The 121,896-nt window shown below is 42.8% G+C and overlaps 1 protein-coding gene and 6 long non-coding RNA genes across 15 annotated transcripts; 3 read left to right on the forward strand and 4 right to left on the reverse strand.

The window, feature by feature from the left end:
- Positions 1–37,361: 37,361 nt before the first annotated feature.
- LOC140253804 (uncharacterized) lies at positions 37,362–121,366 on the reverse strand. Of its 9 annotated transcripts, none has more exons than XR_011903986.1 (8): positions 121,232–121,366; positions 121,122–121,162; positions 120,631–120,712; positions 120,073–120,371; positions 119,925–119,978; positions 119,812–119,829; positions 119,456–119,733; positions 117,038–117,328 (listed from the first exon to the last, which is right to left on the reverse strand). XR_011903986.1 is itself a non-coding variant. In XM_072339752.1 (8 exons), the coding sequence occupies exons 4-7, from the start codon at positions 120,290–120,292 to the stop codon at positions 119,473–119,475; spliced, it is 561 nt and encodes a 186-aa protein (XP_072195853.1). In that variant the 5' UTR covers positions 120,293–120,371; positions 120,631–120,712; positions 121,122–121,162; positions 121,232–121,364; the 3' UTR covers positions 117,038–117,328; positions 119,456–119,472. The 9 variants fall into 9 exon arrangements, 6 of the variants coding, with proteins under 6 accessions (XP_072195851.1, XP_072195853.1, XP_072195855.1 ...); XR_011903988.1 differs by having other exon boundaries at positions 120,069–120,371; positions 121,232–121,363; XM_072339752.1 differs by having other exon boundaries at positions 120,065–120,371; positions 121,232–121,364.
- On the reverse strand, positions 40,358–42,230 carry LOC140254310 (uncharacterized). The gene is made up of 4 exons (XR_011904139.1): positions 41,454–42,230; positions 41,344–41,384; positions 40,878–40,959; positions 40,358–40,622 (listed from the first exon to the last, which is right to left on the reverse strand). It is a non-coding gene; the product is annotated as an uncharacterized lncRNA (long non-coding RNA).
- LOC140254386 (uncharacterized) lies at positions 44,944–47,723 on the reverse strand. Its single transcript, XR_011904184.1, has 3 exons — positions 47,628–47,723; positions 46,927–47,117; positions 44,944–45,444 (listed from the first exon to the last, which is right to left on the reverse strand). It is a non-coding gene; the product is annotated as an uncharacterized lncRNA (long non-coding RNA).
- Positions 49,744–53,354, reverse strand: LOC140254388 (uncharacterized). The gene is made up of 3 exons (XR_011904185.1): positions 53,056–53,354; positions 52,739–52,862; positions 49,744–49,898 (listed from the first exon to the last, which is right to left on the reverse strand). It is a non-coding gene; the product is annotated as an uncharacterized lncRNA (long non-coding RNA).
- Positions 80,289–101,049, forward strand: LOC140253810 (uncharacterized). The gene is made up of 8 exons (XR_011904011.1): positions 80,289–80,368; positions 80,695–80,754; positions 81,200–81,248; positions 81,863–81,986; positions 83,064–83,187; positions 85,284–85,406; positions 86,083–86,177; positions 100,620–101,049. It is a non-coding gene; the product is annotated as an uncharacterized lncRNA (long non-coding RNA).
- Positions 105,159–107,879, forward strand: LOC140253712 (uncharacterized). The gene is made up of 3 exons (XR_011903962.1): positions 105,159–105,342; positions 106,619–106,756; positions 107,753–107,879. It is a non-coding gene; the product is annotated as an uncharacterized lncRNA (long non-coding RNA).
- LOC140253811 (uncharacterized) lies at positions 112,553–119,446 on the forward strand. Its single transcript, XR_011904012.1, has 3 exons — positions 112,553–112,649; positions 116,579–116,708; positions 117,522–119,446. It is a non-coding gene; the product is annotated as an uncharacterized lncRNA (long non-coding RNA).
- Positions 121,367–121,896: the final 530 nt, after the last annotated feature.

The raw sequence follows: 121,896 nt of genomic DNA on the forward strand, positions 1-121,896 counted from the left end.
CATTTACATAGGGTGGAAAAAATAACATCCCAGGAGCTAGAGTGCATTCATTATACTCTCTATTCAGTACTGTGCGAGTAGGCTGTAAAGCTGGGCATATCACAGAGAGGGTTTTGTTAGGAGTCTTCACTGAATGTTTCCTTCCTGAAGTTAATTGTGCTGCATGGTGTCCCTTAGCTGCCTCCATTCATATTGATGGAAAACACTCAATGTGGACAGAGACTGACTTGACTTCTTTGGATCAGTTGGAGCAGGGCTGTTTTAATTGGCAAATGTAGGGACAGTTTGTACCTTGGGTCTCCAGCTGTTTGAGCACAAGTTTTTTTTTTTTACATTCTTTGAAGGACTGAGTTTATTAGTGGCATTACTGGAGTTTATTTTTACTTCTGTAGTTACTAACTTGCTATTGTTTGGGATTTTTTTTTTTACTTTTTTAAAGACTGGCTGGCAGCTCACATACTGTTGAGATTTGAAGCTTCTGATATCAGGTGTCTGAGGGAAAGGAGAGGTATTAAGAAGTTCCAGTTGGTGGATTCTTAACGTTGTGTCATAGTTAATGAAGTAGTTAGCTTTGAGGGTTCTTTTCCTGCAGAGATAGTGATCTGTGAAGATTATTTTCTGGACTTTTGTTGATCCAGATGGTTATTCCAGAGTAATGTTATCTCAGTAGCTTCCAGCAGTTTGTCTTCAAGTGAGAGTTCACTTACTCTCATTTTAGCTGACATTACTGGCTTTGAAGCTATATCTAGGAAGTGGTCTGCTTAAAACACAGAATGTATTCTCACTTCAGTAAGAGCAACCCATTTTGCAGTGCTGTCTGCAGTGCAGTCCTGCAAGTTATTGAATTATGCAGGCTGTTAATTTCTGCTGTAGGGCAGCCTCTGTGAAGAGCAGAACTAGGAACCTACGATACAGCGTCACCTTTTGGAGGTGAAAAGGAATGGCAGTCTGAAAATACAGGATCTCTTCAGAGGTAAAACAAGGGTAGGGATGTTTATGCGGGCTCCTCCGTGATCGTGTTCTGCTGTTACTGTGAGGGAGCTCATTTCTGTCTTAGGTACTTTAAAATGTCAGTGTTTGCTGGAACTGCTTTATGTACGTATGCTTTCATATACTATGTGTTGTGAATGATCTGATTGAGTTACATTTTATCTTGTTCTGTTGTCACAGTGAAAGAAAGGATACAGTATCGGATGGATCTTAGTCTTTTGGCGGCTCATCCAGAGACCTTTAGAACGAAGTTACAGGAAGTCCCAGCTGATGTGGGTGGATGTAGAACCGAGCTGTACACCAGGTACATTTTTATTTTTGCTGGCACACTCTAATTGAGCGGGTATGAAGCTTCGGAGGAGAGTTTTAGCCGTTATGTGGCTCACTTGTTCCTTATTCTAGGTAGGTCTCTCGGCATGGTGAGCCCTTTCATCTGCCTGGCTTTGCAATAGCCTGAAGCAATGTGTAATCCCTCTCTCCTTTGCTTTTTGAGGTGTATGCTTGTAGCAGGCCTACTTCAACCAGCTCTGATGTCTGAGTAGGGATGTTTTGTGGTTCTTGTTTCGCTAATAGTCTTGTTTTGTGTGGGAGGGTTTATTTGGCTGATTCAAGGTGTTTCTGCAGTTTTAGGTTCCTTTCACTGGTGCATATGTTGTTGAAAATGAGCTGGTTTCTGTCATCTTTAAACTTCCTAATTGGCATTTATTCCACAAACCCTTCGTTTTTTTCCAGAATATACTGTGAGACTTTTTTTCTTTTAGGTCCCTTTAAGTTGTTTACTTGGGTCATCATGCTGTTTTCCGGGTATTTTTGGTGTATAATAAAGGATTGAAAATGTGCATTAAGCAGGTGGCTTTAATGCTTTTCAAATGGAATGCATGTTTTTGAGGAAACAAAAGCTAAGAGATTAAGGAGTATCAAGAGAGATGTGTTGGGTATTTAGGTTGGATTATGGATCATTATTTTCAGAGATATCTAAGGATTTACTTTTTTTTTTTAATTGAGTGCATGGAGATAATTAGTGAAAATGAAAAATCATTGAGTGTGATATTTGCCTTGGTTTCATCATAAATTGGTGAAGCGTTACAAAACACCGTGTGCCAAAATGCATGCCCTGAATGCCAGTGCTTTCTTTGCAGGGTGCTGACTCTTCAAACAAGGACAGTTAATTGTGCATGACACCTTCTCCCTAGAAAATAAGTTTCTGTAATGCATGGTTATCTATTTAAAGTAGTACTGTTCATCACTACTAAATTGGCCTAGATAAAAACTACACATTGTGAATCAGAGTCTAAAATCAATACCAGCTCTGATGGGTACTGACTTATTTGGGTACTGAATGCTGCTATGGTACCACAGACAGGAAGTGCTAGAGGAAATGTGGAGCTGATTCCAAGGGTTTTGGTGTGAGATGTGAACTAGGTGTAGTTGCATCATAACTGATCAGTTTAAGACTGGTGTTTTTCCCTTTGAGTGCAATGCAGTTGTCCATAATTACTAACCTTCTTCTGGGTACCTCCACAAGAAGTTGCTTTCCGTGAAGGACTCGGCTCATTGACTGTACTGGACATCTCTATATGGGAGCGACTGTTTCATTGACTAAAGGAGTACAGGTGAGTGGAGATGAATCTGACTTCATGCTGAGCTGACCAAATGTTTATTAACTTGTTCTAAATGTCATGTTCTAAAAGTCATGTAAGCATGTCATGTAAGCATGTCTTCTAATGCTGTGCTTAAGCTGATGATTCATGCTGTGACAACTGATACGGCATGAGAGCCTGTTATGTTTTTTTTTTATGTTTTTATTAAATTTTAGCTTCATTTCTTTATCATCTTCTGTTGTGGTATTGATGTCTCAAGTTATCCATCGTGCTGTCTCTGTATTATATGCTATTTGAAGTTCAAGGTTTTATGTAGGAAAATGCCTCTACTGCATGAATGTAGGCGTCAGCTTAACTCTTTAGAACCTGATCACAGTTTCTTTCTATTTAGTTGTTTTTCTTCTGAGTGTGCTGTCTTACCTATGACACTACACAGGTGCTTCAGTAAGACAGTGTATAATTATTTTGCTGTTTGGATATGGGATTTATTCAGAAGAGGATGAAAAATTCTCATTTAGTTCTTATTTTAAAAAGAAAGAGGTAGTTTGTAATGTGCTGTGGTTGTTGCCTTTGTAATCTTGGTTCTCTGGATAGCACGTGAGAGCTCCCAGGTAGATAAATCTTTTGCAGGGGCCTGGGCTTAGAGTATGTTCCTGCCACTTGAGACAGCTGCTGCTTTTTCTGTGACCCCCTGGACTTGTTTTTCCATTAGCTGCTTGGGGAAGTGATATGCCAATCAACTTCTGCCTTCAGGTAGCGTGATTTGTTCTTGTCCACGAGACAGGATTGTGAAGGCTGTGTGGTTTAGAGAAATGCTTCCTGCCTCTGTGGCCCATCAATGGTGAATGCCTCTTTGTGCAGTGCATGAGGATCTTAGGTAAGCTGTTGGGAAATAGTCTGTAGACAGGCTGCTTTGTCTTGTTTGTATTTTGAGTATGTCAAGAGAGAAATCTGTGCCCTTGTTTTAATGCATGTTATGTTAATAGAAGTTGTGATCGACAGGTCTGAAGAGAGCTATCTTCTGAGTCACAGCTATCACCTCCAAGGTAGAGCTGTCTCCAGTTTACTGTCTTTGTTTCAACTGGGCTGTAATTGCTTTATTCAGAGTGCGTGGCATATTGGTTTAATTTTTTCTCTAGTTGATAACTCTATCATTTTATTAATTAATAATAATATTTTTTATTATTATTGAAGGTGTTGTAAAGCATTGTTGTACAGAGTTGAGGCTGTTCTCAACAAAGTGTGCAAGGAGCCGGGAGGTAGCAGAGTTAGGAGAGTGGCCTGAATCTGACCTACGGGGGGTGGGTGTTCATCTGTCTTCTGCTCCGGGTTTAGCTGGAGCATTGGTCAGGAGGTGGTGAGCAATTACTTGTGCATCACCAGTTGTTTATATCCATTTATGTATATAAGCTTATAATTCATATCCTTTTCTCTATTTTAGGAAATAGGCTTATATCAACCTATGTGGTGTTATATAATTTCCCCCCCATTCTCTCCCCATGCCACTGTAGTTAGTGACTGTGTGGTGCATTCCCACCTGTGAGGTTAAACCTCAGCACTTGCCCGGCAATTTTCTTCCATCTGAAATTGCTCATTTTTGTGTAAATGGCTCGTTCTGATGTTTAACTACTTGTGATTTCTCTTGCCTGTTAAGAGCCTACTCACAGGTGTGGCTGGCAGGGAGGCACAGTGCCAACCTGTTTCACAGGGCTCACTAACCATCTATAACTGTGACCACTGCTTTGTGTCTTTCCCAGCCATGTACTTCACAGAATCACAGAATTGTAGGGGTTGGAAGGAACCAGGTTGCACAGGTAGGAGTCCAAGCGGGACTTGAATATCTCCAGAGAAGGAGACTCCACAACCCCCTTGGGCAGACTGTTCCAGTGCACCGTCACACTCACTATAAAGTTCTTGCGCACGTTTGTGTGGATCTTCCTATGTTCCATAGTATGTCCTCTTCCTCTTGTCATGTCTCCACACACCACTGAAGAGAGACTGGCCTTGCTGCTATGGCCCCCACACCTCAGATATTTATAAACCTGAATTAGATCCCCTCTCAGTTGTCTTTTCTCAAGGCTAAGCAGACAGTTTTCTTAGCCTTTCTTCATAGGGGAGATGCTCCAGTCCCTTCACTATCTTTGTGGCCCTCTGCTGGATTTTTTCCAAGAGGTCCCTGTCTTTTTTGGTACTAGGGAGCCCAGAACTGGACACAGTACTGCAGATGAGTCCTTACTGGGGCTGAGTAAAGGATCACCTTGTTCAGCTTGTTCAATTGCTGATTAAAAAGGGGAGACCATGCCAGCCCACACAGCCACAGTATTGGGGCCCTCATCTTCCTGTCTCCTAGATAGCCTCCGATATGTTCGCTTGCCCTGCCATGGTTGCGGATAGGTTTGTTTCCTTTGAGCTGAGGTTGAAGCTGTGTAGACAGCATTTTGCCTTTTCTGGTTTTGCTCTGTTGCACACCTTGCCTCACTGACTCCCATAGCTTCTTTCCGACACTTGAGGTTTTATGTGGCACTGTTATCTAATGTGGAGTGAGCGGCACCGAGGCTGTTATCTCTGTTTTGAGCAGAGGAGATGTACTGAAATTCCTGTTGCTGGAAAAATAAATTGATTCAAATCCTCTGAGCTTTAGTATGTAGTTTTGATCGCTGCACTGTTCAATAACATCACCTGAATACCCTCCTTCCTCCTCTCTTCCCTCTTAGTAACACTTTCTCTGAGGGAAGACCAACTGTCTGTGGTTTCCACAGTAACTGCTCCCAGGTGATATGGGTACCTCCAGGGGAAGTGAAGGGATTAGTAGTAAGAGGCATACACAGCTGTCGCAGAAACTCTGCAGCAACAGCTGTGCCTGGGAGGGTTTAAGTGCTAAGTGAGAATTTCCTTCTTTTATTAACTAGTCTTTGATTTCTTTCAGAAAAGTAAGGTAAGGACATAATTCCTTCTGGGGAGGGGTGTTCTTTACTAATTTGTCAGTTAATATTATGTTCTTTTGGGGTACAGGCACGTGTTGCTTGGCCAAAAGTGTAATTGTTGATCAGGATGTTTTGACAAGGAATCAACTCGAGTCCTCAGGTTTGTAGCTGATGGAAGAGGAAGCCAGTTCTGCAGTGTCACTGAAGGCAGGTACGGGTTCTCATTTCTGAAATCCTTTTGAGTGTTCTTTAACTAATGGCGTTAATTTTATTTTCAAGAGTAACACGACATTTCAATGAATGTGGCCGTAGCTTCACTTTGACATGCTGGCTACTTCATGTTTGTCCTGTCATCTCTGCTGCTCTATGGGCAGAGCAGTCTGACAAGTCTATTAAATCTGGCAGCTGTGTTGTGTGCACGTGGGAAGCAAGTAGATCACAGCATATAGGGAATGAGTAGCTTTTGCTGCTAGGAAGCTTAACAGACAAACTAAAAGCTTTCTCCATATTGTATTAACCAGTTGCTGGAACAGTGCAGTTGACCTGCAGAACAACACTCTGACTAACAAGAGTCACAATGTAAGGTAGTTCATTTAAGGTATATACACCTGAAGGATGTGGAGTTTCCACTACCCGATCTGTGCAACTACTGTGTCCCTCAAGCAGTCATATTTATACCATGCAAATTGTACATTCATGATTACCCAAAGCAGGTATTGCTAAACCATTCTACACAGTGGGTTGACCTATGCTAACTAATACCTTGAATGTTTTCTTGCTTTTCACTCCTTCTTGGACATGCACAATGTATAGTCAAGTCAGTTTGAATGAGCTTTCTTTTACGGTGATTGGTCCAGTTTCTTATCTGAAGGTTTCAGATCTGCAGTTCCAGGAGCTTATTCCTTTGAAATGTGCTATGGATAAGCCAAAGTCTTGCCCCCATTCTATCAAACTCCTCCCAAGTCCTGCCTATTCCTACTAAGTTTCTCCCCAAACTCGGTTAACTGGTGACTGCCATTAAGTGACTAGAGAGATTTGCTTGCTGAAAGGAATGGATGAGACATGTTTGTAGTACTACTACTTATATTGAACGCTATTTTTACACAGGTTGGGTTGTTTGGTCTGAAGGTATTTCTTAGTACTTCAGCTTCATTTTGCATATGTATACCTAGAAATGCTTGTCTTCGTTGCAAAGCAAAAGCTATTTCTGTACTTCTTTCTGTTCTGGCCCTTTTTCCTCATGCACAGTCAGAATTCCTCAGTTTCCTCCACATTTATCTGTAAAAGTGTTCCTTTCTGATGTGAGCTGTAGAGCTAATCTTCCAGCCAGCTGCTGAGGTGAGTGGTGAGCTTTTGGGATGGGGTGCCACAGAAATGTTCGAAGGCAAAACAGCACATGACAAATGCACAGTGCATAGGTAGAGGGCTGTTTGCTGGCAGGCTTCATCTGAAGGCAGTTAATCAACTTTTTGCCTTGATTAAACTTTGGAAGCTGCTGCCTGTATATATAAAATAAAAACAAAGAATGCATATATGTCCTCAATTAATTCCAGAGGTGCTGAGGTATGGATGAACACTGTCAGAGCTGTTTTGTTGAAGGTTTGCTCTGGAACATCCAGGCAAGCATCATTAGGACTTATACTTTTCCACTTTGCATCACATACTGCTTTTCTTCCCTCATCTCACCTGCAGTGTTAACTGTTTTTGATTAGGACTTACCTGTGCTTGCTGATGTGCTGAAGGCTATGGGGGAGGGACTTCTTTAAGGGTGTGCAGTAGCAGGATGGAAGAAAATAGCTTTAAACTGGAAAAGGGTAGATTTGTACTAGAAATCATAAAGAAATGTTTTACTGTGAGGGTGGTGAGATGCTGGAACGTGTTGCCCATTGAGGTTATGAATCCCTCCGCCCCTTCCCAAGCTTTCAAAGCCAGGCTGGATGAGGCATGAAGCAACTTTGTCTAGAGGGACGGGTCCCTGCTGACAGCAGGGCAATTGCAACTAGGTGATCTTCTAAATGTTCCTTTCAACCCAAATGATTTAGTGATTCCACGAGTATTCTTAATGTTCATCCACACCTGTGGGAACTTTTAAGACCTTTAATTGCCCTTTTTTCAAGTCTATTTTGTTAGTTATTAAATCCATCTCTAGGTTAGTCATGTTGTTGTTATCCACTTGGTTAAATAAAATGAAAACCATGATATGCAATGCAGCCTCTTTAAATACAGGAAGCAGAACAGTTACTGTAGTCAAATCTCCCTTGAACACCAGAAGCAGAAAGTCTCCTGTTGTAAATGTGCTGCTGTTAGCCTTGCTCACCATATTGCATTTGGGAAAGCAACTGTGGGGCACGCTGTAGGTTCAAAATTCACCCCTAAGGAAGAGTGGATGTTTTTCACCCAGGAGGTTAAGAGGTCAATTGTGTAGGGTGGGCAGCCTACAGTGTAGTGGCAGCACAGGTGAAGGCAGAAAGCCAAGGGACTGCTGCCTTCCTTCCTTACCTGTGGCAGAGGGAATTACGGTGGCTGAGCAGTCTTTGGGCCTGTGTTGCTTTAAATGTGTTTAATAGGATCCACTGTGGCTTTATATTTCTCTCTCCTGTTTTAGATACCTTGCCTTTCAGCTTGCAGGAAATTTTGAATGGAACGGGCATCAGCAATATACACAGATGTATTGGCTCTGTTTTCCCTTGCTGGCAAGATGATCTGACCTCCTCAGGTAAGACCTATGCTTTCTTCTAATTGCAATCGCTTGTTTATGGGATTTAGCTGTCAATGTTGCTGTGCTGTTTTGATAGTGTAGAAAGAGTATTGTGGTGGCTGTCAGTTATTTCCACTTACCTCTGATGGCTCCCAGCGCATGTAACTGAGTAGCACGGAACCTGTTAAGCTTCAAGGCTGGCACTGCAATTTCCCTCATAGGCTGCTCTTGTGCCTAGTTTTCTTCCTGGCCTCCTCTTCTTTGCCCAGTGTCTTCAGTAGATGCTTTACCTACTGCTCCTTAAGGTCTAGTATAATGTCCCTGTTACAGATTCCCATGACAAAGTCAGACAAAGTCTAGTGTGATAAATAAAGGGATAGCTTTATTCAATTAAGCAAGGTGGTGCAGTGAGCAAAACAGTGCTGGGTGCTGAGGGCAGTCTACACTCCACCAAGGTGCCAAGGTCGCAACTTGAACAAAGGATCAGTTCTGCAGTTACACAGTTCTTATCTCTTGCATATGTTCCAGTCATTCTTGTGGCTACACAGGTTATTGCTGGGGTCCTATGTTGTTGTGTGTGGGGGTGCACTTTCTTGCCTCCTGATGATCGTGGGGGTGGAAGTCAGCAATCTTTTCTGTTACTCTCTGGTTATTTTCTAGCAGCTTATGTGCCCTGGCAATGTGTATTTTGCAGTGCATGCAGCTTCTTAGTTTTCCTTGTATATAACACAATTTATATTTTACAATGCTGTTTACATTCCAGGACAGCTGAGAAAGCACCATTGAGTTTCGATCTGACTAACAAACTGAACCCTTACCTATCATAGTCCCAGTCTACTCGAATTCAGGTGCTGTTTGTTATAGCCTTACTGTGGCATGTGAGCCTGCATGCGAAACTCCTACTTAATTCTGTATTTCCCTAATGAAAGAAGCAGAGCTGGTTACTTAAGGGCTGAAAATGGACTGTGAGATTTGTTATGATTATTGTGTGTGTCACTAGATTTCTGCTTAGTTGGTATGCTCCATAGCCAAGCAGGGCCTTTGGCCTCCTTTACAATTAGGTTGTGAACATGTAAAAGCAAGTAGACAGCAAACTGTTGTGATTAGTGTTAACTCGAACAGTGCAGCATCTGACTTCTCAGCTCACAATGGTTTTGAGACAGTGTTTTTGAGTTTCACTGTCTTAAGGAATTTTATTCATTTTCTCTGTTTTCCTGGTACCCTCTTAGTTTTTCTGTGATTGAGGCTCAACTCTCACATGGATTTTTGGGATCCAGGAATACACCAGGGTATTTCCTTGGTTCCCAATAGCTATAGAGAATGTAATGTCTTTTATGCTCCAATTGATGGACTGGATTATGTGAGCCATAATTAGTGCATCTCTGGCGATAGGAGTAGGAAGACTTGATGTGTGGGTAGGGTGATCAGGGGAAAATTCTCGAATATGTGCTTAAGTACCTAAATCCTTAATTAGGGTATCCTTGGCTAGAATTGTTTTGAATTTAAACCTCCTTCAAAGTCCTGCACACCCTGCAGGGTTTTCACTCTACTTTTCATTGTCTCTTAGCTGAATGCCCCTCAGTGTATGTCCCAATTTGCAGCTCATTCCAGTACAGAGCATCTAGCTCCTCACTTTCTACTGTCCATCCCCCTTCTGCCTCAGCAACATAGTTGACAACCTATCCAACTTTGTGCTACAGCTCCTCCTTTCCCGGTGAGTAACTCCCAGAACCTCTCCTCCTGCACCTCTTCACCCCATGACAGACAAAATGCTTCTTGTGCTTGCCTCCTAGCCCTTTAAAAACTTCCCCAAAGCCTTCTGCTCTCTAATGTACTCCACTCCTGCATTCAATCTTTTCTACTACATTCTAGTATATGCAGCTGGACAAACAGGAGGCCTTTTCCCCCAGAGAATTTCAAGTTCCTCAGTGCAGGAATCTCAACGTATGTCCCTTTTCTCCTTCTCCTTGTGCTTCAAGGCAGGAAAGCAGGTTAAGTCAGGCTAGGCGTATACTAGCCCTTTGTGCGCTGTGAGAACAGATTGCTCCAGGCAAGGTCTGGAAGAACACTAAGGCTAGCAATACTTGAGTGTGGTACTTTTTAATTACATTGTTGCTACTCTTATTTCTCTTGCCAAGTAAGCTGTACAGGATTCAACTCAGCTTAAGAAGCAAATTCAGCCCTTATAGGGGCTTTTGAGCTGTTTGGCGTGTTTAGATATGTGATTATTTGTGTGTTATTTGTGGTCACATGTTAACACCTCAGTTTGTGAGATGAAAAGTGTTTTCAAACCAAAGGGATTTGGATGCATTATTTCTGGTTTGGCACTTTTGATGAATGCAGTCTTATAGAGTAATTGTTATTACCCCAGTGTTTCCTACATGTGTGTTTGAAAAGTTTGCTTACATAGATGTAAGTCTGTGGAAAACAGTAATGTTGACACATAGTGGCTTAGCAGGAGCTCGGACCACCACTGTAGAGTTGTGCAGCTTCTCTCTTTTCCCTGGGGACAGTCAGGAGCTACTGCAACCTGCAGTGAAAACTTCTCCGGCCTTGGGCTTTCTCTAAGTCATGGAGGTTGTAATGAAATAATTTTGGCTGAACTGTTTATTTGCTCTGTGTGGAAGAGGAGTGACAGCGCATTACCAAGCAGAATACTGACAGCACTGAAACTGTTTTCCCCACTGAGGAATAGGAGCAGGCGGTGAAGGACTACTGTAGTGCATTCTCTTCACAGATTACCAACAGGCCACTAGATGCCTTTCTAGAAGGGATCAGTCTTGCCAGGGTCAGGTCTATGGGTCACAAGTGAGTATGTTGATATTAAAGACATGTAAAGTGAGGTCAGCATAAATGAATACCAACTTGGCACCTGAACCCAGATCCGAGCTATTTCACTTCCTGTTTTTAAAATGCTGCTGGTAGTATAATTTTACAGTTTTACCCGAGGTTTGCATTTGTTAATTTCATTCTGGAACTTGTTAATTCACATGCTATCTTGTACCAGACAGTCGCCACCCTACTGCTTCTGTTTCCAAGATGTCTCGGTACTCTTATGATATTGATATGTTGATTCCCTTCAAAGCTTCTTCCATTCTGTCTCGGAGACCTTTGCTGAACAAAGAGCCTGGGGGGTGATTCCAGTCCTTATCGATATCTCTTCAGGCACATCCTTAGCTATGTCACTACTTGTATATTTGTACAGTGTGTACTAGAAAACATTAAAACACATGTTGTTGCTAGTTTATATCTATATACTGTTAATTATTTTAACTTCTCCTCTTTAGATCCTTTATTACTCAGGTCTTATTTGTCCAGCACCAAAAATTGGTAGTTTGATTTCAGACAGCTGGACAGACAGGAGCTGCAGCCTTTGTACCTATGACTTCTACCTAGGAACTACAAATTTCTTTACTTATATATTCTTACTTTGTTCTAAATGCAGAAACAACATTTGATTCCCATGCTATGGCAGCTCCTGTTACGTCTATACTGAGTGTTTGCAAGCTGTGACTGGGTCAAATCAGAAGTCTTGCTTAACCTCTTGATCTTTGACTTGTACTGTGCCAGGATGATACAGCTTTTTAGGTACTGCATTCTCTGCTGGAAAGAGTGACAAATTTCTGAAAGATAAACCTATAAAAAAGACTTAACTATAGAGAAACCGCCTCTTCCAGAACCAGAACTGGAATCACAAATAGCTGAAGATGTAGGAGCCCTCTGGGGAGTGCCATTATTTGTCTGATAAAAGGGTATGCTCTTCTGCAGGCATCTACCATCAGCCGCCTTTCAAGTTGCAAGGCTTTCATTTGCCTTTAAAGGAAAGCACATAACAGGGAAGAGGGTGAGCAGCCGAGTCGTCGTCCCCTCGTTCAGTGGGTCTTGAGGGCAGAAAAGGCTAATTAGGAGTATTCCCCTGTTGAATGCTTGTTCCATTAATTCTTGAGCACTATGCGGTTGGTGCGTGATTTTCGTATTAACTTTAACTAACGGAGGGCAACCAGGTTTTGTGTAATGCCAAATTGTAATAAAATAGTTTATATGTAAAATATATATATAATAAAAAAATAAAAACTCAACTACTGATTGGACTGTAGGTCTCTGTACATGCCCATCATGGAATTAATGGTGCGTTTTCTGGTTCTTCATTGATATTTCCTTGTAGATATGATGCAGGTTTGGTGGCAATTTCTTAATGTGTTGCCATATTGTTGTAAAGAATTGTAGATCACAGCTCCTTTGAATTACAAATAACCTCTTCTCAAAGAAGTGTTCATTGTTTTCTTTGTACTTTGTAATGTGAACCCAGAGTCCAGTAATTTTCACCATTTATTAAAGAAAAAATACACCAGAATGGCCTTTATTCTTCCTGCAGTCTCACACTTCCAGCTGTCCCCAGCTGTAAACTGGAGCCTGATGAACTCTTAGTTGCCTGGTGTGCAATGTGAGAGAAATCAGAAACTTTCCCTGCTAACTTTCCTCTGCTTATGTTACATTGTTGCAGCTCCATCTTCCCACACCTTTAATTTTCTGTCTGCTGCTTTAATTTTAGTTTGTTATTAGTAGTGTTGAACTGCTGTCTAGCTGCATCAATATAGAGTTTTCCTTAATGAGCATGAATTGTTTTGTTTGCCTGATGCTTATGCTGCAATGAGAATGCCCCGATGCTTACGTGTTATCTTAGAAAACAGTTAGGAGTGGATGAAAAAGGTTTGTCCAAATTCTATTAGAAGGTGATGGGGCTTTCTTATTTTTCATGTCAGGGACTGAAGACAATGCATTTTTACCTCCATTGTGTTTCTTTTTTTAGCCATGGTTAAAATTACTTTTAGTGTTATTGCCTCAACTTATCACACACTGCAATATTGACTCGAGATGGATTTGAGTGCTGATGTACAGTAAGCCTGTAATTTGAATTGAGCATTACAGTGATGTTTGCCATGTATTTGGCCTAAGTTTTAACTTGTCATTTCTTGTAGGTGTGGATGTCTTTTAGCCTCTCTGGAATACTCAAAATACTGAAATCAAGGACTACAAGTATGTAAGGTTAATACGTAAGAGTACAAGAATGTCTGTCTATATGAAGTCCCAAAGTTTAGCCAACCCAGTATCCAGTGTGTAACAGCAGCCTGCAGAAAATGCTTAGGAAGCATCAAACAAGATGCACTTACGGTGTACATTTCACTGGGTATCCTTCTGTCCTTCAGAAAGATGCAGCTGAGTGCCTGCCTCAACCACAGGTAGCTCTGTGTTTAGCAGCCTTTGTGTATAGCTGATAGGTTTGTTTCAACATCTGTAAGATGAACTGGACACAAAATCCTGTGGCAAAGCAATCGCAAACTGTTTGAAGATATGAAGATATGTTTCTTAAGTTCACTTTGTGTTTTCTATCTAATGTCTTTGTGGATAACATCGCTTAGTTCTTAAATAGGAAAAAAGCTATGAATTATTCCCTTGTCTGTATAGCAACCAGAATTACTCATTGTCATGGTAGAAGAGCCAAGAGAAAATAAAGCTTGCTCACTGAGTGTTGCTTGTGTATTGGATAAGAGTGTGATTACACATATCTGGGACTTAGTCCTGCCTGTGGGAGGCATTTCTGTTTCTAGGTAACATTTACAAATGGAACAGATATTTTTACTGTGGTGGTCTATTTCAGGGGGAAAAATTCAATGAAAATAAATACTTCAAAAAATTAAAACTGAGCTTTATCTTGGAGACCTAAGTTAGTATTCTAATCACCTTCCTCTTCCAGAGCAAAATAATGATTCAGATTAAGCAGTTGTATATGACTTTTCATATATTGAAGCTAGAAACAGCATGTAAAACTTAGCTTAGATCTGAATCTAATAGATTTTTACTGTGTGGTTTATAATTGTTTTGCTTTACACTCCAGTCCTTGGAATCTCCTGTGTTAGATTTATGTAGTTGTCAGAGGGATTTTTTTTCTATTTAGTATTGTTCTGATAATTCCTGCATAGCTCACTGGTGGAGGTTAAAACTTTATTAAGAACAATGTCCAAGCTTCATTTGACATTAAGAAGTATTGAGAGCTCTGTGTTGTTAACACTTGTCTGCTCTGGAACCAATGGCAAAACGTCTACCAAGAGGCATTCAGTTTAATAGCAGCGCAGTGCTAAGTAGGTCCTGCATCAAGCTACTAATGTACAGTCAGTGTTATGAGGATGTTAGCATGGGCCTGTGTATGGAATATTAATTCCCCAGTCATTCATTTGTTGTATGCATGCGAAGACACCGTATAGAAAGTGAATGGCTGTCTTGTGTGCTCAGAATTTTTTTTTTAAAACTTTTTCTGCTTGCAAATAGCTGTAAAATTTAAGCTTTCTTGAAGGTAGATTACAGTGATGAAATAACTGTAAAAGAAGAGGACAGGACTTGAAATTCCAGATACCTTCTATGACATTATTGGAAGTACGTTAAGTGAATTGATGGCTTGTTCTTAAAAAATAAAATTGTTCTTGTTCATAGCTACTTAAATCTGCAAATTGAAGGTATCTTTTTCAATTATTTTCTGTTGCAAAATCTACATTCACGCTACTCTACATGTGAACCATGAAAAAAGGACTGCCCTGAAAGTAATGGCTTCCTCCCAGGTTGCATTTACTGTTTCTGAGGTCAAACAGATCCTTTTTGATTTTGCAGTAGCAGCTATGTATCCAGTATTTTGCACTGTATTTCTGTATGTCTCTTGTAATAAAGCCTTCATGAGTTGGAATACTCTACTATGTTCATATTCAGTCAATTTCAGCTTGAAGAAAATTTGTCTATGCAAACTCCAATACGGGACTGATTCACAATAATCTGCTTTTAACAACCTGAATAATGCTGTGATTCTTACTGTTCAGGTATTACTGCTAAAGCTTAGAAGGTTTCTCTGTGTTGTCGTCCTTATCAACCAATTTGTGTCATTACATATTAGTAAACTGGTTGAGAACTGTTATGTTGTGGGGACCCATCAGCAGCACGCACCACCACTTGCCCAGGTAGAGCAGACATCCCCGCTAGTCAAATGTGTAAGACTGAGACATGCTGGGCCCTGTAGCACTTGCCTTTACCAAAGTAATTTTGGATGCAGCAGTGATAGTTATGGGCCTACTGGATTATGATATGAGCGGAGTTTTAGTTTGAAAACTTGGTGGAGTTTATTTTCATTATAGATAATTTGCTCATTCAATGTATTGTGCTGCTCATTGTTTTTGAAATTCATCTTGGATTACAAGTACTCTATCTCTGTATGCTCTCAGGTCAATGCGCATGTGATGTTCAATGCATGCCTTCTGTATTTTGAGTATATTCAGTATGCTGAATATATCCTCACAGCAACTTTTATCCTAAGAATCATTTCTATCTTCCTAGAGAGGAATGTCCTCAAAGCAGTAATGTTAAGAGACTATTTGTTTTGTACAGCTGGTTTACAATTGGGTAGTCTGCCAAAGAATTCTCAGTAAGTTTGTGTTGTTATTTTGTGATGTAGGGATTTATAGCTCTGCCCTGCTTTGCTCTTGAAATGCAACTGATGATTTATGGCTGTGGTGATGCATGGAGGTGCAATAATATTTCATTCAATTGCAAAGATTAAATGCCAAAGATAGATCACTTTATTGTTTCTTTACACTTATTTAATTAATAATAAAAAATCAATGTGACCTTTTTTTATGTTGTGTTTGCAGATGCTGGTAACTGTATTACAAGTTACGCGATTGCTGATGGTTACAGGTGGCACAATGAACATCCTTAGGAGCTGCTTGAAGTTCCCTTGCATAGTGAAATCCTGAAGTAGTTCTCTTGCTGGAGAGGAAAGAGCAGGTAGAATACAAGAAGGTTGAAGTGAAATTTATAGTACTTATTAGGTGTAATAAGCTGTCATTTAATTCCACAATTCTGCATTTACACAACAACATCACCCGAGAAAATAGATACAGAGTAAGTGTTCTATGTGCAAAGTGGTTATATTATTTTATACCGTGATGAGTTTACCATAGATTTGAAGCAACAGAAGTTGCTTGAACCATGCTTGAAAGTTTTTCCCATTTGAGGTAGCGGATTTAGCTGTGGAGAATTAGTTTTCATTCATCAGCTTCCAGTCAAACATCTACACAATAAAAGCTGCAGAAAGTTGCAAATGACATAGTTTAGTGCAACAGAGCTACTTCCATAAGCCAGTAGGACTGGCTGAATTAGAGCCTACCGCGATTGCAGCTCCTGCAAGAAGTGGCATCTCAGATGTTGCTGGAGCGAGAGGTAAGATCTGTTCAGTTACTTTTTAAGAGAAAGGTGCTTGTAGAACTGTTTATTATCAAAGTGAGAATTGGCTTGATGGTGTGATTGCACCCGTGTTAGTATTTCATGGCAGAATCGGTGCAGTGTAATGCAATACCAAAAGGCTTTTCAAAAGTCAAGGACATGTATAGCAGTATTTAAAAGGTTGTGACCTGTGGTACTGGGCAGGTATACTGACACTGATAAGATGGATCTACAGCTGTTTCACGGGAATGTGAACTGGAATCTGCTATCTACAGTATACTTGATGACAGTGATGTGCAACATCTGGATGCCCAAAGAAGATCATGGCATGCCCTTCGCAGAGAGCATCTCTGTAGTAAGTATGCAATGAATCCTGCTAGAATATGTCCAAACAGATCTTTGAGAGAGGATACAGCTTAAGAAAGCAACGTATTTTAGAAGTTTCATGGGCAGTACTTTAGGCTAATCAATGTGACAGCCTGATCAGTCTTGAATACTGTATATTCATAAAGACAGGTAATAGATGTTGTTGGATGATCTGCTGCTGCCAACAAGATACATTTTCAGAACAGAATAATCTGAATGCCTTTTAACTAAATTAAGAGTACTTATATAATAAAATAAACTTTTAATTCATGCTGTTTATGAACACATTTCTCTGTATATGAATTCACCAGTCCCTGTAAGTATGCCTGGAATTATTCTGTCTGCAGATCTAGGTAATGCCTAAACTTACTGTGCACTGCTGTTGATTAAATAGATGTGTTTTTCTTCTCCGTTGCAGACTTTCTGGACCATGCTTTGAACAAGAATAGTGCCCCTGCATGTATTTAATCAACAGCATGTGTTCAGCAACAAGTTCTATGGACAATCATAGTGTCAGTTTGCACAGTCCAGTTTGCACAGTCCAGTTTGCACAGTCCAGTTTGCACAGTCCAGTTTGCACAGTCCAGTTTGCACAGTCCAGTTTGCACAGTCCAGTTTGCACAGTCCAGTTTGCACAGTCCAGTTTGCACAGTCCAGTTTGCACAGTCCAGTTTGCACAGTCCAGTTTGCACAGTCCAGTTTGCACAGTCCAGTTTGCACAGTCCAGTTTGCACAGTCCAGTTTGCACAGTCCAGTTTGCACAGTCCAGTTTGCACAGTCCAGTTTGCACAGTCCAGTTTGCACAGTCCAGTTTGCACAGTCCAGTTTGCACAGTCCAGTTTGCACAGTCCAGTTTGCACAGTCCAGTTTGCACAGTCCAGTTTGCACAGTCCAGTTTGCACAGTCCAGTTTGCACAGTCCAGTTTGCACAGTCCAGTTTGCACAGTCCAGTTTGCACAGTCCAGTTTGCACAGTCCAGTTGGCACAGTCCAGTTGGCACAGTCCAGTTGGCACAGTCCAGTTGGCACAGTCCAGTTGGCACAGTCCAGTTGGCACAGTCCAGTTGGCACAGTCCAGTTGGCACAGTCCAGTTGGCACAGTCCAGTTGGCACAGTCCAGTTGGCACAGTCCAGTTGGCACAGTCCAGTTGGCACAGTCCAGTTGGCACAGTCCAGTTGGCACAGTCCAGTTGGCACAGTCCAGTTGGCACAGTCCAGTTGGCACAGTCCAGTTGGCACAGTCCAGTTTGCACAGTCCAGTTTGCACAGTCCAGTTGGCACAGTCCAGTTGGCACAGTCCAGTTGGCACAGTCCAGTTGGCACAGTCCAGTTGGCACAGTCCAGTTGGCACAGTCCCCTGAATTTTGCGATGTGTTTTAATAAAAAGCATCTCTTTATATGTTCATTTTCTGTGGGTTTCACTTATTGCTAGTTGGTTTTTATATCTTCTTGGCTGAAATTACGTAGGTTGATTGAAAAACTCACATTTTGCAGTTTGCAGACAAAAAGTCAGGATGGTGACGGTAACTGGGCACAAAGGATACTGATGTATCAACACAAGATTGTTTCCAAAGCTTTTTACTGTAACAATCAATAGAGTTTATCTCGTTGCTACAATGAAAGCGAATGTAGCCAAAAGCAGAATGGAAGGCGTTCGGCTTTCCGTTACCTGGCTGCTGAGAGTCGTTCTTGCCACTGGGGGGCGGGGGTGAAGCCGAGCTCTGTGGCTCCAGGTGTGTCGTCCACCCGCCTGTAATCAGGTGCTTGATGTGTGAGCGTTTGTGCTCTGCTGGCAGCCTGCGTGGGGTGACCGCCCCGTTAGCGGGCTGCGTTTCTGGGTGCCCCGAACTGGTGGGAGAAGGAGCCTCCCTTGGCCGTAGGGACGGGGGCTGTCCTGTAAGCCAGGGAGAAGCTGCCTCGGGGTCCCAGGCCCTTTGCAACTGAGGCGGTGGCTGGGGGTCCCCTTTAAGCAGGGAAGCTGTCATTTGGCCGCTGCTTTTCGTGTGCCCGGCACCATTTGCCCGGTCTGCCCGCCTCTGCGATCCCCCGCAGCACCGGCTGGAAGTCCGCAGTGAGTCAGTGAGGTGAGAAAAGCTGCTCAAAGCGGGTTTTGCAGGGGTGAATTGGGTTGGGGGGCAATGCGGGGAGGAATGCAAGGCCTTCCTTGGCTGGGTGGTTGCGTGACCCGTTCGTTTTTTGACGTCGGGTTTCCCTTTTTTTACCGGTGTTGGGACTTGCCGCTCAGCGGGTCTGACGGTGTCGCCGCTGATGGTTCGGGAGCTGCTGCGGAAGAAAGAAGAAGCGGCGCGGAGGACCTGGCCGGCAGGAGCGAGCACGGAGTGGTTGCTGTCGATTATCGATCTCCTTGACTTAACTTTTGTCCTTGGAAGCCTCGGTTCAAGTAAGTGTTCTGCTCTTTTTAGCTCCTTATTGCCACCATATAACTTTGAGAATAGAATTTATTTTCATGTTTTCTTCCAGCGACATTTGTTTTTAATCTCTGGCGTGCACTGAGTTTTAGTTTTAAATGATGTTTCTGGTTCTTTGAAACATCTTTCCTACTGTTTGAATTGTCAGCTACCCATTAGTTTCTTTTCCGCACCCGTAAGGAAAATCCTTTTATTGGAGCTGTGGGTTATACTGGTCTGTTTTTCAGTTCGTATTCATGACTGATATGGCACAGCTCTTCCCTTAATCTCGCCCACGTCCTCTGTCAGGCGGGGTCTGCTTTAGATTTTCAGTGAAGTAAGTTGCCTCACTTCCAGCTACCCTTTTGCTGATCTTTTCTTCCGTTGCAGTTTGTGAGCACTGTCTGGCAAAGCTAGATATTTATTTGGATTTATGGGATGAATTGGGTACTCGGGGGTAATTATATTTGCCTGGTTCCCCATCTACTGTTTGTGTCATTTTCTCTTCTGATGCTTTATTCTTCCTTTCTTTGAATGTGATTTTATTGGACTTTATGCATTAATGTGTCCCTGATCAGTGGGCCTGTGTGGTTGCGTGACTGTTTCAGAAATGAGTCCCGTTATCTGATTCAGTTCGTCCTGGGTGTCGAGTCACCGGAAGGCTTGCTTTGTAGTATTTGATAGTATTTTGGGCAGTAGCCACGTGCACAGTGTCTGTTTCCAGCGATCCAGTGGTTGTAAGTGTGTGATGTTTGGGTGGCCAATGGCTATAATCTTTTCACACATCTCATAGCTCATTTAATGCTAGGAGTTGGACTATTTTTTTCTCCTCCCATTTTTGTTGTGACCTTGCTCCTCCTTTGTCTTATCTTACAAGCTCTCCTATTTAAATGTTCTGGCTTTTTAAGGCATTTTTTTGTTTTGCTTATAGGTGACAACAGTTACAGGCACTGGTTGTTTGGTTGAATTGTGAGACTTACAGTGACTGGAGTGACTGCAAGGCTAGTTGTGAGCTTCGTGACAACATCTGCGCCCTTTAGGAGGGTTGCAGTAACCACAGGTCCATCACATGGCTTGAAGCAACCGCGAGGCCTGTCATAGGGAGCGGAGCAGCTGCAGGACTTGTCGCAAGGCTTGGAGCAGCAACAGGGCCCGTCACAGGAGCCGGAGCAACCCCAGGGCTGTAAAGGCCGCAACCTGGCTGTTCTTCAACATTGGGTAATCCTGCTCTGTTTTCAGTTTTTGGAACTGCGATTAAATTCACTTGTATTTATTATTAGATAATATAAGTGAGTTAGAAGCTGTGGAATTCTAGATATCACTACTCACTGCTTGCATCTGTTGTCTAATGTACTCAACATTTTTAGAAAGAAGAAAAAAAAAATGTTAACTTGACAAATATATAAAAAAAGAAATCAGGTTCCAAACTAGGGATGTCAGAAAAGCCCTAGTTTCCATTTATCTCATGTATTTATGGATCAGATAAATTTTCTAAATGAAGCTTATTAAGCAGTCTTTCAATGTTGTTGTACTTGACATGTATCCTCTCAAACGGTTTATAGACAGTGCTTGTCAAAAGTCAGAAAGAACTTTCTCTTACATCCTCCTGTCCCTCTGATAAAAGATGAGGGAAGGGGGGAAAAAAAAATGTGCAATTCCTTGTGTGTCTGTGCACTTTGCACCGGGAGTTGGGAAGGCAAAGTCCTTGCTGATGTCCTCCTGTATATGTTTACAAAGCTATAATGGATCATTAAATTAGAGCTAGTGATAGGTTTTTAATTCCAGATGGGAATGGTTTTGTTCATTTAATTGGATGTTATGCATATCAGAGATCAGGGATCTCTGGTATTTTTTGGGGAATATTAATAATTCCCTCAGTACTGAGGCTTCTCTTCAGCACGTAGCAGTATGGTTTTGTTTGTTTGTTTGTTTGTTTGTTTTTAATTTTAAAGCTTTGGGTTTTTTATTTGTTCAGCATATACATAAGATTACTGTTGTCATTTTTCCGTTCATGTGGAAATTATGACCTGGAAGTGACTAAAACCTCACGCTGATGACAAATTCCCTGCAGTTACAAAGTAACCACACGAATTGATTTGGTGTTGTGATTGGATTCAGTCATCATCTATCTCCATCTGCTTTATTATTTTTAATCCTTTTAAGCTCCTGGCCTAGGTTATTCCATGCAAAAAAATATATATGTATATTCCAAAAACCTGACAGGTTTATGCTGATAACAGCTTTGTTTTACTATTGTTCTCAGTTAGTTCCATCAGATGTACTCTTCTGCACTTCTGAACTTTTGAACTGAAATGCTAAAACTAAGCAAGAAGTGTAGATCAGTTTGAAAAGCTGTGAACTTCTCTAAGACCTCTTACATACCACCTGTTAAAGGGCAGTTTTTCTGCCTGGTTATTCTTACTGTATCTTATCATTTAGGAATCTATTTCTACTTTTGCTATGACCAAATCCAGTTATCTTATCCATCCTATGTGTTTTCACGCAGGAAAGTCCACGGTAGTTCTTGAAACAGCACCTTTTGAAAGGTTTTGCCTGCTCCACCCAGTGTTCCGAAACACAGTTTTCTGAGTAGTAAAAGTCACCATTCATTCCTCCGTAGTGATGAATCCATCTCAGTCCTGAGGTATGTCTATTTCAGCACGTAAGTTAATTTTTATTAACACGGGATCTAAAATGGAATATTAGTCTGGTAAGGAACTGCCATTATATTCTATGTATGCATGCATAGTCTGTAAAGCATTATATTCTAGTATGTGAAGTCCACCGTTTTTCTTTCCTTAGCAATTTTCTTTCCTCTTGTGCTTTTTCTGCTTTTATAAGCAGGGTACTATTTTTCTGGAGACATCGACAGCGGGCGTTATTCAGCTCTCATGGAGAGCCTTCAGTTAACAGGCTTTAGCAGGGGGGTTGGAGCTTGACGGTCCTCAAGGTCCCATCCAACCCAAACTATCCTACGATTCAGTGTTATTATCTTATTATCAGATCATACTTTTCCTTACTGGCTTTTGGAGTTATTTATTTACATGTCAAATGATGTCTCCAATACAGACAGTAACAGTGAAATGACTCAGTGATGACTGTGTGGTACAGCCATATTTTAAGGAAATAGATTTGTTTACCTTATGAAGTAATAAAGTCTTGAATTTAGTAGTCAAATAATTATATTTAAACGTAATACAGCAGACGATTTTGCAGCCTGTTTTGTCATCTCTTCCAAGGAAAAAACACATACTGGGAAGCGAGGGTTGTGAATTCAGCTTGTTTCAGAATAATCTGTTTTTTCAGCATTGCTAACTAGCGTTTTATAATGTTTACCAATCATCAGAAATCCACTTAATACAAGATTATTTCTGGCTCCTTAATGTCCTTCTGTTTTTTTTTTTTTTGTTTGTTTGTTTTTTTGTTGGTTTTTTTGTTTGTTTGTTTGTTTTTGTTTTTTTGTGGGTTTTTTTGTTTGTTTGTTTGTTTTGTTTTGTTTTTGTTTTGTTTTGTTTTTTCATCTCTCTTATCATGATGCAGTGGAAGTGTCTGCTAAATCAGCTGTCTCGAGCATGTTTACCCTCCATGTCAAACTCACGATGTCACTCAGATGTCCAAATAATCCACTCTAGACCATGATTTTCAAGGAGGAAGACACTTGCCAAAGATTGCAGTAGTACTCACCCCTATGCTTTAGTGTTTTAATAGTGCATTCCTATTTAATCTTAATGCATTCAGTCAGTAACTCTTCTTTTCTCATCATTTCAGTAGTTTTTTTCTTCTCCTTTTTCCTATAGGATATATTTTTTCCCACTTGGTGAGTTGATGCCAGTGGAAACATTGTTGGAGTTCAAATGGAAGAGATTGTTTGGCTAAAATCTATCAGTACATTGTAAGTAATCCTGCATCACAAATACATTTGATTATGGTTAGGAGAAATAGCAGCAAAGTAGTTGAGTTTTATTAGTGTTGAAAAATGTGTACACTTGTCTATTCTCGGTACTATTTCAGAGAGAATTCTTTCTTTAATGTCAGTTTATTTTTATGTGCTTTCACCCATAAGCCAGCTTCTCTGATATTTGAGATGGGACCGAGCAAGATTGTGACAGATGTAAAAACATGGTATGGTCGATGTCAGAAGATATTTCCAGAGGAGACCTGCTCGAGCACGGCCCCCTATCTCAAGCCCCCAGGGTCACGTCCAGGCTGCTTTTGAAGATATCTTTGGTAGGGTATTGCACAGCCTGTGACAGTGTTCTGACACCGACACATTAAAGAAGGGTATCCTGATGTTTGGAGGAAACTGCCTGCATTGCAGCTCGTGCCCTTTGCCTCTTGTCCTGTCGTCAGACACCACTGGAAAGAGTCTAACTCTGTCTTCTTTATTTCCACTGTTCGGTTATTTGATCCCAGTAAAAAGTTGTGTGTTTGGTATGTGCTATTAGTGTTACTTACCTGAGTGATTAGTTAGAGGGACATTCTTATGAGAATGCTTAATTTTACTCTCCATTCCTTTTTTCTTTTTATCTTTGACTGAATTGTAATATAGAGGTAATCGCTTGGAAGCAGAGCCGCAGTGAAATCACATGGATAAATTTGACTGATTCTGCTTTCTGAAGTTGCTTTCACATACTGAAACTTATGAGCTCTGAAGAGGTAACTGTGCTTAATCTTAGGGGCTGCTTTATGCTCGCTAGGGTTTACGTGACTGATACGCAGCGCTGGCTGACGAGCAGGGTGGTACAAGGAATCCGAAAAGGAGAAGCCGATGGTTTGCACCCTTCTCAGGACAGGATGAGGTGGTGCGTTCGCGAATTCAGGCTGCTAGTTAAACCCCAGGAAAAACCAAGCTACAGATGAGGAACAACATGAAGGTGACGACAGGCTTGCTGGGTTAGGTTTGTCTCAGGGCTGTGCACCTACCCGGGCTCCTTCACTCCTTATTTTTATGGACAGAATTGGAAGTCTGCACACGGATGAATTCTTTTCTTTGGAAATGATCTGCTTTCCCTCCGCTTTTAATCTGTTTGAGCAAGTTTCTTCTTTTAAGAGGTAGAGAAGGCATTCCGTGAGTCTGCATCAAAAAGGCAAAGTTAAAAGGCAGACTCCTCCTGAGGAGAAGCCTGACAGCGCTTCACTCACATAGTCAGGAATCCTATTATTGAAGACCGAAAAATGCAAATGGGCCTTGGAGAACTGAACTGAGCAAACACAGCGTTTCATAAAGAGAGAGAAGAGATATGCTGAGAAGCCATAAGCCCATATTAAACTTGCCAAACAAACTGCATGACAGACTGCAATGCAGTATAAATACCAAGTATAGTTTTCCTAGTGTCACGCATTCTGGTTGGTTTTTGAATATTTCTGATGTTACAGTTTATGGATAAATAAAATAATTTGTACAGCAATAAAATGAAAGAGTATTTGTGACTAAAACTGGATTATAACTCTGTCAGATTTTCCCCGCTTAGCACATCTCTGCCAGACACAGTGCTCTATGCGTATCACCATTTGCTTTTGAGTGCTAATGTACATATGTGACTTTAAATCTCATTTTTACTTGTGTTCACTTGAGGGATTTGAACGAAGGACCCAAATTAAAAACAGATCTGTAACATAAGAGATTATTTGCAGAATCATGCAGAATTCTGAACGGCTCTCTGTGTAACACAAGACATCCCTTACTGTTTTTTTATTCATCTTTCAAACCCTCAGTTTCATGTGGTTTCATTGCATTATTTGTCTCCTTTCTCAGCATCAAGTAATAAACACTAAGCTGTTTAAAGCTGCTATTACTGAAAGTTTTGCTTTCTCAAGTAAAGAAGATTTTGTCAGGCAGCTTTTATTCACAAATAAATGTTTTTGGTTTTTTTTGTTTTGTTTTTTTTTTTTAAATCTTTAAACTTTTTGTTTTGGTTATGTGATATCCCTTTCTGCTATTTGTGGTGACTCAGCACATGTCGTTTGTGCAGCTGGCAAAAACGGTGGCCTAAAATGGCCTCACAACCCTTTGAGAATGTTACGATAGGTGTTCCACAAAGAGATTTGCTTTTTGTTCTGTGCTCCAGTGTGTCCAATTATTATAATGGAAAGAGACTTCCCTAAGCATGCTGAGAAAAGCATACTCATCTCTAGTAACAGCTTCACAAGGCACAGCTTGAAATGTTTGTTTGTTTGTTTCCATTTGAGACTGTATAATAGTATGTATAACTGCATAATATAATACACCTTTTCTTTTTTTTTTTTTTTTTTTTTTTTTTTTTCCTTTTTTTCCCAGTGTGTTACAAGGTTCATTTTCTCTATCAGATGGTCACAAATGACAACTGACATCCTTTGGTATTTATGGAAAAAGAAGGCATATAAATGAAAGAAGGGCTGTACAGTCCCATTGTTCCTATGTGTGCTATGGGTAAATGAGCTGAGTATCCAAACAACCCGACAGAAGGGCTTTGGTAACTGGAAGTCAAACATTTCATTCTCAATGCTTGAACTGATTTTACATCTGCAACGTTAACCAAAAATCAGAGCTCACCGGTGGTTCTCGAGAGTCTTTTTTATGTGGTTTTGTGTGAAACTCTTAAGGAAGTTCCTGGCCTTCGCTTGAGGACCAGATAATTAATATATTGAAGGCTTGTTTCCTGATTTCTTCCTGTACATCTGCTACAAAATGACTATACATAGAGATGTAAGGACATATTAAAATTGGAACTCTGATTCCACAATGATTTTTCACTTAGAATATTTTGAAATAAAGGTATCTTAGTCCTCATTTCCCTGGTAATGAAAGTGTAATGTGTTGCCAGTCTTCTCAGAGGTACTTCCAGCAGAAAACGGTGTCTGGCAATTAGAAAAGCATATCAGATAACAGCGGTTGCTGTAAATACCTAGAACCTAAGCAAGTTTTTCATCTTGCAGGTTTCCATGCAGGTCAGCCGTCACCCTTTCATTCATCTTAATATTAGGGCTTCTGCCTGTTAATCGTCCACTTAGGTACCGATAGCTGCAAAAGGCTGGACGCTTCCTGTCAGAGAGCTGCTGGGGGACTGTCAAAGGTTAGCCTAAAATCTACCTGCACCCAAGACAGGGGGGGCAGTCGGCCCGCAGGCCACTGGCCCAGAAGGAAAAGAAAACAGGGAAAAGGAAATAAATACAGCGGCAGCGATCTAAGGAGGCACACTATTTTACTAAATACTATATCGGAATACAGAATAACACAATATAATACAATATAATTGGAATTAAAGCTAACGAATCGAGTAAAATAAGAGAGAGTGAGTCCCGAAACCGAGAGGCCTACTGTAACTCTAGGCGAAACGGCTGGAACGCTCCCACACGGCTCTCCCCCTGGCTGGCAGGATCCAAGAGAGCGAGTCCAGCACTGAAGTGAGATTATATAGTCCTGGTCATTTGACTGACCGTGGTGCTCCCTGGGACATGTAGTCTTCTTTCTGTGAGCAGCAGATTCATCAAAATTATCTATGCTTAACATGATGTTATGATGTGGAATACTGATAGCAAAATTACAACATTGCAAAACCATGACATTCCACCCCTTATTCTACATCATTACATTATGCTTATTACACACACACACACACATATATAGTTGTGAGCAATCAGCAACCTTATGTTCTCAACAATTTATATCTATTTTCATGCAAATCCTTAGGCTAAAAATAAAACTTTATAACTTAACACCCTATTATTTACTAAGTTGAGGAAATGGCAAAAACTGCCGGAAAGAGAAACATGATAACGGTGGAGGGAAAAAAGGGAGAAAGGCAGCACTAGCAGGGCGTCCCCCACGTCAAGGTGCACTCATCCTTTCCCTAAGCTACAGGGCCACTGCACAGAGGACTTCTTGGGACTGTCCTCCTCTGTCTCCATCACTGGATGTCAGGGCAGGAGCCCAGAGCATAAGCAGAGGGGAGAAGCAGACCAGCATCACTGCTGGTGGTATGGCCATCCTCCAAGTCATCCATTCCCTTCAGTGGAACAGAAGCATCAAGGAGAGGCTCAGCAAGAAACTCCCCAGCAGGTGATCACAGTATCACAGTATTGTGCGAGTTGGAAGGGACCTTAGAGGTCATCGAGTCCAACTCCCGGGATTCGAGCCCTCTGTGTAGCAGAGCGGCACTTCTACCACTTGTGCCACAGCGGGGATTCGAACCCAGGCCTCCGGTGTTGCAAGCGGCACTTCTATCACCGCGCCACCGGGGCACACGATTGTGCCAGCAGCTTCACATCCTGGCCTGGAGAGTTCAGCTCCAAACCCTCATAGGGGAACAGTGAACCCAGGCCTCGTGGCTGCGGGATGACCCCCCTCACTGCGGGGTGGCTCACTTGGCACATCCACACCATCCTCACCATGAGCTCCTGCTTCTTGCCCAGGTGACAGGGATAGGAGTGGAACTGCTGGGGCAGTGTACCATGCCTCCATAGAACTTGCTTCTCCAGCCCTAATATGGTATTTCAGGCGATAGCATGGGGTACTGGTACTGCGTATGTTTCGAGCTACCCAGTGGTTGCCTCCACCATGGTGAGCACATAACGCTTACCATTGCGAGATCATGGCAAGGTGATATAATCAATCTACCATGCCTCCCCATATTTATATTTTTGCCATCGCCCTTCCCCCTAAAAATTTTTCATCCTCTTGGCTTGTTTAATTATGGTGCATATTTCACAGTCATGAATGACCTGAGCAATAGCATGCATAGTTAAGTCCACCCCTCGGTCTCTGGACCACTTATATGTTGCATCTCTTGCTTGATGGCCCGAGGTCTCATGGGCCCATCGAGCTAGGAATAATTCAGTCTTGTTCTGCCAGTCCAAGTCTATTTGAGCCACCTCAATTTTGGCAGCTCGATCAACCTGATGGTTGTTTTGATGTTCTTCAGTAGCCTTACTCTTAGGCACGTGAGCATCTACATGGCGCACCTTTACAACAATGTTTCTTATTTGGGCAGCAATGTCTTTCCACAGTTCAGCAGCCCAAATAGGTTTACCTCTTCGTCGTTGCCAGTTGTCTTGTTCCCACTGCTGCAACCACCCCCATAAGGCATTTTCCACCATCCATGAGTCAGTATAAAGATGAAGCATTGGCCACCTCTCCCGTTCAGCCACATCTAAGGCCACCCCTCATGCCGGACAGCCGGGCCTCCAGTGGGCTGGATGGGGGCAGTGCAGTTCTCCTGCCCCATGGCCATAGCGGTGGGCGCCTGCTCAGCCTGGAAGCGCACCAACCCCTTCCAGATATGGAACAGACCCACCGGGAGAGCTGAGACCGGTGACGTCCGCTTGGGGTTGCGCTGCTCCGCTACAGGCTGCCTCGCCTGGGCTCGGGAAGGAGCCTTGCTCTGACCGGAGGTTGTTACACTCAGACTGGAGGGCGTCGTGCTCAGACTGGAGGGCGTTGCGCTTGGACTGGAGAGTGTCACGCTCGGACTGGAGAGTGTCACGCTCGGACTGGAGAGTGTCACGCTCGGACCGAAGGGCATCTCGCTCAGACCGAAGGGCGTCTCGCTCAGACTGGGGTGTGTCTTGCCTGGACCAGAGGGCATCAAGTTCGGACCGGAGGGTGTCACGCTGATATAGGAGGTCATTTCTCTCAGCTCTGAGACTCTCCATCTCAGTTCTGAGACTCTCTATCTCAGCTTCAGAAACTTTTTCCCTCTCTGCCTTTTCAGCTCTGAGACTCTCTCTCTCAGCTTCAAAATTGAATAAGGCCCAATAGGCATTAGCCAGGCCCCAAATCATTTGTGCCTCCTGAGATCTGCCTGTGCCGCAACATTCCTGCCTCAAATATGCGATCAAGCTCTCAGGATTCTTCAAGTGTTCAGGAGTAAAGCTCCATGACGCTGAAGATGTCTGCCTTTTTAAAGTCTCCTCAAAGCCTCTCCACACTCCCTGCCACTCAGTATTCTCTGGTTCTGGGGAAGACTTCCTCAGAATGTTATAAATCCAGATACTGAGTGAGATTAATAAAATAACCAACAGTATGTTCAGGGAAATTAACAGTGTGGTCAAATGGGCATTCAAAAACTGCATTAAGGATTCAGGGAAGGGACGAGGAGCATACAGCACCCTGAAAAGCAGTTTTACAAGCAGTTTTAACAGAGCACACATTTTTTTTCCTCTCTACAATAACGAGATAGCAGAGCTAAAAGTTTACAAAATATTCCGGGGTATTGGCAGTCCGCCTGGACTTTCAAGGTCAAGCTCCCAGGTGCAGAAACGTAAACTTTAGATAGCTCCTCAACGAAAAAAAAAACTCGTAGCTCTGTAAAAAACTAAAAGGACAGCAGGAAAAACAGCAGCTTTTGCAGTTTTTGCCCACTTTTGCCCCTTTTTGCCCAAATTTCTTGGCAATCTGCCCGCATTCTCCACCAATTATGTCAAAGGTTAGCCTAAAATCTACCTGCACCCAAGACAGGGGGGGCAGTCGGCCCGCAGGCCGCTGGCCCAGAAGGAAAAGAAAACAGGGAAAAGGAAATAAATACAGCGGCAGCGATCTAAGGAGGCACACTATTTTACTAAATACTATATCGGAATACAGAATAACACAATATAATACAATATAATTGGAATTAAAGCTAACGAATCGAGTAAAATAAGAGAGAGTGAGTCCCGAAACCGAGAGGCCTACTGTAACTCTAGGCGAAACGGCTGGAACGCTCCCACACGGCTCTCCCCCTGGCTGGCAGGATCCAAGAGAGCGAGTCCAGCACTGAAGTGAGATTATATAGTCCTGGTCATTTGACTGACCGTGGTGCTCCCTGGGACATGTAGTCTTCTTTCTGTGAGCAGCAGATTCATCAAAATTATCTATGCTTAACATGATGTTATGATGTGGAATACTGATAGCAAAATTACAACATTGCAAAACCATGACAGGGACACACACTTATCTTACAGCATTGGAGCCTTTGGATAGTTTCTACATTTCCTGGGCACTATCTTTGATAGGTATTTGAGGGCAATAGGAATTCCCAGCTCTGCCTATTAAGAGTCACAGTGAAATTGAAAATTAGAAAGATGAAAGATGACTTTATGTTCTGTGCCAGGGAATTACAATGGACCCGGAGCTTCATTTAGAGTCTGGTTTCGAGCAGAAACCCTTGAGGGTACTATTATTAAATGCAAACATGTTTCACATGGGCTCAAATGCACCCTGCTACGGGCGAGCATCCAGATTTTGCAGTTGAACGTGGCAGGGTCTGAAACAGCGACCTTCATTTGAGATCTCTATCATCCTCAAGGAAAAAAGAAAAACAAGAAAACAAAACAGAACAAATTAAAAAAAAAAGAAAACACAATAAATGTTAATTAAATAAAGAGTTAAATTAAAAAAAAATATAGAGTTAATAAATAAATAGTTAATTAAATAAATAGTTAAATAAATGTTTACTGAATTAATATCTATCCTATAAGTCTGCACTATTTTTTTCCAACTTCTTTTAGCACATGTTCAGTGAAAGCAACATGTTTCACACGAGACGGTTCAAATGGAAAATAAATTTATTCTATTGGCACGTGAGAGTCATTATGGAAACTATTTACAGTAGACTGAAAGTGATAATGCTGCTGTTAGTGTTGTCTTTAGAAGTTTATTGTTCAAGACATTGAAGATAATTTTACACAGGTTCCATTTTAAGAATAGCTTTTTAATACTAAAAATACTGAGTCATTATGTATGATCATCCTGCGAGAGTAAACCAAAACCAAAATCTAGTATGAGTTTCAGACATATGTTAAGGAGCTCTTCAAAGAAGGGGGAACTCTGGAATCAGTCTTGGATCTTCTGTACTGCTGAACAGCCCCAATTGTCATTAAATTCTTCTTTGAGGCCTTTCGAGTTAATATTAATGGCCTGCTTTACACAGTATATTGCTAAAAAAAAAACAAAAAAAAACAAAAAACAAACAAAAAACCCAAACAAACAAAAAAACCCATGTAATTTTAAATGGAAGAGACAGGAATCACACCAATATTTCACAAAGAACATTCTCAAGATTAATTGTCAGGAAAAGAAAGAACCAGAGTTGAAGCACATACAAAACAAAACAAAACAAAACAAAAAACAACAAACACACAATAAATGTTAATTACATAAAGAGTTAAATTAAAAAAATAAAGAGTTAATAAATAAATAGTTAATTAAATAAATAGTTAAATAAATGTTAACTGAATTAATAACTTTTCTATACCAGGTGAAGTCTGTAATATTTTTTTTCCAACTTCTTTTAGCACATGTTCAGTGAAAGCAACATGTTTCACACAAGACAGTTCAACTGGAAAGCGAATATATTATACTGGCACATGAGAGTCATTATGGAAACTATTTACAGTAGACTGAAAGTGATAATGTTGCTGTTAGTGTTGTCTTTAGAAGTTTACAGTTCAAGACATTGAAGATAATTTCACACAAATTCCATTTTAAGAATAGTTTTTAATGCTAAAAATACTGAGTCATTATGTATGATCATCCTGCGAGAGTAAACCAAAACCCAAATCTAGTATGAGTTTCAGACATATGTTAAGGAGCTCTTCAAAGAAGGGGTAACTCTGGAATCAGTCTTGGATCTTCTGTACTGCTGAACAGCTCCAATTGTCATTAAATTCTTCTTTGAGGCCTTTCGAGTTAATATTAATGGCCTGCTTTACACAGTATATTGCTAAAAAAAAAAAACAAAAACAAAAAACAAAAAACAAAAAACTCATCTCATTTTAAATGGAAGAGACAGGAATCACACCAATATTTCACAAAGAACTTTCTCAACACTAATTGTCAGGAAATGAAAGAACCAGAGTTGAAGCACGTGCAAACGGAGTCTCAGTTCCCCAAGAGCGCTTCGTTTCTCTGCAATAAATCTCTTCTGGCTCTGCTTTGTGCAGTAAAATCCTCTGTGGAAATTCTGATGTCGGTTGTGGGTTTTCTTACGAATGTTAAGAAACATTTTGAAATATTGGCTCAGCGTCCATTTCTTGGACAGAGCGGCTCGGGTGGCAACAGAGCTTAAGAATCACGTCGTCGGAACACCTCCGCTACAGGCAGGGCCGCCACCCGCTCGGCGGAGCCGCCCGGAGCCCCGTCCGACCGGGTGCGGAACGCCTCCGGACGCGGGGCCGTCACGGCTCCTCCGCGCGTCCCGCGCCAGCGCCTCGCCGCCCCGAGTAAGACATTCCTGCCTCCTCAGATGTCACCTAAATGTCCCCTGTGTTAATTACAGCCGTTCTGCCTTATCCCGTCTCTTTCAGGCTGTAACAGAGATGACAAGTCACAGCTGGAAGCGATGACGGAGCACGTGGCGAGAAGGGGCCGGGCCGACCCGGGAGAGCTCAGGTGCGGGCCCCGCAGCGTAAGGGGAGGAGCCGGGATCCACCCCTTCGCAGCCCTCATTTAAGACTCGGCGGCGGAGGTGAGAGCATCTTGCCCGAGTTCTGTGAGTAGTAGAGAGATCTTTAGAAGGTGAGGCGTTTTTCTTTTCTTTGGTGCTGCTTCTGCGGCAGTTGCTGCGTTCGGGCTGGTCTTAGGTTGCCGCAGCCTAGCGCTTTGCCACCCTCCTGTTATTGCTGTATTTCACGTCAGTACAACAGTATCACACAGACCGCATAACAGGTCAGCGTCTGTCCTGTTTATGAGCTCGCTTCGTGTGCTAGTAGGCTGTAATGAGGCCTTTGTCCCTTGTGATAAACAGACCCAAATCCCTCAATGTTTCTCGTTGGAAGAAGTATTGTAGCCCTTTGCTCCCTTTTGCGGCCTTCCCCCGGAGCCACTCCGGCAGTATTTCTCCCCCCGAGGCCCAGGCGCGGGACTCCAGCCGGGGCCCTTCGGGGCAGAGCGGAGGGGGACCGTCACCTCCCTCTTCCCGACGCCCTTTCTCTTCTGACGCGGCCCAAAATGCCGCCGGCATTCCTGGCCGCAAGGGGGTGCTGTTGCGCTCACGTTCAGATTTTAGTCCGCTAGAACCCTGACCCAAGCGGGACACCGGGCTTCTTTGAACCTCGTAGTGTTCACGTGGGCTTGCTTCTCATATTTGTCTAGATCCCTCTGGATGATATCCCTCCCTTCTATTGTATCAGCAGCACCACCGAGCTCGGTGCCATCAGTGATCATGTCTAGGGTGCGCGCGATTTCTATATTTGCGTCATCGGGTACGAGGTTGAAGAGCACTGCTCCATAGAGCGAGTCTTAGGGGATGCTATTCGTCCCCGTGGGGTAAAGAAAACTGAGAGTTGTGTGAGCAGAGTACGTACTGCAGGGTTAATGATTTGAGATGCCAAGAAAGGATGATTTCATCTTTTGTTGTTGTTGTTGCTGTTGTTGTTGTTGTTGTTGTTGTTGATAGTGGTGTTGTGTGTTTGGTTTTTATCCCCTGGTAAAATAATTGGAATACTTGGAGTATTGGCATTGCAAACAAGATGGGTTGGAAACCTGTGAGCTTTTGAACATATGACTGTGAGGTTTCTTTTTATTAAACAATTGCCCCTTCTGGGAATTGAGCAAATTCTGCTAGTGGCTCTGAGAAATGTCAGATTTGATCTTCTATCTCAGCACAAGTAGTGGAGATGAGGGTTCAGCAAGTCAGACAGCGACTTGAGGCGTGAGCTTTCTTGTTTGATCATCTCACTTGATCAGAGTTCCATTTAAAACAGAACAGTAGAAAAGCCTGTCAGTCAGACAGTCTCCGCAGTTTTCTTTCCTCATGTGCTGAGCTCAGTCAGAGTCCTTGGAGTTCTGGGGAGCTTTCGCTAAGCTCTTGCCAAGCTTTTGCTAAGGTGGCGAAGTCTGGGGGATCCCATCTTTCGGGAAAGGCTTTGAGAAGGATAAGCGGTTCTGCCTGACTTATCCGAGGCTAGTGTGTCTAGGTACTGGATTATACCAGTATATATATATATTATATATATATATATTATATATATATATATATAATATACGTATATACACACACAGATAGTATTCATATATATAGATTGTATCATAAGCAGTAAGATTTGCAAGACTGTCAGGGAACTGCAGAATCCACGTCCGAATCACCGATCCGGCACCTGGGCGAGGAGACCGGGTCTGTCTCGGGAGCACAGGCGGAGGAGATTTACCTTAACAACGGGAAGGGCTGGAACCAGGTTCTGCCCCTCTCAGACCTCACTCGAGGGTCGTTTGCCAGCGAGGAAGGATCTCTCGGCCGAGATCCCTCCTTTGTGGAATTTTTCAGTGAGCCTAGATCTTCAGAGACAGGTAAGCCTTGTTCTTTTTGTTACGTGATCTCACGGCAGTGGTTTCAGTGCTGTTACAAAGATAATAGCTGTAGCCTTTCCTTTGTAGCCTTAATATTTCTATTTATATGGCTGGATTTTGACGTGTGAAGTAATTAAGAACTTAGAAACTGCTGAGAAGGGTTATATCAGAGAAAGGAATTTAAATGATCTCCTACTGTCATTGTAGGTTTGATTTCTCTTTAATTGGGAAAAAAATCCCCTTACTTTGACATTTATTGCACGGTTTTGAGGGCAGGGATTTATCTTGTCAGCTTGAAAAGTCAAATTGATGCAGAAGGGCTATTACTGTAGATGAGATTTCCCCACGTGAGCGTAGATCCTAGAGAATGTGGGAGCTCCCACACGGCGTGACAAGGGAGGGCGTTTTTCAATGTAGGGGATCAAGAGAGGGGCGTGTTTGGCTGTTTGAGTCTTCATAGCTACAGAACTTACTTTCTGTTCAGCCCTTCTGGGTATTGGTGGTAGAACACACTAATACTGATTCTATGCAGACAATATGTTTAGTGGAATGTCTTGGATTTTAGCAGTTGAAAGTCTTTGATGCTGCGTGGGAGGCAATCTGTACTTGTTAGCTATATCTGTATTACTGATTCTGACCTGTTTGCCATTTTGCATGAAGGGGATAGGGTCATTAACTGCAACGATTTAAGCAATTCTGATTCAGTAATTAATTGCTATAAGTTTGCCTTTTTTTTTTTTTTTTCGTTTCTAACATCCGCTCGCTCCACTGAGCGCACGCATAACAAAAGAGAGGTGTCTGTGCAGTGTTCTAGTTCTGTATTATCTGAGCATGTAAGGAAGATGCTTGTCGGGCAGGGGGATGCAGAAAGTCAGTCTTATCTCAGCAGACAGCCCTTCCTCCTTGTACCTCTTATATATAATAAAAATAAAAGCTAAGCACTGACTCAGACCCCCTACAAAGGAGACTGCAAGCGTTTGTTAGGATAAATGACGAGAGGAGAGGCTGGCAAAGCATGTGCAGTTTGGCAAGAGCAATTCTGCTCTTTATTTGTATATATATATAAATACTTTTTTTTTTTTTTTTTTTTTTTTTTTTTTTTTTTCCTGATTTGGAATCAGTATCCCAAGAGGTGTTCAAGGAAAGGGTAGGTAACGCACCAAGTTTCATACTTTATTAGTGTGGCTGTGACTGGTTATCTGTTAGCTGGTTTAGATCTTACATAGACAGCGAGGGTGCAGGAGACTGACCTGTTATAACCCCCTTGCCGAAGCATTTGGACCGGACTCTCAGCAATAGCCGGGGCAGTCAACAGACTGACAGTGAGCAGCAAGGAGCAATAGGGTGTTTTCTTTTTGTATTTACTAGAAAAATCAGACTTGTAATTGTGATGAGCTTGTTGTTTCTTATAAGCATTTATTAGCGCAGTTAAAGAGACTTCAAGCATTCCTCAGGAAAACGATCCATCATTATGCTTGTTGTGATGATCATTTGCCTTTTAACGTGTTCTGGAACTATTAATTAGAAATATCTACTAATGTAGTGCTGTGCTGTTCATATCAATAGGAAAGCAGAATCATTTTTAAGTGAGCTCTGCACACAATCCTGAATTACCTAACAACTGTTGCACTTCAATGGTAGCAGAAACAGATCATTTATTAAACATGTAGCCAGTACATAACTGCAGACTACAGCAGAAAAGATTCAATCTGTTTACTTTTATTATACAGAGGCAGAAGGGAATGCAGTTTCTTTTATTTCAGTCAGAACAATGTGATACAATACCACCCCACCCTTTTGTATTAGAGCTAAGTCTCAGTTCGGGACCAAGGCTCACAGAAAATCACCAAGTATCAAGGCAAAGGCTTTCAAAGAGAAGCAGCAGCTAGAGAGTTTCCTAGGGAAAAAACAAGTAAATTGTCAGCAAACTTAACTGTAACACAGAAAGAAGTGTTTTCTCAAGAGCTCAAGGCTTTACTGAATTAAAGGAATACTTCTATCCATATGCTCAACTGCAGCAATAAGACCACTGGTATCATAATCTGCAGTTTTACTTGTCGCATAAAGCATATCTGATATGTTATAGTTCTGCATTAGCTTCATTTGAATTTAAGTGTCAATTTCTGTTTCTACAGGCTACAAAACACAGCAAGTGGGCTTGCTTACAAGGGATCACCTTTGTCACCTTTTACCTTAATCATGATAAACAGCCTAACACCCCCACCAAAGGAACAAGGCTCAAGTCCAGAAGTAGCCAGCACATCTTTTATTGAGGTAAGTGACATTTTACAGTGGGGTTTATCTTTGTTTTATTCAGAGACAGACAGGCATCCTCTGTACAAAGTGTTGAGCATGGCTTCTCTTTCCCTCAATTGCATAAGACATCCCACTCACTTCTGACAACACACAGCACTCACTCTGAGAGACACAACAGCTTTATTGAAAACCATTTTGAGCCTTTATTTTATTTGTCTTCAAACAAGACAGACATCATAACCTGCTTCTCACGTCACAGAAGCGAGCTTAGAGATATGCCAGTGGTACACGCTGAAATGAGAACAGAGTTATATCCTGATGCTGCCCTCTACAGCTGGGCTTAAGTAATAAATAATAAAGTAGTAATAAATAAAGTATTAATTATTACTTTAATTATTATTAATTTACTTTAATTATTATTAAAGTAGTAATACAAAGTAGAAGATTTCTCTTACAAAGCAAGTCCTAGTTCATGTTTTATTTTTGAAATTTAAGTTGTCTGCCTACAGATTGCAATCAGCACACATTTAGGGAGGCACACTTACTTAGAAATACTAAGTTAAACCTCAGTAATGCAAAAAGAGTTTATGTTATTCAAATGTAGAAAAGCAGTGGAGTCAGCCTTTGACTTGGCACAAGAGGAACCATCAGGACCATCTTCTTTATTCTTCTGCTTAATTGACTTGCTTTCCTAGAAGAGAACACAAAACACTTAGAGAGCAAAGTGGCAACTTAACTCCTTCTCAGGTATCTCAAACTATTTCAATCAATACTATAAAACACCCACAGCATACCAGACACATACACTGCAGGCACACTTCCCCTCCAGCCACTTACCCAAACCCTTTTAGAGGGCAACTCCCTGCTTCTCAATTGCCATTTAGTGACTACACAGAGAAAAGCTATTTAATCATTCTGGTTTACCCTAACACTTAAATTCATTTTTCTTTTTTTGCAGGACAAAGCCCAGCTCCTCCAAGCCTCTTCCTTTACAGCCCAGGAGCCCTACCACAAAACCACCATCACCACATGGGAAACAGTCAAGCACACAGGGAAGACAACATCAGCAGTAGCTGCCCCCCACTCAGGGAAAGCCCCTATAGGAAGAAGGGGCCTTCCCTCACACCCCCACTCAGGGGAAGACCCTTCTATAGGGGCTTCCCCCCCACACCCCCACTCAGGGGGCCCCTATGCCAGGTGGGGCCCCCTCCTCACCCCCACTCAGGGGGCCCCTATGCCAGGTGGGGCCCCTCTCACACCCCCACTCAGGGGGGGCCTCCGCAGGCCCCCCCACCGGCAAAAAGACCGACATGAACCCACCGTCCCGCCCAAAAATAAAAAAATAATATCTCTTTAGAGATAGTGCAAAACCCGGTGTCTAGCCCCATGACAAAGGGGGAAACTCTGGCCACTCACTCCAAGAGTGAGCAGCCAGAGTTTCCCCCTTACATTCCAAATCATACAAGACAAAAGCAAAGCCCAAACAAACAACACTTAACAGCCAAGAAAAAAAAGACTCAAAGACCTACCAAAAAGCTAAAGTCCTTACAAACAAACACACAAAAAACCAGCCAAGTACTAACAAAACATCTAACTTCTCAAAAAAGTTTAAACTACCAAAGAACAGAACTCTGAAAAAAAACACCAGCCAAAAACTAAGACAACTAAACAAGTCAAGACCTAACAAACACACCTCAAACATCCAACTCCAACCAAATTTAAACAACAAAAGAAGAAAACTCTGCATGTTCAAACACTAACTCCGCAAAAAACCAGCCAAAACTAACAAAGACAACTCAACACCACAAAATACTAAACAAGCCAACACCTAACAGACCAATCACAGAAAAAGAAACTCAAGCAACTACACTTGCCCCACAAAAAAAGCCAAGTCCTAACAAACACACTAACATCTAACTCCTCAACAACATTTAACCAACAACCAAAGCAAACTCTGCATGCTCAAACACACTGAATCTGCAAAAAACACCAAACTCAACACTACAGAAACAAACCGAGTCCTGACACACCACAACCGCGACTACTCTACAAGGAAAATTCAACGACCGCCGACAAAAGCCGAAAACTCTGCACGCTCACCGACACGAAGATTTTCCCTCAAAAAACAGCAGCCAAAACTCAGAAGACTCGGTGCCGCAAAAAACAGAAACCAGCCAAGTCCTAACAAGACACAAACAACCAACTACTCACCGAGAAACATTAACTGACCTTCAACAAAACCAACTGCTGACCGATGCAAATGCAACAAAGAAGCCACCGCATGCGCTAACCTGACGGTGCCAACAATAACACGATCGAGCTAACCCCCGACGGCTCCATCCCCTAATGAAGCACAAACAACACTACAAACTCTAGCCTCCGAACCACACAAAAAACATACATACACCAAAAACTGCACAAGTTGCCGATGCTACACGCCTCAACCGAGCTTCCCTGCCTTCCAGACATCAGGCTCCGCACTAACAGAAACAGCACAAAAGAACACAACGCCAACCTATGCGAGCCCCTAGACCTGATCCGAAGGAGCCGCCCGACTCGCCCCCTGCCACCGTGCCCATTGCAACTCCCTGCGGCAACATGAACAAACATTCCACCATAACCACTAACTATGGCCAAACGGCAACAGAAAAACAACCCCCTCACCGCAGTGCTAACCTCCAACAGACCGTCTGCTGAACCCCAAAAAACAGCCCGCTAGACACTCTGGCACGACCTTTCTCCTGCCTTTGCCCGCCAGCCACGGCATCGACAGACGCACCAGCTGCACTAGAACCTGACAAAACTAAACAGCTCTAAGACATAGCACCTCACACTACAAAACCCTTACAGGACAACCACACCAATATTTCTCAACCCTCTCTCCATTAACCCTAATCCTCTAACAACTCGCACGACTGAAACCGCTCCACCTTCCTCCAAAAAAAGAGTAGAAAAAACACAGCCCCTACCTGGTGACGCCGTATCCTCATCCCGACGGGCTTCCGGGTGGCCGACCTTCTCGTCTGACGGCTCGCTCCCCTCCGTCCTCCCTGTCGAAGCCGATGCTCCGCTACAGAACGCGATGTGAAAAAAATCCTGCTGTTCGGCTCCCTTGCCGATGTGAACAGAAAATATTGCTGTTCATCTCCTTGCCGATGTGAAAGAAAATCCTGCTGTTCATCTCCCTTGCTTCCGTGGCTTTGTGATGGTTATTTCATTGCGAATGCTGCGGGCCCAACTTGAGTATCCCGGGACCACACGACTCCACAACCTGTCTGGAGAGTGAAAACCTGTAGTTCTGCCGGCCGTCCTTCTCACGTTTCCCAAAAGCTGCGCCGATCGTCTTTACCCTGCAGTCCTCCAGTCCCTTGCAAAAATAAAATGATTCGTTGAGTAAAAAACTACCTGCAAATCACTCACCCCAGCTCCCTTTGTTCAGGTTACTCCCGTCACTTACTCGCAATTGAAGACGAGCTCCGGAGAACTCGCGCTCCTCCCGGTCTCCTGTCACCTGCACAAAAATTTTAGTGTTAGACTCGCTGACCGAACCTCCTGCAAAGGTACATTTCACTTTCCTGACAACTAGCAGGGACGTACAAACGTACAGCTAGAACAAACGACTGAAGTTGAGAAGCTCCTTTTGGATGCGTGCACGCCCATTTCCACGCTTCTCGGTCCCGGCCTGCGACGGACGACCCTGGGCAATGAAACCCACGCGGACCGGCCGCTCGAGCCCCTCGAGGAACTCTCGCCACAACACCGACTCCGCCGCCTTGTCCCCGGAACGTATTCCTGTAAAAATCTGTGAGCCCTCCACGACAGCGTTCCTGTCCAGCCGCGTCTCCGTGTGGAGAATGAGACGACGCTCCTGAAACTACACAAAAGGAGAGAATACACGATCCCGTCCCCGAAAGCGAGACGGACCGATGCGCCCAAAAAGCCGGCCGAAGGGGCGAGGCCGCCCCGGGGTCCCTCTCCGCCCGGGCTCGTCCGGCGGCGGTACCGCGCCGGCCCTTCCGAAACGCCGGGACGGAACCCGACCGCCGCGCCTAACTAAAGGCGAGGAAATAGAAGCGGTCGAACGGCGGACCTGCGAGATTACTACAAAAACAAAACAAAAAAGACATACCTGTTAGCCTCTAAAGGCTCAAGGCTTCCACCGCCTCAGCAATTCCGGCATAAAGGAGTCTCCGCCGCGACCCTCGGTCGATCTGCGAAAAAGATTCCGTTTAAGCGGCTCTCGCCGTCGCTTCTTACTTCCGGCGGCACCGAGGCCGCAGGAACACGGCCCCGTCCCGCTCGCTCCGGCTCGACAAAAAGGAAGGATGCGAGAAAGCCGCTCAAAAACTCGGGACGGACCGAGAACGCGGCGGGACTGCGCTGCGACTCGGAAAACCGAGCGGCGGCTCCCTCCGAAAAGGTGACGGCGGCCGGACGGCGACGCCGCGCCGGCTCCCAGAAGCACAGCAGGGACCCCGCGTCTGCCCCGAACGGAGCGCGGCGAAAGCCCGGCGATCTCCCGTCGGGGAAGCCGGGCCCCGGACGGCTCCGAAGCGCGCCGTCTCCGCGGCTCCGGTTCTAATAGAACGACTCACCGGTCAGGGCCGATCCTCGACGCGAAAGGTCCGGCAGCAGCCTGAAACGAAACAACGAAAAACATCACAACCAAGCCCAAAAACACGCGTAAAAAAACAGCCCCACCTACCGCCTTTCGGCCTCACCGACGCGACGACCGGACGAAGAAACGCCACCCGCTCCGGCTCCTCGTAATGCTGATTCCTGTCTGATCCCTCGTGGCTACCGGCGGCCTCAGGCGGAGCTTAAGAGGCGTCGGCGCGGTTCCGCCCCCGGGCTGCCGACGAACCGCAGCCGCTCCCGGGCCGCCGCAGCTGCGCCGGAGCGGTCGCGGCCCCGCCTGACGCTCGCCGCCTCGTTAGCGCAGCTGGGGCTCGTTACGGTCGGCCCGGGGACGTGACAGTTTGACACGTGAACCCGAGATCTGAATTAGGGGCTGAGATGACGTTTCTGTAAATGACAGCTTAGTACGCGCTTCCCCTTCTCGCCTCTTTGACGGATTCATAAATCAATTAAATAATTGTGTCAAACTGGAACGGATCGCTTTGCGTCTCACGAGACACCCTTCCTAAGAACGTCCCCGGCATTAACGGTCTCCAGAGTCCCCTGCTGTCCGCTTTCTGTCTCTGCCACGCTTTCTCTTGGCCCTCATCCAAAGAAAAAAAAAAGGAGAAAAAAAAAAAACCACACTAAAAACAACAACAACAACAAAACAAAAAACCAAACAAACCCCAAAAAACAACAACAAAAAAAGTTTGTTAAATATGTAACAACTTTGTACCTGACTGAGGAAAAAAAACTAAAGGTGGAGGTGGAAATATGGGAGCAGGGATGTGGCAAACTCCTGCAGGGGTTAATGATGTGCCTGACAGAATAGCTGATGAAGGACATTTGCAGCACAGCTTTATGAACGGCTCTGTACGGTGCTTATTGGGGTTACATTGATGAGACGCATACATGGGTAGGAACGCTTTCGGAAAGAGTTCAGTCCTCTCCAAGGACACCGGTACTGTGTAAAGACTTCAGTGATTAAACTCGCTTTGCTTTTCAGTCTTGTTCTTAATTGGAAATCTGGATGTTTTGGGGGTGGCGGGAGGAAACCTTTGCCTGCTGGTTTCCTGACAAAGCCATCAGTTAATGTAGTTGTGAACTACAGCGGTTGGGTACTGGCACATACAACTCCTTGGCTTATAAACGTATAAATAACAGACATCTCTCGCTTTCCGAACCTACTGCCTGCAAATGGGTGCGTGTGCTCAAAGCGAACATGTCCTGGGTTACAGATTCTGAACGAGAGGCCCAAAGCGGTCACCACTGTGTTCTTCCCCAACCGCTTCGTGCTTGCAAACCAACAGGCGATGTGAAGCCGCTGGAGCTGCAGCGATTCCAGTGGAATGGGCTCCTCCGGCCTTCTGTAACCTGCTCCATTTTTTTCTGGCCTAGTTCGGTCACTTTTTCTTTGAAGAAAATGCACAAAGGTTCTTATTGATTCGTACCTGAACTGCAGAAAGAGGCCGATTCCGCCTGGTGAAAAGTAGCAGGTGCACTGATGAAGTATGATTTTGTGTTTGTAATCCATACACATTAAATTAGGTTAAAAATAAACCAGGAAGACAACTTAGGAGATTTTATCATAACGCCCCCAAAAATAATAGCTTGTTCATAGCAATTGGCTCAAGCGAGACAATAGGTTATTTTTTTAATTATTATTATTATTATTTGATTTCTTTAATTATTTTTTCCCAGAACAATTGATTAAATAGTAATTGAGCGAGCAGAAATGGTACAGCTGAAAAGTAATACAGTTGTTCTTCAAAGGTGGGAGCTGTGTTCAGCCGTCTGGGGGAATTTCACCGCACTCGGGCAGCGATTCGCGATGAACTGTTAGCGCTCTTTAAACTTGACCTGGGTGTAACATAACTGCAGATCGCTTCCCTTAGTAGAGCCACCTGTGCTCCTGGAATGGGGCTGAGCAGAATAGGGCAGTTGCTGGAATCTGACCTCTGCTGTTCTGAATTACTTCACGTACCCTGGATATATGCTGAAATACAATATCCCCTACAGGGCAGCACCCAGAAAACTTCCCCAGTAATGACATGAGTGGTGTTTTTGGCACTGGAAAACTGCGAGAGATTTTTCTCCAAGAGCTCCTTTAAGTAGTGTACTGAAAGGCTTTAAATAGCTTTGGCAGACATAATTGAAATGCAAAAGGAAGAGAAAGCCAATTTGTAACATATCAAGCTAGTCTTGCTTGTAATTTCAATAAAATTCTGAAAGAATATATAGATATTGTAAATGTGATAACTTATACCCAAGAGATCTTTTAAAATGTAAAATCATTAATTCAGTTTCCACAGATCCAGTAGTATGGGAATGATGGAGGGAAAATACAAAAGAAAATGAACCCCCGATAATTGTGGTGTTTACAATACAGCTACTCGACTCCCCCATTTATCACCGCTTGAAATTTGGTGTGTGATGTAACACTGTAGCTTCGTTTGTTCCGGATGGGGGCTGGAGTTCTGAGTAAGAGAACAGGCAGAAATATGTGCAGGTATCAGATGGGCTTTAATCACCTTGCTGAATACAGACTAGTTTACCAGGTACACTTAAATCTAAAGGAATAATTCTGAGGTGTACTTTCTCATGTTCCATTCCGATGCTTCCATGCAGCTCCCTGGATTTTCATCCTCGTGCTCCTACTTTAATATCAGAATTTGAAGTATCGTTTTTTATTTCAGTATTGAACAGTAAAATGCATAAACCCTGAGCGTACTTTATGAGCACTGACAATCTAGTGACAAAAAGCTCGTTACAGTGAGTGTTTTTCACCAGGACGTGCTGCTGCCCTGGAGTTTCCCCAGTTGAAGCTGCCTCGTACCTCAGAGGTCAGGCCATCGGAACTGCCAGGTTCTTGTTACTGCCAGATAAATGATCCCAGGTGAAACCCTACGGGAAAACTTCAAACAGAATCTCAGAGCTGAAACATTCTGAAAACTGAAGGTAGCTTGAAGGATAGGAAGGATTTGAGGTGTTTAGCTGCACACTCAGCCATACTGAGACCAATTGCAACAGATTTCAAAACCAGAAAGTTTTCCTAATTACAGATATGGTGTTACACTGCAATCGTGAAGGATTGTTCTGCCTGAAAATAATCTCAGTGAACAAAAGTTTAAATGGCCTGCTTTTCTGCCCTCTGTGCTTTTCTGTTTCAAGGGAAATGTGTCTGTGCTTGCTGGAAAGGATGAGCAAAGCTCCAGCGGCCACATTCTTTGTTCTGCTTATAAAGTCTAGACAAAAAACTGCATTTAGTTTCTGAGATACAATCTGTCTAACGTGTTCTCTCAGCAGAACGCTTCTGTGATGCTCTGTGGGTTATTGATATATATTTATCTGCAAACAGAAGGGAACGCAGAAAGACAAAGAATGCCACTGCTCAGTTAAGTTTTCAAACAGGTTACTGTTAGTAACAATTTAATGTTTGCTCCATAAACACAGCATTGATAATCCATAGGATACAAGTTAAGTGTCTCCCTTGAAAGCTCTACAACCATTTTTTTTTCTCGCAGCAAAGGAAACATTATTTCACTTTGGTCAGATAGTTTGTATCAGCCCAATACTGTTACATATACAAAGAAGCAATAGTACTCATGTCCTAGGGGTGATCTTACTTAGTCTTCCAAGCATTAACAATTAACAACTCGCTGAAATCACTAATACAATGCTCAGTGCACAATCATTTCCAAGAAATTGTTTCCAAGAACATACAAGTAACACAATACAAGTTGCTTTACATAATAGCGGGCAAGCGGCAGACAAACACCTACCAACCACAGTTCTCAAAAACACAATTCATTAAAAAGTGAAAAAACTGTGGCCTTATGGTTACAAAGAAACTGAAGCGTTACTGCACGAGAGGCTTTGAACACATTATAGGGTGCATAACTTGCGTCCGGCTGCTTATCAAGCTTACAGTCAGTCTTTAGTTGCCAGAACTGGAGCAAGAGAGCCCTGTAGAAAACGACGAGCTTCAGCGTTGGTGCTCTTCAACAACGGCGCTGAATTTGCAACTTGGACTTGATTCTTAGAACTGTTTCTTATTCCAAGGATAGTTTGAAGTGCTGGAAAAGCAGGGAAAGAAGGAGCTACGGGCACAAGCAGACCAACACAGGTAGGGCTAACAATACAGCAAGATAAAAATCAATTCTACAGCTACTACCTTTGCTGACTACACCCAGAAAAGATAGACAATAGGGTCGCTAGACCCACTTCTAGCAGATGTTAATCATAAAAATGTTCTCATATCATAAGAATGATTAATCATAAATTAAACAGATTATGCAGACCTTTACTAACCCTTTCAAACCCACGTCTGTCTATTTAGAAATACAACAGCTTGCTTATTCCACCCAGGAAAGTTCTATCAGAACTAGAAGACCCGTCACCCAGAGGGCCACAAAGATGCTCAGAGAGCTGGAGCACCTCTCCTGTGAAGAAAGTTTGAAGGAGCTGGCCTTCTGCAGCTTGGAGAACACAAGGCTTGACGAAAGATATCACTATGGCCTTCCAGTATTTCAATAGATTTCCCCCTGCTGAGCAGGCAGATCATGACAGGGCAAAGAACATAAAATAAATACATAAATAACAGTGCTATTCATGTTTTTGCAGGTGAAACAACTGCCATGTTCCCAACATTTATTGGAAGCTCTAGCAGACCTAAAAATAATTAAAATGGCCCCTTTCCAAAGAAATAACATTCCCACTTCTTAGATTTGTTTTGTCATAGCATGTGATGAGCACAGGGCAAAACGTTAAACATGAAAAATACTAAGGTCGATTTCTTTGAAGAAAAAATAATGACTCAGAAGTGTTCATAGTGCTTAAATGTTTAAAACCATTTCACGGTAAAATGGATTGGAGGTAAAGTAGCCAGCATGATCTATCCTATGTTTTGTTTGGCAGGCACATTTTGAGTTTCCACAGAACTAAGAATCTATAATACAATAGTCAAATCAGAGGCAATCAGAAGTGGGAATGAAGTGAAGCCTCTGTCTAACTTAATTGTTTCTTACAAGATATCATTCACCAAAAAACCCTTCATCAAAACCCTTTGTTGCTTGTTTGCTTTTGATGAATTTCCAAAAGTACCTTTTAACTGAAGCCCAGGATACCGTTGGTTTCTTGGGCTGCAAGGGCCTGTTGCTGGCTCACATCCAACTCCCCCATCCCCCAGCTTCTATTGGTAGTGGGAAACGTTGAAGCTGGGGCATCTGGGTGGCAGATCCTGAAAATGAGTTTGTGGACATTCTACAAGGCCCGCTGCTTGAGCTCGTCTAGGTGTCCTAGCATCACATCCTGCCACTCAAACCTCTTATCCACACTGAACAGCAAGGTGCCATCTGCTGTCCTGCTGTGGGTACTCTTCATTCCACTGACGAAAACACTGAAAAGCATTGGTACCAATACTGCCCAGTGAGGGAAACCACTCATCACCTTCAGGCAGTGACTCATTTTCTTCATTCACGAAATGGTCCAGCCATCAAATCTTTACCTTTGCCATTTGGAGAGAAGGATACTGTGGGGGACAGTGTTAAAAGCCTTACCAAAAATCCGGATAGTTAATATCAGCGACTCTTCTCTGGTCCATTTAGTCCATCATAGAAAGAAAGGCCAGTAAATTGTTAAGACAGGATCCATCCCTGGTGAAGCCACGCTAGTTGTCACCTGTCACCTCCCTCTCTTCCATGTGCCCTAGCGTAGCTTCCAGGAGGATATAGGTGAGGCCGACAGATCTCTGAAAAGAACATCACAAGTTTCTTGTGAGTCACTGAAGCGATATGAGGCTTCATCAGCAATAAAAGCAACAGTGCTTGAGAGAGAAAAAGGTTTTTGGCATTCTATAAATAACAAACAACTGAAGGAAGATCCCATTCCCACAAGTCTTTCAAAGGTGCAAAATGTGAAACAAGCCTCAGACAGAAAACAATTACAAGTCAATATTTGCATGTATTGTGGCATTTTAAATCATGACATGCACTTAAAACAATGTGCCATACAATATAGAACTGCACATAAATACTAAAAAGAACATCACTTTAGCATCAAAAAAATGTTGATATAGTTCTGACTGGTAAGAACTTCCGGCTGCTCAGAATACACGGTCACACAGCAGTGTTCCGTGCTTGCAGGAGTGCTGCAAAAAGCAAAAAAACCGACTCTATTTTCACAAATAACATGCCACGGCAGTTCATAAAATTCTGGCTTTGATTACTAAAATGTCAATAAGTACATCACGGATACTTACCGGTCTGGTGGATGAGGTGAATATTAGAAACGCTCAGGACATCTGTGTCTGTACTGTGTACAAAATGCTGTGCAGAACTGCATTATCTCGCCACATCTACCCACAAGACAATGGAGAGGACAGAATGAGATAAGATGTAAATATATTTCATTCTAACACAATCACAACATCCTCCTTTATCTAGACATTACATTTGATCTCTGCACCAAACACAGGAAACAGACAAGTTTGGTGTTTCCAACCCAAAGTTCAAAGGATAATGATTTCACTAAAAACACTACCAAATCCAGGTTATTTTTCCCTTCCTCTCTTCCCTGGAGAAGGAGGTTGGAAGATCATTTATTTTTTCATTGAAATGAAAACATGAAACTATTTGTCTATCAGATTCCGGTAGTTTCACAGAATCACAGAATTGTAGGGGTTGGAAGGGACCTCTAGAGATCATCGAGTCCAAACCCCCTGCCAAAGCAGGTTCCCTACACCAGGTCGTGCAGGTAGGCATCCAAGCAGGACTTGAATATCTCCAGAAAAGGAGACGTAACATAAACATAGTTTAGAGCTGCTGGAAATAAAACAGTACATTCTTCCAAAGCTACTTTTCAGAAACCTACTGGCTTGTTATTTTCATATCATTATAACCTTTAATTTTCATTTGGGTACATTTAATCATTACATAAATTAGGTCACCTTGTTTTCTGTGAAAAATTACTTAGTTAGAGCTTGCAGAGGAAGAATACTGGAAGAATCTAGTAGTTGAGGGAGTAATTCTGTCCCTCTCGTGGGTCATCAACAGAGATTCTCAGACAAACTGCAAGATTCTATAGACTTGTTTACTATGCAGTAAGCCTTCAGCAAGCCCACACAAACAAGACTTAAGATATACAGAGGGACAAACTACGCGGGCAAAGTTGTACCGTCTTAGCTCTGTTGGTTAAAATTGCTGTACTACAAGTACGTACTTTCTCATGTGTATAAATATGTTGTCAGAAGATTCTCAGCTGATCTTAATCTCCACTAAGCTCTGCTCTGCCGTGTGAAGAAGAATTCAGGAAAATTTAGTAGACATAGCAATAATTAATTATGGAGATTAACTTGTATAAAAGCACATCATACCCTCTGCACAAATAATTTCCAAGAACAAATAGGAATTATTCACAAGGCAGGGTGCGTAAAATAGCAACTACGTATAGGCACTCAAATTATGTCTGTTATTAGTTCCAGCCAGGAACACCAATAAGATCACTACTGTCAAAAAGGCAACGGGGCAAAATGGAGGAATAATCAGAAAGCAGGTGAAGAAGCCCATGTGTTCGCTTATTTCTAAATAAGGCTGGTAAAACACTTACTCTGCAGATGGCAGCTACAACAGCATCCTCTGACAACAGTTTCTGATAGAAGGGATCCAGGTTATCTCCTTCTACTGCAGGCAGTATTTCAGTATCAGATTCACATCCTGTTTTTGTTAGGGAGAGAAAAAAAACACACACAAAAGAGTTACAAAGAGACAGAAAACGTCCTCAGGTACTTCCATAGAACACGCAGCGGGACAACATTTTTTCTTCCATAACTGACTAAAAAGCTAAAACAATTTACCCAAAAATACAGAGATGAAAATCTGACTGCAAATCAGAAACAGACTTCTACTTCACGGGAAAACAGACTCTTCAAGCACTTAGTTTCTCACTAAAGGATATTGATTGCAAAAAAGCTTTTACCCATAAGGTATTTTAACCGAGTTACTCCAAAATTGCCGTGCAACATAAACTCAGTACAGAAGCAATTAGCCTCAGTAATTTAAATCAATTCAGCACAGACTGAAGTTGAACACACTTAAATATTTATTCAGCCTTTTTAATGCTTTTCAGCTGGAAATAAAGAGGGCCAAAGCTGACTTGAAACTCAGGTTGACATAAAAACTGCACATAAACTCATAACAGAATAGAAAGCACAGCAGTGACAACAGAGCACCAAAAAAGCAGGCTGCAGCAAATGTGGACTTGCTCAAACACAAAAGCAGAGGATACAGAAAGAAAAGGAACTGCTCACCTTCAGCAAACCACAGGTACGCTGGAATCTCCAGCAAGGTACGCTCACCTTGGCTGCCAACCCTTAAATGACAGCTAGGAAGGGGTGGATCCCGGCTCTAGTCCTTCCAGACATTTAGCTGCACTGTGCATGCCTGGGCTCCCCTGGGTTGGCCCTGCCTTCCCACCAGGTGGTCCGTCACTGTGTTGGGCCCTGACTTAGCGTTTCCTCTACAGTATTTAATTCCTGTTCAAAACAAAAATATGACATAAGAAATAAGTAATGCATAATTTCCTGTTGTATTCAGCTTATCCCTCCCAAAAGTAGAAGTCTCTATGCCTTTATACCACATTCTTGCAAAACTAAAACAAGAGCGCTTTTAGTAGCTGGGATACAGACCTGAAATGATTTTTATCTATCGCATTATCTAACATGAGCTCGCAATACTGGGTTTTGCACGCTTCTCCTCCATTTTGCTGACATGTTTAATCAACCCCAACCAATGCCTTAACATTTCTTATCCTCTTCCTGCGATAAACTTTACAGAACCCAAAGCTGGTAGCTCAGCTTCTTACTCTCTACAGCCCAGTTATCTGAAATAAAACTCACATGAAGATGGAAAGATTTTCCTCAATAGTATAAGTTCCCAAGCTTATGCTTTATTTTTCCCCACACCCACTGTCCAGAGCAACATCGCTACGTGGTATGTAAACCTAATGGCCAGATTTGCTCCTTACACACTTCAAGTTTTGCAACACATACATGACAGCTGAAGTACACTGAAAGACATAGGTGGAATGAACAAAGAAACTGGAATTAAAGCAGACACTAAATCTCTAATTTGACTATATATATGGAATATATATATATATATATATATATATATTTGGAACAGAATAACCTAGACCAGGAGCTTAAAAGGATCAAAAATACTAAAGCAGATGGAGATACAAAATGGCTGAATCCAATCACAGCACCAAATCAATTTGTGTGGTTACTTTGTAACTGCAGGGAATTTGTCACTGCTGTGTGGTGTTGGTCACTTCCAGGTCATAATTTCCACAGAAACAGAAAAAAGACAACATTAATCTTGTGTATGTGCTGAACAAAGAATAAACCCAATACTTTAAAACTAAAACAAAACAAACCAAAACAGAAAACCCATACGGCTACGTGCTGAAGAGAAGCCTCAGCGCTGATGCAATTATTAAGATTCCCCAAAAAATACCAGAGATCCCTGATCTCTGATATGCATAGCATCCGATCAAATGAACAAAACCATTCCCATCTGGAATTTAAAAACCTATCACTAGCTCTAATTTAATGATCCCTTATGGCTTTCTAAACATATACAGGAGAACAACAGCAAGGACTTTGCCTTCTCAACTCCCGGTGCAACATACCTCAGACACACAAGGAACTGAAGATGTTTTTCCACCTTCCCTCATCTTTTATTGTACAGACGGGAGGATGTAAGAGAAAGTTCCTTCTGACTTTTGACAAGCACTGTCTATAAACCGTTTGAGAGGATACGTGTCAAGTACAACAACACTGAAAGACTGCTTAATAAGCTTCATTTAGAAGAGTTATCTGTTCCATAAATACATGAGATAAATGGAAACTGGGGCCCTTCTGACATCCCTAGTTTGGAACCTGATTTCTTTTTTTTTCATTTATTTGGCAAGCTAACACTTTTTAAAATTCTTCTTTCTAAAAATATTGAGTACATTAGACAACAGGCACAAGCACTGAGTACTGATATCTAGATTTCCGCACCTTCTAACTCACTTATATTATCTAATAATAGATACAAGTGAATTTAATCGCAGTTCCAAAAACTGAAACCAAAGCAGGATTACCCAACGTTGAAGAACAGCCAGGTTGCAGCATTTACAGCCCTGTGGTTGCTCCAGCTCCTGTGACGGGCCCTGTTGCTGCTCCAAGCCTTGCAACAAGTCCTGCAGCTGCTCTGCTCCCTATGACAGGCCTCGCGATTGCTTCGAGCTGTGTGACGGACCTGTGGGTACAGCAACACTTCTAAAGGGTGCAGGCATTGCCACAAAGCGCACATCTAGCCTTGAGGTCACTCCAATCACTCTAAGTCTCACAGTCCAACCAAACAACCGGTGCCTGTAACTGTTGTCCCCTATAAGCAAAAAGAAAAAATGCCCAAAAAGCCAAAACATTTAACAAGGAGAGCTCATAAGATAAGACAAAGGAGGAACAATGTCACAACAAAAATGGGTGGAGAAAGAAATAGACTGACTTTTAGCATTAAACAAGCTATGAGATATGCGAAAAGATTATAGCCGTTGGCCACCCAAACACCACACACTTACAACCACTGGATCGCTGGAAACAGACCCCGTGCACGTGGCTACTGCCCAAAATACTGTCCCGGGCCCTACAAAGCAAGCCTTCCGGTGACTCGACACCCCAGGACGAACTGAATCAGACAATGGGATTCATTTCTGAAACAGTCACGCAATCACACAGGCCCACTGATCAGGGACACATTAATGCATGAAGTCCAATAAAATCACGTTCAAAGAAAGGAAGGATAAAGCACCAGAAGAGAAAACGACACAAACAGTAGATGGGGAACCAGGCAAATATAATTACCCCCGAGTACCCAATTCATCCCATAAATCCAAATCAATATCTAGCTTTGGCAGACAGCGCTGACAAACTGCAACGGAAGAAAAGCTCAGCCAAAGTGCTCCTGGAAGTGAGGCAACGTACTTCACTGAAAATCTAAACCAGACCCCGCCTGACAGAGGACGTGGGCGAGATTAAGGGAAGAGCTGTGCCATATCAGTCACGACTACTAACTAAAAAACAAGCCAGTATAACCCACAGCTCCAATAAAAGGATTTTCCTTACGGGTGCAGAAAGGAAACTAATGTGTAGCTGGCAGTTCAAACAGTAGGAAAGACGTTTCAAAGAACCAGAGACGTCATTTAAAACTAAAACTCAGTGCACGCCAGAGATTAAAAGCAAACGTCGCTGGAAGAAAACATGAAAATAAATTCTATTCTCAAAGGTATATGGTGGCAATAAGGAGCTAAAAAGAGCAAAACACTTACTTGAACCGAGGCTTCCAAGGACAAAAGGTAAGTCGAGGAGATCGATAATCGACAGCAAACGCTTTGTGCTCGCTCCTGCCGGCCAGGTCCTCCGCGCCGCTTCTTCTTTCTTCCGCAGCAGCTCCTGAAACATCAGCGGCGACACCGTCAGACCCGCGGAGCGGCAAGTCCCAACAACAGAAGGAAAAGGGAAACCCGACGTCAAAAAGCGAACGGGTCACGCAACCACCCAGCCAAGGAAGGCCTTGCATTCCCCCCTCATTCCCCCCCCAACCCAATTCACCCCGGCAAAACCCGCTTTGAGCAGCTTTTCTCACCTCACTGACTCACTCTGGACTACAGCCGGTGCTGCGGGGGATCGCAGAGGCGGGCAGACCGGGCAAATGGTGCCGGACATACAGAAAGCAGCGGCCAAAAGACAGCTTCCCTGCTTACAGGGACCCCCAGCCACCGCCTCCGTTGCAAAGGGCCTGGGACCCCGGGGCAGCTTCTCCCTGGCTTACAGGGCAGCCCCCGTCCCTACGGCCGAGGGAGGCTCCTTCTCCCTCCAGTCCGGGGCACCCAGAAACGCAGCCCGCTAACGGGGCGGTCACCCCACGCAGGCTGCCAGCAGAGCACAAACGCTCACGTACCCACGACCTGATTTCAGGCGGGTGGACGACACCCCTGGAGCCACAGAGCTCGGCTTCACCCCCGCCCCCCAGTGGCAGGAACGACTCGCAGCAGCCAGGTAACGGAAAGCCGAACGCCTTTCATTCTGCCCTTGGCTACATTCGCTTTCATTGTAGCAACGAGATTAACAATCAATAGAGTTTCAGTAAAAAGCTTTGGAAACAATCTTGTGTTGATACATCAGTATCCTTTATGCTCAGTTACCGTCACCATCCTGACTTCTTGTCTGCAAACAGCAAAATGTAAGTTTTTCCATCAACCTATGTAAGTTCTCCCAAGAGCATATAAAAACCAACTAGCAATATGTGAAACATAAATACAACAAACATATAAAGAGATGCTTTTTATTAAAACACATAGCAAAATCCAGAGACTGTGCCGACTGGACTGTGCCGACTGGACTGTGCCGACTGGACTGTGCCGACTGGACTGTGCCAACTGGACTGTGCCAACTGGACTGTGCCAACTGGACTGTGCCAACTGGACTGTGCCAACTGGACTGTGCCAACTGGACTGTGCAAACTGGACTGTGCAAACTGGACTGTGCAAACTGGACTGTGCAAACTGGACTGTGCAAACTGGACTGTGCAAACTGGACTGTGCAAACTGGACTGTGCAAACTGGACTGTGCAAACTGGACTGTGCAAACTGGACTGTGCAAACTGGACTGTGCAAACTGGACTGTGCAAACTGGACTGTGCAAACTGGACTGTGCAAACTGGACTGTGCAAACTGGACTGTGCAAACTGGACTGTGCAAACTGGACTGTGCAAACTGGACTGTGCAAACTGGACTGTGCAAACTGGACTGTGCAAACTGGACTGTGCAAACTGGACTGTGCAAACTGGACTGTGCAAACTGGACTGTGCAAACTGGACTGTGCAAACTGGACTGTGCAAACTGGACTGTGCAAACTGGACTGTGCAAACTGGACTGTGCAAACTGGACTGTGCAAACTGGACTGTGCAAACTGGACTGTGCAAACTGGACTGTGCAAACTGGACTGTGCAAACTGGACTGTGCAAACTGGACTGTGCAAACTGGACTGTGCAAACTGGACTGTGCAAACTGGACTGTGCAAACTGGACTGTGCAAACTGGACTGTGCAAACTGGACTGTGCAAACTGGACTGTGCAAACTGGACTGTGCAAACAATATGATTGTCCATAGATCTTGCTGTTAAACACATGCTGTTGATTAAATACATGCAGGTGCACTATTCTTATTCAAAGCATGGTCCAGGAAATCTGCAATGGAGAAAAAAAAACATGTCTATTTAAGCTACAGCAGCGCACAGTAAGTTTGGATGTCACCTAGATCTGCAGACAGAATACTTCCAGGCATACTTACAGGGACCGCTGAATTCATATACAGAGAAATGTGTTCAAAAACAGCATGAATTAAAAGTTAATTTTTTTATTATCTAAGTACTCTTAATTTAGGAAGAAGACATGCAGAATATTCTGTGCTCAAAATGTATCTTGCTGGCAGCAGCAGGTTATCCAGCAACATCTATTTCCTGTCTTTATGAATACACAGTATTCAAGACTGATCAGATCTTAGGCTGTCACATCCATTAACATACCTTCTGCACCTGAAAGTGTAAAAATACATTGCTTTCTTAAGCTGTATCCTCCCTCAAAGGTCTGTTTGGACATATTCTAGCAGGATTCATTGCCTACTTACTACAGAGATGCTCTCTGCAAAGGGCATGCCATGATTTTCATTGGGCATCCAGATGTTGCACATCACTGTCATCAAGTATTCTGTAGATAGCATATCTCAGTTCACATTCTTCTGAAACAGCTGTACATCCATCTTATCACTGTAGGCATACCTGCCCAGTACCACAGGTCATAACCATTTGAACACTGCTATACATGTCCTTGATTTTTGTAAAGCCTTTTGGTATTGCGTTACACTGCACCAATTGCGCAGGGAAATGCTAATATGGGTGCAGTCACACCATCAAGCCAACTCTCACTTGGGTGATAAACTGTTCTACAAGCACCTTTCTCTTAAAAAGTAATTGAACAGATCTTACCTCTCGGTCCAGCAACATCTGAGATGCCACATCTTGCAGGAGATGCAGTCGCGTCAGGCTCTAATTCAGACAGTCCTACCGGCTTCTGGAAATAGCTCTGTTGCCCTTAACTATGTTGTTTGTAACATTCTGCAACTTTTACTGAGTTGAAATTTAACTGGAAGCTGACGAATGAAAATTAATTCTCTACAGCCAAATCCAGTTAAGTGTATCTCAAGCAACTTCTATAGCTTTGAATTAATGGTAAACTCATCATGGTATGAAATAACATAACCACTTTGCATAGAACACTTACTCTGTACTGTAACTATTTTTCTTGGTTGATATTGTTGTGTAAATGCAGAATTGTGGAATTAAATGACAGCTTATTACACCTAATAAGTACCATAAATATCACTTCAACCTTCTTGTATACTACCTGCTCTTTCCTCTCCAGCAAGAAAACTCCTTTAGGATTTCACAACGCAAGAGAACTTCAAGCAGTTCCTAAGGATGTTCATTGTGCCACATATAACCGTCGGCTTTCAGGTAACTTGTAATACAGTTATCAGCATCTGCAAACACAACATAAAAAAGTCACAATGATTTTTATTATTAATTAAATAAGTATAAAGAAACATAAGTGATTTATCTTTGGCCTCACAGCTACTGAATCAAGCACCTGTACGCATCACCAAAGCCATAAATCATCAGTTGCGTTTCAGAAGCATAGCAGGACAGAGATAGAAATCCCTACATCACAAAATAACAACACAAACTTACTGAGAATTCATTGGCAGACCTTCCAATTGTAAACAAGCTGTACAAAACAAATAGTCCTTTAAAATTACTGCTTTGAGGACATTCCTCTCTAGGATGATACAAATGATTCTTAGGGTAAAAGTTGCTGTAAGGATATATGCAGCATAATGCATATATTAAAAATAAATAAATAAACAAATGGATTCTGTGCCTTGAACATCACATGCGCGTTGACCTGAGAGCATACAGAGATAAAGAACTTCTAATCCAGGATGAATTTCAAAAACAATGAGCAGCACAAACTAAAACCCCACTCATATCATAATCCAGTAGGCTCATAACTATCACTGCTGCATCCAAAGTCACTTTGGTAAAGGCAAGCATTACAGGGTCCAGCATGTCTCAGTTTTACAAATTTGACTAGCGTTGATGTCTGCGCTACCTGGGCAAGTGGTGGTGCGTGCAGCTGATGGGTCCCCACAACATAACAGTTCTCAACCAATTTACTAATTTGTAATGACACAAACTGGTTGATAAGGACTACAATGCAGAGAAACCTTCTAAGCTTTAGCACTAATACCTGAACAGTAAGACTCATACAGTTATTTGGGTTGTTAAAAGCAGGTTATTGTCAATCAGCCCCTTATTGGAGTTAGCATAGACAGATTTTTCTTCAAGCTGAAGTTGACTGAATATGAGCATAGGGGAGTACTCAAACTCATGAAGACTTTATTATAAGAGACATACAGAAATACAGTGCAAAATACTGGATACGTAGCTTCTACCACAAAATCAGAAGGATCTTTTTGATCTCAGAAACATTATAAGCACGCTGGGAGGAAGCCATTACTTCCAGAGCAGTCCTGTTTTCACAGTTCACATGTAGAGTAGCGTGAATGTAAATTTTGCAACAGAACATATTTGAAATAGATACCATCAATTTGCAGATTTAAGTAGCTATGAACAAGAACAATTTTATTTTTTAAGAACAAGCCATCAATTCACTTAATGTACTTCCAATAAAGTCATAGGAGGGATCCAGAATTTCAAGTCCTGTCCTATTCTTTTACAGTTATTTCATCTCTCTAATATACCTTCAAGAAAGCTTCAATTTTATAGCCATTTGCATCCAGAAAAAACGTTGTTAAAAAAAAAAATTCTGAGCACACAAAACAGCCATTCACTTTCTATACAGTGTCTTTGCATGCATACAACAAATGAATGACTGGGGAATTAATATTCCATACACAGGCCCATGCTGACATCCTCATAATAATGTACAGTCAGTGGCTTGATGCAGTGGCTGCTTAGCACTGTGCAGCTATTAAACTGAGCACCTCTTGGCAGACGTTTTGCCATTGGTTCCAGAGCAGACAAGTGTTAACAACACAGAGCTCTCAATAATTCTTAATGTCGATTTAAGTATGGACATTGATCTTAAAGTTTTAACTTCCGCCAGTGAACTACACAGGAAGTATCAGAACAATACTAAATAGTAAACACCCCTCTGACAACTACGCAAATGTAACACTGGAGATTCCAAGGACTGGAGTGTAAAGCAAAACAATTATAAACAACACAGTAAAAACCCAATAAATTAAGATTTAAGGTTGGTTTTACATGCTGTTTTTAGCTTCAATTTATGAAAAATCATATACAGCTGCTTAATCTGAATTATATTATTTTGCTCTGGAAGAGGAAGGTGATTAGAATACTAATTTAGGTCTCCCAGATAAAGCTCAGTTTTAATTTTTTGAAGTATTTATTTTCATTGGATTTTTCTCCTTGAAATAGACCACAGTAAAAATATCTGTTCCATTGGTAAACATTACCTGGAAACAGAAATTCCTCCCAGAGGCAGGACTAAGTCCAAGATATGTGTAATCACATTCTTATCCAATACACAAGCAACACTCAGTGAGCAAGCTTTATTTCCTCTTGGCTTCTACCAGGAGAAAGAGTAATTCTGGTTGCTATACAGACGAGGGAATAATTCATAGCTTTTTTCTATTAAAGAACTAAGCCATGTTCGCCACAAAGACATTAGATAGGAAACAAAGTGAACTTAAGAAATGCATCTTCATATCTTCAAACAGTTTGCAATTGCTTTGCCACAGGATTTTGTGTCCAGTTCATCTTACACATGTTGGAAAAAAAAATTACCATCTAAACACAAAGGCTGCTAAACACGGAGCGACCTGTGGCTGAGGCAGGCACTCAACTGCAGCTTTCTGAAGGACAGAAGGATACCCAGTGAAATGTACACCGTAAGTGCATCTTGTTTGATGCTTCCTAAGCATTTTCTGCAGGCTGCTGTTACACACTGGGTACTGGGTTGGCTAAACTTTGGGACTTCATATATACAGTCTTGTACTCTTAGGTATTAACCTTACATACTTGTAGTTCTTGATTTCAGTATTTTGAGTATTCCAGAGAGGCTAAAAGACATCCACACCTACAAGAAATGACAAGTTAAAACTTATGCCAAATACATGGCAAACATCACTGTAATGCTCAATTCAAGTTACAAGCTCACTGTATGTACATCAGCACTCAAATCCATCTCCAGTCAACATTGCACAGTGTGTGATAAGTCAAGGCAATAACACTAAAAGAAATTTTAACCGCTTCTAAAAAGATAAGAGAAACACAATGGAGGTAAAAAACACATCATCTTCAGACCCTAACATAAAAAATAAGAAAGCCCCCTCACCTTCTAATAGCATTTGGACAAATCTTTTTCGTCCTCTCCTAACTGTTTTCTAAGATAACATGTAAGCATCGGGGCATTCTCATTGCAGCATAAGCATCAGGCAAACAAAGCAATTCATGCTCATTTAGGAAAACTCTATGTTGATGCAGCTAGATAGCAGTTCAACACTACTAATAACAACAAACTAAAATTAAAGCAGGAGACAGAAAATTAAAGGTGTGGGAAGATGGAGCTGCAACAATGTAACATAAGCAGAGGAAAGTTAGCAGAGAAAGTTTCTGATTTCTCTCACATTGCACACAAGGCAACTAAGAGTTCATCAGGCTCCAGTTTACAGCTGGGCACAGTTGAAAGTGTGAGACTGCAGGAAGCATAAAGGCCATTCTGGTGTATTTTTTCTTTTTATAAATGGTGAAAATTACTGGACTCTGGGTTCACATTACAAAGTACAAAGAAAACAATGAACACTTCTTAGAGAAGAGGTTATTTGTAGATCACAGCTCCTTTGAAGTACAATTCTCTACAGCAATACGGCAACACATTAAGAAATCGCCACCAAACCAGCATCATATATCTACCAGGAAATATCAGCGAAGAACCAGAAAATGCACCATGAATTCCATGATGGGCATGTACAGAGACCTACAGTCCTATCAGTAGTTGTGTTTTTATTTTTTTATTATATATATTTATTATATATAAACTTTTATTATAATTTGGCATTACACAAAACCTGGTTGCCCCCTGTTAGTTACAGTTAGTACAAAAAGCACGCACCAACCGCTTAGTTCTCAAGAATTAACAGAACGAGCATTCAAGAGAGGAACACTCCTAATTGGCCTTTTCTGCCCTCAAGACCCACTGAACGAGGGGACCACAGCTCGGCTCCTCACCCTCTTTCCTGTAACATTCTTCCCTTTGAAGACAAATGAAAGTCCTGTAATTTGAACAGCAGCTGATGGTAGATGCCTGCAGAAGAGCATACCCTTTTATCAGGCAAATAATGGCACTCCCCAGAGGGCTCCTACATCTTCAGCTATGTGCGATTCCAGTTCTGGTAAAGGTGGTTTCTCTATAGTTAACGGTCTTCAATAGGTTTATCTTCCATGAATTTGTCACTCTTTCCAGCAGTGAATGCAATACCTAAAAAGCTGTATCATCCTGGCACAGTACATTTCATAGATCAAGAGGTTAAGCAAGATTTACTTCTGATCTGACCCAGTCACAGCTTGCAAACACTCAAACAGAACAGGAGCTGCCATAGCGTGGGAATCAAATGTTATTTCTGCATTTAGAACAAAGTAAGAACATGTAGGTAAAGAAATTTGTAGTTATTAGGTAGAAGTCATAGGTACAAAGGCTGCAGCTCCTGTCTGTCCAGCTGTCTGAAATAAAACTACCAATTTTTGGTGCTGGACAAATAAGACCTGAGTAATAAAGGATCTAAAGAGGCGAAGTTAAAACAATTAACAGTATATCAATATAAACTAGCAACAACATGTGTTTTAATGTTTTCTAGTACACACTGTAAAAATATACAAGTCACGACATATCTAAGGATGTGCCTGAAGAGATATCGGTAAGGACTGGAATCACCCCCCAGGCTCTTTGTTCAGCAAAGGTCTCCGGGACAGAATGGAAGAAGATTTGAAGGGAATCAACATATCAATACCATAAGAGTACCGAGACATCTTGGAAACAGAAGCAGTAGGATGGCGACTGACTGGCACAAGATAGCACGTGAATTAACAAGTTTCAGAATGAAATTAACAAATGCAAACCTCAGGTAAAACTGTAAAATTATTCTACCAGCAGCATTTTAAAAACAGCAAGTGAAATACCTCGGATCTGGGTTCAAGTGCCAAGTTGGTATTCATTTATGCTGACCTCACCTCACATGTATTTAATATCAACATACTCACTTGTGACCCATAGACCTGACCTCGGCAAGACCGATTCCTTCTAGAGAGCCATCTAGTTGCCGGCTGATAATCTGTGAAGAGAATGCACTACAGTAGTCCTTCACCACCTGCTCCTATTCTTCAATGGGAAAAAACTGTTTCAGTGCTGTTGGTATTCTGCTTGGTAATGAGCTATCACTCCTCCTTCAATGCAGAGCAAATAAACAGTTCATCCAAAATTAATTCATTGCAACCTCCATGTCTTAAAGAAAGCCCAAGGCTGGTGATGTCTTCACTGCAGGTTGCAGTATCTCCTGGCTGTCCCAGGGAAAAAGAGAGAAGCAGCACAACTCTACAGTGGTGGTCCGGGCAACTATACACTGGTGTAATAACACTTGCTCCATAAGACTGCATTCATCAAAAGTGCCGAACCAGAAATAACCCATCCAAATCCCTTTGGTTTGAAAGCACTTTTCATCTAACAGACAGATGTTAACATGTGACCGTAAATAACACGTACAAATAAACACATGGATAAACACCTGTCGTGGGTTAAACCTAAAATCTACCTGTACCCATGACAGGGGGGCAGTCGGCCCGCAGGCCGCTGGCCCAGAAGGAAAAGAAAACAGGGAAAAGGAAATAAATACAGCGGCAGCTATCTAAGGAGGCACACTATTTTACTAAATACTATATCGGAATACAGAATAACACAATATAATACAATATAATTGGAATTAAAGCTAACGAATCGAGTAAAATAAGAGAGAGTGAGTCCCGAAACCGAGAGGCCTACTGTAACTCTAGGCGAAACGGCTGGAACGCTCCCACACGGCTCTCCCCCTGGCTGGCAGGATCCAAGAGAGCGAGTCCAGCACTGAAGTGAGATTATATAGTCCTGGTCATATGACTGACCGTGTTGTTCCCTGGGACATGTAGTCTTCTTTCTGTGAGCAGCAGATTCGTCAAAATTATCTATGCTTAACATGATGTTATGATGTGGAATACTGATAGCAAAATTACAAAATAGCAGAACCATGACAACACCTAACAGTTCTAAAGCTTTCATAGGGCTGAACTTGCTTCATAAGATGTGTGGAATCCTGTACAGCTTACTTGGCAAGAGAAATAAGAGTAGCAACAATGTACTTAAAAAGTACCACACTGAAGTATTGCTAGCCTTAGTGTTCTTCCAGACCTTGCCTGAAGTCATCCATTCTCACAGCGCACAAAGGGCTAGTATACACCTAGCCTGACTTAACCTGCTTTGCTGCCTTGAAGCACAAGGAGAAGGAGAAAAGGGACATATGTTGAGATTCCTGCACTGAGGAACTTGAAATTCTCTGGGGGAAAGGCCTCCTGTTTGTCCAGCTGCATATACTAGAATGTAGTGGAAAAGACTGAATGCAGGAGTGGAGTACATTAGGGAGCAGAAGGCTTTGGGGGAGTTTTTAAAGGGCTAGGAGGCAAGCACAAGAAGCATTTTGTCTGTCATGGGGTGAAGAGGTGCAGGAGGAGAGGTTCTGGGAGTTACTTACCGGGAAAGGAGGAGCTGTAGCACAAAGTTGGATAGGTTGTCAACTATGTTGCTGAGGCAGAAGGGGGATGGACAGTAGAAAGTGAGGAGCTAGATGCTCTGTACTGGAATGAGCTGCAAATTGGGACATACACTGAGGGGCATTCAGCTAAGAGACAATGAAAAGTAGAGTGAAAACCCTGCAGGGTGTGCAGGACTTTGAAGGAGGTTTAAATTCAAAAAAATTCTAGCCAAGGATACCCTAATTAAGGATTTAGGTACTTAAGCACATATTCGAGAATTTTCCCCTGATCACCCTACCCACACATCAAGTCTTCCTACTCCTATTGCCAGAGATGCACTAATTATGGCTCACCTAATCCAGCCCATCAATTGGAGCATAAAAGACATTACATTCTCTATAGCTATTGGGAACCAAGGAAATACCCTGGTGTATTTCTGGATCCCAAAAATCCATGTGAGAGTCGAGCCTCAATCACAGAAAAACTAAGAGGGTACCAGGAAAACAGACAAAATGAATAAAATTCCTTGAGACAGTGAAACTCAAAAACACTGCCTCAAAACCACTGTGAACTGAGAAGTCAGATGCTGCAGTGTTTGAGTTAACACTAATCACAACAGTTTGCTGTCTACTTGCTTTTACATGTTCACAACCTAATTGTAAAGGAGGCCAAAGGCCCTGCTTGGCTATGGAGCATACCAACTAAGCAGAAATCTAGTGACACACAAAAATCATAACAAATCTCACAGTCCATTTTCAGCCCTTAAGTAACCAGCTCTGCTGCTTTCAATAGGAAAACACAGAATTAAGTAGCAGTTTTGCCTGCAGGCTCACATGCCACAGTAAGGCTATAACAAACAGCACCTGAATTCGAGTGGACTGGAACTGTGGTAGGTAAGGGTTCAGTTTGTTAGTCAGATCAAAATTCAATGGTGCTTTCTCAGGTGTACTGGAACGTAAACAGCGTTGTAAAATATAAATTGTGTTATAAACAAGGGAAACTAAGAAGCTGCATGCACTGCAAAATACACATCGCCAGGGCACATAAGCTGCTAGAAAATAATCAGAGAGTAACAGAAAAGATTGCTGAATTCCACCCCCACGATCATCAGGAGACAAGAAAGTGCACCCCCACACACAACAACATAGGACCCCAGCAATAACCTGTGCAGCCACAAGAATGACTGGAATGTATGCAAGAGATAAGAAATGTGTAACTGCAGAACTGATCCTTTGTTCAAGTTGCGACCTTGGTACCTTGGTGGAGTGTAGACTGCCCTCAGCACCCAGCACTGTTTTGCTCACTGCACCACCTTGCTTAATTGAATCAATCTATCCCGTTATGTATCACACTAGACTTTGTATGGCTTTGTCATGGTAATCTGTAACAGGCTCCCCAGGGAGGTGGTTGAATCGCCATCCCTGGATTTGTTTAAGAGCCGTTTGGATGTGGTACTCAGGGATATGATTTAGCAGAGGTTTTTTTAGAGATGGGGTACTGGTTAGGCTGCGGTTGGACTTGATGATCTTCAAGGTCTTTTCCAACCTGGGCAATTCTATGATTCTTATACTAGACCTTAAGGAGCAGTAGGTAAAGCATCTACTGAAGACACTGGGCAAAGAAGAGGAGGCCAGGAAGAAAACTAGCCTCAAGAGCAGCCTATGAGGGAAATTGCAGTGCCAGCCTTGAAACTTAACAGGTTCCGTGCTACTCAGTTACATGCGCTGGGAGCCATCAGAGGTAAGCGAAAAGAACTGACAGCCACCACAGTACTCTTCCTACACTATCAAAACAGCACAGCAACATTGACAGCTAAATCACATAAACAAGCTATTGCAATTCGAAGAAAGCATAGGGCTTGCCTGTGGAGGTCAAGAGATCATCTTGCCAGCATGGGAAAACAGAGCCAATACAACTGTGTATATTGCTGATGCCCGTTCCGTTCAAAATTTCCAGCAAGCTGAAAGGCAAGGTATCTAAAACAGGAGAGAGAAATATAAAGCCACAGTGGATCCTATTAAACACATTTAAAGCAACACAGGCCCATAGACTGCTCTGCCACAGGTAAGGAAGGAAGGCAGCAGTCCCTTGGCTTTCTGCCTTCACCTGTGTTGCCACTACACTGTAGGCTGTCCACCCTACACAATTGACCTCTTAACCTCCTGGTTGAAAAACATCCACTCTTCCTTAGGGGTGAATTTTGAACCTACAGCGTGCCCCACAGTTGCTTTCCCAAATGCAATACGGTGAGTAAGGCTAACAGCAACGCATTTACAACAGGACACTTTCTGCTTCTGGTGTTCAAGGGAGATTTGACTACAGTAATTGTTCAGTTCCCTGTATTTAAAGAGGCTGCATTGCATACCATGGTTTTCGTTTTATTTAACCAAGTGGAGAACAACAACATGACTAACCTAGAGATGGATTTAATAACTAACAAAATAGACTTCAAAAAAAGGGCAATTAGAGGTCTTAAAAGTTCCCACAGGTGTGGATGAACATTAAGAATACCCGTGGAATCACTAAATCATTTGGGTTGAAAGGAACATTTAGAAGATCACCTAGTTGCAATTGCCCTGCTGTCAGCAGGGACACCTCCCTCTAGACAAAGTTGCTTCATGCCTCATCCAGCCTGGCTCTGAATGCTTGGGAAGGGGGGGAGGGATTCATAACCTCAATGGGCAACACGTCCCAGCATCTCACCGCCCTCACAGTAAAACATTTCTTTATGATTTCTAGTACAAATCTACCCTTTTCCAGTTTAAAGCTATTTTCTTCCATCCTGCTACTGCACACCCTTAATGAAGACCCTCCCCCATAGCCTTCAGCACATCAGCAAGCACAGGTAAGTCCTAATCAAAAACAGTTAACGCTGCAGGTGAGATGAGGGAAGAAAAGCAGTATGTGATGCAAAGTGGAAAAGTATAAGTCCTAATGATGCTTGTCTGGATGTTCCAGAGCACACCTTCAACAAAACAGCTCTGACAGTGTTCATCCATACCTCAGCACCTCTGGAATTAATTGAGGACATATATGCATTCTTTGTTTTTATTTTATATATACAGGCAGCAGCTTCCAAAGTTTAATCAAGGCAAAACGTTGATTAACTGCCTTCAGCTGAAGCCTGCCAAAAAAACAGCCCTCAACCTATGCACTGTGCATTTGTCGTGTGCTGTTTTAGCCTTTGAACATTTCTGTGGCACCCCATCCCAAAAGCTCACCACTCACCTCAGCAGCTGGCTGGAAGATTAGCTCTACAGCTCACATCAGAAAGGAACACTTTTACAGATAAATGTGGAGGAAACTGAGGAATTCTGACTGTGCATGAGGAAAAAGGGCCAGAAAAGAACAGAAATATATTTTGCTTTGCAACGAAGACAAGCATTTCTAGGTATACATATGCAAAATGAAGCTGAAGTACTAAGAAATACCTTCAGACCAAACACAACACAACCTGTGTAAAAAAAGCGTTCAATATAAGTAGTAGTACTACAAACATGTCTCATCCATTCCTTTCAGCAAGCAAATCTCTCTAGTCACTTAATGGAAGTCACCAGTTAACCGAGTTTGGGGAGAAACTTAGTAGGAATAGGCAGGACTTGGGAGGAGTTTGATAGAATGGGGGCAAGGCTTTGGCTTATCCATTGCACATTTCAAAGGAATAAGCTCCTGGAACTGCAGATCTGAAACCTTCAGATAAGAAACTGGACCAATCACCGTAAAAGAAAGCTCGTTCAAACTGACTTGACTATACATTGTGCATGTCCAAGAAGGAGTGAAAAGCAAGAAAACATACAAGGTATTAGTTAGCATAGGACAACCCACTGTGTAGAATGGTTTAGCAATACCTACTTTGGGTAATCATGAATGTACAATTTGCATGGTATAAAAACGACTGCTTGAGGGACACTAGTTGCACAGATCGGGTTGTGGAAACTCCACACCCTTCAGGTGTATATACCTTAAATGAACTACCTTACATTCTGACTCTTGTTAGTCAGAGTGTTGTTCTGCAGGTCAACTGCACTGTTCCAGCAACTGGTTAATACAATATGGAGAAAGCTTTTAGTTTGTCTGTTAAGCTTCCTAGCAGCAAAAGCTACTCATTCCCTATATGCTGTGATCTACTTGCTTCCCACGTGCACACAACACAGCTGCCAGATTTAATAGCCTTGTCAGACTGCTCTGCCCATAGAGCAGCAGAGATGACAGGACAAACCAGTAGCCAGCATGTCAAGGTGTAGCTATGGCCACATTCATTGAAATGTCATCATTTCATTACTCGTAAAAATAGAACTAACGCCATTAGCTAAAGAACACTCAAAAGGATTTCAGAAATGTAAACCCGTACCTGCCTTCAGTGACACTGCAGAACTGGCTTCCTCTTCCATCAGCTAACAAACCTGAGGACTCGAGTTGATTCCTTGTCAAAACATCCTGATCAACAATTACACTTTTGGCCAAGCAACACGTGCCTGCAACCCAAAAGAACATAATATTAACTGACAAATTAGTTAAGAACACCCCTCCCCAGAAGGAATTCTGTCCTTACCTTACTTTACCTTACTTTTCTGAAAGAAAACGAAGACTAGTTAATAAAATAAGGAAATTCTCACTTAGTACATAAACCCACCCAGGCACAGCTGTTGCTGCAGAGTTTCTGCAACAGCTGTGTATGCCTCTTATTACTAATCCCTTCACTTCCCCTGGAGGCACCCATATCACCTGGGAGCAGTTACTGTGGAAACCACAGACAGTTGGTTTTCCCTCAGAGAAAGTGTTACTAACAGGGAAGAGAGGAGGAAGGAGGGTATTCAGGTGATGTTATTGAACAGCCCAGCGATCAAAACTACATACTAAAGCTCAGAGGATTTGAATCAATTTATTTTTCCAGCAACAGGAATTTCAGTACATCTCCTCTGCTCAAAACAGAGATAACAGCCTTGGTGCCGCTCACTCCACATTAGATAACGGTGCCACATAAAACCTCAAGAGTCTGAAAGAAGCTATGGGAGTCAGTGAGGCAAGGTGTGCAACAGAGCAAAACCAGAAAAGGCAAAATGCTGTCTACAGAGCTTTGCCCTCAGCTCAAAGGAAACAAACCTATCCGCAACCATGGCAGGGCAAGCGAACATATCGGAGGCTATCTAGGAGACAGGAAGATGAGGGCCCCAATACTGTGGCTGTGTGGGCCGGCATGGTCTCCCCTTCTAAGTCAGCAACTGAACAAGCTGAACAAGGTGATCCTTTACTCAGCCCCACTAAGGACTCAGCTGCAGAACTGTGTCCAGTTCTGGGCTCCCTAGTACAAAAGAAGACAGGGACCTCTTGGAAAAAATCCAGCAGAGGGCCACAAAGATAGTGAAGGGACTGGAGCATCTCCCCTATGAAGAAAGGCTAAGCAAACTGGGTCTGTTTAGCCTTGAGAAAAGACAACTGAGAGGGGATCTAATTCAGGTATATAAATATCTGAGGTGTGGGGGCAATAGCAGCAAGGCCAGTCTCTCTTCAGTGGTATGTGGAGACATGACAAGGGGAAGTGGACATACTATGGAACATAGGAAGATCCACACAAATGTGCGCAAGAACTTCTTTATAGTGGGTGTGACGGTGCACTGGAACAGGCTGCCCAATGGGGTTGTGGAGTCTCCTTCTCTGGAGATATTCAAGTCCCACTTGGACTCCTACCTGTGCAACCTGGTCCCTTCCAACCCCTACAGTTATGTGATTCTGTGAAGTACTTGGCTGGGTAAAGACACAAAGCAGTGGTCACAGTAATAGATGGTTAGCGAGCCCTGTGAAACAGGTTGGCACTGTGCCTCCCTGACAGCCACACCTGTGAGTAGGCTCTTAACAGGCAAGAAAAGTCACAAGTAGTTAAACATCAGAACAAGCCATTTACACAAAAATGAGCAACTTCAGATGGAAGAAAATTGCTGGGCAAGTGCTGAGGTTTAACCTCACAGGTGGGAATGCACCACACAGTCACTAACTACAGTGGCACGGGGAGAGAATTGGGGGAAAATTATATAACAGCACATAGGTTGATATAAGACTATTTACTAAAATAGAGAAAAGGATATCAATTACAAGCTTATATACATAAATGGATATAAACAACTGGTGATGCACAAGTAATTGCTCACCACCTCCTGACCAATGCTCCAGCTAAACCCCGAGCAGAAGACAGATGAACACCCACCCCCCTTAGGTCAGATTCAGGCCACTCTCCTAACTCTGCTACCTCCTGGCTCCTTGCACACTTTGCCGAGAACAGTCTCAACTCTGTACAACAATGCTTCACAACACCTTCAATAATAATAAAAAATATTATTATTAATAAAATGATACTGGAGTTATCAACTAGAGAAAAAATTAAACCAATATGCCACGCACTCTGAATAAAGCAATTACAGCCCAGTTGAAACAAAGACAGTAAACTGAGGACAGCTCTACCTTGGAGATGATAGTTGTGATTCAGAAGATAGCTCTCTTCAGACCAGTCAATCTCAACATCTATTAACATAACATGCATTAATACAAGGGCACCGATCTCGCTCCCCTGACATACTCAAAAGACAAACAAGACAAAGCTGCCTGTCTACAGACTATTTCCCAACAGCTTACCTAAGATCCTCATGCACTGCATGAAGGGGCAATCACCGTTAACGGACCACAGAAGCAGGAAGCATTCCTCTAAACCACACAGCCTTCACAATCCTGTCTCGTGGACAAGAACTTCTCACGCTGCCTGAAGACAGGAGTCGATTGACAGATCTCTTCCCCAAGCAGCTAATGGAAAAACAAGTCCAGGGGCTCACAGAAAAAGAAGCAGCTGACTCAAGTGGCTGGAACATACTAAGCCCAGGCCCCCGCAAAAGATTTATCTACCTGGGAGCTCTCATGTGCTATCCAGAGAACCAATATTACAAAGACAACAACCACAGCACATTACAAACTACCTCTTTCTTTTTAAAATAAAAACTAAATGAGAGTTTTTCATTCTCTTCTGAATAAATCCTATATCCAAACAGCAAAATAATTATACACTGTCTTACTGAAGCAACTGTGTAGTGTCATAGGTAATACAGCACACTCAGAAGAAAAACAACTAAATAGAAAGACACCGTGATCAGGTTCTAAAGAGTTCAGCTGACACCTACATTCATGCAGTAAAGGCATTTTCCTACATAATACCTTGAACTTCAAATGGCATATAGTACAGAGACAGCACGATGGATAACTTGAGACATTAATACCACAACAGAAGATGACAAAGAAATGAAGCTAAAAATTAACAAAAACATAGAATAGAAACATAACAAGTTCTCATGCCGTATCAGTTGTCACAGCATGAATCATCAGCTTACGCACAGCGTTAGAGGACATGCTTACATGACTTTTAGAACATGACATTTAGAACAAGTTAATAAACATTTGGTCAGCTCAGCATGAAGTCAGATCCATCTCCACTCACCTATGCAATCTTCCATGGGCAGTCACTTGCTGCTTCCTCAAGCACATAATAGGGTTTAGGGGTGTTAGACATCTCACTACCACCAGTAAGCTGCCTAAGAGGGAACATAACAGCACTTAGTTGGAGAAAGAGTTTAGGATAAGAAATCTAACTGGGGATTCCAGGCTACCCAGGTTTCTGATGTCACTAAGCTGATCCGCTGAGAGGATGCACAGCAATTGCTGCGTGGCTGGGCTGCTCGGAATACAAATCGTACTACCATCTCTCGGCAGTACGGAGAACTGCACCTTCAGAGTGCCTCCCTCCTCTAAGAAGTCACTGTACTCCTTCAATCTAGTCAATGAAACAACCGATTCCATATGGAGATGCCCAGTACAGTCAGTGAGCCGAGTCCTTCACAGAAAGCAACTTCTTGTGGATGTACCCAGAAGAAGGTTAGTAATTATGGACAACTGCATTACACTCGAAGGGAAAAAAACACCAGTCTTAAACTGATCAGTTATGATGCAACTACATCTACTTCACATCTCACACCAAAACCCTTGGAATCAGCTCCGCATTTCCTCTAGCACTTCCTGTCTGTGGGACCATAGCAGCATTCAGTACCCAAATAAGTCAGTACCCATCAGAGCTGGTATTGATTTTAGACTCTGATTCACAATGTGTAGTTTTTATCTAGGCCAATTTAGTAGTGATGAACAGTACTACTTTAAATAGATAACCATACATTACACAAACTTATTTTCTAGGGAGAAGGTGTCATGCACAATTAACTCTCCTCGTTAGAAGAGTCAGCACCCTGCAAAGAAAGCACTGGCATTCAGGGCATGCATTTTGGCACATGGAGTTTTGTAACGCTCCACCAATTTATGATGAAACCAAGGCAAAAATCACACTCAATGATTTTTCATTTTCACTAATTATCCCCGTGTACTCAATTAAAAAAAAAAAAAGTAAATCCTTAGATATCTCTGAAAATAATGATCCATAATCCAACCTAAATACCCAACACATCTCTCTTGATACTCCTTAATCCCTTAGCTTTTGTTCCCTCAAAAACATGCATTCCATTTGAAAAGCATTAAAGCCACCTGCTTAATGCACATTTTCAACCTTTTATTATAAACCAAAAATACCTGGAAAACAGCATGATGACCCAAGTAAACATCTTAAAGGGACCTAAAAGAAAAAAGTCTCACAGTATATTCTGAAAAAAAAAAAAAGGGTTTGTGGAATAAATGCCAATTAGGAAGTTTAAAGATGACAGAAACCAGCTCATTTTCAACAACATATGCACCAGTGAAAGGAACCTAAAACTGCAGAAACACCTTGAATCAGCCAAATAAACCCTCCCACACAAAACAAGACTATTAGCGAAACAAGAACCACAAAACATCCCTACTCAGACATCAGAGCTGGTTGAAGTAGGCCTGCTACAAGCATACACCTCAAAAAGCAAAGGAGAGAGGGATTACACATTGCTTCAGTCTATTGCAAAGCCAGACAGATAAAAGGGCTCACCATGCCAAGAGACCTACGTAGAATAAGGAACAAGTGAGCCACATAACGGCTAAAACCCTCCTCAGAATCTTCATACCAGCTCAATTAGAGTGTGCCAGCAAAAATAAAAATGTACCTGGTGTACAGCTCGGTTCTACATCCACCCATGTCAGTTCGGACTTCCTGTCACTTCTTTCAAAAGGTCTCTGGATGAGCCACTAAAAGACTAAGATCCATCAGATTCTGCATCCTTTCTTCCACTGTGAATAAAGAAAAAGATAAAATGTCACTCAATCAGATCATTCACAGCACATAGTATATGAAAGCATAAGCACATAAAGCAGTTCCAGCAAACACTGACATTTTAAAGTACCTAAGACAGAAATGAGCTCCTTCACAGTAACAGCAGAACACGCTCACGGAGGAGCCCGCATAAACATCCCTACCCTTGTTTTACCTCTGAAGAAATCCTGTATTTTCAGGCTGCCATTCCTTTTCACCTCCAAAAGGTGACGCTGTATCGTAGGTTCCTAGTTCTGCTCTTCACAGAGGCTGCCCTACAGCAGAAATTAACATCCTGCATAATTCAATAACTTGCAGGTACAAATTAGACAGGCAAGACGAATAAGTCAAAACTTTCTCCACATTTGCCAATTATATCAGCCCTACTCCAACTGATCCAAAGAAGTCAGTCTTTGTCCTTATGAGTAGTCTCAAGCAAATATAAATATGTTTATATTTCAGACACAGCCTAGCAGATAAATAAGTCCCAGGCTGAAAAGCCTCATTGGTAGCATTCCTGCCATCACACCCCAGGCCCAGCAACTTGAGGCAGCGCTAGCTACTTGATTTCAAACCCCTTAGCATAGTCAGTGGAACTCATAACTGAAAACGGAGTGCCCATCCATTCTTGGACACTCCATCAGCTCAGCTGCCTCCCAAATTGATCCACAAGAAGAATGATAAACAGCCAAAAGAGCATTAAAGGAAGGTTGGGATACTCTCCCATATTTAATTTGGGATTCCCAACCCAAAACACAACACATTTAGGCTGGCTCCTTTCTCCTCCCATTATAGGAAGAGAACAATGCAGCAATACACCTTGCAGCAACGGAAAACAATGTTATCCCAGCCTGTACCAGGAGGTGTTACCACTACCTCAAAGGAGGACATCCAGCAGCATGAAGTGTACTGTGTTCAGACAAACTAAAGTGCAGGAATTCCCCTATGAGCATTGAGAATAATTCCTTACAGTTCCCCCACTGAGAATGGCCTGCAAAACTTACACAAACATTGCAGAGTCTGCCTACTTGTAGATATCCTGAAGCTGTTTAGATACAGTCCTGAGCCACCTGCCCTTTGTAGCCCTACATAGGCACAAATGCTAGAGAAGACACCATCCTAGAGGTGCCTTAGAACCTCAACCATTCTGTAACTCCAGTCTCTATCCTAATAGGTCAAACCTGCGATTAACTTACACATACCTGACTCTTTTCTCACACATAACATCCAGTCTTTCACGCAGAAAAATCTAATTCTTACTTCCAGAGCTCCTCCTGAGCCCAGATAACCTATCAATACTACCTCCGAACACAATTTAACCAGCATTAAGGACAACCCTGCTTTTCAAATGAGAGCTATTAAATCCTGCATGTCACATTTCTGCAACAGTACAAGTTGACTATTTGACACATCAGTTGGTGAATTACTCCACACGCCAGATACCTCAAATACAAAATAATCCCTTTAAAGCATGCAGGCTACTCAAAACAACTGAGAATAGTTAGCAAACTATGTAACAAATAAGAAACAACAACAAAAAGGAGAAGGAGAGTAACAATACCTATAGAAAGGTCAAAAGTTAAATAGGCACACACAGCTCCTTTCTTCACTGCTACACCTCCCACTACATTTTCACCTGAGAACTCCCACCTTCAAATTTAACTAGCTAAGTTCCCTACATCAAAACTCAACTTACCAATAGTATAACAAGAAACCACTTTATAGAGGACCATTCCTAAGAAACCTGAGCAGTCAAATCTAGTCTAAAAGAAAAAAATGGCCACACCCGACCAGCTGTGCAACATAAGTGAGTCATTAAGAGATAACTGAATAGAAACATCACTGAAGAGCAACCACAAAAAGCTAAAAATGAAGATAGGCCCCTAAAGTTTGTTCAACCTTCAAGTTTTAACACACTCTTTCTTTCTCTCACTGATAAACAGGGGAGATTTGTGTCAAAAGACACACCAGATGCAGCATTACGCAAACACCTCCTTGTTCAGTTTGTAAGCACTCTCACTAACCTTGTGGATTTCTTTGCAGATAAAAACCCCATCCACTTCTCAAAATCTTCCCTTGTTTTGCGTAACAATCACTCACTTGATCTTTACAGTTGCTCTTAGTAACTTCAAGCATTACCTGCTAATTTATGAAACCTATGAGCTGAGCAGGCTGCCAAAACATTTCCATAAAACATTAAGTAATAACCTCCAAAACTCTCAGTTCTGTCCATTTGCGTAAAAAAAACCATTTCCACTAGTACTAAAGAGCAATTGAACTAGACAATGACATTCATGAGTCACCTGTCAGCCCTATCAAGCCAGGCTTTTTTCTCTAGAACAGGTAGCTTCACACTACCTTAACCTGAAATAATGAACATAAAATAGAAATAAAAGTGTATCTGTAAGCCAGAGAAAATAAGGTAAACAGCAAAAAAGAAACTCTAGAAGCAACTCTTCAGTTCTAACTCACCAAACTTCACAGCTTTGGTCCATAATTCATACCTGTTTATTCCTGCTTCTTCTGCACCTTTGAGAAGTTGCTACTCCTTCTCTAAAAAGTGGAAAAATAAAAGCAGAACAAGCCTGCCTGTTTAAAGTGGCTCACCCAGGCTTGGTAGCTTTCCACAACAACAGTACTACACAGCAGCAGGACTTCCTTTCCTAAGCAGCAGATGTTGGAACACTAACAATGTTTCTCAAGTCTGAAGAAACTGAAGGTATATGTGACTGATTAAAAAAATTAAGTAAAACACCACAGTACTCTTTTCTCTTACCAAAATAAAACCTCTGCTTCTGTTTCAAGGAAACTCATACACATACACTGTCTCTTAAGATCTTGAAGGATAGCTCACATTTTCTGACTATGATGCTTCCTGTATCAAGCATCCAACTGCATACAAGAATAACACAACACAAAGAAAAAACAACAACGCAACAACATCCCAAACCACAGAAAGCTAAAATTTACTGAAAGAAAAATGCAGGCACAGGAAGAAAATTAAGAAAGCCCACCACTTACCTACAGAAAAGTTCTCTTATTCAGATACCTGTAACAAAAGGTACCTCCAACATCCCATACCAGCCCTTAAATGAGGACTGCAAGGAGGAGGATCCTGGCTCCACCCCTTCTTGTCAGCTGCATTGTGTGCACCTGAGCTCCCCCGAGTCAGCTCTAGCTTCCTACCTGGTGCTGTCACCTGTTTAATCTCTGACCTGCAATTCTGCTGCCACATGAAATGAAAACCTGCTTTCAAAACATAACAAAAGGAAACATGCAGTGAGATCTCTAATGGGAAAACATTATTTCATAGAATGATAGTTTATGGATTATGACAAATCGTGAATTACACGTGAAATGTAAAGGTTAAGCATAAAAGACTGCAATTGCTGCTACAAATCAAACACTTGTAGTGAAAACACAGTCCTCAGTAACATGTTCTTACAGTGAAAAAAATAGCTAAAGCTTAATGTATACATGCATGTACAACGATGTAAAGCGACAATAATGAAAAGATAGCACAAGAGAGGCATCAGAGCCTAAACTGAAGCCATTTAGCCTGCTCAGGTTCGAGTAGGCCTTCTGGACAAACATCTGAGCCCTGAGCAGAGACACTGCCTGATTCACCCACAGACACAGCAACGTTGCTAAAAAGGAGGTGGTGGAAGGGACCGCCTTTGTCCCAGCTAAGGAAGATGGGACAAAGGCTCCAGTGTGCAGAACTGATGACTTTATTCATGCCTCTAGAGAAGAACCTCACTGCAGGATGGCACAGGGACTGACTGGACTGTAACATGTGCCGTGAGGCTCCTCCCCGCTCTCCCCTGCTCCAAGCGAGGACCTGCTCTCCAGTGGGAAGACAGGTGGAATTTTAGGCCCATTCATCAATTCTGTATAAAGCTCTAGCTCTGCTTGGTGAACTTTGCTCCTATTTCAGTACACATTGTGTGATCTGTAGGGAAGGAAGGGAATGAAGCCATTGCATTACTGATCATAACAACCTTGGCTGATAAGTAAGCCACAGAAACCAGCGCTGAGCTTAGAGCAGGAAAAGATCAGTTACAGCCCAAACAATGTTCTGTGAAACATACAGCTACGCTGACAAAATCTTGCTATGTATTAAGAATAAGGACTATCATTAAGGAGCTTCGGGCCAATTATGGATGAATGTATAACTGTGACTGGGCTGTAGCCAACCTGTGTACGCTATACAACTTCTGTGTTGCTGATCATTAGGGGCTCCCAGAACCAGGGTGAAGCATGAGATGAACAGAAACTGTGCATTGCAGAGAATTTTCCTTTTGTAATTCTGTTCTTAACAGTGTCTGTGTCTCTGTTGTGCTTTTGCCTTGGCATGCAGCTGTGTACCTCTTAGGTGCTAGATACACTTCCTGGGTGGAATAGGGGAGAGAATTGGGAAAGTGAACGTACAAGGATTCGTGAGTTGAGAAGAAGACTGTTTACTGAGTAAATCAAAAGCTGCATGACTAAGAAAAAGAAAAGAACAAATTCATTCACTACTCCACACTGAGTAGTGAATATATGCAATATACTCCAATATATACTAAAAAGTCCATACCCAGTGGAGGAATGGTGTTGCAACAGGTGACGTCCAGGTATCCCAAACACAACTATTCTGTGATTCTGTGAGTCTGCCTTTATGCTCAAAAAATGGCAACAGTTCATACTTGTCTTCACACAGGAGAGCTGATCCCTGCTAGAAACAGAGGAGCAGAGAAGCATGCAGTGAAGCCCAGTCCCCCGTGCCACATCTGGGCTGGTGCAAGAAAACAAGTGGGGAGAGCTGCAGCGTGCCCACTGCGCCTCATCCCTTGCCATCTCCAACATCCCATCTCACGGACGAAGGCTGATACTGGTTGCATGGCCACGGAACTGTCATTAGTGGGCTCCCTGTGATTCACAAAGCAAGAAAAGAACATCTGTTCTCAGGCGAGGAAATAAATGGACAGTGCTCTGCCTTTTGTTGTTATAGCCACCAGCTTGGGATCCTTTACAGACTGGCAGGGGACAAAAATGCACTGGAACTTTTCTGTAGCCAAAAGGCGTTTGTGTCCTTGTAGTAGCAGTTAACACAGACCACAAAGCTGAAATTCTTTTGCGCAGTCACCAGACCACATCAACGTCTTTTTAAATGCAGAAGTGGTGAAGCACAAGAACATGGCAGAACGTGGCACAGTCTTGGATGGTGTGTGATGCTGACATCTCCTTCCTCTTGGTTTAGAAGTTCATTTGGGCAGAGGAAAGAAGCCATCTTAAAAAGATGGCAATCTTTGCTCTTAGCTATTACACGTGCAGTCTCTCAGCACAGCGCCAAGTCTCAGTGTAATGTTCCACACCGTAACTTTGCCTTCTCCACAGTCCACCGTCCTTCCACGCAACCTGAATACTGTCCCTTGTGAATCTCTGTTTTTGGAGATGTCTGGAGCTGGTGCACTAGTACTTGCTTGTGTGTTGCCTTCTTCCCTAATGGTGAATCTCATCTTCCAGACAGGATCTTGTGGCCTGGGTTCTACAACCACATCTCATCCAGGTATGCATTATAATGACATTCTTCTACTCCACAGCTGGCAGCAGGAAGTACCACAGATGTCCCAGGTGGGGATGTGCAGCCAGTGACCAAACCTGACTAGAAGGAAAGTGCCAGCAGTTCCTGGGGTCTTCTTGTACTCACTCTCTCATCTCCTGCTGTGAAAACTGGGTGAAACCCCTGCTTGGCTCTTCAGTGCTGCAGCTTTGAGCCTTGGCAGCAGCCTTAGGGCTGTAGCATGAAATGATGCTTATGTATCTGTTTTGCAGCAATGCTGCCGGGCCACCTGCATGTTGCTTGCAGCACAGCCATTCACATCCCAGATCCCATGGACTCGACACCTCCACATCACCAGCTGACCAGCCAGCCAGCCCTGAGCTGTCTCTGACCATGGCCCTTATAATTTGTTTGGGACACCAGGGCCTCGGAGTTCCTTCCAAAGCAGCGGAGCCCATAAGGTCTTAATTTCTATCCCATCCTCCAACCCCCAAGTGCCGCCTCTTGTGTGCTTCCTCCCTGCACTGTGGTGACTCCTCCTCATTTAGGAGTTTCCTGTCACACTGTACTAAATAAAAGTCACAGCTGATACCCTGAACCATTGCCAGACGGAGGAAACGGTCGAGGTGGAACGACCCTGAGGAGAGACAGGCACAGATCCTCGCAAATACCCAAAGAGTGGCAACGTGAGTCCTAGGTGGGCAGAGTACAAGGGACCTGGGGAAAAGAGGTGGCTCTGTGGGGTTGGCTGAGACATCGAGGACAGTGGAGTATTTTGGTGGGGCACGTGTATGTGTTTCAGAGGATAAGGGGTGTGAAAATATATTGAAAAGGGGCTTATATGTGTAGCGTCCCCATTCTACAGGAAGCCCTCCAGAGGATCAGGAGGAAGTGTTCTGCCTCCTTAATAGCTTGAATTAGCACTGGATAATTATGGGCCAGGAGGGAGTTGGGCTTTCTTGTGTATGTAGAGTGGGCCCGGGTCATTTACCGTTTGGGAGGGACAGGTGTCAAGGTGATCTTTCTTTGTCTCAATCCCCTGTTGGGCAAGAGTGCATCTGAGGGTCAGGAGAGTTTCCTAGGGAGTGGTGGGTTGTGTTGGGTGCAGCAGGGGCACCTGAGTTACCTGGGACTCTCACAGAGCAGTGAGTTTCTCTTACAATTTCCTTCCTAGGCAGCCATGGCCATGAGCTCCCTGTGGTGGTCTGCTGTCCTGCTCCTAGCCCTGTCAGTGTCTATGTGCCATGGTCAAGCAACCTATCAGACTTTTTTGAACAGACACGTGGACTTCCCCAGGACACGATCCTCGAGTAATAACCAATACTGCAATGTCATGATGGCGCGACGTGGCATGGGTACCCCTGGAGCATGCAAAGCCCTCAACACCTTTGTGCATTCTCTACGCACACGTCTGAGAAATCTCTGCGTAAACCAGCCCAATCAGGCTCTACGTACTACTCAGCAGCAACTTCCTGTCACAGTCTGTAGGCTGATTGGGCGACGTCCAACCTGCACATACTCTGGCACACGGTTCAACCATCGGGTCCAAGTGGGATGTAGGGGAGGTTTTCCTGTGCATCTGCAAAACACCTTCCCATGACACTCGCCGCTTAGAACATGCCTTATTCTTTTGGATGTCCCTGACCAACCCTGAGGCTGTCCTTACTCTGTCCACTGCTCTTCAGCTCAGAGAAGAAGGTGTCAAAGTCTCTGGCACCCTGAATGCTGCTCCTTAACCTTCGTATCCCCTAAAGCCTTGGGAGGTGCCTAAGTCCCACTGGATGCCCCTAATTTCCTGAGTCTCTTCTAGCAACGTTGGGCCATTTCCATCCCTCCTGAGATGGTTGCATTCAGGCTCACAGACACTCCCTTTCCAGCTTTTACTTGCATTGAAGAATAAAAAAAATATATATATATAAAATAAAATAAAATAAAATAAGATAAAATAAAGCAAAGCAAAACAAAATAAAGAGTTCTTCATCAATAATGTTTACAGAGAAATTCTTATTGGAATAGCTATTAAAAAGTACCATAAGGTACCCATGCAACAAGTTAAACATGTTTAACTTTGAATCACTGGATACCTCTGTCTCTGGTGAAGAAGCACCAGAGGACAAGGAGGATTGCTTCCACTTCTTGTTGGGGAGGGAGAGGCTGCACCAGCACTGCCCATGTATTCCTCTGGGCCGAGGGCTGAGGCTGCGCCCTGGGATCAGGGCTTTGTCTGTGGGCAGCGCTGCAGAGCAGAAGCCCTCATGCTTTCACTAGCTCGTGTGTCCTGAGCTCTCCACCAGGACATCCCCCAGGCTGAAGGCTGGGCTCGAGCCAGACCAGGGGAGAAAAACTCCTGCAGGCTCCTGCCACACAAAGCCCCTGACTCCATTACCCTCGCCTTCCCACCTGATGCTCCATCACTGCTTCAGGCCGTGACTTGGCATTTCAGCTACACGCAGAAAGTAAAAATGCACACAAAACCTGTTCACGACCCATCTGCCTGTATGACCAAGTGTATTCTTCACTCCGGTAGACAGTTGTCCTTTGTGTGCACTACTAAGCGATTTGCAGAGATTTTCAAGGTCTGCAGAGAGGCTATAAGAAAAGAGAGGACACATTCTATTCTTTAGCAGGGTGTGTCATGATGGGGAAAGCAGAAATGATTTCAAACCATAGATTAAATCAGTGATACACGTTTGCTTCGTACACACTTGCACGTCAGGTGGCATTCTGTCAGACTGACCCTCTGCTGCTATCTGTCACACAGCAACAACATGTAACGGGATGTCAGTGGGAAGGTTCAGACTCTTCTGTCGTACCGATGACATCTGTCTCTGATGTTGTGGGACAACTTCTGAAGCAACCCTTGTATATTGCCATCCTCTAGTTACATTAACGTACCCTTGAAAACCTGAGAGCTGAGCTCAGTCTTGTGTTGCATGTTAAATAAATACATATGTATTAGTATATGCATTTGTGCATGTATATGGGAAATTGGTAATCACAGCCTGAACCACTGATTGATCAGCTGAGGCAAGCTTCAGGTCAGCTATGGGAGCACAGGTGAGGGTAATTCAGCTGTGCTCTGTATGGGGTAGAGCCTGACTCCACCTCCTCTAGACCTCATTTAAGGGCTGACCACGGCTGGAGCAGCATCCCTTTGAGAGTGCTCCTTGGTGGAGTTTGCTCCAGGGTTTCCAGCTGACTGAAGGCCTTTATTGGGTGAGTCTTTCCTTTAAATTACATTTGGGGTACTTATCACTGTTTCTCTTGTACTATCTTTGTATTGTTGTTGCTATACATCACTGTATGTGCATGTATACATTGAGCTTTAGCTTTTTTTTTCACTGTAAGAACATGTTACTGAGGACTGTGTTTTCACTACAAGTGTTTGATTTGTAGCAGCAATTGAAGTCTTTTACTCTTAATCTTTACATTTCACGTGTATTTCTTGATTTGTCATAATCCATAAACTGTCATTCAATGAAGTAATGCTTTCCCATTAGAGATCTCACTGCATGTTTCCTTTTGTTATGTTTTGAAAGCAGGTTTTCATTTCATGTGGCAGCAGAATTGCAGGTCAGAGATTAAACAGGTGACAGCACCAGGTAGGAAGCTGGGGCTGACTCAGGGGAGCTCAGGTGCACACAATGCAGCTGACAAGAAGGGGTGGAGCCAGGATCCTCCCCCTCGCAGTCCTCATTTAAGGGCTGGTAGGGGATGGTGGGGGTACCTTTTGTTACAGGTATCTGAATAAGAGAAGTTTTCTGTAGGTAAGTGGTGGGCTTTCTTAATTTTCTTCCTGTGGCTGTATTTTCTTTTTTTTTTTCTTTCAGTAAATTTTAGCTTTCTGTGGTTTGGGATGTTTTTTAATCAGTCATATATGCCTTCAGTCTCTTTAGAGTTGAGAAACATTGTTAGTGTTCCAACACCTGCTGCTTAGGAAAGGAAGTCCTGCTGCTGTGTAGTACTGTTGTTGTAGAAGGCTACCAAGCCTGGGTGAGCCACTTTAAACAGGCAGGCTTTTTCTACATTTATTTTTCCACTTTTTAGAGAAGGAGTAGCAACTTCTCAAAGGTGCAGAAGAAGCAGGAATAAACAGGTATGAATTATGGACCAAAGCTGTGAAGTTTGGTGAGTTAGAACTGAAGAGTTGCTTCTAGAGTTTCTTTTTTGCTGTTTACCTTATTTTCTCTGGCTTACAGATACACTTTTATTTCTATTTTATGTTCATTATTTCAGGTTAAGGTAGTGTGAAGCTACCTGTTCTAGAGAAAAAAGCCTGGCTTGATAGGGCTGACAGGTGACTCATGAATGTCATTGTCTAGTTCAATTGCTCTTTAGTACTAGTGGAAATGGTTTTTTTTACGCAAATGGACAGAACTGAGAGTTTTGGAGGTTATTACTTAATGTTTTATGGAAATGTTTTGGCAGCCTGCTCAGCTCATAGGTTTCATAAATTAGCAGGTAATGCTTGAAGTTACTAAGAGCAACTGTAAAGATCAAGCAAGTGATTACGTTATGAAAAACAAGGGAAGATTTTGAGAAGCAGAACTTACATTGACATCCTTTAGGGGTACAAATATCACTCTGCTAAGGAACAGGGTCTGTAGGGGCATGTAGACATCCATTTGTAGCCGGGAGCCCGAATGCCAATGTTAATTTCTGAATAGAAGATGGTGTTCTGTGCTAATACTGTTTTTGTAATTCCTACAGAGTCTTCAGAGTTAATTCCCCACAGAGTCTACAGTGAAGTAACAGTTAAATAAGGAGAAAGAAATAAGCATCGGAGGAGCTAGAGTGCGTTCATTGTACTCCCTGTTCAGCACTGTGTGAGCAGGTTGTAAAACTGAGCTTATCGCAGAGAGGGTTTTGTTAGCAGTCTTCTCTGAATGTTTCCTTCCTGAAGTTAATTGTGCTGCATGGCGTCCCTTAGCTGCCTCCATTCATACTGATGGAAAACACTTGGTGTGGACAGAGACTGACTTTACTTTTTTGGATCAGTTGGAGCAGGGCTGTTTTGGCGAATGTGGAGAAAGTTTGTACCTTCTATCTCCAGCTGTTTCAGCATAAGTATTTTTTACATTCTTTGTTGGACTGTGTTTATTAATGACAATACTGAGGTTTATTTTTACTTCTGTAGTTACTGACTTGCTTTTGTTTGGGATTTATTTTTACCTTTTTAAAGACCAGCTGGCAGCTCACATACTGTTGAGATTTGAAGCTTCTGATATCAGGTGTATGAGGGTAAGGAGAGGTGTTAAGAACTTCCAGTTGGTGGATTCTTAGTGTTGTGTCATAGTTAATGAAGTTGTTAGCTATGAGGGTTCATTTCCTGCAGAGAGAATGATCTGTGAAGATTATTTGCTGAACTTTTGTTGATCCAGATTGTTATTCCAGAGTAATGTTATCTCAGTAGCTTCCAGCAGTTTGTCTTCAAGTGAGAGTTCACTTACTCTCATTTTAGCTGAGATGACTGGCTTCAAAGCTACGTCTAGGAAGTTGTCCAATTAAAACACAGAATGTATTCTCTCTTCAGTAAGAGCAACCCATTTTGTAGCACTGTCTGTGGTGCAGTCCTGCTAGTTATTGAATTATGCAGGATGTTAATTTCTGCTGTAGGGCAGCCTCTGTGAAGAGCAAAACTAGGAACCTACGATACAGCGTCACCTTTTGGAGGTGAAAAGGAATGACAGTCTGAAAATACAGGATCTCTTCAGAGGTAAAACAAGGGTAGGGATGTTTATGCGGGCTCCTCCGTGAGCGTGTTCTGCTGTTACTGTGAAGGAGATAATTTCTGTCTTAGATACTTTAAAATGTCAGTGTTTGCTGGAACTGATTTATGTGCTTATGCTTTCATATACTATGTGTTGTGAATGATCTGATTGAGTGACATTTTCTTTTTCTTTATTCACAGTGGAAGAAAGGATGCAGAATCTGATGGATCTTAGTCTTTTAGTGGCTCATCCAGAGACCTTTTGAAAGAAGTGACAGGAGGTCCGAACTGAAGTGGGTGGATGTAGAACCGAGCTGTACACCAGGTACACTTTTATTTTTGCTGGCACAGTCACTTACTCTAATTGAGCAGATATGAAGCTTCTGAGGAGGGTTTCAGCTGTTATGTGGCTCAGTCTGGTTCCTTATTGTATGTAGTTTGCAATAGCCTGAAGCAATGTGAAATCCCTCAGTCCTTCGTGCTTTCTGAGGTGTATGCTTTTAGCAGGCCTACTTCACTTAGCTCTGATGTCTGAGTAGGGATGTTTTGCGGTTCTTGTCTCGCTGGTGGTCTTGTTTTGTGTGGGAGGGTACGTTTGGCTGTTTGAAGATGTTTCTGCAGTTTTAGGTTCCTTTCACTGGTGCATTTGATGTTGGAAATGAGCTGCTTTCTTTTAAACTTCCTAATTGGGATTTATTCCACAAAGCCTTCACTGTTTTCCAAAATATACTGTGAGACTTAATTTTCTGTTAGGTCTCTTTAAGATGTTTACTTGGGTCGTCATGCTGTTTTCCGGGTATTTTTGGTGTAGAATAAAAGCTTGAAAACGTGCATTAAGCAGGTGGCTTTAATGCTTTTCAAAAAGGAGTCCGTGTTTTTGAGGAAACAAAAGCTAAGTGATTAAGGAGCATCAAAAGAGATGTGTCGGGTGTTTAGGTTAGACTGTGGTTAATTATATTCATGCTGAAGCATGCAGAGATATCTAAGGATTTACTTTTTTTTGAGTACGTGGAAATAATCAGTGTAAATGAAAAATCATTGTGTGTTGTTTCCCATGTAGAGGAAGGTGCATTTCGTGGACCTGTTTCCTATGGTAACTTTGAGTGGGCCTTTCCAATAGGAGTATTGTTCAAATTACTCTGTAAAAGAGAGTCCACATTGTGAACACGAGGAGTGTTGCCACAAATATTTCCTTTGAGTAATGCAATGCATAAGTCCAAAACTGTAAGTCTAACAAGATGGAAGTAGAAGAATGAGTTACTTACATAAACCAAGCACACACAGCAGTTAGTAGATAGAAATGAGCCGAAAGAAATCAAAACAACCCTTTACATCTACCTATATTTCAACTCCAGTTCTGCTAGGAAACAGTCAGGATGCTTTAGTGTTTTATGGCTGGGATCCAGTTCTCAAAGCAGTGATTTAAAAATCACTGATGGATTTAAATATCTGGATTTAAATATCACCAATGAAAACTCAGTTTGCGGTTACCTCTCTCTGATAGATGCCCAGGCTTTTCTTAAAATTCTCCTTGGTTTCAGATGCTTTCCACGTTTTCTTTTACTGCAACAGTTTCTTAGAGGTTGGTTTGAATATTACTCATACAGGACTGGTACCATTGGATGTGTTGTGTAGTGCAGTGTGGTATGAGAAAACTGGGTGAGATGGCTGGACGTCTGCCACTGCTTTGTATGAGCAGAGAAATATTATTAGTAATACTAGAAAACATGAGCTATTGCTCTGTTTAAACATAGCCAGGATAAAAGCATGTTCTATATAACTGAGGGAGTGAAAGCACTGCTGAGGGATGGGGGCTATGGAAGTTCAGTGTTTCTTGTAATACCGTGTGAATCTGAGTTATTCAGCTGTACAACATTACCTCCATCTAGCTGGTATGGAAGTCAAACTCATGCACTGGTTGTCCAGTGTGAGGGTGTTAGCCAGTGCTGTACTATGCTGTGTGAAGGTCTCATACTGGAAGGCTGTGGATTAGAGGTCAAAATGGAATGTGAATTGGGACCCTTGGTTTCTGGTTAAAATAACATTGTTGCCTTTATGGATTGTTGCAGCTGAGAACATCCAATGTATGTATTAGAGTTAGTAGGTACACTCCTTATTGTATATACTTCTAATTACACCTGAGGAACTTGGAGTTAGCGGGACTGGGTGAGTGAGAGTAGTCAATAGTAAGTAACACCTATCTTGACTTCCTTTGTATTTCTTGACTTTGCTCATAGGTATGTACTGTGTTCTGATTTCTTTGCACCTGCATCGAATAATTGAGAGCTCCTTAAAACTGCTTTCTGTTAAATTAAAATACCTATCCTTTGTCTTCCTCCAGGCTGCGGATCCGTTTGTTAGATACCACAAATAAAATTCCAGCTGCACTGAGGCCCGTATTAAATATGTTTTTCTTTTCAGTGAAGATATGATTTTTGCCTTGGTTTCATTATAAATTGGTGTAGTGCTACAAAACACCGTGTGCCAAAATGCGTGCCCTAAATGCCAGTGCTTTCTTTGCGGGATGCTGACTCTTCAAACAAGGTCAGTTAATTCTGCATGACACCTTCTCCCTAGAAAACTTTCTGTAATGCATGGTTATCTACTTCATGTAGTACTGTCCATCGCTACTAAATTGTCCTAGATAAAAACTACACATTGTGAATCAGAGTCTAAAATCAAATCCAGCTCTGATGGGTACTGACTCATTTGGGTTTTGAATGCTGCTATGGTCCCACAGACAGGAAGTGCCAGAGGAAACATGGAGCTGATTCTAAGGAATTTGGTGAGATATGTGATGTAGATGTAGTTGCTTCTTAGCTGATCCGTTTAAGTCTGGTGTTTTTCCTTTCAAGTGTAATGCAGTTGTCCAAAATTACTAACCTTCTGGGTACGTCCACACAAAGTTGCTTTCTGTGAAGGACTTGGCTCATTGACTGTACTGGACAAGTCCATATGGAAGTGGTTGTTTCATTGACTAGATTAAAGGAGTACAGTGACTTCTTAGAGGGGGTAGGCACTCTGAAGGTGCAGTTCTCCATACAGCCAAAAGATGGTAGTACAATTTGTATTCCCAGCACCCCAGCGGCATAGAAATTGCTGTGCATCCTCTCAGCCGATCTGCTTAGTGAGATCAGAAACGTGCGTAGCCTGGAGTAGCCGGTTAGCTGGAGAAAGAGTTTAGGATAAGAAATCTAAGTGCTGTTATGTTCCCTCTTAGGCAACTTACTGGTGGTGGTGAGATGTCTGACACCCCCACACCCCATTATGTGCTTGAGGAATGTGCAAGTGACCTCCCATTGAAGATCTGCATAGGTGAGTGAAGATGGATCAGACTTCATGCTGAGCAGGCCAAATGTTTCTTAATTTGTTCTAAAAGTCATGTAAGCATGTCATCTAATGCTGTGCTTAAGCTGATGGTTCATGCTGTGACAACTGATACAGCGTGAGAATTGGTTATTTTTTTTTTATGTTTTTGTTAAATTTTAGCTTCATTCCTTTACCATCTTCTGTTGTATTAATGTCTTAAGTTATCCATCATGCTGTCTCTGTACTATATGCTATTTGTAGTTGAAGGTATTATGTCGGAAAATGCCTCTACTACATGAATGTTGGTGTCAGCTTAACACTTTCAAACCTGATTATGATCTTTCTATTTGTTTTTCTTCTGAGTGTGCTGTCTTACCTATGACACAATATAGGTGCTTCAGTAAGACAGTGTATAATTACTTTGCTTTTTGGATATAGGATTTATTTGGAAGAGGATGAAGAATTCTCAGTTTTTATTTTAAAAAGCAAGAGGTAGTTTGTAATATGCTGTGGTTGTTGTCTTTGTAATGTTGGTTCTCTGGATAGAATATGAGAGCTCCCAGGTAGGTAAATCTTTTGCACGAGCCTGGGCTTAGAGTATGTTCCAGCCACTTGAGTCAGCTACTTCTTTTTCTGTGACCCCCCCTGGACTTGTTTCTCCATTAGCTACTCCTCGAAGAGATGTCAATTAACTCACGCTGCCTGAAGGCAGGAGTCAGTTCTTGTCCATGAGACAGGATTGGGAAGGCTGTGAGGCTTAGAGAAATGCTTCCTGCATTTTGAGTATGTCAGGGGAGAGAATTTGGTGCCCTTGTATTAACATAACATGCATTAATAGAAGTTGTGATCGACTGGTCTGAAAAGAGCTATCTTCTGTGTCACAACTATCACCTCCAAGGTAGAGCTGTCCTCAGTTTACTGTCTTGGTTTCAACTGGGTTGTAATTATTTTATTCAGAGTGCATGGCATATTGGTTTAATTTTTTCTCTAGGAGAAAAATAATGTTTAACTCTGATTTTATTAATAATATGATAATTAATAAAATGATATTTTTATTTATTATTGAGTGTTGTAAAGCAGTGTTGTTCAGAGCTGAGGCTGTTTTCAGCAAGGTGTGCAAGGTGCCGGGAGGTAGCAGAGTTAGGAGAGCGGCCTGAATCTGACCTAAGGAGGGTGGGTGCTCATCTGTCTTCTGCTCGGGGTTTAGCTGGAGCACCAGTCAGGAGGCAGTGAGCAATTACTTGTGCATCACCAGTTGTTTATATCCATTTATGTATATAAGCTTGTAATTGATATCCTTTTCTCTATTTTAGGAAATAGGCTTATCTCAACCTATGAGTTGTTATGTAATTTTCCCCCGATTATCTCCCTGCCCCGCTGTACTGTTAGTGACTGTGTGGTGGTTTTGCCACCTGTAAGGTTAAACCTCAGCACTTGCCCAGCAATTTTCTTCCATCTGAAGTTGCTGGTTTTTGTGTAAATATGTTACTCTGATGTTTAACTACTTGACTTGTGATTTTTCTTGCCTGTTAAGAGCCTACTCACAGGTGTGGCTGTCAGGGAGGCACAGTGCCTACCTGTTTCACAGGGCTCACTAATCATCTTTTACCATGACCACTGCTTTGTGCCTTTCCCAGACTTGTACTTCACAGAATCACAGAATTGTAGGCATTGAAAGGGACCTCCAGAGATGATTGAGTCCAACCCCCCTGCCAAAGCAGGCTCCCTACACCAGGTTGCACAGGTAGGAGTCCAAGCGAGACTTGAGTATCTCCAGAGGAGACTCCACAACCCCCTTGGGCAGCATGTTCCAGTGCACCGTCACACTCACTGTAAAGAAGTTTTTGCGCATATTTGTGTGGATCTTCCTATGTTCCATAGTATGTCCATTTCCCCTTGTCAAGTCTCCACATACCACTGAAGAGATTCTGGCCTTGCCACTATGGCCCCCGTACCTCAGATACTTATAAACCTGAATTAGATCCCCTCTCAGTTGTCTTTTCTCAAGGCTAAACAGACCCAGTTCACTTAGCCTTTCTTCATAGGGGAGATGATCCAGTCTCTTCACCATCTTTGTGGCCCTCTGCTGGACTTTTTCCAAGAGGTCCCTGTCTTTTTTGTACTGGGGAGCCCAGAACTGGACACAGTACTGCAGATAAGGCCTTACCAGGGCAGAGTAAAGGGGGAGGATCACCTTGTTCAGTTGCTGACTTAGAAGGGGAGACCATGCCAGCCCACACAGCCACAGTATTGGGGCCCTCATCTTCCTGTCTCCTAGATAGCCTCCAGTATGTTTGCTTGCCCTGCCATGGTTGCAGATAAGTTTGGTTCCTTTGAGCTGAAGGTGGAGCTGTGTAGACAGCATTTTGCCTTTTCTGTTTTTGCTCTGTTGCACACCGTGCCTCACTGACTCCTGTAGCTTCTTTCAGACTCTTGAGGTTTTATGTGGCACTGTTATCTAATGTGGAGTGAGCAGCACTGAGGCTGTTAGCTCTGTTTAAGCAGAGGAGATGTACTGAAATTCCAATTGCTGGAAGAATAAATAGACTCATATACTCTCAACTTTAGTATGTGGTTTTGATTGCTGCACTGTTCAATAACATCACCTGAATACCCTCCTTCCTCCTCACTTGTCTCTTAGTAACATTTTCTGAGGGAAACACACTGTCTGGTTTCCGCAGTAACCACTCCCAGGTGATATGGGTACCTCCAGGGAAGGTGAAGGGATTAGTAATAAGAGGCATACACAGCTGTCACAGAAACACTGCAGCAACAGCTGTGCCTGGGAGGATTACAGTGCTAAGTGAGAATTTCCTTCTTTTATTAACTAGTCTTTGATTTCTTTCAGAAAAGTAAGGTAAGGACATAATTCCTTCTGGGGAGGGGTGTCCTTAACTAATTTGTCAGTTAATATTATGTTCTTTTGGGGTTCAGGCATGTGTTGCTTGGCAAAAAGTATAATTGGTGATCAGGGTGTTTTGACAAGGAATCAACTCGAATCCTCAGGTTTGTTAGCTGATGGAAGAAGAAGCCAGTTCTTCAGTGTTGCTTAAGGCAAGTATGGGTTCAGATTTCTGAAATCCTTTTGCATGTTCTTTAACTAATGGCATTGCTTTAATTTTTAAGAGCAATTAAATGATGACATTTCAATGAATGAGGCCATAGCTACACCTTGACATGCTGACTACTTCATGTTCATCCTGTCATCTCTCTGCTGCTCTGTGGGCAAAGCAGGCTGACAAGGCTATTAAATCTGGCAGCTGTGTTGTGTGCACATAAGAAGCAAGTAGATCTGAGCATATAGGGAATAAGTAGCTTTCGCTTCTAGGAGGCTTAAAAAGCAGACTAAAAATCTTTCTACTTGGTGTCATAACCAGTTGCTGGAACAGTGCAGTTGACCTGCAGAGCAACACTGATAACAAGAGCCAGAATGGGAGGTAGTTCATTTAAGGTACATACACTTGAACGATGTGGATTTTCCTCTACCCTAGCTGTGCAACTAGTGTCCCTCAAGCAGTCATATTTATACCATGCAATATGCACAATCACGATTACACAAAGCAGGTATTGCTGACTCATTTTACACAGTGGGTTGTCCTATGCAATTAATGCCTTGATTGTTTTCTTGCTTTTGGCTCCTTATTGGACATGCACAGTGTGTAGTCGAGTCAGTTTGAATGAGTTTTCTTTTACGGTGATTGGTCCAGTTTCTTATCTGAAGGTTTGAGATCTGCAATTCCATGAGCTTATTCCTTTGAAATGTGCTATGGATAAGCCAAAGCCTTGCCCCTGTTCTGTCAAACTCCTCCCAAGTCCTGCCTATTCCTACTAAGTTCCTCCCCAAACTCTGTCTCTGCAGTAAGGGGTCCCACTTTCTTTGTTTTCTATGCAATTCAAGCGAGGGCCTCCCCCACCTGTACAGGGATCGTCCTAGGGTTTCTACCTTTACTCACATGAGTAATAGAAATTTAGTAGCTTATGTAAGTACTCTCTGCCTGTGTGGTGTTTTCAGATTGCTGTTCAGGATTTCTGCCTTGGTGTTCCTCTCAGAAAAGCAGAGCGATGGAAGCTGAAGCTGTTCTGGGAGTGAATGCTCCTCTACAGTATTGCTTTGGCTTTCAGTGGAGGAGCTGCTGAGAGGAAGGGGTTTGAGGAAGTTTTCTAGAATGCATTGCTTGCAGCTGTGTAACATTGTTTGTCCATGTTTGCTTGCTACTTTGTGAGGGGAGAAGCTGAGCAAATGCAGCAGGTGCTTCTGGGTAAGTGGTTTTCAGCTTATGTTAGATAGGCAGAGAGGAAAACCTTTGGCACTAACAACCAGCTTGTGAACATGCACTGGAGTACTGTCATGGTATTTTTCACTTTGAACCTTTAAAGCTTTAAAGCTTCATAAATGCTCAACTGGACTTCTTATGAAGTATCTCAGCAGTGCCTTATTGCAAGTGTAAACAAACCATTGTCAAGAGGGGCAGCTGTAAGTCTGGATCTGACCTGCTGAGAACAAGGAGAGTAGCATAGTGAGTAGCGTAGTGTGTTGTTTTAAACCTATTTTAGCCTGCTTGTATTTTAGCCTGTATTTGTAGATGGTATTTGTCTGATGTGCGGCAATGAGGCCCCATGGTAAGAGATGGATGGGAAGTAATGGAACTGCAGCGTACTTGGTATTGCAGTGAAACCGTAGAGGAGAGAATGGTGAGTCCTTACCTGGATTTTTCCTGGTCCTCTGCCAAAGAAGAGTCTTGTTTCCTAGGCTCCTTTCTGATTCAAAACTTCTGTTGTGCTACTGTTCCATGGAGTCTATGGGTAGGAAATTTTTATGCTGTGAATTAAAGCTTCTCGTTGAAAACTAGCATGCAAATATCCAATATGTATGAGAAATACAGAATGCAGCTAGTTTGCTTGAATTGCTCTATTGTGTTTTTTTGTTTGGTTTCCATGATTTGTTGTTTCTTAGGAGTCCTGTAAGCTTTTTGTGAGCCCTGTGACAAAAGTCATAACAGTTAACTGGTGACTACCATTAAGTGACTAGAGAGATTTGCTTGCTGAAAGGAATGGATGAGACACATTTGTAGTACTACTACTTTTCTTGAACGCTGTTTTTACACAGGTTTTGTTGTGTTTGGTCTGAATGTATTTCTTAGTACTTCAGTTTCATTTTGCATATGTATACCTAGAAATGCTTGTCTTCATTGCAAAGCAAAATATATTTCTTTTCTGGCCCTTTTTCCTCATGCGCAGTCAGAATTCCTTAGTTTCCTTCACATTTATCTGTAAAAATGGTCCTTTGTGATGTGAGCTGTAGAGCTAATCTTCCAGCCAGCTGCTGAGGTGAGTGATGAGCTTTTGGGACAGGGTGCCACAGAAACGTTTGAAGGCTAAAATGGCACATGGCAAATGCTCAGTGCATAGGTTAAGTGCTGTTTGCTGGCAGGCTTCAGCTGTAGGCAGTTAATCAACTTTTTGCCTGGATTAAACCTTGGAAGCTGCTACCTGTGTGTGTACATATATATATATAAAATAAAAAGAAAGAATGCATGTATGTCCTCAGTTATTTCCAGAGGTGCTGAGGTATGGATGAACACTGTCAGAGCTGTTTTGTTGAAGGTTTGATCTGGAACATCCAGACAAGCATTATTAGGACTTGTACTTCTCCACTTTGTATCACATACTGCTTTTCCTCCCTCATCTCACCTGCAGTGTTAACTGATTTTGATTAGTACTTACCAGTGCATGCTGATGTGCAGAAGGCTATGGGGGGGGGGCTGACAAGAAAGCTGGGGAGGGACTTTAAGAGTGTGCAGTAGCAGGATGGAAGAAAATAGCTTTAAATTGGAGGAGGGTAGTTTTTAAACTAGAAAATAGAAAGAAATGTTTTACTGTGAGGGCAGTGAGATGCTGGAATGTGTTGCCCATTGAGGTTATGAATCCCTCCCCCCTTCCCAAGCATGCAAAGCCAGGCTGGATGAGGCTTTAAGCAACTGTTGTCTAGAGGGAGGTGTCCCTGCTGACAGCAGGGCAATCGCAACTAGGTGATCTTCTAAATGTTCCTTTCAACCCAAATGATTTAGCGATTCCACGAGTATTCTTAATGTTCATCCACACCTGTGGAAACTTTTAAGACCTTTAATTGCCCTTTTTTCAAGTCTATTTTGTTAGTTATTAAATCCATCTCTAGGTTAGTCATGTTGTTGTTCTCCACTTGGTTAAATAAAATGAAAACCATAGTATGCAATGCAGCCTCTTTAAATACAGGGAACTGAACAATTACTGTAGTCAAATCTCCCTTGAACACCAGAAGCAGAAGTCTCCTGTTGTAAATGCATTGCTGTTAGCCTTACTTACAGTACTGCATTTGGGAAAGCAATTGAGGAGCACATTGTAGGTTCAAGATTCATCCTTAAGGAAGAACGGATGTTTTACAGCTAGGAGGTTAAGAGGTCAGTCATGTATGGTGGCCAGCCTACAGTGTAGTGGCAACACAGGTGAAGGCAGAAAGCCAAGGGACTGCTGCTTTCCTTCCTTACCTGTGGCAGAGGGGTTTATGATGGCTGAGCAGTCTTTGGGCCCGTGCTGATTTAAATGTGTTTAATAGGATCCACTGTGGCTTTATATTTCTCTCTCCTGTTTTAGATACCTAGCCTTTCAGCTTGCTGGAAGTTTTGAACGGAACGGGCATCAGCAATATACACAGTTGTATTGGCTCTGTTGTTTGCCCATGCTGGCAAGATGATCTCTTGACCTCCATAGGCAAGCCCTATGCTTTCTTCTAATCTGAATAGCTTGTTTATGGGATTTAGCTGTCAACATTGCAGTGCTGTTTTGATAGTGTAGGGAGGGCATTGTGGTGGCTGTCAGTTCTTCCCTCTTAGCTCTGGTTCAAAGCGCATGTAACTGAGAAGCACGGAACCTTTTAAGTTTCAAGGCTAGCAGTGTGATTTCCCTCATAGGTTTCTACTGAGGCTAGTTTTCTTCCTGGCCTCCTCCTCATTGTCCAGTGTCTTCAGTAGATGGTTTGCCTTCTGCTCCTTAAGGTCTAGTATAATGTCCCTGGTATAGATTCCCATGACAAAACCAGACAAAGTCTAGTGTGATACACAAAGGGATAGCTTTATTCAATTAAGCAAGGTGGTTAAAGTGAGCAAAAGAGCACTGGGCAGCATGGGGATCCTACCCTCCACCAAGGTCACAATTTGAATAAAGGATCACTTCTGCAGCTTTGTGGGAGGGAAGGGCTGTGCACTTTCTTGTCTCCTGATGGTTGTGGGGGTGAAAGTCAGCAATCTTTTCTGTTATTCTCTGGTTATTTTCTAGCAGCTTATGTGTCCTGGCAATGTGTAGTTTGTAATGTCTGCAGCTTCTTAGTTTCTCTGGTTTACAACATGATTTATAGTTTACAATGCTGTTTACATTCCAGGACACCTGAGAAAGCACAATTGAGTTTTGATCTGACTAACAAACTGAACCCTTACCTATCACAGTCCCTGTCCACTTGAATTCAGGTGCTGTTTGTTATAGCCTTACTGTGGCATGTGAGCCTGCAGGCAAAACTTCTACTTAATTCTATGTTTTCCTAATGAAAGCAGCAGAGCTGGTTACTTAAGGGCTGAAAATGGACTGTGAGATTTGTTATGTTTTTTGTGTGTCATTAGATTTATATGATAAACATATAAAAACATATAAACATATGATTTAGCAGAGGTTTGGTGGTGGTGGTTTTTGTTGTTTTTTTTTTTTGTTTGTTTGTTTTTGTTTTTTTTTTTGAGATAGGCTACTAGTTAGGCTGTGGTTGGACTTGATGATCTTCAAAGTCTTTTCCAACCTGAGAAATTCTATGGTTCTATGATTTCTGCTTAGTTGGTATGCTTGCTAGCCAAGCGGGGCCTTTGGCCTCCTTTACAATTAGGTTGTGAACATGTAAAAGCAAGTAAGACAGCAAAATGTTGTGATTAGTGTTAACTCGAGCACTGCAGCATCTGACTTCTTAGCTCACAATGGTTTCTAGACAGTATTTTGAGTTTTACTATCTTAAGGAATTTTATTCATTTTCTCTGTTTTCCTGGTACTCTCTCTTAGATTTTCTGTGATCTAGGCTTTGACTCTCACATGGATTTTTGGGATCTAGAGATATACCAGGGTATTTCCTTAGTTCCCAATAGCTATAGAGAATATGCTCCAATTCACAGACTGGAATACATGAGCCATAATTAGTGCATCTCTGGCAACGAGAGTAGGAAGACTTGATGTGTGGGTAGGATGATCAGGGGAAAATTGTCAAATACGTGCTTAAGTAATGACCAAAATCCTTACTTAGGGTATCCTTGGCTAGGATTCTTTGAATTTAAACCTATTTCTAAGTCCTGCACACCCTGCTGGGTTTTCACTCTACTTTTCATTGTCTCCTAGCTGAATGCCCCTCACTGTTTGTCCCGATTCGCAGCTCATTCCAGTACAGAGCATCTAGCTCCTCACTTTCTACTGTCCATCCCCCCTCTGCCTCAACAACATAGTTGACAACCTGTCCAACTTTGTGCTACAGCTCCTCCTTTCCTGGTGAGTAACTCCCCGAACCTCTCCTCCTGCACCTCTTCATGACAGACAAATTGCTTCTTGTGCTTGCCTCCTAGCCCTTTAAAAACTCCCCCAAAGCCTTCTGCTCCCTAATGTACTCCACTCCTGCATTCAGTCTTTTCCACTACATTCTAGTATACGCAGCTGGACAAAAAGGAGGCCTTTTCCCAACAAGAATTTCAAGTTCCTCAGTGCAGGAATCTCAATGTATGTCCCTTTTCTCCTTCTCCTTGTACTTCAAGGCAGCAAAGCAGGTGAAGTCAGGCTAGGTGTATACTAGCCCTTTGTGCATTGGGAGAACGGATGGCTCCAGGCAAGGTCTGGAAGAACACTAAGGCTAGCAATACTTCAGTGTGGTACTTTTTAAATACATTGTTGCTACTCTTATTTCTCTTGCCAAGTAAGGTGTACAGGATTCCTCACCTTATGAAGCAAGTTCAGCCCTATGAGAGCTTTAGAACTGTTAGGTGTTTATCCATGTGTTTATTTGTACGTGTTATTTACGGTCACATGTTAACACCTGTCTGTTAGATGAAAAATGCTTTCAAACCAAAGGGATTTGGATGGGTTATTTCTGGTTCGGCACTTTCGATGAGTGCAGTCTTATGGAGCAAGTGTTATTACACCAGTGTATAGTTGCCCGCACCACCACTGTAGAGTTGTGCTGCTTCTCTCTTTTTCCCTGGGACAGCCTGGAGATACTGCAACCTGAATTGAAAACATCACCAGCCTTGGGCTTCCTCTAAGACATGGAGGTTGCAATGAATTAGTTTTGGATGAACTGTTTATTTGCTCTGCGTGGAAGGAGGAGTGATAGCGCATTACCAAGAGAATACCAACCGCACTGAAACAGTTTTCCCCATTGAAGAACAGGAGCAGGCAGTGAAGGACTACTGTAGTGCATTCTCTTCACAGATTATCAGCGGGCTACTAGATGCCTTTCTAGAAGGGATTGGTCTTGCCGAGGTCAGGTCTATGGGTCACAAGTGAGTATGTTGATATTAAATACATGTGAAGTGAGGTCAGCATAAATGAATACCAACTTGGCACCTGAACCCAGATCTGAGCTATTTCACTTGCTGTTTTTAAAATGCTGCTGGTAGAATAATTTTACAATTTTACCCGAGGTTTGCATTTGTTAATTTCATCCTGAAAGTTGTTAATTCACGTGCTATCTTGTGCCAGTCAGTCACCATCCTACTGCTTCTGTTTCCAAGATGTCTTGGTACTCTTATGGTATTGATATGTTGATTCCCTTCAAAGCTTCTTCCATTCTGTCCCGGAGACCTTTGCTGAACAAAGAGCCTGGGGGGTGATTCCAGTCCTTACTGATATCTCTTCAGGCACATCCTTAGATATGTCACTACTTGTATATTTTTTACAGTGTGTACTAGAAAACATTAAAACACATGTTGTTTCTAGTTTATATCTATATACTGTTAATTATTTTAACTTCGCCTCTTTAGATCCTTTATTACTCAGGTCTTATTTGTCCAGCTCCAAAAATTGGTAGTTTTATTTCAGACAGCTGGACAGACAGGAGCTGCAGCCTTTGTACCTATGACTTCTACCTAATAACTACAAATTTCTTTACTTACATGTTCTTACTTTGTTCTAAATGCAAAAACAACATTTGATTCCCACGCTATGGCAGCTCCTGTTCTGTTTCTGAGTGTTTGCAAGCTGTGACTGGGTCAGATCAGAAGTAAATCTTGCTTAACCTCTTGTTCTATGAAATGTACTGAACCAGGATGATACAGCTTTTTAGGTATTGCATTCACTGCTGGAAAGAGTGACAAATTCATGGAAGATAAACCTACTGAAGACCGTTAACTATAGAGAAACCACCTTTACCAGAACTGGAATCACAAATAGCTGAAGATGTAGGAGCCCTCTGGGGAGTGCCATTATTTGCCTGATAAAAGGGTGTGCTCTTCTGTAGGCATCTACCATCAGATAGATCTACCGTCTACGCCGTTCAAATTACAGGACTTTCATTTGTCTTTAAAGGAAAGAATGTTACAGGGAAGAGGGTGAGGAGCTGAGCTGTGGTCCCCTCGTTCAGTGGATCTTGAGGGCAGAAAAGGCCCAGTAGGAGTGTTCCTCTGAATGCTCATTCTGTTAATTCTTGAGAACCAAGCGGTTGGTGCGTGCTTTTTGTACTAACTGTAACTAACAGGGGGCAACCAGGTTCTGTCTAATGCGTAATTATAATAAAATAGTTTATATATAATAAATATATATAATAAAAAAATAAAAACACAACTACTGATAGGACTGTAGGTCTCTGTACATGCCCATCATCGAATTAATGGTGCGTTTTCTGGTTCTTCACTGATATTTCCTGGTAGATATATGATGCTGGTTTGGTGGCGATTTCTTAATGTGTTGCCATATTGTTGTAGAGAATTGTACTTCAAAGGAGCTGTGATCTACAAATAACCTCTTCTCAAAGAAGTGTTCATTGTTTTCTTTGTACTTTGTAATGTGAACCCAGAGTCCAGTGATTTTCACCATTTATTAAAGAAAAAATACACCAGAATGGCCTTTATTCTTCCTGCAGTCTCACACTTCCAGCTGTCCCCAGCTGTAAACTGGAGCCTGATGAGCTCTTAGTTGCCTGGTGTGCAATGTGAGAGAAATCAGAAACTTTCTCTGCTAACTTTCCTCTGCTTATGTTACATTGTTGCAGCTCCATCTTCCCACACCTTTAATTTTCTGTCTGCTGCTTTAATTTTAGTTTGTTGTTATTAGTAGTGTTGAACTGCTATCTAGCTGCATCAATATAGAGTTTTCCTAAATGAGCGTGAATTGCTTTGTTTGCCTGATGCTTATGCTGCAATGAGAATGCCCCGATGCTTACATGTTATCTTAGAAAACAGTTAGGAGAGGATGAAAAAGATTGGTCCAAATGCTATTAGAAGGTGATGGGGCTTTCTTATTTCTTAAGTTAGGGTCTGAAGATGATGTGTTTTTTACCTCCATTGTGTTTCTCTTATCTTTTTAGCCATGGTTAAAATTACTTTTAGTGTTATTGCCTTGACTTATCACACACTGTGCAATATTGACTGGAGATGGATTTGAGTGCTGATGTACAGTGAGCTTGTAACTTGAATTGAGCATTACAGCGATGTTTGCCATGTATTTGGCATAAGTTTTAACTTGTCATCTCTTGTAGGTGTGGATGTCTTTTAGCCTCTCTGGAATACTCAAAATACTGAAATCAAGAACTACAAGTATGTAAGGTTAATACATCAGAGTACAAGGCTGTCTATATGAATTCCCAAAGTTTAGCCAACCCAGTATCCAGTGTGTAATAGCAGCCTGCAGAAAATGCTTAGGAAGCATCGAACAAGATGCACTTACGGTGTACATTTCACTGGGTATCCTTCTGTCCTTCAGAAAGCTGCAGTTGAGTGCCTGCCTCAACCACAGGTAGCTCTGTGTTTAGCAGCCTTTGTGTATAGATGATAGTTTCTTTCAACATCTTTATGACAAACTGGACACAAAATCCTGTGGCAAAGTATTCACTAAGTGTTTGAAGATATGAAGATGCTTTTCTTAAGTTCACTTTGTGTTTTCTATCTAATGTCTCTGTGGAGAACATCACTTAGTTCTTTAATAGGAAAAAAAGCTATGAATTATTCCCTTGCCTGTATAGCAACCAGAATTACTCATTGTCATGGTAGAAGAGCCAAGAGAAAATAAAGCTTGCTCACTGAGTGTTGCTGGTGTGTTGGATAACAGTGTGATTACACATATCTGGGACTTAGTCCTGCCTGTGAGAGGCATTTCTGTTTCTAGGTAATGTTTACAAATGGAACAGATGTTTTTACTGTGGTGGTCTATTTCAGGGGGAAAAATTCAATGAAAAAAAAATACTTCAAAAAACTAAAATTGAGCTTTATTTGGGAGACCTATATTAGTATTCTAATCACCTTCCTCTTCCAGAGCAAAATAATAAAATTCAGATTAAGCAATAGAATATGATTTTTATATATTGAAGCTAGTATCAGCATGTAAAACCTACCTTAAATCTGAATTTATTAGATTTTTACTGTGTGGTTTATAATTGTTTTGCTTTACGCTCCAGTCCTTGGAATCTCCACTGTTACATTTATGTAGTTCTCAGAGGGTTTTCTGATACTTCCTGCATAGCTCACTGGTGGAAATTGAAACTTTATTAAGAACAATGTCCATACTTAATTTGACGTTAAGAAGTATTGAGAGCTCTGTGTGTTGTTAAGGTTTGTCTGTTCTGGAACCAATGGCAAAACGTCTGCCAAGAGGCGCTCAGTTTAATAGTAGCGCAGTGCTAAGCAGCCACTGCATCAAGCTACTAATGTACAGTCAGTGTTATGAGGATGTCAGCATGGGCCTGTGTATGGAATATTAATTCCCCAGTCATTCATTTGTTGTATGCATGTGAAGACACCGTATAGGAAGTGAATGGTTGTTTTGTAAGCTCAGTTTTGTTTTTTTTTTAAACAACTTCCTTTTTTCTGCATTGCAAATATCTATAAAATTGAAGCTTTCTTAAAGGTGTATTAGAGTGATGAAATGACTATAAAAGAAGATGACAGGATTTGAAATTCCAGATTCCTCCTGTGACATTATTGGAAGTACATTAAGTGAATTGATGACTTGTTCTTAAAAAATAAAATTGTTCTTGTTCATAGCTACTTAAATCTGCAAATTGAAGGAATCTTTTTCAAATATTTTCTGTTGCAAAGTTTACTTTCACGCTACTCTACATGTGAACTGTGAAAACAGGACTGCCCTGAAAGTAATGGCTTCCTCCCAGGTTGCATTTAATGTTTCTGAGGTCAAACAGATCCTTTTTGATTTTGCAGTAGCAGCTATGTATCCAGTATTTTGCACTGTATTTCTGTATGTCTCTTGTAATAAAGCCTTCATGAGGTGGAATACTCTATGCTCATATTCAGTCAATTTCAGCTTGAAGAAAATCTGTCTATGCAAACTCCAGTACGGGGCTGATTCACAACAGTCTGCTTTTAACAACCTGAATAATGCTATGATTCCTACTGTTCAGGTATTACTGCTAAAGCTTAGAAGGTTTCTCTGCATTGTAGTCCTTATCAACCAATTTGTGTCATTACATATTAGTAAACTGGTTGAGAACTGTTATGTTGTGGATACCCATCAGCAGCACGCACCACCACTTGCCCAGGTAGAGCAGACATCCCCGCTAGTCAAATGTGTAAGACTGAGACATGCTGTGCCCTGTAGCATTTGCCTTTACCAAAGTAATTTTGGATGCAGCAGTGATAGTTATGGGCCTACTGGATTATGATATGAGCAGGGTTTTAGTTTGAAAACTTGGTGGAGTTTATTTTCATTATAGATAATTTGCTCATTCTATGTGTTGTGCTGCTCATTGCTTTTGAAATTCATCTTGGATTACAAGTACTTTCTCTCTGTATGCTCTCAGGTCAATGCGCATGTGATGTTCAATGCATGCCTTCTGTATTGTGAGTATATTCAGTATGCTGAATATATCTTCACAGCAGCTTTTATCTTAACAATCATTTCTATCTTCCTAGAGAGGAATGTCCTCAAAGCAGTAATGTTAAGAGACTATTTGTTTTGTACAGCTGGTTTACAATTGGGTAGTCTGCCAAAGAATTCTCAGTAAGTTTGTGTTGTTATTTTGTGATGTAGGGATTTATAGCTCTGCCCTGCTTTGCTCTTGAAATGCAACTGATGATTTATGGCTGTGGTGATGCATGGAGGTGCAGTAATATTTCATTCAATTGCAAAGATTAAATGCCAAAGATAAATCACTTTATTAAGTTTCTTTACACTTATTTAATTAATAATAAAAAATCAATGTGACCTTTTTTAATGTTGTGTTTGCAGATGCTGGTAACTGTATTACAAGTTACACGATCGCTGACGGTTACAGGTGGCACAATGAACATCCTTAGGAGCTGCTTGAAGTTCCCTTGCATAGTGAAATCCTTAAGTAGCTTTCTTGCTGGAGAGGAAAGAGCAGGTAGAATACAAGAAGGTTGAAGTGATATTTATAGTACTTATTAGGTGTAATAAGCTGTCATTTAATTCCACAATTCTGCATTTACACAACAACATCACCTGAGAAAATAGATACAGAGTAAGTGTTCTATGTGCAAAGTGGTTATATTATTTTATACCGTGATGAGTTTACCATAGATTTGAAGCAACAGAAGTTGCTTGAACCATGCTTGAAGGTTCTTCCCATTTGAGGTAGCGGATTTAGCTGTGGAGAATTAGTTTTCATTCATCAGCTTCCAGCCAAACATCTACACAATAAAAGCTGCAGAAAGTTGCAAATGACATAGTTTAGTGCAACAGAGCTACTTCCACAAGCCAGTAGGACTGGCTGAATTAGAGCCTACCGTGATTGCAGCTCCTGCAAGAAGTGGCATCTCAGATGTTGCTGGAGTGAGAGGTAAGATCTGTTCAGTTACTTTTTAAGAGAAAGGTGCTTGTAGAACAGTTTATTATCAAAGTGAGAATTGGCTTGATGGTGTGACTGCACCCATAGTAGCATTTCTGTACAGAATTGGTGCAGTGTAATGCAGTACCAAAAGGCTTTTCAAAAGTCAAGCACATGTATAGCAGTGTTCAAAAGGTTGTGACCTGTGGTACTGAGCAGGTATACCTACACTGATAAGATGGATCTACAGCTGTTTCACGGGAATGTGAACTGGAATCTGCTATCTTACAGAATACTTGATGACAGTGATGTGCAACATCTGAATGCCCAAAGAAGATCATGGCATGCCCTTTGCAGAGAGCATCTCTGTGGTAAGTAGGCAATGAATCCTGCTAGAATATGTCCAAACAGATCTTTGAGAAAGGATACAGCTTAAGAAAGCAACATATTTTAACAGTTTCATGGGCAGGAGTTAGGCTAATCAATGTGACAGCCTAAGATATGATCTGTCTTGAATACTGTATAATTCATAAAGACAGGAAATAGATGTTGTTGGATAACCTGCTGCTGCCAACAAGATGCATTTTGAGAACAGAATAATCTGCATGTCTTCTAACTAAATTAAGAGTACTTAGATAATAAAATAAACTTTTCATTCATGCTGTTTTTGAACACATTTCTCTGTATATGAATTCACCGGTCCCTGTAAGTATGCCTGGAAGTATTCTGTCTGCAGTTCTAGGTAATGCCTAAATTTACAGTGCGCTGCTGTAGCTGAAATAGATGTGTTTTTCTTCTCCGTTGCAGGTTTTCTGTACCGTGCTTTGAACAAGAATAGTGCCCCTGCATGTATTTAATCAACAGCATGTGTTTAGCAGCAAGTTCTATGGACAATCATAGTGTCAGTTTGCACAGTCCAGTTTGCACAGTCCAGTTTGCACAGTCCAGTTTGCACAGTCCAGTTTGCACAGTCCAGTTTGCACAGTCCAGTTTGCACAGTCCAGTTTGCACAGTCCAGTTTGCACAGTCCAGTTTGCACAGTCCAGTTTGCACAGTCCAGTTTGCACAGTCCAGTTTGCACAGTCCAGTTTGCACAGTCCAGTTTGCACAGTCCAGTTTGCACAGTCCAGTTTGCACAGTCCAGTTTGCACAGTCCAGTTTGCACAGTCCAGTTTGCACAGTCCAGTTTGCACAGTCCAGTTTGCACAGTCCAGTTTGCACAGTCCAGTTTGCACAGTCCAGTTTGCACAGTCCAGTTTGCACAGTCCAGTTTGCACAGTCCAGTTTGCACAGTCCAGTTTGCACAGTCCAGTTTGCACAGTCCAGTTTGCACAGTCCAGTTTGCACAGTCCAGTTTGCACAGTCCAGTTTGCACAGTCCAGTTTGCACAGTCCAGTTTGCACAGTCCAGTTTGCACAGTCCAGTTTGCACAGTCCAGTTTGCACAGTCCAGTTTGCACAGTCCAGTTTGCACAGTCCAGTTTGCACAGTCCAGTTTGCACAGTCCAGTTTGCACAGTCCAGTTTGCACAGTCCAGTTTGCACAGTCCAGTTTGCACAGTCCAGTTTGCACAGTCCAGTTTGCACAGTCCAGTTTGCACAGTCCAGTTTGCACAGTCCAGTTTGCACAGTCCAGTTTGCACAGTCCAGTTTGCACAGTCCAGTTTGCACAGTCCAGTTTGCACAGTCCAGTTTGCACAGTCCAGTTTGCACAGTCCAGTTTGCACAGTCCAGTTTGCACAGTCCAGTTTGCACAGTCCAGTTGGCACAGTCCAGTTGGCACAGTCCAGTTGGCACAGTCCAGTTGGCACAGTCCAGTTGGCACAGTCCAGTTGGCACAGTCCAGTTGGCACAGTCCAGTTGGCACAGTCCAGTTGGCACAGTCCAGTTGGCACAGTCCCTGTATTTTGCTATGTGTTTTAATAAAAAACATCTCTTTATATGTTCATTTTATGTGGGTTTCACATATTGCTAGTTGGTTTTTATATCCTCTTGGCTGAACTTACATAGGTTGATTGAAAAACTCACATTTTGCAGTTTGCAGACAAGAAGTCAGAATGGTGACGGTAACTGGGCATAAAGGATACTGATGTATCAACACAAGATTGTTTCCAAAGCTTTTTACTGTAACAATCAATAGAGTTTATCTCGTTGCTGCAATGAAAGCGAATGTAGCCAAAAGCAGAATGAAAGGCGTTCGGCTTTCCGTTACCTGGCTGCTGCGAGTCGTTCCTGCCACTGGGGGGCGGGGGTGAAGCCGAGCTCTGTGGCTCCAGGGGTGTCGTCCACCCGCCTGTAATCAGGTCGTGGGTGCGTGAGCGTTTGTGCTCTGCTGGCAGCCTGCGTGGGGTGACCGCCCCGTTAGCGGGCTGCGTTTCTGGGTGCCCCGGACTGGAGGGAGAAGGAGCCTCCCTCGGCCGTAGGGACGGGGGCTGCCCTGTAAGCCAGGGAGAAGCTGCCCCGGGGTCCCAGGCCCTTTGCAACGGAGGCGGAGGCTGGGGGTCCCTGTAAGCAGGGAAGCTGTCTTTTGGCCGCTGCTTTTTGTGTGCCCGGCACCATTTGCCCGGTCTGCCCGCCTCTGCGATCCCCCGCAGCACCGGCTGGAAGTCCGCAGTGAGTCAGTGAGGTGAGAAAAGCTGCTCAAAGCGGGTTTTGCCGGGGTGAATTGGGTTGGGGGGGCAATGCGGGGAGGAATGCAAGGCCTTCCTTGGCTGGGTGGTTGCGTGACCCGTTCGTTTTTTGACGTCGGGTTTCCCTTTTTTTACTGGTGTTTGTGCTTGCCGCTCCGCGGGTCTGACGGTGTCGCCGCTGATGTTTCGGGAGCTGCTGCAGAAGAAAGATGAAGCGGCGCGGAGGACCTGGCCGGCAGGAGCGAGCACGAAGCGGTTGCTGTCGATTATCGATCTCCTCGACTTAACTTTTGTCCTTGGAAGCCTCGGTTCAAGTAAGTGTTCTGCTCTTTTTAGCTCCTTATTGCCACCATATAACTTTGAGAATAGAATTTATTTTCATGTTTTCTTCCAGTGACAGTTGCTTTTAATCTCTGGCATGCACTGAGTTTTAGTTTTAAATGATGTTTCTGGTTCTATGAAAGGTCTTTCCTACTGTTTGAATTGTCAGCTACCCATAAGTTTCCTTTCTGCGCCCATAAGGAAAATCCTTTTATTGGAGCTCTGGGTTATACTGGCCTGTTTTTTGGTTCGTAGTCGTGACTGATATGGCACAGCTCTTCCCTTAATCTCGCCCACGTCCTCTGTCAGGCAGGGTCTGCTTTAGATTTTCAGTGAAGTACGTTGCCTCACTTCCAGCTACCCTTTTGCTGAGCTTTTCTTCCGTTGCAGTTTGTCAGCACTGTCTGCCAAAGCTAGATATTTATTTGGGTTTATGGGATGAATTGGGTACTCGGGGGTAATTATATTTGCCTGGTTCCCCATCTACTGTTTGTGTCGTTTTCTCATCTGGTGCTTTATTCTTCCTTTCTTTGAATGTGATTTTATTGGACTTTATGCATTAACGTGGCCCTGATCAGTGGGCCCGTGTGGTTGCGTGACTTTCAGAAATGAGTCCCGTTGTCTGATTCAGTTCTTCCTGGGGTGTCGAGTCACCGGAAGGCTTGCTTTGTAGGGCCCGGGACAGTATTTTGGGCAGTAGCCACGTGCACGGGGTCTGTTTCCAGCGATCCAGTGGTTGTAAGCATGTGGTGTTTGGGTGGCCAACGGCTATAATTTTACACATCTCATAGCTCGTTTAATGCTAGGGGTTGGACTATTTCTTTCTCCTCCCATTTTTGTGTGACATTGCACCTCCTTTGTCTTATCTTACAAGCTCTCCTTGTTAAATGTTCTGGCTTTTTAAGGCGTTTTTTCTTTTTGCTTATAGGTGACAACAGTTACAGGCACTGGTTGTTTGGTTGAATTGTGAGACTTAGAGTGACTGGAGTGACCGCAAGGCTAGTTGTGAGCTTTGTGGCAATGTCTGCGCCCTTTAGGAGGGTTGCAGTACCCACAGGTCCATCACATGGCTTGAAGCAACCGCGAGGCCTGTCATAGGGAGCGGAGCAGCTGCAGGACTTGTCGCAAGGCTTGGAGCAGCAACAGGGCCCCTCACAGGAGCCGGAGCAACCCCAGGGCTGTAAATGCTGCAACCTGGCTGTTCTTCAATGTTGGGTAATCCTGCTTTGTTTTCAGTTTTTGGAACTGCGATTAAATTCACAGCTGCAGAAATCTAGATAGCAGTACTCAGTGCTTGTGTCTGTTGCCTAATGTACTCAATATTTTTAGAAAGAAGGAAAAAAAAAAAAAAAAAGAAAAGAAAAAAGGTTGCCAAATACATAAAAAAAGAAATCGAGTTCCAAACTAGGGACGTCAGATGGGCCCTAGTTAGTTTCCATTTATCTCATGTATTTATGGAACAGATACATCTTCTAAATGAAGCTTATTAAGCAGTCTTTCAATGTTGTTGTACTTGACATGTATCGTCTCAAACGCTTTATAGACAGTCCTTGTCAAAAGTCAGAAAGAACTTTCTCTTACATCCTCCTGTCCCTCTGATAAAAGATCAGGGAAGGGGGAAAAAATGTGCAGTTCCTTGTGTGTCTGAGGTATGTTGCACCGGGAGTTGGGAAGGCAAAGTCCTTGCTGATGTTCTCCTGTATGTGTTTACAAAGCCATAATGGATCATTAAATTAGAGCTAGTGATAGGCTTTTAATTCCAGATGGGAATGGTTTTGTTCATTTAATCGGATGTTATGCATATCAGAGATCAGGGATCTCTGGTATTTTTTGGGGAATCTTAATAATTGCCTCAGCACTGAGGCTTGTATACAGCACGTAGCAGTATGGGCTTTCTGTTTTGGTTTGTTTTCTTTTAGTTTTAAAATATTGGGTTTATTATTTGTTCAGCACATACACAAGATTAACGTTGTCATTTTTCTGTTTATGTGGAAATTATGACCTGGAAGTGACCAACACCACACGCTGATGACAAACTCCCTGCAGTTACGAAGTAACCACACAAATTGATTTGGTGTTGTGATTTGGATTCAGTCCTTATCTATCTCCATCTGCTTTAGCAGTTTTAACCATGTTAAGATCCTGGCCTAGGTTATTCCATGCAAAAAATAATAATAATGAAAAAAAAATAATCCAAAAACCCATCAGGTTTATGCTGATAACCACTTTGTTTTACTATTGTTCTCAGTTAGTTCCATCAGATGTACTCTTCTGCAGTTCTGAACTTTTGAACTGAAATGCTAAAACTAAGCAAAAGGTGTAGAGCAGTTTGAAAAGCTGTGAACTTCTCTAAGACCACTTAGATCCCATCTGTTAGAGGGCAGTTATTCTGCCTCGTTATTCTTACTGTTTCTTATCATTTAGGAATCTATTTCTACTTTTGCTATGACCAAGTCCGCTTATCTTATCCATCCTATGTGTTTTCACGCAGGAAAGTCCGCGATAGTTCTTCAAACAGCACCTTTTGAAAGGTTTTGCCTGCTCCAGCCAGTGTTCCGAAACACAGTTTTCTGAGTAGTAAAAGTCACCGTTCATTCCTCCATAGCGATGAATCCATCTCAGTCCTGAGGTATGTCTATTTCAGCTCATAAGTTAATTTTTATTAACATGGGATCTAAAACAGAGTATTAGTCTGGTAAGGAACTGCCATTATATTCTATGTATGTATGCATAGTCTGTAAAGCATTATATTCTAGTATGTGAAGTCCACTGTTTTTCTTTCCTTAGCAATTTTCTTTCCTCCTGTGCTTTTTCTGCTTTTATAAGCAGGGTACTATTTTTCTGAAGAAATTGACAGCGGGCGTTATTCAGCGCTCATGGAGAGCCTTCAGTGTGTGCCTCCGGTGGCGCAGCGGTAGAATTCCCGTTTGCAACACCAGGGGGCCCGGGTTCGAATCCCCCCCTGTGGAGCAGGGGGTAGAAGTGCCGCTCTGCTTCACAGAGGGCTCAAATCCCAGGAGTTGGACTCGATGATCTCTAAGGTCCCTTCCAACTCGCACAATACTATGATACTATGATGAACAGGCTTTAGCAGGGGGTTTGGAGCTTGACATTCCTTGAGGTCCCATCCAACCCAAACTATCCTATGATTCAGTGTTATTATCTTATTATCAGATCATACTTTTCCTTACTGGCTTTTGGAGTTATTTATTTACATGTCAAACGATGTTTCCAATACAGACAGTCACAGTGAAATGACTCAGTTATGAATGTGTGGTACAGCTATATTTTAAGGAAATAGATTTGTTTACCTTATGAAGTACTAAAGTCTTGAATTTAGTAGTCAGATAATTATATTTAAACATGATACAGCAGACGATTTTGCAGCCTGATTTGCCATCTCTTCCAAGGAAAAAGCACATACTGGGAAGCGAGGGTTGTGAATTCAGCTTGTTTCAGAATAATCTGTTTTTTCAGCATTGCTAACTAGCGTTTTATAATGTGTACCAATCATCAGAAATCCGCTTAATACAAGATTATTTCTGGCTCCTTAATGTCCTTCTGTTTTTTTTTGTTTGTTTGTTTGTTTGTTTTGTTTTGTTTTTGTTTTGTTTTGTTTTTTCAGCTCTCTTATCATGATGCAGTGGAAGTGTCTGCTAAATCAGCTGTCTCGAGCGCTTTTACCCTTTCTTTTCCCTCCATGTCAAACTCACGATGTCACTCAGATGTCCAAATAATCCACTCTAGACCGTGATTTTCAAGGAGGAAGACACTTGCCAAAGATTGCGGTAGTACTCACCCCTATGCTTTAGTGTTTTAATAGTGCATTTCTCTTTAATCTTAATGCATTCAGTCAGTAACTCTTCTTTTCTCATCATTTCAGTAGTTTTTTTCTTCTCCTTTTTCCCATAGGATATATTTTTTCCCACTTGGTGAGTTGATGCCAGTGAAAACATTGTTGGAGTTCAAATGGAAGAGATTGTTTGGCTAAAATCTATCAGTACATTGTAAGTAATCCTGCATCACAAATACATTTGATTATGGTTAGGAGAAATAGCAGCAAAGTAGTTGAGTTTTATTAGTGTTGAAAAATGTGTAAACTTGTCTATTCTCAGTGCTATTTCAGAGAGAAGTCTTTCTTTAATGTCAGTTTATTTTTATGTGCTTTCACCCATAAGCCAGCTTCTCTGATATTTGAGATGGGACCGAGCAATATTGTGACGGACGTAAAAGCACGGTATGGTCGATGTCAGAAGATATTTCCAGAGGACACCTGCTCGAGCACGGCCCCCTATCTCAAGCCCCCAGGGTCACGTCCAGGCTGCTTTTGAAGATCTCCTTGGTAGGGTACTGCACAGCCTGTGACAGTGTTCTGACACCCACACATTAAAGAGTTTCCTGATGTTCGGAGGAAACCGCCTGCATTGCAGCTCGTGCCCTTTGCCTCTTGTCCTGTCATCAGTCACCACTGGAAAGAGTCTAACTCTGTCATCTTTATTTTCTCTGTTTGGTTATTTGATCCCAGTAATAAGTTGTGTTTGGTATGTGCTATTAGTGTTACTTACCTGCTTGACTAGTTAGAGGGACATGCTTATGAGAATACTTAATTTCACTCTCCATTCCTTTTTTCTTTTTATCTTTGACTGAATTGGAATATGGAGGCAATCACTTGGAAGCAGAGCCGCAGTGAAACCACATGGATAAATTTGACTGATTCTGCTTTTTGAAGTTGCTTTCACGTACTGTAACTTAAGAGCTCTGAAGAGGTAACTGTGCTTAATCTTAGGGGCTGCTTTATGCTCGCTAGGGCTTACATGACTGATACGCAGCGCTGGCAGACGACCAGGGTGGTACAAGGAATCCGAAAAGGAGGAGAAGCCTATGGTTTGCACCCTTCTCAGGACAGGATGAGGTGGTGCGTTCGTGAATTCAGGCTGCTGGTTAAACTCCAGGAAAAAACAAGGTACAGATGAGGAACAACATGGTACAGATGAGGAACAACATGAAGGTGACGACAGGCTTGCTGGGTTAGGTTTGTCTCAGGGCTGTGCACCTACCCGGGCTCCTTCCCTCTTTATTTTTATGGACAGAATTGAAAGTCTGCACACCGATGAATTCTTTTCTTTGGAAATGATCTGCTTTCCCTCCGCTTTTAATCTGTTTGAGCAAGTTTCTTCTTTTAAGAGGTAGAGAAGGCATTCCGTGAGTCTGCGTCAAAAAGGCAAAGTTAAAAGGCAGACTCCTCCTGAGGAGAAGCCTGACAGCGCTTCACTCACATAGGTGGGAATCATTGAAGACTGAAAAATGCGAATGGGCCTCGGAGAACCGAACTGAGCAAACACAGCATTTTATAAAGAGAGAGAAGAGAAATGCTGAGAAGCCCTAAGCCCATATTAAATCTGCCAAATGAACTGCATGACAGACTACAATGCAGTATAAATACCAAGTATAGTTTTCCTAGTGTCACGTATTCTGGTTGGTTTTTGAATATTTCTGATGTTACAGTTTATGGATAAATAAAATAATTTGTACAGCAATAAAATGAAAGAGTATTTGTGACTAAAACTGGATTATAACTCTGTCAGATTTTCCCCGCTTAGCACATCACTGCCAGACACAGTGCTCTATGCGTATCACCATTTGCTTTCGAGTGCTAATGTACATATGTGACTTTAAATCTTATTTTTACTTGTGTTCACTTGAGGGATTTGAACGAAGGACCCGAATTAAAAGCAGATCTGTAACACAAGAGATTATTTGTAGAATCATGCAGAATTCTGAACAGCTCTCTGTGTAACACCAAAACATCCCTTAATGTTTTTTTATTCATCTTTCAAACCCTCAGTTTCATGCGGTTTCATTGCATTATTTGTCTCCTTTCTCAGCATCAAGTAATAAACACTAAGCTGTTTAAAGCTGCTTTTACTGAATGTGTTGCTTTCTTAAGTGAAGAAGATTTTGTCAGGCAGCTTTTATTCACAAATAAATGTTGTTTTTTGGGGGGGGTGGTTTTTTTTTTTTTTTGTTTGTTTTTTTTTTTTTGTTTTTAATCCTTAAACTTTTTGTTTTGGTTATGTGATATCCCTTTCTGCTATTTGTGGTGACTCAGCACATGTCATTTTCATCACGCTCAAAGTGCCATCTGTCACTGGAAAATGGACTCTCAGTTTGTGCGGCTGGCAAAAACGGTGGCCTAAAAAGGCCTCGCAACCCTTAAGGAAACTCTTAAGGAAATTCCTGGCCTTCACTTGTGGACCAGATAATTAATATATTGAAGGCTTGTTTCCTGATTTCTTCCTGTACATCTGCTACAAAATGACTATACATAGAGATGTAAGGACATATTAAAATTAGAATTCGGGTTCCTCAATGATTTTTCACTTAGAAAATGTTGAAATAAAGGTGTCTTAGTCCTCATTTCCTTGGTAATAAAAGTGTACTGTGTTGCCAGTCTTCTCTGAGGTACTTCCAGCAGAAAAAGTTGTATGGCAATTAGAAAAGCATATCAGATAACAGTGGTTGCTGTAAATACCTAGAACCTAAGCAAGTTTTTCATCTGGCAGGTTTCCATGCAGGTCAGCCGTCACCCTTTCATTCATCTTAATATTAGGGCTTCTGCCTGTTAAGCGTCTGCTTAGGTACCGATAGCTGCAAAAGGCTGGACGCTTCCTGTCGGAGAGCCGCTGGGGGACACACACATATCTTACAGCATCGGAGCCTTTGGATAGTTTCTACATTTCCTGGGCACTATCTTTGATAGGTATTTGAGGGCAATAGGAATTCCCAGCTCTGCCTATTAAGAGTCACAGTGAAATTGAAAATTAGAAAGATGAAAGATGACTTTATGTCCTGCGACAGGGCATTACAATGGACCCGAAGCTTCATTTAGAGTCTGGTTTAGAGCAGAAACCCTTGAGGAGATAATGAATTCTATTATTAAATGCAAACATGTTTCACATGGGCTCAAATGCACCCTGCTACGGGCGAGCATCCAGATTTTGCAGTTGAACGTGGCAGGGTCTGAAACAGCGACCTTCATTTGAGATCTCTATCATCCTCAAGGAAAAAAAAAAAAAACAAAAAACAAAAAAAACAAAAAACAAAACCAACCAAACAAACAAACAAAAAAAACCCCACACAATAAATGTTAATTAAATAAAGAGTTAAATAAAAAAAACAAAGAGTTAATAAATAAATAGTTACTTAAATAAATAGTTAAATAAATGTTAACTGAATTAATAACTTTTCTATACCAGGTGAAGTCTGTAATATTTTTTTTCCAACTTCTTTTAGCACACGTTCAGTGAAAGCAACATGTTTCACACAAGACAGTTCAACTGGAAAGCGAATATATTATATTGGCACATGAGAGTCATTATGGAAACTATTTACAGTAGACTGAAAGTGATAATGTTGCTGTTAGTGTTGTCTTTAGAAGTTTACAGTTCAAGACATTGAAGATAATTTCACACAAATTCCATTTTAAGAATAGTTTTTAATGCTAAAAATACTGAGTCATTATGTATGATCATCCTGCGAGAGTAAACCAAAATCAAAATCTAACATGACTTTCAGGCGTATGTAAGGAGCTCTTTAAAGAAGGGGTAACTCTGGAGTCAGTCTGGGATCTTCTGTACTGCTGAACAGCTCCAATTGTCATTAAATTCTTCTTTGAGGCCTTTCGAGTTAATATTAATGGCCTGCTTTACACAGTATATTGCTAAAAAAAAAAACAAAAAAAAAACAAAAAAAAAAACAAAAAAACAAAATAACTCATCTCATTTTAAATGGAAGAGACAGGAATCACACCAATATTTCACAAAGAACTTTCTCAACATTAATTGAAAATGAAAGAACCAGAGTTGAAGCACGTGCAAACGGAGTCTCAGTTCCCCAAGAGCGCTTCGTTTCTCTGCAATAAATCTCTTCTGGCTCTGCTTTGTGCAGTAAAATCCTCTGTGGAAATTCTGATGTCGGTTGTGGGTTTTCTTACGAATGTTAAAAAACATTTTGAAATATTGGCTCAGCGTCCATTTCTTGGACAGAGCGGCTCGGGTGGCAACAGAGCTTAAGAATCACGTCGTCGGAACACCTCCGCTGCAGGCAGGGCCGCCACCCGCTCGGCGGAGCCGCCCGGAGCCCCGTCCGACCGGGTGCGGAACGCCTCCGGACGCGGGGCCGTCACGGCTCCTCCGCGCGTCCCGCGCCAGCGCCTCGCCGCCCCGAGTAAGACATTCCTGCCTCCTAAGATGTCACCTAAATGTCCCCTGTGTTAGTTTAAAGCCGTTCTGCCTTATCCTGTCTCTTTCAGGCTGTAACAGAGATGACAAGTCACAGCTGGAAGCGATGACGGAGCACGTGGCGAGAAGGGGCCGGGCCGACCCGGGAGAGCTCAGGTGCGGGCGCCGCAGCGTAAGGGGCGGAGCCGAGATCCACCCCTTCGCAGCCCTCATTTAAGACTCGGCGGCGGAGGTGAGAGCATCTTGCCCGAGTTCTGTGAGTAGTAGAGAGATCTTTAGAAGGTGAGGCGTTTTTCTTTTCTTTGTTGCTGCTTCTGTGGCAGTTGCTGCGTTCGGGCTCGTCTTTGGTTGCCTAGCGCTTTGCCACCCTCCTGTTATTGCTGTACTTCACATCAGTACAACAGTATCACACAGACCGCATAACAGGTCAGCGTCTGTCCTGTTTATGAGCTCGCTTCGTGTGCTAGTAGGCTGTAATGAGGCCTTTGTCCCTTGTGATAAACAGACCCAAACCCCTCAATGTTTCTCGTTGGAAGAAGTATTGTAGCCCTTTGCTCCCTTTTGCGGCCTTCCCCCGGAGCCACTCCGGCAATATTTCTCCCCCCGAGGCCCAGGCGCGGGACTCCAGCCGGGGCCCTTCGGGGCAGAGCGGAGGGGGACCGTCACCTCCCTCTTCCCGACGCCCTTTCTCTTCTGACGCGGCCCAAGATGCCGCCGGCCTTCTGGGCCGCAAGGGGGTGCCGTTGTGCTCACGTTCAGCTTCTAGTTCGCTAGAACCCTGACCCAAGCGGGACACTGGGCTTCTTTGAACCTCGTAATGTTCACGTGGGCTTGCTTTTCATATTTGTCTAGATCCCTTTGGATGATATCCCTCCCTTCTTTTGTATCAGCAGCACCACCGAGCTCGGTGCCATCAGTGAACGTGTCTAGGGTGCGCACGATTCCAATATTTGCGTCATCGGGTACGAGGTTGAAGAGCACTGCTCCATAGAGCGGGCCTTAGGGGATGCTATTCATCCCCGTGGGCTAAAGAAAACTGAGACTTGTGTGAGCAGAGTGCATGCTGCAGGGTTAATGATTTGAGATGCCAAGAAAGGGTGATTTCATCTTTTGTTGTTGTTGTTGATGGTGGTGTTGTGTGTTTTTTTTTTCTCTGTAAAAGAAGTGAAATACTTGGAGTATTGGCATTGCAAACAAGACGGGTTGGAAACCTGTGAGCTTTTGAACATATGACTGTGAGGTTTCTTTTAGTAAAATAATTGCCCCTTCCGGGAACTGAGCAAATTCTGCCAGTGGCTTCTCTCTGAGAAATATCAGATTTGATCTTCTATCTCAGCACAAGTAGAGGAGATGAAGGTTCAGCAAGTCAGACAGAGACTTGAGGCGTGCGCTTTCTTGTGTGATCATCTCACTTGATCAGAGTTCCATTTAAAACAGAACAGTAAAAAAGCCTGTGAGTGAGACAGACTCTGCAGCCTTCTTTCCTCACGTGCTGAGCTCAGTCAGAGTCCTTGGAGTTCCGGGGAGCTTTCGCTAAGCTCTCGCTGAGCTTTAGCTAAGGTGGCGAAGTTTGGGGGATCCCTTCTTTCGGGAAAGGCTTTGAGAAGGATACGCGATTCTGCTTCCCTCTGCGAAGTGGTTCTGCCTGACTTATCTGAAGCCAGCGTGTCTAGGTACTCGAGTATACCAGTGTATATATATATATATATATATATAGTGTATATATATAGTGTATATATACACACACACATATCTATATATAGTATTCATATATATAGCTTGTATCGTAAGCAGTTAAGATTTGCAAGACTGTCAGGGAACTGCAGAATCCTCTTCGGAATCACCGATCCGGCACCTGGGTGGGGAGACCGGGTCTGTCTCGGGAGCACAGGCAGAGGCGATTTACCATAACAACGGGTAGGGCTGGAACCAGGTTCTGCCCCTCTCAGACCTCACTCGAGGGCCGTTTGCCAGCGAGGAAGGATCTCTCGGCCGAGATCCCTTCTTTGTGGAATTTTTCAGTGAGCCTAGATCTTCAGAGACAGGTAAGCTTTGTTCTTTTTGTTACGTGATCTCACGGCAGTGGTTCCGGGTGCTGTTACAAAGATTATAGCTGTAGCCTTTCCTTTGTAGCCTTAATATTTCTGTTTATATGGCTGGATTTTGATGTGTGAAGTAATTAAGAACTTAGAAACTGCTAAGGGTTATATCAGATAAAGGAATTTAAAAGATCTCCTACTGTCATTGTAGGCTTTATTTCTCTTTAATTGGGGAAAAAAAAAAAAAAAAAAAAAAAAAAAAAAGCCCTTTGACATTCATTGCACGGTTTTGAGGGCAGGAATTTATCTTCTCAGCATTAAAAGTCAATTTGATGCGGAAGGGCTATTACTAGAGACTTCCCCACGTGAGCGTAGATCTAGAGAATGTGGGAGCTCCCACACGGCGTGACAAGGGAGGGCGTTTTTCAATCTAGGAGATCAAGAGAGGGGCGTGTTTGGCTGTTTGAGTCTTCATAGCTACAAAACTTATTTTCTGTTCAGCCCTTGGTATTGATAGTAGAACAGACTAGTACAGATTCTATGCAGACAATGTGTTTAGTGAAATGACATGGATTTTAGCAGTTGAAAGTCTTTGATGCTGCATGGGAGACAATCTGTACTTGTTAGCTATATCTGTATTATTGATTATGACCTGTTTGCCATTTTGCATGAAGGGGATAGGGTCATTAACTGCAACGGTTGAAGCAATTCTGATTCAGTAATTAATTGCTATAAGTTCTGCTTTCTAGTTTGCCTTTTTTTTTTTTTTTTTTTTTTTTGCTGTTTCTAACATCCGCTCGCTCCACTGAGCGCACACATAACAAAAGAGGCGTCTGTGCCGTGTTCTAGTTCTGTATTATCCGAGTATGTAAGGAAGATGCTTGTCGGGCAGGGGGATGCAGAAAGTCAGTCCTATCTCAGCAGACAGCCCTTCCTCCTTGTACCTCTTATTTTTATTATATATATATATATTAAAAAAAAAAAAAAAAAAAAAAAGCACTGACTCAGACCCCTACAAAGGAGACTGCAAGCGTTTGTTAGGATAAATGACGAGAGGAGAGACTGGCAAAGCACGTGCAGTTTGGCAAGAGCAATTCTGCTCTTTATATATATATATAAATACTTCAGCTTTTTTTTTTTTTAATTGATTTGGAATCAGTATCCCGAGAGGTGTTCAGGGAAAGGGTAGGTAATGCACCAAGTTTCATACTTTATTAGTGTGGCTGTGACTGGTTATCTGTTAGCTGGTTTAGATCTTACATAGACGGTGAGGGTGCTGGAGAGTCACTTGTCATAACCCCCTTGCCAAGGCGTTTGGACCGGACTCTCAGCAATATCCGGGGCAGTCAACAGACTGACAGTGAGCAGCAAGGAGCAATAGGATGCTTTCTTCTTGCGTTTACTAGAAAAATCAGACTTGTAATTGTGATGAGCTTGTTGTTTCTTATAAGCATGTATTAGCTCAGTTAAAGAGACTTTAAGCATTCCTCAGGAAAACAATCCATCATTATGCTTGTTGCGATGATCATTTGCCTTCTAACATGTTCTTGAACTATTAATTAGATATATCTACTAATGTAGTGCTGTGCTGTTCATATCAATAGGGAAGCAGAATCATTTTTAAGTGAGCTCTGCACACAATCCTGAATTATCTAACAACTGTTGCACTTCAATGGTAGCAGAAACAGATCATTTATTAAACATGTAGCCAGTACATAACTGCAGACTACAGCAGAAAAGATTCAACCTGTTTGCTGTTAGAAACAAAGGCAGAAGGGAATCAGTTCCATTTATTTCAGTCAGAACAATGTGACACAATACCACCACCCCCTTTTGTATTACAGTTAAGTCTCAGTTTGGGACCAAGGTTCACAGAAAATCACCAAGTTTCAAGGCAAAGGCTTTAAAGGAAAAGCAGCAGCTAGAGAGTTTCCTAGGGAGAAACCACAGTAAATTGTCAGCAGACTTAACTGTAACATAGAAAGAAGTGTTTTCTGAAGAGCTCAAAGCTTTACTGAATTAAAGGAGTACTTCTATCCCTAAGTTCAACTGCAACAGTAAAATCACTGGTATCATTACTCTGCAGTTTTACTTGTTGCATAAAGCCTATCTGATATGTTATAGTCTTGCATTAGTTAATTTGAATTTAAGTCTCAATGTCTTTTTCTACAGGCTATGCAACATAACAACTGGGCGTGCTTATGAGGGATCACCTTTTACCTTAATCAAGATAAACAGCCTAACACCCACACCAAAGGAACAAGGCTCAAGTCCAGAAGTAGCCAGCACATCTTTTATTGAGGTAAGTAACATATTACTGTGGGGTTTATCTTTGTTTTATTCAAAGACAGACAGGCATCCTCTGTACAAAGTCTTGAGCGAGGCTTCTCTTTCCTTTAATTGCATAAGACATCCCACTCACATCTGACAACACACAGCACTCACTCTGACAGCCCCAACAGCTTTATTGAAAGACCAATTTGAGCCTTTATTTTGTCTCCAAACAAGACAGACATCATAACCCACTTCTCACCTTACAGAAGTGAGCTTAGAGAGATGCCAGTGGTACACACTGAAATGAGAACAGTTATACCCTGATGTTGCTCTCTACAGTTGGGCTTAAGTAATTATAAAGTAGTAATAACAAAGTAAAAATAATTTATCTATTTTTATTTTATTTATAATTAGTAATTCAAAGTCTTCTCTTACAAAGCAAGTCATAGTTCATATTTTATTTTTAAAATTTAAATTGTCTGCCTACAGGTTACATTCAGCACACATTTAAGGAGGCACACTTAGAAATACTGAGTTAAACCTCATTAATGCAAAGAGATTATTTAATATTAAGTCAGCCTTGGACTTGACACACGAGGAACCATCTGGACCATCTTCTTTATTCTTCTATTTAACTGACTTGCATTCCTGGAAAAAAAAAAAAAAACAAAACACACTTAGAGCAGAATAGCAACTTAACTCCTCAGGTATCTCAGACTAAACCCTTTTAAGAGGGCAACCCCCACTACTTCTCAATTGCCATTTAGTGACTACATAGAGAAAAGCTGTTTCATCATTCTGGTTTATCCTAACGCTTCAATTCATTTTTCTTCTTTTGCAGGACATAGAACCCAGCTCCTCCAAGCCTCCTTTACAGCCCAGGAGCCCTACCACAATACAGCCATCACCACATAGGAAACACTGAAGCACACAGGGAAGACAACTTCAGAAGAAGCAGCCCCCCACTCAGGGGAAGCCCCTAAAGGAAGGGGCTTCCCCTCACACCCCCACTCAGGGGGCCCCGATGCCAGGAGGGGCCCCTCACACCCCCACTCAGGGGGGCCCCTATGCCAGGTGGGGCCCCTCCTCACCCCCACTCAGGGGGGCCCCTATGCCAGGTGGGGCCCCCTCACACCCCCACTCAGGGGGGGCCTTCACAGGCCCCCCCACCGGCAAAAAGACCGACATGAACCCACCGTCCCGCCCAAAAATAAAAAAATAATATCTCTTTAGAGATAGTGCAAAACCCAGTGTCTAGCCCCATGACAAAGGGGGAAACTCCAGCCACTCACTCCAAGAGTGAGCAGCCAGAGTTTCCCCCTTACATTCCAAATCATGCAACACAAAAGCAAAGGCCAAACAAAGAAAACTAACAGCCTACGAAAAAAAAGCTCAAAGACCTAAAAAAACCTAACTACTCACCACAAACAATTAACCAAAACTAACAAAGTCAACTTAACACCTCAACAACCAAAAAAAACCGCAAAGCGCTAACATCTAACTCCTCAAAAAAAGAAATTTCAACAACAAAAAGAAAACAATAAGACAACTAAACAACAAAAACAAGCCAAGACCTAACAACACACCTCAACAACCAAATTTAAACAACAAAAGAAAACTCTGCATGTTCAAACACTAACTCCGCAAAAAACACCAGCCAAAACTAACAAAGACAACTCCTAACAGACCAAACTCAACACAGAAAAAGGAAAACTCAAGCAACTACACTTTCCCCACAAAAAAACAAGTCCTAACGAACGCATAAACATCTAACTCCTCAACAACCAAAGCAGCAAACTCCGCATGCTCAAACAACACACTAAATCTCCAAAAAAACACCAAACTCAACGCTACAAAAACAAACCGAGTCCTGACACACCACGACCGCTGACAAAAGCCGAAAACTCTGCACGCTCACCGACACGAACACTTTCCCTCAAAAAACACCAGCCAAAACTAACTCGGAAAACTCGCTGCCGCAAAAAACAGAAACCAGCCAAGTCCTAACAAGACACAAACAACCAACTACTCACCGAGAAACATTAACTGACCTTCAACAAAACCAACTGCTGACCGAGGCAAATGCAACAAAGACACCGCATGCGCTAAACTGACGGTGCCAACAATAACACGATCGAGCTAACCCCCGACGGCTCCATCCCCTAATGAAGCACAAACAACACTACAAACTCTAGCCTCCGAACCACACAAAAAACAAACATACACCAAAAACTACACAAGTTGCCGATGCTACACGCCTCAACCGATCTGCCCTGCCTTCCGGACATCAGGCTCCGCACTAACAGAAACCACAAAAAAGAACACAACGCCAACCTATGCGAGCCCCTAAACCTGATCCAAACGAGCCGTCTGACTCACCCCCTGCCACCGTGCCCATTGCAACTCCCTGCGGCAACATTAACAAACATTCCACCGTAACCATTAACTATGGCCAATCGGCAATAGAAAAACAACCCCGTCACCGCAGTGCTAACCTCCAACCGACCGCCTGCTGAACTCCGCTTGACACTCTAGCACGAACCTTCTCCTGCCTTTGCCCGCCAGCCACGGCATCGACAGACGCACCAGCTGCACTAGAACCTGACAAAACTAAACAGCTCTAAGACATAGCACCTCACACTACAAAACCCTTACAGGACAACCACACCAATATTTCTTAACCGTAATCCTCTAACGAGTCACACGCCTCGAGGGCACGACTGAAAACGCTCCATCTACCTCCAAAAAAAAAGGGTAAAGAAACACAGCCCCTACCTGGTGACGCCGTATCCTCATCCCGACGGGCTTTCGCGTGGCCGACCTTCTCGTCTGACGGCTCGCTCCCCTGCTCCCCTCCGTCCTCCCTGTCGAAGCCGATGCTCCGCTACAGAACGCGATGTGAAAGAAAAAATCCTGCTGTTCCTCTCCCTTGCCGATGTGAAAGAAAAAATCCTGCTGTTCGGCTCCCTTGCTTCCGTGGCTTTGTGATGGTTATTCCATTGCGAATGCTGCGGGCCCAACTTAAGTATCCCGGGACCACAGGACTCCACAACCTGTCTGGAGAGTGAAAACCTGTAGTTCTGCCGGCCGTCCTTCTCACGCTTCCCAAAAGCTGCGCCGATCGTCTTTACCCTGCAGTCCTCCAGTCCCTTGCAAAAATAAAATGATTCATTGAGTAAAAAACTACCTGAAAAAAAAATCACTCACCCCAGCTCCCTTTGTTCAGGTTACTCCCGTCACTTACTCGCAATTGAAGACGAGCTCCGGAGGCCTCGCGCTCCTCCCGGTCTCCTGTCACCTGCACAAAAATTTTAGTCTTAGACTCGCTGACCGAACCTCCTGCAAAGATACATTTCACTTTCCTGACAACTAGCAGGGACGTACAAACCTACGGCTAGAACAAACGACTGAAGCCGAGAAGCTCCTTTTGGACGCGTGCACGCCCATTTCCACGCTTCTCGGTCCCGGCCTGCGACGGACGCCCCCGGCAATGATACCCACATGGACCGGCCGCTCGAGCCCCGCTCCTCGGCGTTCCCCTCGTTTCCGCGTCCCTCGAGGAACTCTCGCCACAACACCGACTCCGCCGCCTCGTCCCCGGAACGTATTCATGTAAAATCTGTGAGCCCTCCACGGCAGCGTTCCTGTCCAGCCGTGTCTCCGTGTGGAGAATGAGACGACGCTCCTGAAACTACACAGAAAAGGAGAGAACACACGATCCCGTCCCCGAAAGCAGGACGGACCGATGCGCCCGAAAACGCCGGCCGAAGGGGCGAGGCCGCCCCGGGGTCCCTCTCCGCCCGGGCCCGTCCGGCGGCGGTACCGCGCCGGCCCACCCGAAACGCCGGGTCGGAACCCGACCGCCGCGCCTAACTAAAGGCGAGGAAATAGAAGCGGCCGAACGGCGGACCTGCGAGATTACTACAAAAAACAAAAACAAACACAAATACCTATTAACTCCCAAACTCTCAAGGCTTCCACCGCCTCAGCGATTCCGGCATAACGGAGTCTCCGCCGCGACCCTCGGGCGATCTGCGAAAAGAAAATGATTCCGTTTAAGCGGCTCTCGCCGTCGCTTCTTACTCCCGGCGGCACCGAGACCGCGGGAACGCGGCTCCGTCCCGCTCGCTCCGGCTCGACAAAAAGGAAGGATCCGAGAAAGCCGCTCAAAATCTCGGGACGGACCGAGAACGCGGCGGGGCTGCGCTGCGACTCGGAAAACCGAGCGGCGGCTCCCTCCGAAAACGGGACGGCGGCCGGACGGCGACAGTGTGCCGGCTCCCAGAAGCCGGGGAAGCCCAGGGGCTACCCCGCGTCGGCTCCAAACTGAGCGCGGCGAAAGCGCGGCGAAAGCCCGGCGGTCTCCCGTCGGGGAAGCCGGGCCCCGGGCGGCTCCGAAGCGCGCCGTCTCTGAGGCTCCGGTTCTAATAGAACGACTCACCGGTCAGGGCAGATCCTCGACGCGGAAGACCCGGCAGCAGCCTGAAACGAAACAACAAAAAACATCACAACCAAGCCCAAAAACACGCGTAAAAAAACAAACCCACCTACCGCTTTTCGGCCTCACCGACGCGACGTCCGGACCAAGAACCGACACCCGCTTCGGCTCCTCGTAATGCTGATTCCCGTCGACTCCCTCGTGGCTACCGGCGGCCTCAGGCGGAGCTTAAGAGGCGTCGGCGCGGTTCCGCCCCCGGGCCGCCGACGAACCGCAGCCGCGCCCGGGCGGCCGCAGCTGCGCCCGGCGGCCGCGGCCCCGCCTGACGCTCGCCGCCTCGTTAGCGCAGCTGGGGCTCGTTACGGCCGGCCCGGGGCCGTGACGGTTTGACGTGTGAGCCCTAGATCTGAATTAGGGGCTGAGATGACGTTTCTGTAAATGACAGCTTAGTACGCGCTTCCCCTTCTCCTCTCTTTGACGGACTCATAAATCAATTAAATAATTGTGCCAAATTGGAACGGATCGCTTTGCGTCTCACGAGACACCCTTCCAAAGAACGTCCCCGCCATTAACGGTCTCCAGAGTCCCCTGCTGTCCGCTTTCTGTCTCTGCCACGCTTTCTCTTGGCCCTCATCCAACGAAAAAAAAGGAGGAAAAAAAAAAAAACAAACTACAAAAAACAAACGAAAACAACAACAAAAAACAACCAAAGAACAAAACCAAAAAAGATTGTTAAATATGTAACAACTTTGTACCTGACTGAGAAAAAAAAACTAAA

The sequence above is a fragment of the Excalfactoria chinensis genome, chromosome 6 (assembly GCF_039878825.1).
Source record: "Excalfactoria chinensis isolate bCotChi1 chromosome 6, bCotChi1.hap2, whole genome shotgun sequence".
NCBI lineage: Eukaryota > Metazoa > Chordata > Aves > Galliformes > Phasianidae > Excalfactoria > Excalfactoria chinensis.

Excerpts from the sequence above, each read along its gene's own strand:
- LOC140253804 (XM_072339750.1), bottom strand. The coding sequence starts at position 120,292 with ATGAATACGTTCCGGGGACGAGGCGGCGGAGTCGGTGTTGTGGCGAGA. Across the intron at positions 119,979-120,064 it reads TTTGTTCTAGCCGTAGGTTT|GTGACAGGAGACCGGGAGGA; the intron begins GTACGTCCCTGC and ends ATTTTTGTGCAG. Across the intron at positions 119,830-119,924 it reads GAGCTCGTCTTCAATTGCGA|GGACTGGAGGACTGCAGGGT; the intron begins GTAAGTGACGGG and ends TATTTTTGCAAG.